General features: G+C 36.4%; 3 protein-coding genes across 5 annotated transcripts; all 3 read right to left on the minus strand.

Moving 5' to 3' along the window:
- Positions 1-7,567: 7,567 nt before the first annotated feature.
- EPRS1 (glutamyl-prolyl-tRNA synthetase 1) lies at positions 7,568-78,133 on the minus strand. Of its 2 annotated transcripts, XM_044002021.1 has the most exons (34): positions 77,915-78,133; positions 71,984-72,068; positions 64,855-64,954; positions 63,611-63,767; positions 61,694-61,833; positions 61,402-61,496; positions 60,234-60,360; positions 58,950-59,142; positions 57,831-58,002; positions 56,105-56,338; positions 54,835-54,919; positions 54,570-54,629; positions 54,258-54,278; positions 50,874-50,984; positions 48,896-49,032; positions 47,864-48,071; positions 46,880-46,992; positions 44,459-44,576; positions 43,619-43,975; positions 39,294-39,530; positions 37,821-38,051; positions 36,767-37,029; positions 34,497-34,548; positions 33,568-33,777; positions 31,867-31,939; positions 29,699-29,778; positions 29,382-29,483; positions 28,246-28,401; positions 26,922-27,119; positions 26,328-26,501; positions 17,834-17,994; positions 16,783-16,861; positions 9,497-9,561; positions 7,568-7,927 (listed from the first exon to the last, which is right to left on the minus strand). In XM_044002021.1, exons 1-34 carry the CDS (start codon positions 77,958-77,960, stop codon positions 7,777-7,779), a joined length of 4,791 nt encoding a protein of 1,596 aa, XP_043857956.1. In that variant the 5' UTR covers positions 77,961-78,133; the 3' UTR covers positions 7,568-7,776. The 2 variants fall into 2 exon arrangements, with proteins under 2 accessions (XP_043857956.1, XP_043857957.1); XM_044002022.1 differs by lacking the exon at positions 54,258-54,278.
- A 3,552-nt stretch (positions 78,134-81,685) lies between these two features.
- On the minus strand, positions 81,686-118,999 carry BPNT1 (3'(2'), 5'-bisphosphate nucleotidase 1). 2 transcript variants are annotated; one of them, XM_044004706.1, is made up of 9 exons: positions 118,870-118,999; positions 111,796-111,920; positions 107,687-107,791; positions 98,267-98,374; positions 94,887-94,935; positions 88,389-88,480; positions 84,962-85,159; positions 84,127-84,232; positions 81,686-81,903 (listed from the first exon to the last, which is right to left on the minus strand). In XM_044004706.1, coding segments are annotated over exons 1-9 (933 nt in total). In that variant the 5' UTR covers positions 118,871-118,999; the 3' UTR covers positions 81,686-81,754. The 2 variants fall into 2 exon arrangements, with proteins under 2 accessions (XP_043860641.1, XP_043860642.1); XM_044004707.1 differs by lacking the exon at positions 118,870-118,999 and adding an exon at positions 117,196-117,326.
- Positions 98,267-106,775, minus strand: COMMD5 (COMM domain containing 5). The gene is made up of 2 exons (XM_044004708.1): positions 105,586-106,775; positions 98,267-98,374 (listed from the first exon to the last, which is right to left on the minus strand). Exon 1 carries the CDS (start codon positions 106,583-106,585, stop codon positions 105,887-105,889), a length of 699 nt encoding a protein of 232 aa, XP_043860643.1. The 5' UTR covers positions 106,586-106,775; the 3' UTR covers positions 98,267-98,374; positions 105,586-105,886.
- Positions 119,000-120,118: the final 1,119 nt, after the last annotated feature.

Consider the following 120,118-nt stretch of genomic DNA (forward strand, 5'->3'; position numbering starts at 1 on the left):
AGACACTTAACACTTACTAGCTGTGTGACCCTGGGCAAGTCACTTAACCCCAATTGCCTCACAAAAAAAAAAAAGAATAAGTGATAGCAACTTTTATAGTTGTTAATACTCTGAATGTTTTTTTCCCTTATATTTTGTATGTTCATTTAAAAAACCCTTTTTCTTAATCATTCTAATACACTACATAGGTGGAGTTTATAACATTTAAAATAATAATTGTGAAATTGATGGCACAATTTGGAAGTTTAGAAATGCCTTTCACATTGAAGAGTCTTCCTCCGCTATTTCAAGTTGAGATGTTTCTTTTAAACCTATTCTGTCTACCCAAAAAGATAGATTTGGAACAAAGCTAAGCTATTTCTCAATCAAATTTACATAACACCTCTCCTTCTAAGCTTTCCTATCACTTAACTTCTTTTTATTATGCTCCTGTGATCTATAGGGGTAGGCATTTATTCTTCCTGATTTGTAGCAATTGCAATTGAACCACCCAGAGATTTGCAAGAGGGCAGGAATTATTTTACTGTTATCTCCCTTGGTCCGCAGTATGCAACATAGTGTAGCACCTTACAACTTTTGCAGTAGGTGCTGAGTAAATATTTGTGGAATGAACAAATCCTTGCTAACATTAATGAGAAAGACAAATGTCAGGCAGGCAGGGAGGGAGAAGTGTGGGGTAGTATGAGGTTAGGAGTCAAAGACCTGCATTCCTAGTCTCAGGTTTGCCATTGACTGTGAGTTTAAGTCATTTTACTGCTCTGGGCCTGTTTTCTCTCTGGTAAAATTAAAAGATTGGATTGGATGATCTCCAGGAATGCTGTCTTAACCTGATGTAACTGACTAGCTGAAGATAGGGATTATCTTTATCTTAACTTCTATGCTCAAAATGCTTCATTTATTTATAACAATTTAATGTCACTTCCTAAAAATGTAAACCATTTGAAGCCGATCTTTAAAAGAACCTGACAGACTAATAATTCTCCCTCCTATAAAAATTAGCTTAACATGATTTCTAATCCTTTATATTTTTAAGAATTTTACTAATAATCTAAAAATTGGACAGTAGCCCTAATAACTTATTTTAGCACAGCATAAATCTTCATTTTACGTTTGATCATTATTCCAAGTTTGACTTAAAACAGGGTGAAGGGAAAAGAATGTCAGCTACAAAGTTATTTTAAGCCAATGGTATGAAGGGAGTTTTCCTTAATATTCAGATTGATGACATCATTTTATCCACATTTTGGTAATGCCTTCTACCAGGCTGTTCTTTGTAATGGGAAACTTCAGTAATAGTGAGCTATCTCCAGGTCAATTTGTAAAAATGCTCAGCCCTATTTTCTCTCCCTGCTTCCCCACTCAGATGATACTGTTTATGATATTCCTTTATCAAATGACTTGGGATCTTAAGCTGAATTGTGATAGGCAGACTCATCTGTAGAGAACAACTCAACCAATAGTCAACATTTTCTTGACATGGTTGAAGTGATGAGTTATAAGGCCAAAGGTGAATTTGGGAATAAGGTGCCACCTGCTCCCTCCTCCAGACAGGAAGCTGCTGGCATCAAACTTTTGGTTCTGGTAACAAATAAAAACGTCAAGGTAGGAACAATATAGTTATATGGCAGAAGAGAAATATTAACAGCCTGGGTCAAAGATAAACAGTGTGATCTCCCTAGACTTTCCACACCCAAAATACCAATCCCCTATTTACCATCTGCTGGCTCTCAATCAGCATGAAGACATCTTTGTGTCTTCTTCCACTAATAGGTCAAATGACAAAATGTAAATTGTCTAGGCTTTAATTTTAAACAATTCTTGTTGCTCGAAGTTAAAAAATGCAATTATTTTTAATCCTCTTAGCTGAACTAAAAGTTGCTTCCCTTTAAATAAAATGTAAAGCAGGAACTGTACTTGTCCTGTATGTTAACTATTCAGAAATGGATCTTGTTTCACACTGACTCTACTAGCACTTTTGAAACTGATATCATACTACTGTGACGTTCAAAATCTAATGTGTGGTCACCTTATTCCTGTCCCAAGTATAGGGAAACTAGCTAGGGTTTACTTATAAATTAGAAGCTTTAGCACCAAGTTTGGCATTAAGCATTTATTAGTGAAAAAGAGAACACCTGGGTCAGAAATCCAAGAAAAAGCCTACCTACCCTAGAGGAGAGATAAGAGTTCAGCCTGGCCTGCTTCTCCGAAGTCCTCTACCATGAGGCTGTTCGAGAGATGAACTGCCAGTCCCAGCTTCCTCTGAGTCCCAAGGAGAGGCGGTCCATACACACTGCTTCAAGCTAATTGGCTAGCATCACCCAAATCCATTTGGTCAGGTCACAGTCTCTGAGAACACACCCTTTTGAGAGTCAGGCATGTGTGGTTTCAATTTGAATTAACTGTAAGTGAATTAACTTTAAGTAAGTTAATCAGCCAAGTCAGTCAGTCTCAGCCAGTCCAATCAATCGAATCAATCTGGGGCCTTTGGGTGTGGGCAAAGCTCCCATGAACCATGAATAGTACTTTTGGGAATAATTGATATGACACAACTTGCAAATAAAACATAATTCCATTTCTTTCAGGAGTTGTTTCCAATTCATACTTTGCCCTGAAAAGTACTACCACTCAACTTTATCACACGACAAATATAATTTACCAAATGAATTTATACTACTAAAGAGTACAACCTCTAGCAAAATTACCCACTACAGAGTACTTTAAATGGTGAATTCACCTTGAGGGAGGTCCTCATGTGCTTTTGGGGAGCAGTAGTTATATATGTCCATTATCTGAAGACTGAAAGTTGCAAGAAGCAGTATTCTTGTAAGACACCGCTGGTGACATATCCTCGCTTATTTGAGAGATTGATAAAACAGAGACAGGGAGTGATAGGCTTGGCTTTTTAATCAAAATTTTGGGAGCTTTGCTCTAATAATACTTTTTTTCCCCTAATAGCATTTTTGTTAACTTACAGACAGATCATCAGCCATTATATAGGTAAGTTGAGAAATTTAAAAGTATTAGGCACCAGGGTCAAATTAAAAATGGTTTACAAAGATGGGTTATCTCTAAAGTTCTCATAAAATTCATGGAAAACTGATTCAATTTACAAAAAATAATTTGATTTGCATATATCTTTGGAAAATATTTTTGGAATGAATCAACTATTGCTTATTGAATTACATAAAAATATTAAGAACATTAAAATTCTCCAATGACCCTGTAATCTCATCAATTTGGATATTCTCTCCAATGGATATTGGATTATTGGTAAATTATAACTGTCATGTGATAAAGTAGAATGGTAGTACTTTTCAGGGCAAAATATGAATTGGAAACAACCCCTGAAAGAACTGGAATTATGTTTTATTTGCAAGTTGTGTCATATCAATTATTCCAAAAAGTACTATTCATGGGAAATATATCAGTTTCAAAAGTGCTAGTGGAGTCAGTGTAAAACAAGATCCATTTCTGAATAGTTAACATACTGAGGTTCAAGTACAGTTCCTGCTTTATATTTTATTTAAATATCCAATTGGATATTCTCACCATTTATCCATGCCTGGATATCCTGTATACTTCATGTTCATGTCCTCTCATAAATTTGCCACAAGGGGTTCATCAAAAAGACCAGAGGATTTCCTTGCTTTTTTACAAATGAGTGAATAGGGGCAGTTAGGTGGCACAGTGGATAAAGCACTTGCCTTGGATTCAGGAAGACCCAAGTTCAAATTCAGCCTCAGACACTTGACAGGTACCAGCTGTGTGACTTTGGGCAAGTCACTTAACCCTTATTGCCCCACAAAAAATTTTTTTAAATGAGTGAATAAATGAAAAAATATTAAACACTATATACCAAATACCTTAGGCTAGCCTGACATTGCTAAAATACTAGTGCATTATTGAATTGTCACTGCCATTCCTTGTACTTGCTATGTGACTAGTCCATCTTCTTTTCCTATCCTACATTTCACTGATAACAAAGGATCATAATACAATCATGTCTAAAGCTGGAAGAGGCCCTTAACAAGGCCTTTAGAGGCCCTCACAGGTTGAATAGTTGAACTGCCTCCTTTGCCTGGGGTCGCACAGCTAGTAAGTGTTAAGTGTCTGAGGCTGGATTTGAACTCAGGTACTCCTGACTCCAGGGCCGGTGCTCTATCCACTGCGCCACCTAGCTGCCCCAAACTGCCTCCTTTTATAGAGGAGGGCACTGAGGTTCAGCAAGGTTAAGTCACCTGTCCAGAGGTAAGATTGGAATCCAAGTTGTCTGACTTTACAGCCAACACTCTTTCCATTGACCACATTGCCTTGCAGCCTATTGTTTACTTCTGCTCTCCTAAATTACTCATTGGTTATATGTTGTACCCTGCTCACACTCACCATAAGCTTCTCCATTGTCCTGTGTGATAATCACTTTTAGTTCTTTTGAGACTGTTAAGTTTCACGTCTTGTAGCTATACAACACTGGTGGAGTATTGGTTTTAAAAATAGGAGCCTTTGTCTTCAAAAGCAGCTTAGGGTTATTAAAAGCTTTGCAATTACCTGAAAGGTAACCAGGCCAATTCTGAACCTGATTTTTTGTCCATTTGTACTACCTGTTCTGGATGTATGTGGTGATTCACAAACACTAAAAGTTGTCCATCCAACTGTATGTTATGATTTTGGCAACACAGAACAAATAATCACAGCAAGCAAAGTAAATTCACACATTTCCATTGGCCAAAAATGTCTCACCCTGCACCTTGAGTCCATTGGTCCTCTGTCAGTAGCATGCTTCATCACTGGTCCTGCTGAGTTGATTAGTCAACTGTACTGAAGTTATATATCATTCATCCATTTTATCTTTCCTAATGCTCTGGGGCTTTTTTCCTTCTCTTTTTAGCAATGAGGTCTGAAATGTCATCACTACCTTTAGGAATTTCTCTTCCCTCAGATTTATTATGAATTGATCCTTAATTGCTTGCAACACAGATCTCCTCTGTGAATCTTTGATCCAATCTAACTGCTTTCCTTGTCTTTATTCTTAAGTGACATTTCTGTCATCCATATAAGCACATCCAGCACTCTGATGTTGAGTCCAATTGTAAAGGTTCAATGGACCTTGCTGTTTAAGTATCATACACGTTTTTGCAGATTCTTTCCATTTTCATGTCATTCTTCTTACATTTTTAACCTTAAAAGTCCTCAGGATGATTTCTTATTAAGTTTTCTTTAAACTGATTTTTATTTTGCATTGATTCTACTTTTGAGGTGATACTGCTCATCATGTTTCTTCATAGGATCTTATAAGTGAGTTTATTTTCTAACCCTGAATTGCCTTTGGGCAGCAACTTTGTGCTGGGCAAATATATCCTGCTTGCTGATAAAGGTGTTTTTGGGCATTTAAAAATCTTATACTTGATTTATGTCAGTTAAATTTCTGTATAAAATAATCAGTGTTGCTATAATTTGATTTCTGCTGTACATTATACATTTTCATTATTGTTTAAACAGTGCAGGATTGAACTGTCTTAATTATAGGCCATTTTTTTCTTCCCATAGGTTTTTTTTTTTCTCTCTGATCTTTGCTCTCAGAAGTCAGAGGTCTGACTATACACAGAAAATTAATTCAGAGATAATTTCCACATCAATAACAAGTTTTTTGCTATATGATCAACTTACTTTCAGGGATATTATTCTATGGTCAGCATCTTGAATGCCTACTGATTCTTAGGTAAAATATTCATGATGTAAAGGCATAAGGATTTTGTAGTCCACAAGGCTTTGCACTCTCCTTGAAATGTAATTCCTACTTCTTGAATCATACTTTCAAATGTTTTTCACAATTCTGATCTATTCTCACTTTTTTATTGCAGTCGTCAAACATCAAAGTGAATGCTGATTCAAATTGGAAGGCCTTCTTGGTATAATTTTTCTACCTTTTCATCCTCTACAACTGATACTGGTGTTTAAGTTGCAATTACTTTTATGATAAGCTTTTTGTAAATACCTTGAGCAATGCAATTATGATAGTCAAATGTCCCATAAAATATTGTTTTCAATGTAGAATAAAATCAATCAGGAACGATTCACTAAGTCCCTATGTGCTACGTACTGTGCTAGGTGTTGGAGATTAAAAAAATAAAACAATTCCTACTCTTAAGAAATTTACATTCTAATCACCAACTCTACCAGCATCTTCCTTTGCCTCTGCAAGGTACATCTGTGGACTATTCTTCTATTAGTTGCCACTTGTTTTATTTCTTGTTTAACCTATCACAAGAATGTCAGGATTACATGATTCAGCTCCATGAGTAATGTCTATTTGTTGGTCTCACATCCAGAGAAACTGAAACAGCCAAGTCAAAGTTGATAGACAATCTAAAAACTAAGTGTCTCAGCACCCTCTGCCTATTTTCTGCCATTGCCACTGCAGAAGCAGAAGGGAGTTGCATAGGACTTTCATGATTTTCTATTTTTCATTGTTTCATGGATTGAAAACATACTTGAAATTCCATAGTCTCCAATGCCTCATTGTAAGTTGGAGGTAGTGCTAGTTATCGAAGGATGTGGGAGTAGATTTTAGGGTCTGGTAGATACTACCATACTGCAAAGGATCTGACTATGTGATGAAGCAGCAGAAAATCTACTTTTTGAAGACCAATCTTGCTATGTATAGAAAGTCTCATAATCAGTAAGCTAGCAACTTCCTAATGATTAGCCCTGGCAACCAATAAAAAGTGTAATGAATACAAATTCTGCATAACAAATCTTCAGTACATTTGTGGTTATTTAGATAAATGCACAAGTACTAAAGATATTGAATCTTCAGAAGATGGCATTTTTAATCCGATGCTTTCAGATGCTAAACGGATGAACATATTCTGCTTACAACATCCTTTATAATTAAAACACAAAAAATCATGCACCCCCTGCCCCTGCAAAAAAAAAAACAAAAACAAAAAACACAAACTTCTCCAGAAATAAACCAGACTATTGTTACAATCTTTTCACATGATTCATCACCTTTCCTGCTTAGCATGAAATTTTATCTATCATTTCCTGGGTTCATTCAGGTTGATTCACATTCATGTCATTCACTTAACTCATTTCTTCTTAAAATGTATGTATGAGATTACTTTAAGGGATTAACCAGGGAAGATGGATGAGAGCAGGAGATATCACTTTTAGTCTGAATGTTGCCATTATTCTTAATTCTTTCTTGGTGACATTTTTAACAATTTCCAAAGGCTTATGAGGATTCGTATTTAGATGGATTCAGTTGAAATACCAAGGTGAGAGTTGGCTGTTGTGGTAGAGAAAGTAGAACTTACCTCATGCTCTGTTTGGAACTAAGACAACAATGCTAACAATTCCAACATGAGATAATGGGAGCAGTAATCTTAGCCCCTATACTGCTATTTCCTGCCTCAAAGCCACCTGTAAGAGTCAAATTTTTGGATGATCCAGAGACTTTTCAAAGACCTATTAAATGTCCACTTAAATATTACTGTGTTTAAATTTCTAATTTCTTCATTAATTTTTTTCATATAACACTCCAGATAAATGCAAATGTGAAGCAATGTATGATCACAATACATATTTATTGTTAGAATCGTTTACAGAAAAGTCTATTACAGTTACTTTAAGAGTATGATGATTTTTCCCCCTTTAACATTGTTATGGCTCGGCTTTTGGAATTTTTATTCAAAAAGTCTCAAAACTAGTTATTTTTGAGATGTCAGTCTTATTTAAAAAAAAAAAGTTTAAGAAGCTCAGCAATAGGCATTTTCCCTAGTAACTGCGACCAAACAAGGTGTAGAACTTGGCAGGTTTTTTGCCACAGATGCACTTGGTTCCAGGCTGCAGCTCACAGAGAGGTTTGAAGGGTATACAAAGGCTTTTTGCTCCCATGGATGGAGCACCAGGTTCAAGATCTTGATCTCTGAAATAACACAAAGAATTTCACTTTTAATTTCTTTATTTTGACAAAGCTATTACTTTGAATAATTAGAGTGCAAAAGTTTTTCACACTGTCAAGTAAGTTCTTTATAGTTAATGCAATATTGATCATATTAGAGCTTAACTTCATTCAAAAAATATTGATCAGGGTGCCTACTATGCAAAATATTGTAAGAAGCTTGAGAGCTGTGAGGCACAGAATGAATAAGACAAAGCCCTTGTCCACAAGAAACTGACAATCTAGTAAGAAAGTTAAGACGAGTTATATATAACTATAATACAAAGTAGGATATGATATGAGAGGCACAAATAAAGTGCCATAGGGATTTGGGGGTCACATTTGCTTAAGAATGTTCAGGGAATACTTCACAGAGGAAGTAGCACTTGAGCTGAACATTAAAAAATAGGCATGATTTCAAAAGATTTTTGTAAATTTGCTATTGAATCTAAAAAACAACAACAACAAAAAATTAAATTAATATTCAGAACATAGAAGGCACTTAAGAAATGCTAGCTGATTGATTTATCGTTTTTTGGACTACTTCAATAGCTTCTAAACTGGTCTCCTTGACTCAAGTTTCTTCTCTTACAAATCCAGAGAGCTAGATGTCAGAGTGGTATTTCTAAAGTGCAGGTCTTGCTCCCAACTGCCTCTAGGATCATATACAAACACTACCATTTACCTCTTTATATAAAGACCCAAATTTAAAACTACCTGGAAGGACCAAGCAAATTTTGTGTCAATTGTTGCACCTTGTCCTCTAGTATTAAAGCTCTTCATAAGTTGGCTCATCTATCTTTCCAGCCATTTTAGTCTAACCCAAACTAGTCTACTTGCCACTCCTCCCACATTATACTCTAACTCCTGTCTCCATACCTTTGTATATGATGGCCTGTAAACCTGGATTGTACTCCCTCTTCATCTTTGCCCCTCTGAACCCCTAGCTTTCTTCAAAGCTCGAGTGCCAACTCCTATAGGAGGCCTTTCCTAATTCCCCCAAGCTACCAGTGCTTCCCAATACTAACTGAAATCACCTGGTATTGACTTTGTCTGTATTTTGCATTTATTTACATTTGTTCATTTTGTTTCCCCAAATAGAAGATAAGCACCTTGTGGGCAGGGATCAATTTATTTTTGTCTTTTCATTCTCTGTGCCTATCTGGAAATAAGTTAAGTGTTTAATAAATTCTCATTGATAGACTACTGTAGTATACATTATGGATTGATTCAAACATTAATTTATAATGCTGATATTTATTTAAACCTCTATTTGAAGGCATAGTCTTACTCATCTGGAGTACTCATGACATATAAATTTCATGAAGGCAAGCTCTGTGTCTGCCTCACAGTCTAATACACAAAGTCAGTGCCTTAAACCTATTTTGTTGAAGTGAATTAATATCATAAGAAAGCTTAAAACCAGATCCCAAACACACAAAAATATCTAATGCCAATAAGTGCTAAATCTGCATAAATTGATGATGAAGGAGAATGAATATTTAAAGTCATTTCTAAATCATTTGCACTTTTAAGTTGTACTTATAAGTTTACCTGGTAGTAGTTTTTTTGATCCAGTCTTCACAGTCAATTTCCCCACAGAAAGGAATCTGAGCAATCTAAAGGGGGAATGGGGGGGGGGTGTATAGTGAAGAAAAAAAAATTATAATTTGCTGTGTTCCATAAAACATTTTATTTATGTTTGGTACTGAATCACATAAAACTTGTAGTATTTTTCAACCTGGTTTCAGTTCTAATGTCATGACACAATCAGGTTCATAACAACTTTATAATAAACCTGCCAGAACATACCAGGAAAGATATGAGGGCAGGGAAAGGTGGGTGGGAGGGGCCATGCCCCTTCTGTTTTTCCCCATGTATATATAAACACGTATATTCACAACCACACATATAGTTGCCATTATCACCTTCTTTATTACAATTATTATGACATGCCATCAGATCAAAACTTGAAAAGGAGAGAAAAGAATCCTAGAACAAAACAACACACTAAAGACTGCAATATTTCAAATATCCCAAAACAATGTTTAGGAAACAGTGATCTAAGAGAAGAACAATGTGGCCCCAAGTAGCCCCAAGCTCTTATCTCAGCTGTACCACAAAGTTGTGACTTTGGACTTCCTGTGCCTTCTTTACTATACCATAAAAATCTGGCTCCATTTACCTAAAAGGCTATAGTGAGAAAATGAAAAAAAAAATGGAAAGCAGTTTTTGTTTTTTTAAAAAGCTAAGATTTGGATTTAGATTTATGGAAATTTATTTTGATTTGGGGACCCTACCTTTAGGCTGAGATTAGAAAGCCTTAGGCCCTCAGGGTCTCTTCCCGCCCCTCTGCTTCAGCTGAGCCATAAAGCCCCCTCGTGGGCTGTACAAGATGCCAGGTCAGACAGCTGGGGAAAAAAAAAGCCCCCAGCTCCCTCTGACCTGAGTGGAGCTATCCAAAGATCCGGCATAGCCTGTGCTGAGGCACGTGAAGCTGGAGCATCCCCCCCAGCATCAGCCGCAGCCCTGGCTAGCAGATTAGCTTGGTGTGTGGGCACAGGAAGCCCTGAGATTTGAGTGGAGAGAAGAAAAGGTATATATAGACATGGGAGTTAGACAGCAAGGGGGCGCTGAGGAGATTAGAGGGGTTCGGTTCAGACAAGGAGACAGGGCTGAGAAGAGGACTGGAGGTGGCTGACGAGATTAGAGAGGTGAGGGAGGACGAGAGAGGCTGAGAAGAGGTTCGGACAAGAAGACGGGGGACAAGACAAACAGTAACGCAGGACTAGGAGCAAGGAGGAAAGTCCAGCAGACAAGATTAGGGGGGCTGACAAGAGGATAGGAGGCCTGCGGACAAGACTCAGGGGCGGACGGATGAGACAAGGCGGAGAAGAGGTCAAGCGCCGGCTGACAAGATTAGAAAGGTTGGAGCAGGGCAGACTAGAGACAGGGCTACAAGGACCCAGGAGAAGACGAGAAGGACTAGGAGCAGAGAAAAGAGAAGCCGAAGGGCAGACTGACGAAGCAGTCAGACAGAAGGTCGGTGAGAGAGAAACAGAGGGGTTCAGCAGTGGCAGTAAGGAGAGGAAAGTTAGAAGCAGGGGGATTTACAAAGTGAAAGGGTACATGCAGACTTAGTGAAAGTAGCTGAGCAAGTGAGGTGAGAGGTGGCTAAGGCCCTTATTGTATTAAAAAAGTTCGAAGGGCAGCAGGTGGGAAAGAGACTCAGTGGAAAGAGACCACAGGAAAGCAGTCAGGTTGTACATTTTATTTCCCTGTATTCTTAATTTTAAATAGTATCTCATAAATAAACTCTGCTTTGATTATTTAGTTAAGAGGCTTCTTAATATTTGGCTTATCAATTTGGGAGTGGAGCAGCCTGGTGGAATTTTATAAACGGCCCATATTAAATTAATAGCAGTCAGATAGCACCGTTAGTCAAAAGTCCCAGATTAGTCCTCCAGTCAGATTAGCCCCCCAAATCAGGCCCAATCATTTAAAAATATTTCTAGATTTGAATGGTGACCATGGCAGGACTTACGGCCCAATTATAATTTTTCTATTTTTCATATACATAATTTTTCATAAATCCAACTATATAATTTTTCCAGGTTAGTTATAGTTATTAATAATTAATTTTTTTACAGATGGGATTTTAGAGATCATGTAGTCCAACTGCCTCATTTTATTAATGAGGAATCTGATGAAGTGATTTGCTAAATGCACAAAGACTAGAGCCTGATTTTAAATCCAGGTCTTTTGGCTTCAAATTAGAGAATATAGGTGTACCTCATCTTGTATAACAGTTCATGAAAACTGCAAATAATGCAAATCATTTCAAATGACCAAAAGGAGGTTGGCATTTAGAAAGATAAGCAGAGGCTACCAAATCAGAGAATGGCTGAATAAACTGGGTTATAGCAACAAAGTAAAATATTTTAACAACACAGAAAAATGATGACTATGAAGAAAATGAGAGAAAAACATGGCAAGAAGCAGAACCAAGGGGATTATACATATTTACTACAATAATGTACAAACACATTAAAATACTGTAGAATTTAGATTCTATAATGGTCAGTCTTGATCCTGGAGGCCTGATAATGAAAATACATCTCCCTCCTCTTAGCAGAGAGATGGGGAACCATAGATAACAGAATGTAGTAAATGTTGTCAGATGCAGCCATTCCAGACTTCCTTTGGAACAACCATTTCTTTTTTTTTTTTTTGTGGGGCAGTGAGGGTTAAGTGACTTGCCCAGGGTCACACAGCTAGTAAGTGTCAAGTGTCTGAGGCCAGACTTGAGCTCAGGTCTCCCTGAATCCAGGGCCGGTCTCTATCCACTGTGCTATCTAGCTACCCCCTGGAACAACCGTTTCTAATTATTTTACCCTGCATTCCATAAATAATGAATTTTTAAAATGTATTTATTACAATTTCAAATTCTACTTAATTTTAATCCCAAACTCTGCCATTCATTAGCTGTGCATCCTTGGTCTTTAAAATGCAGACCTCAATTTTTTCATATGTAAAATTTGCAGGCTGGGCTAGAGGATGATTTAAAAAGTTCTTTCCAGGTTTTGTGGGGGGTTTTTATGGACTTTATATTTCCATAACACTAGGTTTGATTAAAATAAAGCAAACCTATAATCACAAGTGTAATTATTATCATCACTGGAAAGAAACTTGGAGATCATCCACTTCAACTTCTTCATGTGGGGAGGGAGGCATGTATCAATCCCATAACAGACCAGGACAGTGCAACTTTCTAAAGTGTGCCAGCACAAAAGATTTGGTTACATGATTAGGTTTCAAAGGGCTTCCATACTGAAATGCAGAGAAAATATAAATCGGAGATTAATACCTTTTGAACAATAATCATTACAGTAATTCCTACTTATTGTATGTATTCTACTTATTGTATTATTGTATGTATGCTATGTATTCACACATAGCATTTTATGGCCAACCAATGGAGTTGCTCACAAAGACCCTTTGAGAAGTCTTATTAAAATTTTCTCAAAGAAACTGATGCTCTGAGTTGAATGACTTGCCTCAGTGCACATACACAGTAAACAAGTGCAGCAGTCCCCACTGCCATCTTCTAACTCTAAGAACAATATGCTCAGAACTACATAAATTGCTTTTGTGCTGAGATTAAAAAGTAAATTAAGATTACAGATTATCAACAAGGGAAATTAATTAATTAGTAGGAATAGACTCCATATAGGTTCCACATCAGGAAGAATCTCAACAAAACAAATAAATAGCACTCTACTAATCTACAGTTACAGACAAGACAATTTGTCAGGATTTGAAATGGAAATACTCGATCAACTTCTAGCTACATACTATGACCTTATAAAATCTTAGTTGACTATTCATGATAAATGTAATTTAATTATAACAATTTTATTTTGACTCTGGTAAGAACATTTCCCCCCATGAATTTAAAAACAGATTCACATGAAATGATTTTTGCAGTGAAAAATAAAAGCTCAAACAAACTATGGGAGTATTTGGGCTAAGATTAACAGTGAAACTTGCCCCCTTTGTGTTGATATTTGGTAAATCATTAGCACCAACTCAAACAAAAAGGATTAAAAACTCTAACATTTACAAAAAGTATTGTTTACAATGAATTAGAGAAGGGGGAAGATTGGAAGAGAGCCAATCGGTGGAGTGACAGGCAAACTATTCATGGTTTAGTTACAAATAATCTCTTCCTACAGGAAATATATTCCTGTGTTTATTTTATTAAATTTAAACTTATTAAATTATTTATTAAAACTTTAATTCTATAACTATATTAATTTTTTTTAAAAATTGATACTATTTTAACGATACTTTAATAGTTTTACTTCTAATCGGCAGCGACATTGCTTCATTTAAAGGAAAGAATCACTAAGCCCTAACTTGGGTTGATCTTAAAAACAAAGAGCAAAAATTCACCTAATACTTTTTTTGTTTGTTTGGGTTTTTTTATTCTTTTGCAGGGCAATGGGGGTTAAGTGACTTGCCCAGGGTCACACAGCTAGTAAGTGTCAAGTGTCTGAGGCCGAATTTGAACTCAGGTACTCCTGAATCCAGGGCCGGTGCTTTACCACTGCGCCATCTAGCTGCCCCTCACCTAATACTTTTATTGCTAAATTGTTAAAAAATATGTATACTTAATAAATTAAACATGCTATAGTTTTTGAGATGACAAAAATATAAATGTAATACAAAAGAGCTTGTGCAAAATATCATTGTAAAACATAAATTCTATACATTGCCATGAAATAATATGAATTTTTAGGTTAAATTCATTTCCAACATTTTACATGATCAGGGACAAAGAAAACCTGTCTGAACCTCAGTTTCCTTACCTATTAATGGAAACATAATAATGAACACTTTCTACACCTTACAGAGTTGTCCAGAAAGCAGTTTAAAGGTAAAAATTCTATACAAAATTTCATTATTATAATTTTAATTTTAGTTCAGTCATTGAAAGATTTCTGGTTAACACTAAAAGATTAATTTAACATTAAATTAGAAAAACTCTCATGATTAGCAATTGCTAGTTCACTGAAACTATTTTAATGGGAAATATTACAAAGACACCTCAATAAAGAGATATTTAAAATTATATACAAAAACCAAGTATCACTGTAACAAAGGTAAACATGTTTATATATCAAATGTGTACACAGTGAGCAATATTAAACATGATATATATTAATGGTATGCATTTTACCTAAAATTAGAATGTTTACTTAAATGTGCAATGAAATTGGTTTGATGCTTTTAGTGGAAATATGTACACTGACATCGTGTTAAAATGTGTAATAATTCAATTAATTAAAGCATTCTACATCAGAATAACTCCCAAAAGCAAACCAAACATAATATTTTTAAAAATTTGAAAAAAAGAATTTTTAAATTTAAATTTAAATAGTTGGAATAACTAGGTGCCTAACAATTAGCAAATTATGCTTTATCTGTAAAGGTTCTTTTTTCCCCTCATAAAAAAGTATAATAGCTATATTTATACCAGTCTAGAAATTTTTCAGTGGTTACCACCTTTTAAAATACTGTGAAGATGAAGAGGAACTGAGGCCCAAAGAACAGAAAATACAAAATTTTTAGTGCCCCAAACTTGTTCCTTGGACCTGTTATCAACATTCCGTTTCAGTCTAGCTTAAACTAGGAGTTGAAATGCTTATGATGGCTTATCTTCTATTAGTCTTAAAAGACAGTTCAATTATCTCATATGCTATTAATTTCTGTGAAAGCCATGGATGTTATTACCATGACAACCAAAGTTGTTCAACAGGCTAAGTGGTACAATTAACTCATGCAATATTTTAAAAAGATTACTTTTTTTAAAAAAGTAACCCATAGGGGGCAGTTAGGTGGTGCAGTGGATAAAACACTGGCCCTGGATTCAGGAGGACCCGAGTTCAAATCTGGCCTCAGACACTTGACACTTACTAGCTGTGTGACCCTGGGCAAGTCACTTAACCCCCATTGTCCCGCAAAAATAGATAAATAAATAAATAGCCCATAGGTATTATTTCTACAATAAAGGAAGTGAAAATGTCTTAAGAAATAAACTAAACACAAAGAAAACAAATAGGATGCACACTCTTGAAACAAAAAAAGAGAAACCCAAATCTCCCCATGTCAGCTGGGTACTAATTCCTCAACACCCTTCCATTAAAGTAGATTCAATGATCATGTGATATGAAAGAAGTGATGGGGCTGAAATTAGGATAGAACTATCTAAGGAAAACAAACACACACACAGGAAGAATGAGAGATTTTGAAAACTGGGATCAAAGAAACTAAGAATGGAAAAGGACCTTAGTATCTAATTTACAGTTGAGGATACAGGTGCAAATGATCACTGATGTGTAGTCTTACTGATGGAAGGGGACCTTAAGTCATCTTGTCCAATGTCCCAACCCAATGAAGGAATTTCCCTTACATTTTTTTATTACATGGTCTGGTCTCCACTTCATAACGTCCAATTATGAGGAATTCACAATTTTACAAGGCAGTCAATTTAATTTTGGGCTTAACTCAAAACTATACACAATATTAACTTTTTTGTTTTTCTTTTTTTTAATCCCCAGTGCTTAGAATAGTGTCTAGTATACTTTAAATGCTTAAAGGTTTTATCAATCCCGTCTGTGGAAAATTAGATATGACATAGTCAAAAATTCAGCTAATGTTTTATGTGATTTTTGATACAATGACATGGTGTAAGGTACAGTAAATTAGGCATTCTGACACCTGGGTTTAGCTGAAGCAATGCCACTCATAGGCAGTGTGAGTTTGGACAAGTTGTTACCTGACTGAGCCCGAGTTTCTTCACTCATAAAATAACATATTCACATTCACAAAAGGATTCTGTAACTGTCTGTACAGTAGACAATGTGGATTATCAACTCCCTAAATGTGTTAATAAATACATTATTATATCACTTATTCAATACACAGGCATGTATTCTGAGCAACCTCATATAGAAAAACCTTTTCCCATAGCAATCCTCAGGTGAGAACACTGCTGTAACATACACCACCTCATTGAATTATTATTATTATTTTTTTAATTTTTGCAGGGCAATGAGGGTTAAGTGACTTGCCCAGGGTCACACAGCTAATTAAGTATCAAGTGTCTGAGGCTGGATTTGAACTCAGGTACTCCTGAATCCAAGGCCAGTGCTTTATCCACTGCACCACCTAGCTGCCCCCCTCATTGAATTATAAAAAGGCACAATCATCAATATCAATTGAATATTCTCAATTCACCTACATAAAGATTTTAAAACTTTCCAAAAGTCTTTTACCTTGCCAGAATCCAATTCTTTCTGAAATTCTTCCATTGTACTGGCCACAACCATGTGATTTTTGAGATCTTCAGATGCTCTAAAGAAAAAATAACAAAAATTTCTTTATATTCACCAACATTTGTAACCAGTTTGTTATAAATAACAACATTAGGTGGAAACAAATTGGAATATATCAATGGCTTGGAAGCAGGTGACCTCTATTTTTGTTTGGGTTCTGTTACTTAGCTATGTGACCATATACAAGTCACAACATCTCTGAGCTTCAATTTCCTTATCAGAAAAATAAGAACAATACCACCTCGTATGGTTGTTTTAAGAATCAAATGAAGTTTAAAATGCTCTTTGAGCGTATAGTATTCTTACTAACTTGATCTAACATACCAGTCTCTTCTCTAAAGTTTAAAAAAATTAGAAATTTAATAGGTTAAATAGGAAGCCTAAGAATTTCTTATACGCTTATTTTTTCACCTTCACATATCAATTAAAATTATACAGCCCACCCCCTTCCAATCAAATGAATGGCATAGAATGTATAAACCACATCTCACTTCTCAATACATATTCCCTCTTTTGCATTTTGGAGCTTCCTGGAACCATATAAATGCCTTAAAGTGAAAATTTTTGTTTGGCAACTCTACTTTTTACCTATACAAATGAATCGATCTAATGGCTGTGGCAGGTTAAGTGTCTTGATCTCCTAGAGCCAAGCTAAAAGTCCAAATCAGCATCCTGGTCATATTAAATTTGATGATTATAACACAAAATTAGTTTCATCCCATGCTACAAAACATGGATCTCAACATAAACAGGAATATCGTGGTATTTATTTTTTCCTTTGTCTAAGCACCACTGTCCTAATCTGTCTTTTGTCAGTATTTGCTCAAATTCAAACACAGTTTATAAACAGTCACAGAACAAAAGTAAGAAAATAATTTTTTAAAATGTTACTTGGGATGGGGATGAAGGCCTGTAAAATTTCTTCTCTAAAAACCAAGCATCATTTTAAAAGAACTTATCATCATATATCTTTAGTTTCTAAGGATCCAACCTTCTGAAAAGGTTAACATGGATATCCTCCAAGATATCACGAAGCTTCATTTCAGCTTCCTTTTCAGCAATTGTCAGCTTTTCACCAGTGTCTCGTCGGACAGCTACAAACTGACAGTTCTTCATATCCCGTGGCCCCACTTCAAGTCTGATTGGAACTCCCTAGAAAATTTAGAGACAACTGTGACATAAATACACAGACACACACAAACTCCTGTAATTACATGCATGTCAAGAATCGTAAGAAGCACAAGTCTACGTATACATAAACACACACACTTTCTCTAACCTCTGCAGCTAGGTGGCACAGTCAATAGAGTACCAGGTCTTGAGTCAGGAAGACCTGAGTTAACCTGACCTCAGACGCTTATTGGCTGTGTGATCCTGGGCAAGCCCCTTAACTATGTTTGACTCAGTTTCCTCGTCTGTAAAATGAACTGGAGAAGGAAATGGCAAACCATTCCAGTATCTTTGCCAAGAAAACCCCAAATGGGGTCATGAAGAGTCAGACATGACTGAAATGACTGAACAGCAACAAGGCTCCGAAAAATTACAAAAGCATATGGAGGGGGGCGGCTAGGTGGCACAGTGGATAGAGCACCGGCCCTGGAGTCAGGAGTACCTGAGTTCAAATCCGGCCTCAGACACTTAACATTTACTAGCTGTGTGACCCTGGGCAAGTCACTTAACCCCAATTGCCTCACTTAAAAAAAAAAAAAGCATATGGAGGAACTACTGAGTTATTAAAGACGATGTGTGATTATTATTACAAAGATCACTGTATAATGAATTCACATTTTTTAAGTAATTTCTAAGTCTTTAATAAGCTTCTACTCTATGTGGCAATGTAAGAAAACAGAGATCTGGAGGGTTCGACCAACTCTACCAATAGCTGTGATAAAATATTATCAAACTTATCCTAAGCTATGGATCCTTTTAATAAAGAAAAGCATAAGGAAACAAACTACCAATATGCAACAGGCTTATTATGGTTATGGGTAGTTCAAGATGTAGCCAAGTACATAGTGGGCACTTAATCAGTTGTTTATTGGTTATTAACTGGTAGAGGCTATGACTGGTATAATACTTAAGTTCTATGAACTCAAGAGCTTGCATTATCCATGGGCTCCTTGGTAGCTAAGGGGATGAGTGAGCTCCAAAGGATGAAGATTCCCCAACCTGAGAGCTTCTAATTCCACCCTCCAAGTAATATGTGAAATCAGAGCTACACATTAATCAACAGAAACCTCAGTTTCTTTACAAAATTCAGTAAGACAACAACAAACTAATAACTTGTCCATTAAATAAGATTTTAGGATTGTGGACATACAAATAGGGCTTTTTCTTTTCTATTTTCCCTGAAGCTAAACTTTCTTTTATGTGTTGTCTGTCCCAGTTGGAATATGAGTTCTATAAGCACATACTTAACCTTTTCTATTTGTATCACTGAGCATGGTGATTGTTACATAATAAGTAAGCACTTAGGAAAATGCTTTTTCATGCATGTGTTCCCTAATAAAAAGATATGGTTCAGCACCAATGAACGATTAAAAAAAGCAGAACAATTTTTATGATCCAGAACTACTTAATATCTTTTTGACTCCTAATGAGGAAGGAACAACACAATTGATACAAGCTCACTGGAAATATTTCTTCAAATGTGAGGAATATTGAGTGATGCAACAATCTTATACATTGTGGTAAAAATTATTTGTGATAAAGTTATTATTGGTGTTTTAACTGACTCATTTGGGAGGGGCCACACCTGGCCCACCCTGAAGTTACATATGCTACTGAGGTCAGAAGGAGAACTCTCCATAGGCAGTTTTCAAAGGACCTCCCCTTTTGGGGGAGGAAAGATTGAACGTCCCCTGAAGGGAGGAGGAGGGTTCTTCTGGAATGCTAGGCTTCTTCTGGAAGGCAGTCTCTCGTTCTTCTGCCCTTGTGGAACATGTTTGCTCTGTCTCAGGCAGCTGTTCTTTTGGTGGAGCGCAAGCAACTGTAGCTTTAGACTTTCCAGGTGTGGGTGAGTTAATTACAGAAAACCCTAAATTCCTTTGAACTAGCTTAATTGGAAACGGTCTGGGTATTGAATAGGTTAAGTTTAGAGTTAAGAATATTTATCTGTATTTCTATTTTCCTATTTCCTTATCTTTGATTTTTATTAGTTTCACCTTTGTTTTTTTTTTTTAGTGAGGCAATTGGGGTTAAGTGACTTGCCCAGGGTCACACAGCTAGTAAGTGTTAAGTGTCTGAGGCTGGATTTGAACTCAGGTACTCCTGAATCCAGGACCGGTGCTTTATCCACTGCGCCACCTAGCTGCCCCTGTCACCTTTGTTGTTTAATTAATTCCCAAGTAATAAAATCTGATCCTTTTGTGCACTAAAGCTGAGAGACTCCTCTCTTATTGGCCTGGGAGAAATATCTAAAAAGGGCAATTCAGAGGGGAGGGTGAACCTAAAAGGTCCCTCATATTTCTGGGACACCAATATTAAGGCGAGTCACCCAAATAATGCTCCATATATCAAATTTCGGCCCTCACAACATCCAGGCTCAAAGAAAGGAGGGCAACAGAGATAAGGGCAGAGAGGCAGATTACATTCCTGTCCAGGTCACAAAGAAACAATAAGCTGCTCCTTTCATGTGTCACCCTTTACTCGTCTCTAGATGCAAAGTTGTGTTCCATGTCCACAAATAAAACAAATAAATAGAACTACATAAGAGGATTACCCTATGAGTCTCCTGTGTGGCTCTACTTTGTGCTCTAAGAATACAACATTTGGATTATCCACTTAAACCTCCCTAATAAAAGAAATAAGTACAATAAATCAATAGAGATATATTTCAAATATTCAAATAATAAAAAGAGTGCCATAGAAATTGATCTGACTTTGTAAAGGAACATACACCATACAACTGAAATGTTGTGCTACGCTTATATCTACATTACATGAATAATCAAAAAGGCAAATAATTAGAGATAAGTATCACAACTAGATAATTTCAACAAAGCACATGAATGGTACTGCTACACTATATTAAACACAATTGCTTTGTAAGAAAGGAAAAGGGACTCCAGAAAATAACAGGAAAACATATAGGAGGTAAAAAATATTCTAGCTATTTGGCTCAAAATGAAAGGACTGCTATATGGTAAAATAGAAATTCAATGAATAGAAAAAGCAGGGGTCTCAAAAACCAAATCATTTAACCCTGTATCCAATGTTTAACTCCCCTCTAAAAATTCCCAGCAAATAGTCAGTGTTCAAACTCCTCCATAACAGGTAGTCCATTCCTATGTTGAATAGTCCTAGCTATCACGTAGCTTCACATATAAAGAGACAAAATCTGTTTCTCTAATCTGTTTTCACTGAATTCTGTTTCTCAAAATTCCAATAGCTGTCTTTTGGAACCACAAATAATAAACAATCAAATACAAAAGAAATCAAGAATATTATTAGGCAATGCAACACCGAACTATAATCTAAAAATTAAGAGATTTTAAAAGAAATTGACAACTACCTATGAATAACTTTCTGCCACAGGACTCTGACAGTTTATAGAGATTAATCTTAGAGAAAGAAATAAAAAAAGTCTTCAAAGAATACTAACTTCTCACCTCCCAAAAAGGAGAAAAAAAAAGGGGGGGGTACCTCAAGATTAGGGTTAAAATGGTTTCATAGTAAAAAAAAATCTTTTAAATTTACCAATAAAATAATCCCTATGTATATATATTACTCATAAATATAGAAAATGGTAGAACATTACCCCATACCTTTTTTGAGGCAAATCTGGCATTAAACCACTAAAAAAAAGAAAATTATTGACACATTTCCCTAAAGAAAATAGATGCAAAAATACTAAATGTTAGCCAACAGCATATAGCAATTAAAAATTTAAACAATAAGATTATTTATCATGAGCAAACAAGATTTTTACCAGTCATTCAGGTTACATCATGAAATATATATATTTCCTGACATAAATCAACATGATTAAACATATAAACAACAACAAAAGACCCTCAAGATAAGCACATGATTAAAGTCATAAGATAGAGCAAGCCTCTGAAAAAAGTTGTCATATATGAATGTAATGGAATACTATTGTGCTATAAGAAATGATGAGAGGCAGATTTCAGAAAAACCTGGAAAGACATAAGTGGACTGATGCTGAGTGAAGTGAGAAGAACCAGGAGAACATTGTACACAGTAACAGCAATACTGTGTGATGATCAACTGTGATAGACTTAGCTTTTCTCAATAATACAATGATCTAAGACAATTCCAAAGGACTCTTGATGGAAAATGCTCTCCAAATCCAGAATAAAAGAACTGTGGAATCTAAATCAGATTAAAGCATACTGTTTCTACTTTTTTTTTGCTGCTTTTTTTCTTTTTTTGAGATTCTTCTCCTTTGTTCTGATTCTTCTTTCACAACATGACTAATGCAAAAATTTGTTTAATGTGATTGTACATATATAACCTATATCATATTACTTTCTGTCTTGGGGAGGTGGGAGGGAAGGAAAGGAGGGAGAAAAATTTGGAACTCAAAATGTCATATAAAACAAATGTTGGGAGATTGGTACCTCAGAGCCACATGAAGAGAAGTCCAAGGATTTCTTTTGGTTTCCCTTCCCTTCCCCACCCCGCCCTTTCCCTTCCCCCTAAATAAACTACCATCTTATTCTAACAAAAAAACAAATGTTGAAAACTATCTTTACATGTAAACTGGGAAATAACAAAATACTTTTATGATGGGGAAAAAAAAGAAAAAAGTCCAATCAGGGTGAGGAGATACAAGGAGCAATTTTGGCAATGTGAAAATAAGAGCTATCAATAAAAATTTATTTTTAAAAAAATCAACATTCATTCATGATAAAATACTAAAGAAGAAAATCCCACATGGATGTCATGAGATTCCTTTCCTCAACAAGATAAAAAAACTATTTTAAGACAAAAGCCAAAATAACTTGCAATGGAGAATCATTTGAATCACTATCACTAAAAAGTGGTACAAAGTAAGGATGCTACTTTTTACTTCCTATACTAGTGGAACTTCTGGAGACTGCATTTATAAAGAAGAAAGATATGAGAGGGATTAGTACTAGAAACAAAGGGGTCAAAATATCACTACTTGTAGACACAGTAATGTGGTTAGAAAATGCAAGTGTTTTGTTCAGTTGTTTCAGTCATGTCTAACTCTTTGTGACCCCATTTTGGGGTTTTCTTGGCAAAGATACTAGAATGGTTTGCCATTTCCTTTTTCAGCTTATTTTACAGGTGAAGAAACTGACACAAACAGGGTTAAGGGACTTGTCCAGGGTCACACAGCTATTAAATGTCTGAAGCCAGATTTGAACTCAGGAAGATGAGTATTCCTGACTACAAGCCAAATAAACTATCCACTGCACCACCTAGTTTTCAAAAATTCCACTTCCCCCCCAAAAAGTGGAATTTGTAAATTTTAGGATATAAACCTAACCTATACAATCAATCAAAAATAATTTTAAGTGCCTACGATGTAACAGGAATTATGCATTAGAAATATAAAGCAAAAGTCATTAATAGAATACTTTGTTGTTGTTGTTGTTGTTTGTGGGGCAATGAGGGTTAAGTGACTTGCTCAAGATCACACAGCTAGTTAAGTGTCAAGTATCTGAGGCAGGATTTGAACTCAGGTCCTCTGGAATCCATGGAAAGTGCTTTATCCACTGTGCCACCTAGCTGCCCCAAACATAAAGTTCAAAATGTATAGTGGTTGGTGATGCGGGACTAGAGTAAAGACCTAAGAATCATTAGCATACATACAAATGATAATGAAACCCATGGGAACAGATGTGCTCCTTAAGAGAGAAAGAGAAGAAGGCCCAGCATGAAGACTTAGTACACACACAGGTACCTGGGCAAGTCACTTAACCCTCACTGCCCTGCCAAAAAAAAAAAAAAAAAGGTAAATTTTATGTTTCATAGACATCTCAAACTCAATCGATCCAAAACGAACTTTATTATCTTTCCAGTCAAAGCCCACCCAATTTCTGAACTTCTCTTTAGTTAAGAGTACCACAATCCAGGGGCGGCTAGGTGGCGCAGTAGATAAAGCACTGGCCCTGGATTCAGGAGTACCTGAGTTCAAATCTGGCCTCAGACACTTGACACTAGCTGTGTGACCCTGGGCAAGTCACTTAACCCCCATTGCCCCGCCAAAAAAAAAAAAAAGAGAGAGTACCACAATCCTTCTAGTCAAAAAGGTTCATGGCTTCAGTATCTATCTCCATTCCCCATTGTCATTCAGTTTCTACATGAAGGATTTTCTGATCCCCCTTAATTCTAGCTCCTTCCTTCTATTTATTATTTCTAATTTATCATGTACTTATTTTATTTGTACATAGTTGTTTGTGTGTTGTCTTCCCCATTATACTGTTAGCTCCTTGAGCACAAGGACTATCTTCTGTCTTTCTTTGTATGCTTGATGCTTAGCACGGTGCCTGGGACATAGTAGGTACTTAATAAATGCTTAAATCACTCATAAACACCTTTATTCAAGTCAATGTTGACTGACTTCATTCTAAAGCATGTGTCTCATTGTTCCTGTGGTGGTATATCAGTATGCAAGGAAGCACATATTTTCAAACATGACTGACTACTGTGTTTGAATATTCTTATTTGTTACTAGGAAGAATTCTACCGGTAAGTTAGAGGAATTAATGGAAAGTTACAGTGATGTGCAAAGAACAGCAACAAAACATTCTCAAAGAAAAGAACAAACAGGGCAGCTAGTTGGCGTAGTGGATAAAGCATGACCCTGGATTCAGGAGGACCTGAGTTCAAATCTGACCTCAGACACTTGACACTTACTAGCTGTGTGACCCTGGGCAAGTCACTTAACCCTCATTGCTGCCCCTGAATATGCTATTTTTTAAAGGGGGGGGGGCAGCTAGGAGGCACAGTGAATAAAGCACCGGCCCTGGAGTCAGGAGGACCTGAGTTCAAATCTGGCCTCAGACACTTGACACTTACTAGCTGTGTGACCCTGGGCAAGGCACTTAACCCCAATTGCCTCACCAAAAAAAAAAAAAAAAAGAAGGGGAGCTACTATATGCATAAGGATTTCCATAGCAGCAATGTTACTGAAAATACCAGAACAAAACAAAAAAATCAAACTGGAAACAAATTCAGTGTCCAACAAAAGGAGAATGGCTTATTAAACTGTGTTAAATTAATGCAATGGAATACTGCAACACAAATTAGATTGAAAAAATCCAATGTAAACTCTATATAAAAATAATGCAAAGTAAACCAGAAAAATAGAATAAAAGATAGGAGGAAAATTGAATAAGAATGAACAGACAATCCTGAGGATTTAGAGGGAGTAACTGAAAACCTGCCATGATTCTTTATGTGCTGAAATTAATTTATATGTAAATAACCCCTCACTAAACTTAGCTATATTGGTGTTCAATATTAATCAACATGACAGGTCTTTATGTATCTGAAAACAGTTCACATAACTCCAGGTTTTTATAAATAAGAAGTATGATAAAGTTTACAATCTTCCTCACATTTTGAACAGTTTCCTAAGGTCCTATGTTAGTTCTTTTAAAATATGGACCCAGAATCAAACACAAAAGTACCTTAGAGGGGGGGCAGCTAGGTGGCGCAGTGGATAGAGCACGGCCCTGGCCCTGGATTCAGGAGTACCTGGGTTCAAATCCGGCCTCAGACACTTGACACTTACTAGGTGTGTGACCCTGGGCAAGTCACTTAACCCGCATTGCCTGCCCCCCCCCCCCCCCCGCCCAAAAAAAGTACCTTAGAAAAGAGTAAGACTATGATTCTTCCTTGCCTTAAGCACTAAATTCCAAATCATCTTTTCTGTGGGGGGCGTGTGTGTGTGTGTGTGTGTGTGTGTGTGTGTGTGTGTGTGTGTGAGTGTAATGGAACAATATCATGCTGCAAGAAATGATGAATGTGATGAGGACAGAGAAGCAAAAAAAGTTTTACTTGAATTGATACAGAATGAAGTAATTAGTTAAGAAAACAACATTAACGATGATTATAATGTAAACTGAAAGAAGTATACACAATTCGATAAGCAAGAAAATATGGTATATTTTGGAAATAATTCAGTTACTAACACCCTAATTCCTGATGGAACCATATTAAAACATTAATATCCCAACCACATAAGGCTTTAGGATAGCTAATTATCACATTAATTTCAATAAAAACAAGCTAAACAAGCGACCCCTCCATTTAAAATTTCACATGCATACAAACTTTAAATGCATACTATATGCACAGGGGTGTAAGTTTATATGTACATGTATATTGAAGCCCCATCTGGATGTTCAATTCTTACTGACCAAAGAACATTACCATTAAAATTACAGAGAAGTAATAATATAGCTTTTAAGCATTAGAAAAAGCAGCTATGAAGAACAAAATATGAAATAAAACTGGGTAGGGTGAAATACTTTAGAGGAATTTACCTTGAGCTCCCAATGATTGAACTTCCAACCTGGTGAATAATTGTCCCGTAAATCTACCCGGACACGGATGTTAACCATGAGTAGCCGTTTTCGATAATCATTGCATTTCGTAATTAATGCCTCTCTGTCTTCTTCTGAGAGTGCATTTGTAATTCCACAAGGAATAACAACAACCTATAAACCAGTAAAATGTCCCAAACTTAGAAAACAGAAATAAGTTCAACTCAAGTAATTGTGTTATGTAATAATACAATTATAAAAGATTGGAACCAACTATAAAACTTTGCATATATCAGTGTCCATAAACTCTAAATTACAAGAAATTTTATGGAATTATATATCAGACCCCCCCCCCCATAAAAAGTATCTCCTATGAAGTAGAAAGGACTTGGCTTCAAAAATTATTTTAAAGTAAGTATCTGAAGAACTGAAAGTAATTAACTATAGAAGCAAAATTTTAAAAACACAGAATGGTTAAAATGACAGAAGAATTTGTTCAACATTTTACATTATCTTATTTACATTGCATTTTTTTCCAAATTCTACTTTCAAAGTAGAAAGAAAGGTTATATAAAAAGGCAACATCTTCCTTACCTGAACACAGGCTACTCGGGGTGGCAGTACCAAACCCATGTTGTCCCCATGAACCATTGTCATAACACCAATAGTTCTGGTTGTTAGCCCCCAAGAGTTTTGATAAGCAAATTGTTTCTCTCCTGGTGCCTTTGGGTCTTCAAAAGAAATCTCAAACATTTTAGAAAAATTTTGCCCCAGATGATGTGATGTTCCTCCCTAAAATAAAGCCAAACAGTTGCAATCATAAAAATGCACAGCAGCCTATTTAGTAAGGTTAAGATTAAAAAACAACAAAAAACTATGCCTTGACAAGTAAGTGCCAGTGTCAATGGTCTCAAAATTTTCTTCTGTACAAAAAGGTTAACTGTTCTACCTAATTATTTTAGAAATTTTCTTTAAAAAAATTTATGTTCATAAAATAGATATGTTTAAGGGCAAACACGCCCCCAGTTGATTCAAAATATAATTTATTCAAGGATGCAATGAACATGATTTCCTTCCACCACTAAAAATGGAAATGACATCTTTGAAAGTCAAATTAAAACATGACAATAAAATGGAAAAAGTAATTTAATCCAGGAAAGGATTCCAGGGGAAGTATGTTTAATATTGAACTTCTTTAAGTATTATGTCTATTTGACCCAATAATAATTTTGTCCTAAGTGAAGACAAGAGTAGAGAAAGGATTTTAAAATATTTCAGTTCTAAAAATCATCTTCATGGATTTTCTCATCTTCACTTCTTTGGTGATTGTCAACAGGCAATCACAACAGCATGTGACTTATGTGAAAACCAGATTTATTACAAGAGAAATGAACGTGCATGGGAACCCAATGGGTCCCCCAACTGTACAAAAGTTTACAGTTTTATAATAACAGACCAAAAGGAGAAGGGGATACCAGGAAGGGCATGATATTGGAGGGGGGAATGGCACAGCAAAGGTGGGGAAAAAAAGATGAGACTACTCCCCAGAGTGAGGAGCAAGATGATGGCAAAAGTCTCATTCTTTTCCCTTGGGAATTGCTAGACTATGAAGATAGGAGGGTCTGCTTATCTGCAAAGGACCCCAGCTGCACAAGCATGATCCTAGCCTGGAACAGACTAGCTGGTGCCTGTTTTGCCTTCCAGGGACACCCACACAGGGTGGGTCCAGCTTGGGGTGCAACACAAAATATGTCAGCTCAGGGGGAGCTTTGTCCTTGACACATTCAGTGCCTCCTACATGTTCTGAGTCCATTGTTTCTGGAAAATAATGGCAACTCAAAAAGACAAGTCTGGGGGACCCCTTAAAAGGGGTCACACCCAAACATATTAAATAAAAATCTATAACCCAAGTGGATACCTGGATTGCTCTTCCACTGGCAGAAATGAATGCTTCCACTGTAGTAGTATAATCTCCTCCTGCAAACTTCTCCTTCTCAGTTTTTCTTCCCTTTACAACAGGGATTGCCAAGAGTTCTTCATACACTTGAGCATATAAGTCAAGTATCTGCAGGACCTATACATATTACAAACGGAAGTGTTTTCACATGTATAACATTTGTTAATTTCAATTTAGAAAAGTTTAATTTAAAAAATGGACAAATTCCTCCTAAATTATACATTTTTTTTTCTGATAAGGTTTGTAAAAGCGAGCAATTTAAACATATAAAGGAAGACTTCTGAAACTGACGACCAGGAAGAAACTAATCAAAATCAAATTGCTACAACAAAAGCATACCTATTAAAACTTTTATGTTACAAATTTAGGGGATAAAGTAGCCAAAAGAGAATGTAGGTATGTCTGCATGATATTCTATGTGTATCATATATATATATATATATATATATATATATATATAAAATAGCTAAAGGCAATTCAGCATTCAGTTAAAAAATTCTAAAGAAAAATCAAAATAAGTAATTAAATATTAATCAACAATGATTAAAAAAACAATTTGGGTTGTACCACAAATTTTCAATTTCAAATTGAATTTCAATTTCAAATTCAAAATGAATATTCAAAGAATTTTCAACTATGAACAAATAATGAAAAATTCCAAATAAGAAATTACTTAAATTCTAATACATTTGACTTCAAAAGATCTATCATTCCATGAGGGTGAGCACTCCTTCCACTTAAACTGATAACTCCTTAGAATACTCTTCAACAGTTTTTATGGTAAAAAAGTTCCCTGTCCTTCTGGACATGAGCCTCTTCAAACTCAGTAAGTACAGTATAGTATCCACCACTGCCTGCCCTTTGCTGGCTGACAACCCAGTATCACCATCATGCTTCAATGAGGTATCAGAGTCTAGGGGACAGGTAGTATATAAATCAAAGGTCAGACCATTCCATGAAAATCTCTCTTTTGTGCCACTTATAAGTAGGTTACATTTCTACTTCCAAGAATTTACTGAGTGCCCATTACATGGACATCAATGTGTTATGGCACACACACCCACACAACAAATCAATCGATCATAAAAAACCTCTACCTCTTCTGCAGCTTCTTCATATGTAGCAAAAGCACTGTGTCCTTCCTGCCAAAGGAACTCACGGGTACGTAGGAAAGGCTGTGGATGTTTGAACTCCCAACGCTGAAAAAGAAGTTAATGTGTTTACAATTCAGGCACCCAATGAAATTGTTTTAGCTTACAATGACCACTACGTTATTTGGCATTTGTTTTATAACTCTCAAGCTCCAAAATAGTCCCATCTCCAAAAAAATCTACGCAATAGAATAAATAATAACTAGGCATTTTTTATTCCTGTGAAGAATAATACATGAAATCAGTAAGAGATGTGTACTTACCACTATATTGCACCACTGATTAAGTCTGATTGGTAGATCCCTATGTGACTGGACCCATTTTGCATAAGCAGGATACATTACTAGAAAGGGAAAAAAAATAAACCTTAATTACCTAACAATATACTGATCACAAAACAAACACACAAAGTTACTTCCAGGGGATGGGAGGGACTAGATGCTAGGGCTCCTCAGAGGGGGCACTTGAGCTGAGCTCTGAAGAGAGCTAGGGATTTTTAAGAGGTTGAGGAGAGGAGAGAGTTCATTACAAGCATGAAAAGGGCAAGACCACACAAAGGCATGGAGATAGGAGATGGAATGTGGTTTATGGGGAATAAAAAGTAGGCCAGTTAAACTGGATTATAGACAGTATAAATGAAAATAAAGGGTAACAGGGTAAGCTCAGAAGGCTTGAATTCCTGACAAAGGAGTTTGTATTTTATCTTAAAGGCAACAGGGAAACAGTGGAGCTTTCTAGGCAGAAGAGTGATATGGCCAGACTCTGTCCTTTAAGAATATCACTTTGGTAGTTGTATGGAGAATGGATTAAAGAGGGAAGAGAACTTAAGCAGAGAGAATGACTGTTCTAATAGTTCAGGCAAAAGGTTCACTAAAGTAAAGCATCATATTTAGTATTAAAAGGATATGGGGGTGGGGCAGCTAGATGGCACAGTGGATAAAGCACCGGCCCTGGATTTAGGAGGAGCTGAGTTCAAATCTGGCCTCAGACACTAGCTGTGTGACCCTGGCCAAGTCACTTAACCCCAACTGCCTCCTCCTCCCCCCAAAAGGATATGTAAATATACCTAAACATTTTGCTATATATTATATAAATGTTTAGTTATTACTGCCAATAATTAGAAACTTTAATATAAATTGTTATTTTAGGTGCTGTGCTTAATACAGTTGGTACTATTTTCCCATATGTAAAATAACTGACCCATGTGCTGTGAAGATACAAAATACTAAAATGTCCTAAAAGATGAATAAAGTATTAATGGGGTAGAGAAGAGAAAGAATATCAAGTCTGAGTACTTAGGTAAGCTCCAAAAAGAGCTCATGTGAGGTAGAATTGTAGAAAACAAACTGAACAAAAAACTGTTTTATGAAAAATGAATATGAATTAAGGTTAAAATACAAATACTGTTACATAAACTGCATTACAAATGGTAATATTACTACACTACCATTTTGAAAAAGAACATTCCCTTCCATTGGCATGAAACAAATTGGTTGGTTTTTTTTAAATGATAAAGGGGGCAGCTAGGTGGCACAGTGGATAAAGTACCAGTCCTAGATTCAGGAGGACCTGAGTTCAAATCCGGACTCAGACACTTGACACTTACTAGCTGTGTGACCCTGGGCAAGTCACTTAACCCCCATTGCCCTGCCCCCCTCCAAATGGTAAAGTGAGAAGAGAACCATGTTTGTAGTCAGGGGATCTAAGGTGACTCTCCACTTCACTATCTACCAAGTGAACAAATCACAACCTCTCAGAGAGGCTGTTTCCTCATCTGCCAAGTGAAGAGACTGTACTAGATGATGTATAAGGACCCTTGCAGATCTAAAGCATGGAATGATCCTATGATCTATAGATATGAAATCATACATTTCTAAAATTTGTCTGCAGTTACTATACATGATCAAAAAAAGCAGGACTTCCTGAATGTCAGATTATAGTCTATTCTCTCAATTATTCTGACAGAAATTTTATGTTACTTATTGTGTTTTACTCAAAACCCCGTAAGTTTGAAAATAATAGTAGTAACTATTACCTTTTACATTCCTATAAAGCAAACTGATAATCACTTCAGGAGAACTAATGAACTTGCAAACCTGAAATAACCAAGATGACTAATATAAACTGGAAGTGGTACAGAACTCTTAGGCACTCGATACAAAAAAAGGAATTTTTTAAAACCTTCTAAAAATTTATTTAATTTTCCTAACTAGAAAGTTTTATAAACTAGAATTTCTCTCACTGGGGGGTGAGAGAAAAAGATTTTCTAAGGAGTACTGTATTCATGAGAGTATAGTATTAGCTCTTGTTCTATACTGTATAAACTTCCTAAAACTTTAGATTTCTGGTAACTATCACAAATATAATAACTAAGTAAAGAAACTTGGAGCTACTAAGTGGCATTCTCCAGTAACCCAATGCCTTTCCTTACCTGTTTCACTAGTTGGCCGAATAGCTATTGGTTCTGCCAATTCTGTTTTGCCAGACTTTGTAACCCAAGCAACCTAGAAAGACAAAATTTGAACTTGGAAAACTTTGGGCAATTAATTAACATTTATCAAGTGCCCACTATGTTCTAGGCACCAAGTATACAAAGACAAAAGTAAAACAGTCCTACCCTCAAAGAGCTTACATTTGATCATGGTAAAGATATATCAGTAGCACCTATTATGTGCCAGGTACTATGCTAAATTCTAGGAGCTCAGTCTTCAAAATATATAGGTCATTTTTTCAGGAGAGGCAGGGTTGATACACTAACAGTTGGGAGAAAAGGCCTCAACTGATGATGAGCCCAACTAGCCACCTCCTGATGGAAAAGTGATACACAAAAGCCTTTTAGAACACTGTGTATTTGTTTTGGCCAATGCAGGAATTTGTTCTGCTTGACAATGCATACTCATAACAAAGGTTTTGTTCTTCTTTTTCAGTGGAGATGGGGGAAAGAGCAGACTATTTGTTAATTGAAAAAAAAAATTAAATTAAATGTAAAAAGAAACCCCCGGGGCAGCTAGGTAGTGCAGTGGATAGAGCACCAGCCTTGGAGTCAGGAGTACCTGAGTTCAAATCCGGCCTCAGCTGTGTGACCCTGGGCAAGTCGCTTAACCCCAATTGCCTCACTAAAAAAAAAAAAAGAAAGAAAGAAACCAGAGCCTCTAAGGGGCAGAACTGAGCATGGAGTGCGTTTCAATATGGAAGACAGTCAGCACAAAGGCATGATGTGATGACAGGACTATGCCAGCAGGCAAGTGTGGCTTGATCATTAAAGACCTGAAGGGGAATAATGCAGAGTGGCCTACAAAGGTACACTAGGGTTGGACTCTGAAGAGCTCTGAGGTCAAGGAGCAGAACTCACGTTTGTCCCTAGAAGTTACAGGGAATCACTGATCTGAGCTTCTTTTTTTTTTTTTTAAATATGGAATGCTTCACAAATTTGCGTGTCATCCTTGTGCATTCTGAGCTTCTTGAAGACAAGAATGCTGTTTTTCTGTCTTTGTGTCCTCACTCCTTAGTACGGTGCCTGGCACATAGCGAGTGCTTAAGCACTACTTGCTGCTTTTCTGATACAAAGCTAAGAATCATCTAAATAGAGACGACAAGGAAACCCGCTGGAACTGATCAGATGCTCAGTCAGTGAGACAATCTAGAGAGAGAATAGAAAAGGACCCAGGATAAAACCTTAAGGACAAACCTAATTAGGAGGCATGATAAGAATGATGAGACAGCAAAAAAGATTGAGAAGTAGAAGTACATAATTTTATGTCTCCCATTAATAGCCCTTACAATAATAATAGTAAAAATTATGCTCCAATTATAAAGAACTGTCACCATAGTATTAAGTTAGGATAGTTCAACCTAACAACCGAACTATAAAATTATTCTTACCACCTATAAATATTAAGAGTAATTTCCATTACCTACTGTTTTTAAAACTGATAAACCTGACTAAAGAATTGTCATTTATCTAATGAAGACATTAATATAAAATCGTCCATATATAATTTATCAAAAGCACATTTTTTTTGTACTTTCTTACTAAGGGGTTTTTAAGTTAACCTCAGTATCTACAAGTGAAAACAAATCTTATAGTTCTTAGAGTAACAATCATGTAAATAAAACAAATAAGCTAGCTTACCTCAGGGGCAAAGTCAGCAATATGAGTCTTTTCTTTCTCCAAAGCACCTTGAGACACAAATATGGGGAAGTAACAATTTTCCACACCCAGTTTCTTGATCTCAGCATCAAAAAAGTCTTTAATGGCTTCCCAAATGGAAAAGGCCCAGGGTCGGAGGATGTAACAACCACTCACATCATAGTACTCAATCATTTCTGCTTTTGTGATTACCTTTATAAAAATGTAAATTCATTATTACAAAAGAACTTAATGAAGCCAATAACTGAACGATTAATGAAATATAATAAAACAAGTTATAAATGCCTGATCCTCAAACTCCGAATCTCAGATTTTTCTAAATCAAATTCAAATCTTCATCAGTATGAATCATCTTCCACTTAAGCAGATTACAACCCCTTCACCCTACTTTAGTAGATTGTTTTCATTGATAGTTGTGGTAAAAAAAAAAAATGAAGGCAAATTTTCTGGTGACAAGAGTCTCAGAAATAAGCTAAGCTGGTCTTTGGAACACAAATCCACAGCCTATTACTCAAAGCCTTTACAATTTCATGGGATCTGTAATTAGAATTTGCATTTTGCTAGTTTTGCCTTTGATAACCTTGGGTCCCCCCTACACCACTGAATATGAGAACAGGATCTTAATGGAGTGTGAAAAACCACATGAAAAACATTTAAAAACTACTAATAGTGTCTCTCCTGTCCTAAGCATAATCTAAAAGAATAAGAACATACAATTCATTCAAAAGATATGATAAATACACTGAAAAATAAAATCCAGTGTTAGAAGAACTGAGATTAAATTACATATAATAAAAAAAATTACATATGCTCAAGTTTCCTTCTCTATGATTATGTACAGTAGTTAGCATGTAACTAACTATATGTTCAATTCAATGTATAAATACAAAAGTCAAATGGAATATACTCACTTGAGAAAACCAGTCTGCAAGATTTTCTTCTTTTTTTGCTTCTAACCCTAATCTGTAGAAGTTGAAAAACAAAATGAAATACCCCAATAAAATTACTACTGTTGAAATTTAAGGAAATTCGTAAAAATGACTTTAAGCAGAAGGAATCAAGTGATAGCTGGTACAAACGGCAAGTTCAATTCCTCAAGGGAGGAAGTGTACTCTTTCCCTCTAAAAAGTAGTCAGTTCGAAAATCTTCAGTGGACCATTCAGGAAGATTTAAAGTATTTAGAGCCAGCAGCTAGGCAACCTTCTGTTATTTATCTCCCACAGTCAGGCAACCCAAAATGTTTTACCAGATTATATAGCACAAAAGCTCGTACAGATAAATAGCATAGATTCTTCTGGGTAGCCATAATTATTTTGTTTTGGTGGGGCAATGAGGGTTAAGTGACTTGCCCAGGGTCACACAGCTAGTAAATGGCAAGTGTCTGAAGTTAGATTTGAACTCAGGTCCTCCTGAATCCAGGGCTGATGCTTTATCCACTGGGCCACCTAGCTGCCCCTCAGCCATAATTGATTTGTAATAGAACTCAATCCCAACCTTGACTGTGACTCCCTTATCAATCATGGAAACCTATTAGGTTGTCCTGTTGTCACTCAACTAGCAAAGGAAAACCTTAATAAAAGTGTATTGAGTATTTCTTTTGTTGCTCATCTCACTCTATAAATCCAGTTCTATTGTAGGTATATAACCCTTGAAGCAGGTACTGTGACAGAGAAACATAGCAGAACTCTAGAATTAATTATTTAGAATTAACCCTTTTGGAACATCTAATTTCGCAGATTCTTGCACCAGTTGCACATCCCACTGAACACCCCAAATTCATCTAGGAACAAGTACTCTACCTCTTTTAAATTTGTATGAATCTGTGAGTTCTCTTATACTCAGTGGATAATTCTTTCCACTTGGCAACTTTCTATTCAAATGACTAAAATATATCACACAGGATTATTCTTTAACTTATCTCAGCTATTGCTACATTTTTAGTTCTTCCTTAAAGAATATAATAGGGCACCATTATGATAAATTTATCACAAATTCTGGCTAAAAGGGTTGGAACAGTTCACCTGTTACTTAAAAGATACATCCTCTCCGAATAGGAAAACTGAAGCTAAAAATTGCTGTTATAGGAACAGCTAGGTGGCGCAATGGATAAAGCACCGACCCTGGATTCAGGAGGAACTGAGTTCAAATCCAGCCTTAGACACTTGACACTTACTAGCTGTGTGACCCTGGGCAAGTCACTTAATCCTCATTACCCTGCCAAAAAAATAAAAAAATTTAAAATTGCTGTTATTTCAAGAGTTCAGATAAGTTCTTGTCAATAACATAAAAATGATCAAATCAGTTTATCCACATATTATGTCCCTAAATACAAACTATAAAATCCTGCTAATAGCTATATTCCCAACTTTCAAAGCTTCTAATACAGAAACTCTCTTCAAAAAGTACATTCTATGGTGATAGACTTGGCTCTTCTCAGCAGTATAACAATCCAAAACAGTTTCAAAGAACTCATGACAGAAAATGTTCTCAACATCCAGAAAAAAAAGAACTGTGGATTATGAATGTAGATTGAACCATACTGTTTCTACTTTTGGACTGTTTTCCCTTCTTTTTTGAGGTTTTCTCCTTGTGCTCTGATTCTTCTTTCACAAGATGACTAATGTAGAAATATGTTTAATGTGATTGTACATATACAACCTATATCAGACTGCTTTCCATCTTGGGGAGGAGGGAGGGAAGGGAGGGTGGAAGAAAAAAATTTGGAGCTAAAAATCCTGTGAAAACAAATGTTGAAAACTATCCTTATATGTAAGTGGAAAATAATAAATTTTTTTAGAAATATAATATATTTAATATATAATAATAAACAAGGTCTATGTTTATAAATAAAACATATAAGACTCTGAAAAGGTAATGTGGGTCTTCCATAATCTCATCTTTAAACAATCTTAATCAAGTATTTCAAAGTTCTCATAGAAAGAAGTTCCAAATACTTCTACCTTTCCTTATAAAAAACAAAAAGCCAAAACCCGCCAAAACACTTCTTGCTTTTACCAAATCTTAATTACTCATACTATGGCTTTAGCATGCAGATTTTCTTTCTATCTAAGAGCTCACACTGACCAAAAGAAGCTGTATACATTTTAAACTAGCTCAATTCAACCAAAATTTCTTCCTTGGAGTGTGTGGGGAGTAAATTGCCGGGGGTGCGGTAGGTTACCTGGTTTGTTTCTTAGGTCCCTGACCTTCTCCTGCTCCACCTGAAGACATCCCACTACTGTGGTCCTTGGTGGGCTCTTTCTTTTGGCTATCATTTTGTTTCTGTGATTTATTTTGCTTTTCAGACTTATTTTCCTTTTCTTTCTTCTTTTTATCCTTGTCTTCAGTTCCAGTGGCAGAAACTGGTTTGTAATCCACTCCTGTCAGAGACTTGTACTGTGCCTTCAACTGAAGGAGCTCCTGTACAGCTGCATCTACTTTATCCTTCAAGACAACAGAAAAGGAAAATACAAGGCAATAAGAATCACAAATTACTTTCTATACATTGAACAATAATTATTATGACAAATAATGCTAATGCTTAATAGAGTTCTAAACAAAACTAGTCTCAGAAGGAAAAGTATAAACAAAACACTAAATTTTAATGGAATTAAATAAACAAATTATGACTTTGTCTGATGGAACTCTAAAGTAAAAGTTATTAAAACTCCAGTTTAACAAAAAGGATCAGAAATCCTTCCACTGAACACAACACCTACAACAGTAGTCTAAGTTAAATATACATGCTTATACATATGCATGCATGTATACATAGCCACACACAAAACACACATGCACACACATGCACACACATGCACATGTGTTGGATCAGACCTATGATTTCATTGGTCCAGAAGTTCCAGTGACACACTTGCTCTTCAACTTAGAATCTAAGATTGCCTGGGATGGTAGCAGGCGAAAGACTTGTCTAATCCAATATACAGCTGAGGCAGAACATAAAGTCTTGTCTTTCTAATTCCCAATCATTCCCTGCTTTTGCTCTCCACACTGTATGATAGATTTTCTAAATTTTTTTAAAAAACTAAATCCTTTTATAATTCAAAAGACAAACAAAAATACCCTCCACATATTACTCTACTGGTTCTCTCTCGTTTCACTCATATGAATCAGTACAACATACTCTATTACTTCATCAGACATAATAATAAACCACCTTTTCAGAGAGATCTATGACAACATAAGACTGGTTTGTAGGAATGAATATAAACACAGACCTTGGTGACTTTTTCAGCTTTTAGTTTACGAACTTGATCTCCTTGGGCAGTCACTTGGTCAAACAAAGCTTTGGCCTCAGGTGTATCAGGACCACCGATTTCAATGATTTTGGCTGGACTTGAAACCGAACTGTGAAATGGAGGTTGACTCGGCTTGTATTCTTGACCAGTTTTTTCTTTATATTCAGCTTTTAGGGAAAGTAACAGTTTTACAGCTTCATCAACTTTATCCTGGGTTAAAAGAAAAAAATAAAAAATACACACACAAAAAGGAAAACTATGAAGGTAAATAATAGAAGTCACAGAGACTTCAGTCCTTATATAACCAAAATATTCCTGTAAATTGTGTGCTCCCTATTTTTAATAGCTAGATATATTTTAAGGTTTGCAAAGTGCTTTACATAGTATCTCTCTTAACCCTTATTATACCCACTTAATGAATAAGGAAACTGAAGCTGAAAGAGTTTAAAGTAACTTGGGCTGGATCATGTAAGTATCTGAGGCTGGATTCAAACTCAGTTCTTCCTGATTCCAAGTCCAATATGCTAGCCATGGTACCACCTTGCTGTCACAGATAGACTGAAACCAAGGAAGAATTAAACCATTTAGACTAAAAGTATAGGAAAAAAAATCTAAGGCAAAGTTGAGAATAGGATTCATATGTATGATACATATTCAGTTCACAAGAAAAAATTTATTCAAGACATAGATTGAACTTCTATAAATCTAACGTCTAATTTATGTACAATGAAAGCCAAACTGGAGATGTAACACATACAGTACCACAAGTCCAGGGAAAGGGAAAAAGAGGGAAAAAAATTCAGGGTACAGACAAGATCATTATCTATTTTTTAAAAACAAAAAACATCAGTTTTCCCAGGCAGTTGCATTGTTGCTGGAGCAGTTTCAGAAATGTGGGGGCTGAGGGTGGGGGAGTGCGGCGGAGCTATAGCCCAATTACAATTTAAAAAGCAAGAAACTCCACTTTCTAAATTGGAAATGAACTGGATAACCCATCAAGCATTTTTAAAATGCCTATGTCGGGGGGCCACTAGGTGGAACAGTGGATAAAGCACCTGCCCTGGATTCAAGAGGACCCGAGTTCAAATTCTGCCTCTGACACTTGACACTTAACCAGCTGTGTGACCCTGGGCAAGTCACTTAACCCTCATTGCCCTGCCCCCAGGCATTGTGTGGACTGTAAGATGTGATTATTTTGGTGATTTCAACTGCACTCACATACACACACTTGTGTGTACTCAAGCACATGCATATACATGTGTCATATCCTTTAATATTACAACTTTTAATTTAGTTTCATCATTCCTAATGGTAGTAAGGAATAGCAACAATGGTACAAGACAGGAACTTCATTATCTTGCCTGCTGTTTATACAATACATGGTGTCAGTCTAAAGAAATAAACTGCTTCTGAGCAATAAAATTAAAAGGTAGCTTCTGACCACGAACATACCTTTGGAGCTTTTTCAGATTTCAGTCTACGGACCATTTCTCCTTGCTCAGCCACTTTATTATAAAGTGCTTTACTGTCTACTGAACTTGAGCATGTACTTTGGGGTGGAGAGGAGGTAAGAGAAGTGGAAAGAGGAGAAGCCGAAGGAAGACTGCCCGGTTTGTATTCCTGGCCCGTCTTTTGTTTGTATTCTGCCTTTAAAGTTAGAAGAATTTTCACAGCAGAATCTATTTGATCCTGAGAAAGGAAAAAAGAGAAATGTCCATCATATATGTACTTACATTTTAAAAATTAAACATGCACATTTTAAAATCAGCTGAATGAAAATGGAGAAATGTCGAGAAAGATCAAATGATGTTCTTAACCATTTCTGCAGAGAAAGGCGCATTTAAAATAGGTACTGTTTTGTAGTAATAGCAAATACTGAATAGTAAAGAAATACACCAGACATTGTTCAGTCAAACATTCTCTGAGAGATAGGGATGGGGTGAGCTTACAGTAATCTAAATGAACACCGTCTAAGCAGAAAATGAAGACAGATAAATATTCAAGACAAAGTGAAAACTTAGATACCATATTAGTTTATTTCATAATCATTGGGGAACTAAATATTCTGATTAACTGGAATGTGTTCCCTAAACAAATTATCAGTTTTGAAAAAAATGTTGTATAACAAACATTCCATTACAAGACAAAACTACTTTGTATTATCTAATTCTTTACTATTTCAATGATTCTATAATTTTCATCAATCTAGATTGTAAATCCCTCATAAGATGCCACTCCACCTCCAAAAGACAACCCATCCATGCCTGCTCGTCCTGTTATTCAACCATATCACATTCCATATGTATCATTTACTTAATTTTTGGGGGGGGGGGCAATGGGGGTTAAGTGACTTGCCCAGGGTCACACAGCTAGTAAGTGTCAAGTGTCTGAGGCTGGATTTGAACTCAGGTCCTCCTGAATCTAAGGCCGGTGCTTTATCCACTGTGCCACCTAGCTGCCCCCTCACTTTTTTTTTTTTTGATAAAATGATAACTGAACACTACTGCAGCTGAAATAGGAGACTAAGTGAAATCTATACTCACCGATATGCTATTACATACTCACACATTATTTAAAATTCCCTGATTTTTATAAAATACAAATGACTACTAAAAATAAAGTGAAGAAAAGGAAGGGATGTGTAGGGGGCAGGATAGGGGGGAGAAAGAAGATATAACAGGAATGAGGATGGGGGAGTATAATCCTGTTAGTTGCTCTTTCTAGTTATTTGGAATCTGGGTAAACAGGAGTCTACCAGAATACAACAAATATGGATAATAATGAGAACTCCTTTACATGTGGTACCCTTTATATCTTGCAAATCTTTTTTGGACACTATGGGCACAATATACATAAGAGGAAGTATGGTATGTGAATTAGCTCTGGGTTTGAAGCTATGAAACGTGAGATCAAATATTGATTTAGACACTTTAAATGTATGAGCAAGCTGCGATCTTTCAATTCAGTTTCCACATCTGTAAAATGAGGATGATAGTTATACTACCTACTTCAAAATAAGAAATACAATTTGTAAACCTAAAGTTTTAGATGAATAATTTGCCGATTATATACATTTTTAAAGAAGGGACTTTAAGCTTTAAACATTATATAATACACAAAGATGTACATACAAGTTCCCAATAAATGTAATTACATATTAGTATATATGTATGTATATGTATCTATCTATGAACATGTGTAAGTCAGTATATGGTTTTTTTTGGGGGGGGGGGGCACTGAGGGTTAAATGACTTGCTCAGGGTCACACAGCTACTAAGTATCAACAAGTGTCTGAGGCTGGATTTGAACTCAGGCCCTCCCAAATCCAGGGACAGTGCTTTATCCACTGTGCCATCTAAGCTGCCCCCTAAGTCAGTATATGTTAAAGTTTGAGACAGATAAATTAGACCTGGAAGGAACTTCAGAAATTATTCTCAGTAAATTTGGGAATTTAGAGTAAAAAAAAAAAAACTTGCTGCAAATGATACGGAGAGTTTATAGAAAACACTAAGCAGTCCTTGATAAAGAAGGATACAGCCAATGGAAAGATTTCCTCTGGTTTTATACTATAAACATAAAATACATCCAAGCTCATAACAGTTATCACAGCTATATTCCAAACTACCAAGAGAAGGCAGTATTGCATAATAAAAGGTTATCTTTGACAAAAACTACCAGCAATGCAGCCTAATTTCTAAAATTTTATGTTATGGTTTGAAAGGGAAGAGGAAAAAGTAAATTTCACTTTAGACATTTTCACTAGTTTAAAATCTAATTGGGGGGCAGCTAGATGGCGCAAAGCACCGGCCCTGGATTCAGGAGGACCTGAGTTCAAATCCGGCCTCAGACACTTGACACTTACTAGCTGTGTGACCGTGGGCAAGTCACTTAACCCCCATTGCCTTAAAAAAAAAAAAAATCTAATTGGGGGGCAGCTAGGTGGTGCAGTGAATAAAGCACCGGCCCTGGATTCAGGAGGACCTGAGTTCAAATATGACCTCAGACACCTGACACTTACTAGCTGTGTGACTCTGGGCAAGTCACTTAACCCACATTGCCCGACGCCAAAAAAAAAATCTAATTGATGTTATCATTATAAAAAAAAAATAATGGTGCTTAATGTTTAAAGTGAAATTTTTTAAATGGCAGACTTCTATGCAAAGAATTAAGCCCACTGATACTTCAGTAGTAATTTGGAGTCATTGCTTCTGTCCTCAAATTGTATCCTTCACATGAATACTTCTTTCCATTTATTTATTTTTTGTGTGTGTGGCAGTGAGGGTTGTGACTTTCCCAGGGTCACACAGCTAGTAAGTGTCAAGTGTCTAAGGCTAGATTTGAACTCAGGTCCTCCTGAATCCAGGGCTGGTGCTTTATCCACTCAGCCACCTACCTGCCCCCATTGCTCTTTTTAAAATTTATTTTATTTTTTGAATACTTCTTCAGGGTTTTTTTCTGTTTTGTTTTGTTTGGTCTTGTAAAATCAATAATTTTTTGTTTTTTGATTTTGTTTTTATTTTTGCTGGGTAGTGAGGGTTAAGTGACTTACCCAGAGTCACACAGCTAGTTAGTGTCAAGTATCTGAGGTCAGATTTGAACTTGGGTCCTCCTGAATCCAGGGCCAGTGCTTTATCCACTGTGCCACCTAGCTGCCCCCAAAATCAATAATTTTTATTAGTTGTTGTATGAATATCTGACTTTGTTGTAGTTAACTAAATACAATTAATTCAGTTGCTTTGTGTCTAAAGTCCATTTTTTTCTTTATAACTAAAAACAAGCCTTATTCTTTGCATCATTTTGATTCACAGATTTTGTCTTTTATATCTGTTGTCCAGATCCCTCCTCCAAAATTTTATTTGAACAAAACATAAAAATCTGTCCAGCTGACTAATACTATCTTTTTAGAAAACCACAATGTTGGGGTAGCTAGGTGGCGCAGTGGATAGAGCAGCAGCCCTGGAGTCAGAGGACCCGAGTTCAAATCCGGCCTCAGACACCTGACACTTACTAGCTGTGTGACCTTGGGCAAGTCACTTAACCCTCATTACCCAACCTCCCCCCAAAAGAAAAGAAAACCACAATGTTCTAGTTGATTAACATGAATGAAACTTTTTTTAGTGGTTAAAAATGTTTTTGTTACAAAGAAAATTTGGAATGTTCAAATATTGTTAATTTAAACTTTTTAAAAATTTTTCAACCCATCAAACTGCCTCCCTCTTTTTTTTCCAGTTTTAAAAATTAGGCTGCACTGCGGTCAGTTTTTGTCAAAGATAACCTTTTATTATGCAATACTGCCTTCTCTTGGTAGTTTGGAGTATAGCTGTGATAACTGTTATGAGCTTGGATGTATCTTATGTTTATAGGATAAAACGAGAGGAAATCTTTCCATTGGCTGTATCCTTCTTTATCAAGGACTGCTTAGTGTTTTCTATAAATTCTCCGTATTATTTGCATCAATTTTTTTTTTGTACCCCAAATGCCAGAAAATGCTGAACTGATACTGAAGGACCAGGATTCCCAAGAAGTATCATTCCTTGAAATACAGTTCAAGCATTTATGTCTTGGGATCTACTTGCTGTCAGATATGTGGTAATCTGGAGTTCAGGGCCTATGTACTCAAGCCCAAGGCCAAGGAAACTTAAAAAAAAAAAAGTATTTTTATGTTACAAATTATAAGAAACAAAACAGAGGATCTAAAAAAAGACACATATTATATGTAGTGTAAACAGATTTAATTCATGTATTTATAATGTCTTAATTCACCTCATTAAGCTTACCTTTGAGGCCTTTTCAGCTTTGAGCTGACGAACTACTTCTCCTTGTGCTGCAACTTGATCATAAAGAGACTTATTGTCTAGAGTAAAGGAATTCTTTGACATGGGGGAATCCTTTTGTACTTCAGTTGGAGGATTTCCAGGTTTGTATTCCTGGCCGGTTTGCTCTTTATATTCAGCTTTCAAAGCCAAAAGTTGCTTTACAGCGACATCTACATCTTCCTTGGCTGCTTTCTTTGCTTTTAATTCTCGAACAATGTCACCCTGAGCAGACACTCTGTTGTAAAGGGCCAAAGCATTCTCTGGGGTCCCAAGATCCTTATGCACAGGGGGTACAGGCTTTTCTTTCAAAGTAGTTATCTTCAAAGGGAGAAAAGAAAAATTAATAAGGAGTTCATGTGGAATGTAGATAATAACTTTTCTCAAAACACATCCTTAAAACACACAAATGCAACTTTTCTATCCAAAAATGGCTCTAATGGTTTTTCTTTTAATTTTACTAAAACTGAACCACAGCTAATAAAGATCTTTCCCTGTAAAATGGTACTGGAAAAAAACTACTGTAGGAAGAAAATAAATTATCATGATCAATCAATTAAGGAGCATTCATTAATGTGCCAGGCACTGTTTTAGGTGGAGACATAAAGACAAAAGTAAAATGGTCCCTGACTTCAAGGAGCCTGTATACAAGTAACTGGGGCACCACTGGGGTAGAAGAGGGGACAGAGCAGGTGGAGAATCAGGAAAGGCAGTTAAAGCAACAAGACTAGTTGGATAATATGGACATTTAAAGCACTAAATAATTCTAATTTACAAACATATCTATAAAAATAATACTTTTACCTCGCTCTTTGTTGCTTCTGCTCTAGTCTTTTCTTTTGAGCCAGATGTTGGCATTTCCTTTGTATGACCATCAGGGATGTATATCAAAATGCACGGGGCTTCTCTGCAACTATATGGGCTAAAATAAAAATTAGGTGGGAAAACACCATAAAACTGCTTGAATACAAAGTAAATAGAAAAATCTAAATTAAGTGCATAAGATATTTTAAAAGAGAAACAAAGAACAAATCTTTTTTAACTTCAAGCTACAATAGTTCATGACTCCTTAGAGATTTTTAAGTCTTACAAAAAAAGTACCTATACACAGATTATTATTGTACTCATTTTCTTTCTTTTTTTTGTGGGGCAACAGGGGTTAAGTGACTTGCCCAGGGTCACACAGCTAGTAAGTGTCAAGTGTCTACAGTTGGATTTGAACTCAGGTCTTCCTGAATCTGGGGCCGGTGCTTTACCCACTGCGCCACCTAGCTGCCCCTGTACTCATTTTCTAAGAACCTCTTGACTTTAAATGGCCTACAAAAAGTTTCTAAACTGCTTATACCCTTTTGGTCCAGTTATACCAACATTGTGTCTACATCCCCAAAGAAATCAAAGAAAGAGGAAAAGGACCTGTGGACAAAAATATTTATAACAGCTCTTTTTGTACTAATCAAAAACTGTAAACTAAGGATACATCTTCCTACTGGGGAAAGGATAAGCAAATTTTGGTACATAAATGTAAATGAATGTTAAGTGTCCCAAGAAATGCAAAATGGTCAATTTAAAAGGAAACAAGGATGCAGGGTAAAGTAAGCAGAATGAGAATAATTTGTAGAAAAACAACTGTGAAAGACAAAAGAACTGATCAATGCACAATGATAAATTATGAGTCTAAAAGAATGAAGATAAAACATGACACTCCTCTCCCAACACAGATAAACCTTAAAAATCAGCAAAACATCATTTTCAGATAAAGCTTATATGGGAATCTGTTTTGCTAGACAACACTGGTATGTTTTGATATTGTTTGTTTTTGTTATTTGTTTAATGGGAGAGGAAAACAGAAGGCTAGATTAATAAAATGAAATACTTGTTACTTGAAAAAAATTTAAAAGGAGAAAAAAAGGCCAAGTAATAATGACACATCAACTTTTATTTATAGTCAATTTTTCATGGATACTGAAAAAAATTTAAGGGAGAATACTACAAAACTACTAAGATATATATTTAATGTTTGTTATATTAGCAATACTGTGCTATACGCAGGAACAAAATAAAAATGTTTATAGTTAAAATACATTGTACCAGAAATACTAACAATACAAACTTGTGTCCCTCGCCCTGCCACATAATTTTCCTACCACAGATGTGCTGATCCTAAAAGCCTTATGTCTATAGCTACTTTCCCTTAATTTTTTATTGCTCTTAAAGGACTTGTTTCTTCTATTAAACCTTTGCCCTGTGACATCAGTATTGTTTGTTCTATTATGCTTGCTGAGTAGAAATCGGTGACATACGACTATGGCCTAAAATAGCCAAACCTTCTCAATCAAGCACAATGTGCAAAAACAGCAGGTGTGCATGGAGTGGAGGAGTGAAGCAACTGAGTGAGCACTCCATGTAAGAGTTGTGAAAGACAAGGAAAAGGAAGACAGGAAAAAAAATGAATGTAAAAAAAAAAATTTAAGAAACATAGTATTTCCTCAATTCTCTGGGTCATCATCAAATTTAAAATTATTGATGGCTTTATAGCTAATAAAATAAGACCTTAAATAAAGTCAGTACTAAAAGGGCATAAGATGCATGAAAGGAGGAGCTCTATTCCAAATACTGTTATATAAAAACTGATTCCTTTTTTTGCTCAAGGGCAAATTATATCTTAAAAAATGTTTCATCAGCCAATGAAAATGATTAAATGTACTTTAAGAACCAAATTTTGACTTCCTGACAGAGATGGGCTAAGAGGAAAACTACCAAAAATTTGAGAAAAACGCTGCATATTATCAATTCTAATAAAACTCACACAATTTGATGCAATTGCTATTTATCTCTTAAAGTTATTCTAATTGTCCATTTAGCACTAGTCCATAGGTTTTTCTACAAGAAGTTTAACAAAAATTTAAGAAGTGGTATCACAACAGAAGAAAAGTAATTTTCATTCAAAATAAGACATTTAAAAAAATACATTTCACTACATAAAGCCCATTTACAACTTTACAAGATTAAAAATGTGCTTTCCTAAAACACAAAATTTTTGTTACATAAATTAATTCCATTGATAATACTAATTATAGAAATAAAAATGGGACAATTTAGAATTCTGAACAGTTGTTAATTTTTTACTAGATGATTACCTAGCTTGAAAGATATTCAAGACACTACCTTTAGGGAAAAAGATAGAATTTACACTCATCATTCTGATAATCAAGGATATCTGCTTACCTAAAAGGTTCATAGGGTTGATCACAAATAAAAAATCCTCTTCTCTGCAGTTGTATTATATCTCCTTTTTTCAAATCCTTAAGGCAGGGATCCCCTAACATTAGCTCTTCTTGCTAAACATGGTTTAAAAGAAAAAACACATTTTCTCAAAATCTGAGCATGTGAAAGGCTACAATCATATATTTAAATATAATAAATAGCTATAGCATCTATGAAACTTGTGTATCTTTTAAAAATTCCTATGCTCCAGCAAATCCTGAAAAATAATATAAGGCACAGGTTTTCTTAAGAGAATAAAAATGAAATACCTCCTCTAAAAGTGAGTATATAAAACAAAACTTTAAAAACCTTTCAAGTAATTGTATGACCTAATTCTTGTAGCATTTTCAAAAGAACAAAATCAGAGTATTTAATATATTTCTTTTTTTTTAGTGAGGCAATTGGGGTTATGTGGCTTGCCCAGAGTCACACAGCTAGCAAGTGTTAAGTGTCTGACGCCGGATTTGAACTCAGGTACTCCTGACTCCTGGGCCGGTGCTCTATCCACTGCACCACCTAGCTGCCCCCTAATATATTTCTTAATAGGAGGGATCAATATTTCTTCAAGAAATATAAAGCTTCTGCTTCCAAAAAGCTTATTTCATTAAGATGAGAGGCTAGAACAACAATTTCTTCATTGTGATCATTGAAAAGAATTATAAACTAATTTTGATTTTTACACTTTTAACAAATGAAAATTTAATAATGGCCTATAATGAATGGGGGGTGTAGGTGATACAGTCTTTTATGGATTCCTAATCACAGACTGGAATTACTAAAACCACTAGCTAAAAACCATTCAAATATCAATTCTACACTTTAACATGACATTTGTTCTAATGGCTGAGATGCTACAATTGATTGCATTTTTTAAAAAATTAATATTTCCAAAGGAAAGTGTGGGTAGCAGCAGGACCAAATGAAAATTGTTTTACTCTAAATGACCTTGCTATTCTTGTTGATGTACTGTTTGAAATCTTCATCTTTTCCAAGAACTGGCTTAGTAATGAGGTGGTCATAAGTGACACAAACTGCTGGAATAAGAGGAGAATTTGCAGTCTCTGCAAGCCAGGTGATCTTAGTGGTCTTCTTGTAGTCCTTGTTCTCTAAGTTCAACTTCCCATCAAGGGATACAATTTTTCCATTTGAATTCCTAAACATAAGTTGGAAAAAATATTTCAAAGAAAATGAATCAAAACTCCATAACGTTTGTCTTAATCTCAGTGAATTAAAAAGTTCCGGCAATATGGAATTACAAGTTTTAAAATATGAATTATTGATATATTACCCATAAAATACTTCACCATTATCTAGAATTTGCATGTAATTATTTGCACAAACTCAGATTTAAGATTATAAATAAAATAAAACTTCTCCATAAGTACAAGAGAAGAATGGAATCTCAGAAAAGGGAGATCTCTCCGATTTAGTCAAACCCAACAAGCCTGAGTACTCTATACAAATTCTTAACAAGTTCTACATCATGCTAAGCTGCAATCTACCTTTCACCGGTCCTAGCTCTATCCTATGAGAATTCTACCTTATGTTTAATAAATCTAAAAACAAATATATAGGCAGTACTTAATACAGGAAGCAATGTGAACATAAACCATTTTACACCAAGGAAACTAGCACTTAAGATAGAGTATGTTATTTGTGTTCAAAATATTGGCAAGATCCAATTTATAACTGCATTCAAGAATTAGCACTGGGGCATAAAAAAGTGCACTAAATCATTATTACATTTTTATTGACTTTGTTCCATTAGTTATCCCATTTAAAAAACAATTATGATATCTTAGTAGTACAAAACTGGGAATTAAAACAAAGAACAAAGTAACTCCTACATTTAACAATTTACACATCTGGGCAGAAGGTAACAGATAAATTGTACCGGCAAGACATGCAAGAAGTAATTGTTCAGAAATATCTTAAAATAAAAAACATTTCTTAATTAAAAATTTAAAATTTCTTAACTTGTTTATTTTAGTGATGATAATGTTGCCCCAATTTATAAACGTTACAATCTCACCCTCTGATAAGGTCTCTGCATCAGCACCTTCAATGAGCACTTTGGGGCCATACCACACAGGCTTCAGGCCTACATCAACATTCTATATCATGAGAAAAATAAAGTGTCAGAATAACAAATTGTACTGATAAAATTGTGAATCCATGTACCATATACATTATATACAAGTATATCTGTTTACAAAGTGATAGTATGATATAATAGATAAAAGGATGGGACTTAGAGTCAGAAGCCCTAGGTAGTGGACAAGTCACGTCAGTAAAATCAGTAATATATGCACTAAATATGCTTCTTTGTAACACTGTCTTAGTAGATGCTACACTTTTATAAAAGTTATTTATTCCTACTCTCACATACTTTTGAAATCAAACTTGTCCTAGCTTTCAAATAGTTTTAAGTATACATGTTACAAGCAGTCAATTCTCCAAGTCGGTGTTAACGAGGTACTACCTGCATCCACACTAGCTCCCTGTTGCTGTCACAGGAGTGAAAAAACATGAGACTATAAATGTGTGATGGTGGGAGCAATAATGACAGGTAAGGCCACTTTAGTAGGAAAGGGTAGCATGCTTTGCAGCACAATTTTAAGGATACTGGCTGCACAAGGACTTAAGATAATCTGCATTTTCAGCTCAAGGTGCTACATTAGGACATTACAATTTATCTTGGGAATGTGGAGAAAGTCTACCTCAGGCTGCTGCCACCACAACTAAACAAGTATCACCAATAAAATTCACTTTACTTGAAAATTCAAACTAAAAAAAGCAATGACACTATAAATAAAAGGACAAAAACGAGGAAAACCAAATGGAAATTATGTAATTATAATGACCAAGCTTAGCCCCAGAGAAGACACGAGGAAATGTATCTGCCCCCCTTATCTAGAGGGGTTGCTAGGAAATGGTTATGGAAAAATGAAAAGATAGCAAACCCAGGCAATGGATTTTGAGCATCAATTTTACAAACCTACCTTTTCCTTTTTTTTCCTCTTTTTTTCATTGAAAGGGATTTCTGACACTATCTAATACACGTGTTGGCCAAAAGTCTAGAAGGGGGAACATTTCAATATCTACGATTCAAGGTGGATGAGGGTACCACCCAATCAACAAGGTATAGTGGAAAGAGCACCCAGTTTGATAAGGAAGACCTGGGTCTAAATGATTTGCTAGTTCTGCAGCTTTCTACCTGTGTGACCTCTGTGGGCCTCTTTCTTATCTGCAAAATGCAAGAGTTGGATTAAACGACTACTTAAGTCAGTTATAGCTTTAGATTCCATGATCTATCAGAATGACAACAGTCACATTAGATACATAAGGGTGTCACCCTGCTTGCAAATGGGGATGTTTTATATCATGGACTGAACTTGAAGTTGGGTGAAGCCTATAGAGTCTTCTTAGAATGTATTTAAATGTACAAAACAAAATACTTAAGATTCCAAAGAAAACCAATTTTACAGAAATGAAATTATTAAAAAAAGAAGAATCCCTGCTCTGGATGAAAGGCAAAGGTCTTAGGGTCAAAAATTAAGAAATAGAAGGAAGGGGTACCAACTAATATTAGGCCTAAGAATTGAAAATATTTAAAAGTGGGGAAAAAATCTTTAAAGTCATAAAGTTTAGCCTTCAACGCTTGCAGATGAAGAAATAAACTTTTTCTAATGGGTCTAATTTTAGAACGTGGTTGATATCGTTAGTTTATGATCAAGATGTTCAACATTTCCTAAGAAGAACTTGTTCCTCTTATATTACAATCAAGGAAATATATACAAAAATTACTGATTAGTTTATCATCAAACTTTAAGAAATTATGCTGGCCATAAAGCACTTCCCATCATTTCTTACTGGCATGTTAGCACAAGGCCTTCCTTCTAAAATCTAACCATTTTTCTAAGAGAGAAAAACATTAACAAAACCATAGTGTGACCTTTGGGTGTTTAGCCACTTCTTTTATCTCTTCCTGAGCTTCAGGTATGTTCACAGTGATTACTTCCTTCTGCAGTAAAGCAACATATCGAGGAGCCACAGGGTCTATAACCTTCAAAAATTGATAAAAGAGCCATGAATAAATAACTTATATTAAAAACCCTCTAGTCAAAAACAAAATGTTATATAATTGAAAGGCATGACACAAGAATATTAACTGGTTTTCTTTGTTACTGCACTTATATACTGTTGTTTACCAGCCAACTCTCTTCTGACAGGTAAATGCCAAATAAATGAGGAAAATCTAAGCCAAAACCACAAAAAGTATGAATTAACTTTTAAAAGAAACCTTCTTGACAGGCCAAAAAAAAAAAAAAAGACGTGGATAGGATCTGAAACAATACGTTTCAAATATCTAGATATGAGTCTTCCTATTGGGCACCCGAAAACAACTATATATCCTATAGGTAAATATCCTACATTTGCCAGTAGACTTCCTCTGAGGGTGGTGAGGATGGTAGTAGAAGGTGAGTGATATAATAAAGCCCATTTTAAAGAAATATGCATATTTTGTGATTTATTTTCATTTTAAACAAATCATTAGGCAATATATTTAAAAGCAGAATAGCATTAGGTCACTATAATAAGGCAATCTCATAATATAACACTAAAAACCAATAAATTGTAGATTACTTTTGGTAGTCATACTAGCTATGTTCTAAACCTACTCCATCTTTAAAATAGATGATGAATTTTCTATATTTGGGGGGATAGTATTTTTTCTTACTTCACAGTTCAGTTTTAAATTGTCCAAGAAAAACACAACAGTATTTGAGAGATACAAAAACACAGGAGGGAAAACAACTAGAGGATATAAAGATATCCTGCTTAGTGTTAACTGATTCCTCAGAAACACATCAGATGAAACATCACAGGGGTCAGTTAATTCCTTAGAAATAATGTTATATACATGTAATGATATTGAAATAAGCATCATGGTAGGGTATATTTATAACTATTAACACTAATACAATTTTAATTGTATAGAAAGTGTATGTAGATACCCAAAATAGTGGGTAATTTAAAAAATGTAGGGGGCAGCTAGGTGGCGCAGTGGATGAAGCACTGGCCCTGGATTCAGGAGGACCGGAGTTCAAAGCCAGCCTCAGACACTTGACACTTACTAGCTGTGTGACCCTGGGCAAGTCACTTAACCCTCATTGCCCTGCGGAAAAAAAAAATATCCATTTTTTATTTTTGCAGGTACATTTTAATTTCCTTCTGAACACAGGTAGCTCTAGCATTTTAGGAATTTATAAAAAAATAATGAAAGGCATGGTTCAGAAATTAGAAAAGGTCTTTAGCTTTACTCTTGCTCACAACTCCATTCTAGAAATGGATAGCATCACCTCTCTTTACATTTGATGACTTATACCTTCTCTAGGGAAGAAAAAGTACACCCTCACTGTTAAAAAAAAAAAAGGGGGGGGTGCCAAAATAAAAAAGAAAGTTAGTTTCTATTGACTAATTAAATAGTAGGCAATATATCAATAATAATGTAAAAGAAAATAATCTGTCTCTAGGTAAAAAGGTTCACATTATCTTTGTGGGCTAAGAATAAAGGGAAAAACCATTTATTAACCACTTAATATAAGGAGGAAAGCTGCCATTTTTTAATAAAGTTTTTTAAAACTGTATATAGAATTTTAGGAATATATGCTAAACAAAGCTTTGATGGAGTTAATTATATTTCAGAATTATGTCAAATCTGTGACATCTTTGATTGGAAAAAACTCAAAACTCAACACTAAAATTATTTAAAACCTTCTCAGAATAATGAAATAAATAGCAGATCTTTATTTGAAATGTTTTCTCCAATAGTAAGAGCAAGGTATTTTAAATAATTCAAACTACTCTACATGACAAGGAAATAGTATAGCATACCAGTGGAGTACAGGAAATACAGTACTATATCTGGAGTTTACAAATTGTGTGATCATGGGCAAATCACTAAACTTCTATAAAACTCATGATTTTTAGTCTATAAATTTGGAATATTAATACCTGTAGTCTGTAGCTCATAAAGGGGTCAAAGAAGAAAACATGTATAAAATATTTTATAAACTTTAAAGTGACATGTCAGTTAATGTTACTAATTGGTTATTAATATTGTTATACTAGTTCAGTGAGGATGAAATTCAGATTTATGAAACAAAGATATTATTTTCAATTTAGAGTCAATAATATTGCAATCTTTTTTTGGTTACTCTCTGGTTTTAGCTGTCTCTTTCCAAACATGCCTGTATCTTAATGGTTTAGTATTACATGAAGTTGTTAAGGCAGCTGGCAGGTAAACCCCTCTCCTATGGTTAAATTTAGTCTTCTGGTCCCTCATTATGTTTTAGTCTGAGAGGAAGGATGTTTGTTTTGCTCTTTTGTTATAAATTCTAATATGTTCTATGAATACAAAGGCTATGGAAGGAAGCTGCAGTGAGTTTCATCATAAGAAGATGGAGGGAAGGAAGACACCAATGAGGGTAGTATAAAGCTGTTGCCTTGCACACAAGTATGCTCAGAATGATTTGGCTTCACCACCATTCTAACTTGAAATCATGATACAGATTTAAGAATGGTGCTTGTGGATTACTGGGTCCAAATAACTATTAGTTTTTTAATAAAAGCATGGTAACATTAACTTTGTTCTTAAATTTTTATTCTACTATTCATAACTGCAGCAACAGAAAGAACCAATTGATATTTCCTTGATGTGCTCTACTGACCAAATACAAAAGGAAAAAAAAATATAACACATGCGAGACAAGCAACTATTTTTCAAACAGGGCAAGGCATCAGCAAAATCAAGCAGCAATCCAAAGGAAAGAAAAATTCACAGAACACACACACACACACAAACACAGAAACCATAGTTTTAAAGTTGGCATTTTTAAAAGATTTGCCTTATTATAGTGTCCAAGCAATCTGCTGCCAATTAATGAACCACGTCAAGATGCAGTATTCCTTGTTTTACAATCAGTTGAGAAACATCAAAATGAATACAATACAGTAAAGCACAGGAAATAAAATTTAAAAACTATCAAAATCAAGATAATTTAACAAAATGTGCACATTGAAAAATCCTATGTCCTCTCATTATTGAAGGGAAAAGGTTAGTAATTATTAGCTCTTCCCTTTGAAACAAAGAACACAAGAGGACAAAACTTAAAAAAAAAATAGGAATAATGCATTTTCACTGGATATACACAATGCAACTGTTTTCCTTTCTATAAATGTGATTGTGATAAAAAGCAGCATAATGGCACCTCAGATTACATGTTCATGGTGCTGAAAGCTATGTGCTAAGGCAAACAAAAGCATTAAGTAATACCTTCTTACAGATAGCTCGCAGCTTGAAAGCAGAAAAATGAAATGCAGAATGTTCATAAGAATCACAGCAAGAACAATTACCTTTCCACAAAACTCTGTTAAAAACACCTTGCTACTGTTTTTTGGCAAGTTAATATGTTTAGTGCTAGTATGTTAGAAAAGAGAAACATTCCATTTTCCTGAAGGTATGCAAAATGATGCAATCAACTTCTATGATTTCTTCTTTATACAGGCACTCCAGTGAATTTCAGATTTATTACATTATTCAAGAATACAGTACAAAGTAAAGACAAGAACTGAAACTAACACATACCTTTTTGTTAAATGACCAAATTTTATCCCATTCCATGTTAACAACTGACCGTGAAGAGCCCTAGGAAATAAAAATTAGAACATTTTAGCAGCCAAGAAATATTCTTAAATATCAAATTGGAAAAAGAGCTATTAAAACCCTAACCCATTGTTTTTTTTAATCCTGACTTTACATAGGAAAAAGAAAAAATAGAAAAAGTAAATATATATCAGTATTTGCAGGTTAATAGCCCTACTTCAGAGAAAAAGAAACTAATGCAACTCACCTGGGCAGCAATAAACTGTTTGAGTCCCTCAACAGTCATTCCTCTTCTCAGTACACCACGAACTGTGGGAAACCTTGGGTCATCCCTGAAAGATGAGTAAAGCATTAGTGGGTAAGGAATTACTGTTATATGAAAAGTTAGAACATAAACAGGAGCAAAGTAAATCTTTAAATAATATGCATCACATTGCAGGATATTTTGAGTCTGAGCTGGTTACCTTATTAGAGTGGGGTTTGGTACTAAAGAGGCCAAAGTAACAGAATTATGAAATAAGAGTTAAAGAGGACCTCTGAGATTACTTAGTTCAACTCTTTCATTTTAGAGAGGAGGAAACAGTTCCATAATACAATCATTAAGTGGCAGACATGAGATTAGAACCCAGGTCTTCTGACTCCCAATCTAGTACTCCTTCTACTATACTACACTGCTACCCTATGGATTCAATCTCTCAAACCAGCTGCATTGTCATCACTTCTAAATAGCATTGATTGGACAGATTGTAACTTAATATAGAATAATCATCATTACAATGAAAAAACATCAAGACTTGTTCCAGTATAGACCTCAGAATAAGAGATCCTTTTGGATTTCAATAACTAAGGCTTCTTGGATGGAGGATTGGGGAGGTATCTAAGAGGGTTTGTACTTAAATATGTTCCAGAGAATAGTAACAGCAGTTTCATCCATGTTCATGTATATGCACTTCACACAACAAATATTTGAGTACTTAGGACTACCCTACTTAGGATACGCCACCCATATTAACAACACGCCAAGAATGAATCATGATCCTAACATAATATGCATAGCAACCTATTTTTGAACATTTAAAGACAGTCCCATTTTATTATCATCCTTAATAATTGCAGGAGCTTATATTTTCAAAGAAAAAAGTGTCTCCTTCATAACAACTGTACAAAAAAGAATGTAAATATTAGCTCTCATTTTATAGAAAAAAAGTGTGGCTCAGAAAAGTTAAGTGACTTGTCTACACTTTTTTATAATCATTTTCATTTTTATTTGCTTACAAATACCAACCTTTCCCATAAAAAACTTTTTTCCTTTCTTTTTTTTTAACCTTACTTTTTAAAAACAAATTATTTTCTTGGAGGAAGTGGAAATATGTAGTGTAAAAACAAGATGATATATTATTACAAAATATATTTTTAACAATATACAGACTTCTTTGCCATAGAAACCACACATGTATGATTGGAAAACTGTATCCATTCACATGCTTTCTATCAATTTCACATAACATAAAACATACCATCCATCAACTAATCCTTCATTGACAAACCACGTGAGCTTTCTTTTTGACAAAACAGTGTTGTTTAAATTTAGACGACTATATTCCCAAATATATGGTCTTCTTATGCCCAGTGCTTCAATAATCCAATAAAATTGTTCATCTCTGTCATGGTATTCTGTTGTCCTCAAAGCATGTGTAACACCTTCAATGCTATCAACTATGGGGCAGGCAAAATCATATGTAGGATAGATGCTAGGAGAAAAGAAAAAATTTTTTTAAATCAACAACAAAAAAAAATCCTTAATACCTTTATTCTAGATGGAACAATAAAAATATTAATTAAATGGCAGATAAGTGGTGCAGTAGATAAAACGCTGGCCCTGGGTTCAGGAGAACCTCAGTTCAAATCCAACCTCAGACACTTGACACTTACTAGCTGTGTGACCCTGGGAAAGCCACTTAACCCTCATTGCCCCGCAAAAACAAAAAAAAACAAAACAAAAAACACCCCAATTTTTTGATTTCCCAGGAACCCTGGCCAAATCTGCTTAAAATTGATCTGAGAGTAGAAATTCAATATTCTCAATATTCAGTAGTAAAATGAACCATGGGATTACTTCTCACTTATGTTTCACTTAGCAAAGTTTGTAATAATTGGCTAGTACTTTTGTTCCTTGATGTGATATGCAAGATTAAAATAAGCAAACTAGCAGGTGACATGTCATAATCATTTCAGAAAATCGTCACTGATGATCTCTAGTACTGCTATCCTAAGAAATTCATCTTTGTTAGGATTAAAGATCTAAATGATTTCATTAGCTAGGTAGAGAATGTTAAAATGTTTCATTCCAACATATAAAATGGTCAAAAAACAGGACAGATAAAATAATTAAATCCTTTAAAAAACTACTTATTTTGAGAACTTTTATTAAACCAAAAACCTTTCCCAAATGGTTTTAATTTGGACCTATTAAAACTTAAAACACTGTTATTATATTATAGTAACCAACCACAGAATAAGAGATAACATGCAAGAAACATTTTTGAAGTTTAGAACATAATCAAAAAGGGCATGAACATAGTTTTATAAGATTTCCAAAGCAATTCTATAAAACTAAAATTAATAAAGCAAACAACTTTACCCAAAAACCAGTGGCTGTAAATTGGACATTTATTCATCATCCTTCCATAATACAAACTATAATAAAATTGCCTGTTCAAAACACATATTGCTATTTAAAATAGTTCAGGCAAGAGATTATGAAGACCTAAATGAGGATAGAGGTAGACTTGGTAAGACTTAAATGACTGAAAAGAAGAAATGAGGGAAAGGGAAAACTTAAAGTTAACTGCTGTCTGGATTTCTGAAAAATTAAATTCATTTCAGTTTCGATTCAACTTTTTACAATTTCCATAACCAAGGCATCTATAATAAGTATCTTAACAGTTCCCTGCCAGACTTAAACCACTTAGAAAAGAAAATTCACCTGTCTGTATATTATTTATCTTTTAATCTATTATTCCTCAATTTTATTTTTGTAACAAACTAAAAATCAGAAAAAAAACCCCACTAAAGTTTCCTTAATCTTTCTCAGTATTAGGTAGAGACATTTGGATGTGCTTCACTAGGAAATACAAACTAAAGGATACATAAAAATAACTCATCACAGGTATCTGGGTGTACTTGATAGAAAAGGGAAAAAGACACAAGTAAATGCCCCGAGCATGAAAAAGATGAACTTACTTGTATCTGTTTCCAGTTCGTGGGTGTGGTTGTATTTTGCAACGGTAAAGAGTTGGGTCCCTCATGCACCCATTATTACTACTCATGGCAATTTTTGCCCTTAAACAGCAGGTCTGACCAAATGGTGTTCCTTTTTTCATTTCTTCCCACATTTGTAGATTCTTCTCAACAGCTAATAGATAAAGATTTACTACAGTTCAGCCAAAGCATTAGTAATCTGGTTCAAATTTCTTCTTTTTTTTTTAAATAATAAACATTTTTATTTATAGTTTTGAGTTCTAATTTTTATCCCTTGTTCCCTCCCTCCCCTTCCCCTTCCCTGAAGCAGTAAGCAATCAGATATGTTATATATGTACAATTATGTAAAATATTAGCATATTAGTCATTTTGTATAAGAAAACCTGAATAAAAGAAAAAAATGAAAGAAAGTGAAAAACAGCATGCTTCAGTTTGTGTTCCATCAATATCAGTTCTTTCTCTGGAGATGGATAGTATGCTTCATCAATAGTCCTTTGGGATTGTGTTGGATCATTGTATCAAATTTTTCTTCAAATACCACCACAATATCCCACAGTAGAGTTCATGTCCCCCCCTCCCCCTACCAAAAGAGAGTCCATGAACCTTATATATACATCAATATGAAACTAAACTGTTTGGATATCTGGTACTAAGGCAGTTTTTTTTTTCTTTTTAACATCAAAAGGCCATATACACAGAGGCTTCATAAGCCATTTTGGTCCAAAGGAAACTGAGGCTCAAGAAGGTTAAGGGACGTCCTTGGGGTCATGCAGGCAGAAAGCATTTTTAAATTATTCTGGCACAGAGGAAATTAATACATTTTAATAAACTGAATACATTCAAGGTAGCATTACTATTTCTTTCTTCTTTTTTTTTTGGTGAGGCAATTGGGGTTAAGTGACTTGCCCAGGGTCACACAGCTAGTAAGTGTTAAGTGTCTGAGGCTGGATTTGAACTCAGGTACTTTTGACTCCAGGACCGGTGCTCTATCCACTGCGCCACCTAGCTGCCCCTAGCATTACTATTTCTAACAAAAGAGAAAACTGGTACATTTCACTAACATAAAATAAGCTAGATGCATAAAGGACCAAATGCACTTACAATTTTTCCTGTGTTTAGATTCTGTCCTCTGTTCACGTTCCGCTTTCATCTCTTCAGCAGGGGTATCATCTACATATGCCTTTCCTTCATGAATAAGTTTCTCTGCATATTTCATTATTGTTTCAAAGTGATCAGATGTATAAGTAAACTGATCTGGCTTGATATGCAGCATAGCAACATCCTCCAAGATAACCTGAAATATGAAACCCAAACAAATTTCAGTTTTCAGTGCAGTAAACAGACACACATGGGTACTATCTTTTTATACTGAATTTCCCTCGACTAGTCAAGCACTCATACAACTTTTCCACAAATATAAACTATCCAGTAGGAGAACAGAAGTCATAAAGGGTACAATTATTTGGACCCCTGTTACATAGTCTGAATAAATTAGTGGGCAGCTGTATATACTAATATTTCAAAAGATCACTGAGATAGAAGGGTCTACCAAGATGAGATAATTGAGGCTAAGGTCAGATAAATGACTTCCCCTTGGGTCACACAGGTAGATCAAAGGCAAGGTTTGACTCCAGAACCAGAATGATTTGGCAGAAAAATTAAGTTATGAGATAAACTCCATTCTCTAAATCTCTGAGTGAGGAAAAGAAAGAACAAAGACTGCCAGGAAAAAAAAAGAGGGATTTTTCACTGTATTACCCCAGCCATTCTCTCTCTCTCCCCCACCCCTTTTTGTTTGTGGGGCAACGAGGGTCATAGAGCTACTAAGTGTCAAGTGTCTGAGTCCGCATTTGAACTCAGGCTCTCCTGAATCCTGGGCCGGTGCTTTATCCACTGCACCACCAAGCTGCCCCACCCCAGCCATTCTCTTTTGACAAAGACATGACTTCATGATAGAAATTACTAATTACTCTGAATTATTACTGAGTATCAACCTGACAGATGAGTTCACCTTTCTCCTCTGTATCATGATGCTTCTGAATGAAGATGACATAAGAATATTGGGAAACTCATTGTTTCACCTAGTTCTTTAGGGTTTTGTTGTTTCTTTAAGGCAATTTTCTATTGAAGGCAAAAAAGTGTGTATTATGTAGAAAGAAATGTAAATTCTATTTCTTATCATACTTAGCACAAAACATATAAGACTTGAAGAGAAATGGAAAAAATAAGTTATCTGAAGTTCATTATATCTTCAACTGGACTTGAGAAATGTAATGTACAGGAAATAAATAGATAAATGGCTGGGCTTCTCTTAAAAGCCATGTTTGAAGCACTGAGCAATCTCGAATTTTCATTCAATAGGTTATTACTACACTATTAATTTACCTTTTCAAAATCTTCCTTTTCTTTTTCTGGATTTGTGTCATCAAATCTCATGATTAGTTTCCCTTTAAAGTTAACCTGGTAGTGCTGGTTTAGAAGAGCAGCTTTTGCATGTCCAATATGTAAGTAACTAAAATAGAAACATTTCACAAAGAAACGCATTAACATGCTTTTAAAAATTACTTTAAATTAGTAGCCCCCTTTGGAGTAAATGAGAACAAGCTTTAAAAAACTTCCTAAAGGATAATCTATTTATATTGTGATCATTCTAATAAAAGGCAATATATATATACACACACACACATATATATAAAATATGTAAAATACTGGCACTGACAGAATTAAAAGATTACATTAGTAAATTATATACATGCAAGTATTAATTCTACATGTACCATCTTATTAAGAGGTGATGTGTATCTAGACATATATTTAATGTGAATTTTAAAAAAAATTTTCATCAAAGTTGATTGTTTTAAAAGTTGGAGGCACAATGCTAACATATCAACTCTCCTGCTACCTAATATTGCATGTAAATATAACTTGATGATACTAGCATAGGCTGCCCATCTTGCTGCTTGTCCTTCTGTCCTGTTTTGAGAAGCAAAAAGCATTATTTGATCTGTTCTTCACCTCTTCTTGGAAGCTGAGCACAAGGGAATGTGGAAGAAGAACCGTAAATGACAAAAGATTTTTCCTACTAGAAATTTTAGTTATAAATGTACACTACAATCCTAGTCATTATTTCTCTCATTCATCCTGATAATGTGGTTACATCTGAGTGTAGATGAGTATCTCTAACACCATTATCCCATCAATGACATTTTGGTGAGCAGCAAATAGGGAATGAATCACAGAAAAGGGATCAAAGGGACAAAACCTTTATTATAACAGAATTGTCTTGCAATCAAAATTCAAAATGAAGACAGATGCAGTCTTTAATTTCCAGAGTTTTCCAATATATTTTTAAAATCTGCCTTGAATAATCTTTTTTTCTTTAATCGAGTGAAAACGTGTAAATTTTCAAATGAACTCATATCTAATAATGGCTCTAGGATATCTTAATTTAAACAAGTATGTTTTATATACACTAACCTATAATAATTTTTTTTTAAGTTTTACTAAAATTATCTGATCTTAAAAAAGCAAACGATTCTTAAAGACATCTTACCCACTGGCCTCAGGAGGGAATCTGACCACAACCTTGCCCATCTCTGCACCTGGGAGCTCAACAAATTTTCCAATATCCTGTTTCTTTTCTGTTGCCTTAAAATAAATGAACACTTACAGAGTTAGTTGTTTTGCCCATTCAACCAATAAAACCGCAAAAAGTCTGAGAGGTACAAAATTCTCCTGGTAAACGATATATGCAATAAGTAATTTTGTTTAACATCACTTGAATCTTTTTCACAATGTCTTCCCCCTTTCTTTTAGTAGTACCAAATAGCCACAATTCTGCTTACCACTCTGGTTTTTGGTGTAGTAACATTCCATTTGGTACCAACCAACTGAAACTCACGTTGAGCTTCCAGAAAGCCAAACCAGCGCTTTACATGAAGTGGAGCCACATTGTCTTTCAATTGCTCCTGCCATTTATTATTTCCTGTCAACAAGTACAGATTTTAAAGAATTTACTAACATTGCAATTTCAAAAGCTGAGTTCCTAAAATGACTCAATTTAAGGCACTAAATCAATAAAAACAATACTTCCCTAATGGACTGTAAACTGTAGACTATTTAAGAATCTGTGACATTTTTTGCTATCTTTAAAAAACATGGATGACTCAGGAAAGGTATGAGTCCAGCAACATTTATTTAGCCCAACTTCACTTTTTTTCCATCCGATGAGGCCCCAACAATGCCACACCAAACCAGCACTCCAACCAGAATAGTTCTGACAGACTCTTTAGTCTTTGTAAGCAGAGTTTACTTCATTCTTTTTATTTATATCCCTGACGCCTGCCAGAGTAGGCACTTAATTAAAACTTGCTGATCGGCTCAATTGATTATAATTTTTAAGACTATCAAAGTTCATCAGTACTGATATCAAAATTAAATATCAAGAGTATATTAAATATATCTGTTCTTTAATGTCTTTCTAAACAACTTTGTAACAATCTCAAACCATTTTCTCAGATATGAACAACTCTAGTCAGATATTTCTATGTCATGCCCAGAGTCATTCTGGATGTACTCCTAGCCACACTAAGGCACATTTGGTAAAAGTCACAGGCAAATTCATTCTTTAAGACTTTAAGCGTCTGTGATGCTGCCAGGTTGGGTGCTCTCTCAATGCAGATTGTCAACCTTCCAAGCCTTAGGAGACAGTCATCTATGAGTTACTCTGCCTAAAAAATTCATTTGATGAACCCGTTGGTGAGTCTCTCCACTCATTCCTGAGCTTATCCTTGAGCCCATGTTCAAAGGCTTTCCTTCTTGATCGGATGACTTTGTAAGAGTCAGTGTTCCATCAGCATAGTCTAGGTCACCTTCAAGCCCCTTTCCTCATACTTTTCTTTATCTACTGGCTCATTCCCTTCCACCTATGTATTCATTCCACAGTAGATCAAAAGAATCTGGCGATTTCATTGTATAGTCAATAACATGAAAAACTTAAAGACTAGTCTGAATCTGGGACATTGGACTATTAACATTTTGGTATTTACCACTTTGTTTTTCATCTGTTTGTTGATTTGAAAGTGGGGAGTAGAGAGAAATTACTAGGGGCAAGAAAAACAGGGCCAAGAGAGGAAGGAGAGTACCTAGCTAAAGCCAGCTGGAAAAGTGAGGACCACACTGAAGGAACTATCTATATGTAAGAGATACTGACACACACACACAGCCCCCCCGTTTTAAAAACAAGATAAAATAGTAACTTCTTTTTGTCTCCCCCATTAGCCAACTGCAAGCTGATCAGAGTTAAGGCAGTTCTGATTAGAGTGATGTTTTGGTGTGGCATTGTAGGGGCCATGTGTTTGTGTGCACACACACACGTGAAAGCCAGGCATTCCTAAGCTGAAGATTGCATACACTTCCTTAATAATGTAATACTAACTAATAAAATCACTGTAACAATTCAATTTATCAAACAATTTTATTTGATGAAATTATTGCTTGAGATTCATTAAGTAATTAGTCTAGAAAAACTTGTGATGTTAAAGTGGAAATATTTATATGTATCATTGTAGTCATTTCAATCTAGCCTACAAAAACATGATACAGTAGGATTCTTGTCTCAAATATGAAAATTATATATAGACCCAAAATTATCCTACCTTAAATTTCCCTGTAACAATGGAACTAAAAATATGGGAAGAAATTATTAACTAATGACATGTAGTAATTGCAAATTTAAAGTGCTTTTAAAAAGACAGAGATACCTTTTAGTGTGGCCCAAACACACAGGTCTGCTAAGCTCAATGAGTTTCCAACTAAGTATGTTCTCAATGACAGACAGTGATTGAGCTCACTGATTGCTGTTGTAAAGAGTGTATAAGAAGATAATTTTGTAGCACTGAATTCCAACCAATGGTCAATCTGGTGAAAGAGGAAAAAGAAGAGATGAGACAGAATGACATTCCGACACTTAGAATTTGTTTAAATCATCACAAAGAAAGTCTAGCTACCAAAGACAATAGGACAGTCAAGATTTTGTAAGTTGTATGTTCCTTCTCTACGGAAATCACACTAGTGTTGCTTACCAAATATTAGACAATATTACAAGAAGGATCATGGAAAGATCACTAACTCCTCGCTTCCAAATAGCATAAATATCTAAGTTATCACTGCAAAACAGTTCTACTTATACAAATTTAACAGAATCCTTAGTGCAGATATGGAAAATATAAATGACTTTAAAATCATCTGACCTTAAAGTTCACAATGATAAATGTAGAACGCAAAATTGGGGAGAGGAAGGTAGAACTTAGCAGGGAATTCAGAAACAGCAGCATGAATTAGTGACTTTCTGAATACCTATAGTATTCTAAAAAGTATTTTATGCTGAATTTATAACAAAATGCTTTCTTGTGGTATAGAGTATACCCCTTACTTTTAACCTAATTTTCTACTTAGAAATTTTCTAAAGAGCATGTTAAATTGTCAACCAACCATGTTGACGGGGTCTACTACAAATTTGTTATCTAAATTGGATCTTCACTGAAGTAAGACAATTCTTTTATTCCTCCCTGATTCTCTATCCTATTCCCCACAGCTCTTCCAAACTTTCTCTTCTTGACCTCTCTACTACTAAAACAGAATACTGTAGATATTCTCAGACCAGGTCTTTATATTAGGTGTCTGTGCTTCTTTTTCTTTATAGCAAAAGAAGGTTATATCTGTAAGGAAGAGTAGAAAATGACTACAATGCCAAGACAAAAGGCATCAACGAAATTAATATTTTAGAAGACATGGTAGGAAATAATAGGCAAAGTTAACAAGGAAAAATCCAAGTATAAATAGAACAACTTTTTTGGGGATGGGGATCAAGAAAACAGCCACAAATTCAGCATTCTAGGTGTTAATATCCTCACTATAAAAATGCTACATCAAGCAAGGGCAGAAATAATGAAGTCCTCAAATAAGTGAAAATGTAAGATATATCAGAAAAGATTTGATGACTTACTTCAGTGTGCTCCATCAGGTTACAGCCATATAACCCAGCTGAAGTTGCAACTCTGGCCAAGTAGCGAAGTATGGAATTCACATCAGTGAATGCAACATTGCTGGAATACAAGTGGAAAAACAATGCTGTTTTTTGGCTATGGACAACCTGAAGACTTGAATTAGTAGCATTGTTTTCCTCATCCTCTACCTTTCACTCTGCTCTGCATCAATTTAGTTTTGAAACATTCAACTAAATGGGGGGGGGGGGCCGGGGGGAAGGTCTCTGTAATGTGCCCCAGTGGGTCAAACAAAAAATCATGGCTCTAAGGATTTTCGCCATTACCATCTGGGTGACTCCAGGTATATATCCCAAATTTATATAACAATTTCTCCATGTCTATAAATCATGAAAATAAGCCCATGATCTCTGGGAGACTGATTTTTATATAAATATGCACTGAAAAATAAAGATTATGTATATACTGATAATGAGAGGCAGTATGTCACAATGGATAGGGAAACAGCCTCAAAACTAGGGAAACGAGTTCAAGTCTCACCTCTGAGATATACTGGTTGTGGAATGCTGGGCAAATTATTTAACCTCTCAGTGCCCTAGACCAATGGAATCAAACTAAAATAGAAAGAGATCCCTTTAGTTTGCTTAATAACTTAGAAAACCACAAATTAGGATTATTTATGTTGTATTCTATTTTTATTTATTTCATTAAATATTTCCCAATTACTTTTGGGGGGGGGGGGGCAATAAGGGTTAAGTGACTTACCCAGGGCCACACACACAGCTAGTAAGTGTCAAGTGTCTGAGGCCGTATTTGAACTCAGGTCCTCCTGAATCCACACTTCCCCCCACAATTACTTTCTAATCTGGCTCAGCCCCAGTTTGGGTTTGCTAGGTGGTATAGTGGACAAAGCGATGAGACTGGAGTCAGAGGACTCCTCTTCCTGATTTTATATATATTTTTATATATATAGTGTCAAGTATCTGAGGCTGAATTTGAACTGAGGTCCTACTGAATCCAAAGCCAGTGCTTTATTCACTGCGCCACCTAGCTGCCCTCTCTTCCTGATGTTAAATCCCGTCTCAGAACTTACTAGCTGTGTGACCCTGGTCAAGTTACTTAATCCTTTTTGCCTCGGTTTCCTCATCTGTAAAATGAGGTGGAGAAAAAATGGCAAACCACTCCTGTATCTTTGCCAAGAAAATCCCAAAAGGGGTCATATGAAGAGTCAGACTTGACTGAAAAATGACTAAACAACAACAACCACAAGAGTTTAAATTGTGCAGATGGCTTGTAGTGAGTTTGAAAATTCTGCTCTAGTCAACCCTCCAAACTAGTGACTGAAGGGAGGAAAATGCCAACCTAATCATAAGTGTCTGAGAACAGATTTGAAGTCTTCCTGACTCTAGATAAAGCTATCCACCACCCCCTAACTGATCTGAATTGATATGGGCAGTTTTCTTATCCAGAGAATATTAGCAAAATTACAGAAGCAGGGGACAGCTACGTGGCACAGTGGATAAAGCACCAGCCCTGGATTCCAGAGGACCTGAGTTCAAATCTGACCTCAGACACTTGACACTAGCTGTGTGACCCTGGGCAAGTCACTAACCCTCATTGCCCTGCCCAAAAAAAAAAAAGGACAGGAGCAGGTCCCTTTTCTGTTTTGTTTGTTTGTTTGTTTTGAATAAGAGAGACTTACTGTCTTTGGAAAATAAGAGAGATTTACTGTCTTTGGGAATGTCAAGTGAAAAAAGAGAAACTCCCTTAGCCATCTGAGAGGTATATGTCCCGATTTGTTTTTTGTTTTGTTTGGGTTTTTTTTTGCAGGACAATGGGGGTTAAGTTACTGGCCCAGGGTTACACAGCTAGTAAGTGTCAAGTGTCTGAGGCCTGGTTTGAACTCAGATACTCCTGAATCCAGGGCAGTGCTTTAATCCTGCGCCATCTAGCTGCCCCCCTGATTTTTTTTTTAAATGGTAAGAATGAAGAACCTTCAAACTACAGGTCAATACTTTCTGACCAAATTTCAGAGGTTAGCAATCTACTGGGCTATATATAGTTGGCCCCTCACGGCCACAGTTTGTAAATCCCTGTTCTAGAACATGTTATTAAAGGGAAGGTTTGTGAACATGAATAAAGAAAATAGGTTAGGGGCAGGTAGGTGGTGTAGGTGGATAAAGCACCAGCCCTGGATTCAGAAGACCTGAACATGATACATATGAATTTCTGCAAGTCAATGCCAAAGTCTCCATTATAAACACTGTGGACTAGGTGAGAGCTCTGGCCTACAGGATACTAATTATGTAGGATTGGATGTGACTGAAGGACTAGACTCAAAGAATAGTATGATCAAATGGATCACTGTCAACCTGAAGGGAATATATCTCTTGTAGTGTAACAGGGCATTATCTTGGCTGTATTCTGTTCATCTTATGACTTAAGTGAAAACATAAGTCATATGCTTACCAATTTACAGAAAGCACAACACTGTGAGGGACTGCCAATATAACAGGTGCTGTCAATGCTATCAAGGTATGACAATAAAGGAAGTAATTAAGTAGGTCCAGAATAAATTTTATTTTATTTTTTATTTTTTGCAGGGCTATGGGGATTAAGTGACTTGCCCAGGGTCACACAGCTAGTAAGTGTCAAGTGTCTGAGGCCGGATTTGAACTCAGGTACTCCTGAATCCAGGGCCGGTGCTCTATCCACTGCGCCACCTCCAGAATAAATTTTAAGTGGAAACTTGGCATTTTAAAAAGCTTAATAAAAACTCACATTTTTAAAACAGAGACACTAAAGCAAGAATCTACATTAAGCACATATATAATATAAAACAATATAGATATAGATATACAAAATAAATTCAAAGTAAATTTGTGGGGAAAGGTACTGAGGAGGGAGAAATGATCTGGAAAGACTTCATGTTAAAGGTGCTTGAGCTGGGATTCTAGAGTGTACAAGTAAGGAAAGAATACATTTCAATCACAGGGAACAGCGAGTACAAGGGATGGAGACAAGAGACAGAGGATAGTTGCATGGGACAAACAGCAGTAAGATCAATTTGGCTAAACTAAAGAGAATAATAATATATGGGTGAATGGGAATCAAGTTATAAAGACCTTTAATTATAGAACAAAGGAGTTTTAAAAGGAGCCACTGGGCCTGATTGGACGAGTGACATGTTCAAACCTATGCTTTAGGAAAATCACTTTGGCAAATCATCATCCATGACTTTTTTGGCATTTCTGAGGGCTCTGCCCTGGAACCTCCTCTTCTCTCTATACTCTCAGGGATCTCATTAGCTCCTTTGGGCTTAATTATCACTTGATGCATACAGCTCTCAAGTTTATGATTCCAGGTCACATTTTGCTTCTAAGGTTCAGGTCCATATCAACAATTAACTGCCCATTAGAAATCCCCATCTGGATATACTAAAGTCATGTTACACTCAATATGTTTAAAACAGAACTCTGCACTGTTCCCCCAAAATCCTTCTCTCCAGCAAACTTCCTATTTTGGCTGATGGTGCCATCATCCTTTCAATCACTTAGGTTAAACATTCCTGAGTCTTCACTCTTCCTCAATTATCTACACAGTTTCCAATTCTTACCTATCCTGTCCCCTTCCCTCTGTTCATATGGCTACCACCTGAGTTCAGGCCCTCATTACATCTCACCTATACAATTGTAAAAATCTTATGTGTTGGGGGAAGCTAGGTGGTGCAGTGGATAGAGCACCGGCCCTGGATTCAGGAGGACCTGAGTTCAAATCTGGCCTCAGACACTTAACACTTACTAGCTGTGTGACCCTGGGCAAGTCACTTAACCCCAATTGCCTCACAAAAAAAAAATAAATAAAATCTCATGTGTCTTCCTCTCTCCTTTGCAATCCATCCTCCAAGCAGATTCTAAGATCACTGTCTTAATGACTGTGTCACTCACCTGCTCAAAAATCTTCAGTGGCTCCCTTAAGTCTCAAGAACAAACTATAATAGCACCTTAGCTTAACTATTAAAGCCTTACACAACCTGGCTCCTTCCCTTTGACCCATTATTCACATTACTGAAGTGAATCCCATAGATGTTACTGAGAACAAGAAAAGACTCTTATGTATGAAAATAGAAGCATTATTTGGGATTACAAAAAAGTTGGAAACAAAGTATGTGACAACTGGAGAATGGTTGGACAAATTAGGGCATATGCATGGAATAAAATATTACTAGGATTTAATAAGCAAATATGAAGAATTCAGAAAAACCGAAGAAGACTTAAAAAGTGATGTAAAGGGCTGCTAGGTGGCGCAGTGTGGATAAAGCACTGGCCCTGGATTCCGGAGGACCTGAGTTCAAATCCAGCCCCAGACACTTGGCACTTACTAGCTGTGTGACCCTGGGCAAGTCACTTAACCCTCATTGCCCCACCAAAAAAAAAAAAAAAAAGGTGATGCAAAGTGAAGCTCATACGAAAGAATAATAGGTAGACTGCAACAATGTAAATAAAGTCAACATAGAAAAGCAACAAACTCTGGTCAAATACAATAGTTAAACATTAGTATACTACCTAAGTTAAAAGAATACAACCCCCTTTTCCCTATAAATAATATTTTTAGAAATGTCCTTTGTAATGGGGTTTGCTAGGATTTATCTTCTGTGCCAAAAAAAAAAAAATAAAAATTTAAAAACTTCTAACATCTAGGTTAAGTGATTGTTTTTTGAGACTATGGCAAACCAAAAATCCATACATATATCAAATGAACAAGCAAGTCTAAGCAAACATAAATTCCTGTTAGAAGGTTATCATTTATAGCCTGACTTAAGATCCTGAACTCTTAAAATAGCGTGTAAATATACGGTATATGTACTGTGGTTTTCATCAGAATACTCACACTGCAAGATGAAAATATATGTTTACAGTCTCAGAACACTCTGAAAAGGTTTGCCAAACTTTAAAAGCAATTCATACAAGGAACTATCCCAAAGAAAATAGATTCAAAAGCCTACTCTTCGAAGCAAATTTGAGAACTATTTTAACCAATAATCAATAACAGGAGCATCAAATTTGAAATACCCCAAAGGATTTTTCAGCTAGTACTAAATAAATCAGTTTAGCTTTCTGGTGTTATGGAATCTATTAACTCCAAGCTTCCAGTTGTGAAACAAGTTTAGCTGATGTTTCTTAAATTTCATTTCCCATTTTAAAATGCTCTACTGTTACAAGAAATCAATTTTATGCAACCATTAGAAAATGGAATGGTGCTGAATGTTAATGGAATGAGCTCCATTTCCATTATAATACTAAAACTGACTCATTAGCAGCAACAGTCATTCTCATGATGTGATTTAAAACAAAGCTTCTAAAACTGTGGGTCGCAACCCCATATGAGGTCTCATAACTAAATGTGGAGGTCGGGGGAAAAAAGTAAAAGGTTATGTATACCTATTTTATATACCTATATACCTGGGGCTGAGTAAAATTTCTTGGGTGAAAAGGGTCACAAGTGGAAAAAATTTAAGAAGCCCTGGTTTAGAGCAGTTTTCTCACTGAGAAGTTTGCTGAAGGTCAAATAGTTAAATCAAAATATGGTGGAGGGAGTGCTGAGCTTGGAGTCAGGAAGACCTGGATTAAAATTCCCCAAAATAGTCACCGGTTATCTGAGTATGTCACTTGACCTCTTATGGACTCAGTTTCTTCATCTTTATATGGGGAAAAAAATAACTTCAGCAATACTGATCTCACAGGGCTCAAATTAGATAAAATATGCAAGGTTTTGTTTGTTTTGTTTTGTTTGTTTGTCCTTCACTCCTGAAGAGGACCATGACATTGGGGTGATATCATGACTTGCAGTGAATTGGATTTAAGTGAGGGAAGACTATGCAAGCTCACCAATCACACTCTCTCCTCCAGAGCCATCTGGGTCCAGTGACAAATCAGAACAACTGGAGATGGCCCCAGATATTTAAGGCAATTGGGGTTAAGTGGGGTAGAAGTGTCTGAGGTGACATTTGAACTCAGGTTCTCCTAACTCCAGGGCCAATGCTTTATCCACTGCTCTACCTATCTGCCCCATTCAAGGTACACAGAAAATTTTAAAGCAATACAGTATCATTATTATAATAAGAAAAAAATATTTAAATGATAATGTTAAAATTTAAAATCAAATGGTACCGCTATATTTGATAGGAAAAAAAAAAGAAGTTGTAGATTTGAGTTGATGGGATACCAGAGTTTAGGAGATGAGAACCTTTGATTGAATCTTATAAGTGTGGATGAACATGTTTGGCTTTAAGGCAACTAAACCCTAAGCTTTTTAGAAATATAAAAATAGTATAAACATTCTGAGATCATTTAAAGACTTAAGATTATTTTTAAATTTCTGTAACACAACAAAAATCAATAGCTGATTTAAAGAAGTGATCAGTGCAAAAATGTTTTGAAAGATATTCATTAGAGAAACATGCAAACAGGAATACTAACTATGGAGCTCATGAATCACAATTCCCTGAAATTCTGTATTCTGAATCTTTTGAAGAGTCTGTACTACTTAATCATAAGGGTCAAGAAAGTGCATACTGTTGACATATTTGTTTTGTAATTCTCTTTATATCCTCAATCTCTCTATTTGTATGGCTTAGCATAGGTTATTAGCTCTGAGAGGGCAGGAATCAAATCTACTTAATCTGTATATAACAAAGCAATGTATATACATGGATAACTTTTTTTGATGCTCTGATCTCCAAATTAAAGACACTGAATCTTATCTAAAATAATGAATAATAAAATATTTTCATAGGAGAGATGATAAGAAAATACACCTCACTGTATTATGTTGAATACATGAACTTGGGTCACTGTACCATAAACCACAATTAAATGGGACTATGAGGAATGAGTTGCATGATTTTAAAAGAATCTTTAAAAGGGTAAGTCTGGGAATAACATATCAATATATTTCCAATTGTTATTTTAATTGTAATTGTATTCCTTATTAATAATCTCTCTAACAACCACGCAAAAGACATGCAAGCATGCAAAAATAACTAAGTATTTTCAAATCCCACACCCAATTCAACTGTTAACATTTTCAAAATGCTAATGTAAATAAGGCCAGAAATGTAAAATTACTTACTCAGAAACTCGAAGGATGTTCTCTTTCCCTTCATCAACTGAAATTTTGACATTATCTTTAACATGTTCTACTGTCAACAAAGCCCCTAAAATGGAAGAAAATTTAAAATCTTTTCATATTAGATGACATGTATAAGCCTGAATCATCATAACTTTCAAATTGAAAGGTTCTCTAAACAAATATATCCTGCAAACAGGAAATTCTTTAAAAAGAATTTTTACAAAAGTCTTTTGTCTTAAAGAAAAGATCAATATCAGGATACAGCTCTACCTCAGCCAGAACCACTTGCTTCCAGGTAGGCACTTAATATTAAAGTTAACTTTCTTCCTCCAGGAGCTAAGAATGATCCAGAACATTATGAAACACCATGACCTACTCTTATACTCTTAAACTGGATAACATAGTCAACTACTCCTTAGAAAAACAACTTGAGTTCTCATAGACCTAGCTTCCCCTAGAATCAGTAATTTTAGGACTAGAAGACTTGTATATCATCTCAGTAGTATTCAAAATTGTGACAGTATGGAACCACTGGAAAGTACAGAAAATTTTGGTTCAAATATTGGCTTTATCACTTAGTACTTATGTGACTTTGGGCAAGTCATGGGTCTTAATTTCCCCAGATGTTAAATGAGGGGTTATGTCTATGTGACCTTGAAGTTCCTTTCATCTTTAAAGTCTATGACACTAAACACATAAGCAAAACCATTTTAAAACACAGTAGAATTTGCATTGGCTAAACTACACTCATAAAAAGAAAAGACATGATCCAATATGTATTCGAGGACACATAAATCAGTGGACTGCCTTACAGATAGGATTCTGGAAAGATGTATGAGCCTCAATTAGGTAAGTGATCAAAACCAGTTAACAGGTAAGTAATCAAAGGATTTGGTTGTTGTTTTTTCAGACCCATGATTTTAAAGATGTAGAGAGCCTTCCCAGCATGAATGCAGATCTGTAAATGTTCTGCAATTTATAATCTTAGTGAATTTCCTGGGTTACCGAGGGAATGAATGTTCATAACCAGCATGTATCAGAAAAGAAACTTGAACCCAAGTCTTTCTGACTCTGAGGTAGGCCATCTATTGACTATCCAACTCTGACGTCCAAAGGACAACAATTCACAAAAGAACAAATTACCAATAGTCACATGAGATATATTTAAAATTTTTAATAAGAAAAATTATTTAAATGATAATGTTAAATTTTTTAATTAAATGGTACTGCTTTATTTGAGAGAAAAAAAGAAGTTACAGATTTGAAATGCAAAGAAATGCACATTTTAAAAACATTGACACTTAAAATTCAGAAAATTTGAACAATGTTCCTTCCAATTTCAATGTTGTTGTTTGTCCTTTGTTCTCCCAGAGGACCATGGCATCAAGGTGATGTCATGATTTGCAGTGAATTGGATTTAAGTGAGGGAGTGCTGTGCAAGGTCACCAACCTCACTCTTTCCTCCAGAGCCATCTGTGTCCAGTGGCAAGATACATATCAGGATGACTGGAGATAGCCCCAGATGTTTAAGGCAACTGGGGTTAAGTGACTTGCCCAGGGACACAGAGCTAGAAGTGTCTGAGGTGAGATTTGAACTTAGCTTCTCCCAACTTCAGGGCCAGTGCTCTATCTATTGCACCACCTAGCTGGACCCCTCCAATTTTAATGCTGCTGATGATATAATACTGGCTAACATTTCTATAATGCCTACTATGTACCAGGGATTTTAGAAATATTATCTCATTTTATCTTCACAATAACCAAGGGCAATAGGTGTCATCAATATCTACCCCCATTTTTCAGCTGAGGAAACTGAAGCAAACAAAGGTTTAGTGACTTGTCCAGGGTCACCCAGTCAGTTAAGTATCAGAGGGCAGATTTGAACTCAGGTATTCCTAACTCTAGGCCTACTACACTATCCACTGTGCCACCCCTGAAAGATCCATTGGAAAGAAGTTTAAGATGATGACAAAATCCAATGCTAGTTAGATTGTGGAGAAAGGAACATTATATTACCAATAGGACATTTATGAAATCCAATCTTTCTATAAAGCAGTACAGAATTATACAAGAAAAGCTCTTAACTTATTTACTTTGAGCTGGTGATCACATACTAGTACTATACCTTAAGGCTGTTATTGGCAGGCAAAAAAGATGTGGCTATGCAAAGATATCCATAATAGGAAAAATCTCTAGAAATAACGTATCTGTAATATGTCCAACAACTAGAAAATGGTATGTGAATGTGATGAATATTGTACCACAAGAAAATGACATCAAGGAAGAATACAATGGAATATGGTAAGATTTGTATGACAGGGTGCAGCTAGGTGGCACAGTGGATAAAGCACCAGCCTTGGATTTGAGATGACCTGAGTTCATATCCAGCCTCAGACACTTGACACTTACTAGCTGTGTAACCTTGAGCAAGTCACAACCCACATTGCCCTGCAAAAAGAAAAAAGAGAGAAGAAAATCAAGTCAAAAAAAAAAAAGATTTGTATGACAAGATTTAGAGCTGGCAATGACCTAAAAGCTCAATCCTGGGGGCGGCTAGGTGGCGCAGTGGTAAAGCACCGGCCCTGGATTCAGGAGTACCTGAGTTCAAATCCGGCCTCTCAGACACTTGACACTTACTAGCTGTGTGACCCTGGGCAAGTCACTTAACCCCCATTGCGCCGCAAAAAAAAAAAAAAAAAAAAAAAAAAAGCTCAATCCTTCATTTTACAGATAAGGAAACAAGATGATCAGAGTGATGGAATCACTTACACAAAGTCACAAAGCTCAAAAATGGCAGGGCCTGGATTTGGACCTAGGTCTTCTTATGAAAAAATTCAGAACTTCTGTCCAGTGTGATAGAATGGAAAGACTTGAACCTGGGTTCAACTCTGGCCTCTAATCCCTCCTACTTGTGTGACGTTAGACAAGTTCCCTTAGCCTCCCCAGGCCTCAGTTTCCTAACCTGTAAAATGAAGAGGTTGCAAGAGATGGCCTCTTCCAAATCTAGATCTCTGATCCTAGGACCCTTCTGATCAAGTCCCCTTATGGGACAACTATGTATGGAATCGGGGCAGCTAGATGGCGCAGTGGTTAAAAGCACCAGCCCTGGATTCAGGAGTACCTGAGTTCAAATCCGGCCTCAGACACTTGACATGTACTATCTGTGTGACCCTGGGCAAGTCACTTAACCCCCATTGCCTTAAAAAAAAAACAAACAACGTATGGAATCTATCTATTCATGAAACAAACATCTGCTGAGTTCCTATGCACAAGGAACTTATGAGTTACTTCAGAGGGAGGCAAAAGCAATCAATTTGCCTGAGAAAATTAAATGTTGAAAAGTATACCATCATGTTACTTTTAATAGTTTGCACTATTAGTCAGACATTGGAGCTGGAAGAATAATCACTTACTCATTTGAAGAGACTATGTTCAGATGTTTGACTAAATAAAGCTAATTTTTAATGCTGTCCACTGATTGTAGTCTCTAAATACCTAATTTCAGAGGGGATTTGGAACTTTTATTTTTTCCTCAAATTATATCTAAGACATTCCATTCTTAGTTAGGTATTCTCAAATGCTACCCCAGCAATATCTTATGTTAAACTAATTTCCAAGTATTCTGCATAATCAAGCGCAGAGCAAAGTTCCTTGGAAGAGTGTGAAAAAATTCTAAATGATCTACATTTCTACCTTTTAGGAAAATGTACTGACCAATAAATAAAACGAAGGCAAAATTTCCTTGAGTTAAATAACTGTAATGAATTAAAGGGAAAAGGCGAGAAGGTAAATGATAATAAATCAAGAATCCCAAAACTCAGGCAACAAGAATCCTTTGGAATTTCTACCCAAAAAGCACAAAAGGCTAAAAATGGAATCGAGATTTAAGGGCAAGGAACTTAGGTTGTTTACCATTCAACATCCTATTTCTTCAAGAGAACAATTTATTTAAATCAAGTCTGTATTTATTGGTACTATTATTCAAAATATCATTATTATATCTATGAGATTTATTAACAATATCTTGTTCTAAAAGATTTAAAGCCCAATAAAAGTTAACAATGTGAAAATTGAATAATATGTATATCTCATCAGCCTACCAAATCCAAAAGTTAGAAAGGGGGAAAGGGAGCAGGGGTGCCAATGCCGACTCAAAAAAATGACAATCCTGATTTGATACAATTTTTGGAAAAATCATAATTCTTATTCATGTTAATCTCTAAAAGTTCATTATCCATATTTGAAATACAACCCTGAATTTGGTACAAAGTGAAAACAAAGAAGGAAAGTGACAGGTCAGAACCTTAGTATTTTTGCAGGATAAACAGAGAAGCAAAATGCAGCTGCCTGTAATATGCCTTGTGTTCCAGGTACTCATCAGTTGCAATAAAGTTGTCACTGGCCATCTAAAAGGCAATCCCATTTCCCAGGGTCAGTACAGCATAGAGTACAAAATATGAGGAGAAATGTAGGGAAATACAGCATTTGAGGAAGGGAGGGTGGAAATCCCATTCCATCATCTCATTCATTATTTCAATCTCTTCTACTGCTGCTTCCCTATTGCCTACAAACACACCCATGACTCCTCAAAAAACCCTCTCTTGATCAGTCCACCATAACTAGCTATCGTTTTATAACCCAGCTCCCTTTGTGGCTAAACTCCTTGAGAAGACTGTCTGGTTGATGCCTCCACTTCCTTTCCTCTTCTGTTAACTATGAACTTTGGCTTTAGGTCTCATCATTCAAGTGAAACTGCTCTCTCCAAAGTTACCAGTGATCTCTTAATTGCCAAATCTAAAGGCCTTTCCTTGGTCCTCATTCTTTTTGACCTCTCTGAAACCTTTGAGACAATTCATCACCTTCTCCATGATACTCTTTTCTCTGCAGGTTTTCAGGATACTGCTCAGTCCTGGTTCTTCTACCTGTTTGACTACTCCTCAGTCTCATTTACTGGATCTTCATCTACATGTCCCCTAAACCACTGCTCCGGGTCTTCCTAATTCTACTTCACTAGGTGATGTCATGAGTTCCCATAGATTCAACTATCACCTCTCTGCAAAAGAACCTCAGATCTATTTATCCTGCCATAATCTCTTGTTGACCTTCAGTCTCAAATCTTCCAAACATCTATTAGACATCTCAAACTGCATATCCAACAGACATCTTAAGCAGCACATCGTATTCAAAACGAAATTTAATATCTTGCCGGGCCCCCCTTCTTTTTACTAATTTTCCTATTACTATGGAAGGCACCATCATCCTATCAGCTCCGCCATCTGTCTTCCTTAAGATCCCAGCTAAAATCGCACGTTCTATAAGAAGCCTTTCTCTATTTCCCTTAATGCTAGTCCTCCCTCTGTTGATTACCACCAAATTATCTCGTATATAGCTTGGTTGTACTTAGCTAGAAAGTGAGTTCCATGAAAACAGGGACTGATTGTTTTTTTTTTCTTTTTTAATGTTTTTGCCTTTCTTTTTATCCCCAGTGCTTGTAACATAGAAGGCACTTAATATTTGTGACTTGGCTTTAAAGGAGATGCATGAAGTAAAGTATGAGCAATTACTAAACCCCACAACGTGTCATTTCAAAAGCTGAGGCTCCAGTTGCTTCCAACCCTGCAAGGGCCATTTTAAATAGCGTCGCGGAGAGAACCCAGAAAACGGAGGAAAACTACTTCCAATAAAAGGAAGCAGAAAGGGGCCAAACCACGTGTTCCCGGGGTCCTAGGCCTGGGTCAGGGGCCCTCCTCCCCCCGACAACGATAGGAAAATCCAGGAGCCCCGGCCTAGCGTGGGGAGGGGGGCCGGGGCTGGGAAGAAAAATTATCTCGGGGAGGTTTCAGGTTCCCGGGGCGGGGGAACACCCGCCCTCCAAGCCCGGCCCCAGGCTCCCGGCCGATGCCTCCCGGACAAGGCCTGTGGCCACCTTACCAAGGGGAGGGTCTCCAGGGTTCACCGTCAGACTCAGCGCCGCCATCTCCGCCCGTCAGTCCTTCAGTCAGTTAGTCGGTCTGGCCTGGCCTCTACAGATGGACGCGTGGGAGACTGGAGGACGAGACGTGTCCACGCCGCTGCCGCCAACGCTCCTCCTCCCAGTTCAGCCGGACACACCCAGTTTCACCTCCCCACACTCCACCCCCTCTGCGGAACTTCCGGTGCAGCGGTCAAACGGCCTCGGGCAGTTCCGGGACGTTTTGTAGACCGCCTCTGCCGAGCCGCAGGGTCCTTCTCCGAAAGGGGCACCCTGGGCAGCGGGGGACGCGTCTAAGCGTTCCTACCCTGCCCTTGATCTTGTCCGCTCCAGTTTTCTTGAGCATCTCACCTCCACCTTCGCAGTCTTCAGTTTCTCTGTCCCCTTCCCTCCTCATCCTCATTGATTATGAATAATTATAGCTGGCATTTGTACGGCGCTTGAAGAGGTGCACAACGCTTTACAAATAGCTCCTTTCATCCGCGTAAGTGCCCTAATTATAACCATTTTACTGGTGAGAAAACTGGCTGACAGAGCATAAGTGATACTAATAACAGCGAGCATTTTAATAGTTTTAGGGTTTTGTAAAGCAATTTACATATGTTAACTCATTTGATCCTCAGAATAAACCTATCATTATCATGCTCATTTGAAGAAGGGGACGGAAAGGTTCATCTACTTGCCCAGTCATCCAGCTAGTTGACACAACTAGTAATTATGGGAGGCCAAATCTGAAATCAGGTCTCTCTGACTACTAGCCCAGCACTACCTGCCTCTTTTCCTGACCCTTCTATCGGCTCGAGCTGCCAGATGTATCCGTGCTGCCTTTCACAGCCAAACGAGAAGAAAAGCTACTTCCACTGCTTTACAGTCCAATCATGTGTCAACTGCCAGCAATCGGACCCACTACTACACTGAAACCCCACATTCCAAGATTACAAATGACCTTTTAATTGTTAAAAACCAAAGTCTTTCTTCCCTCTTTTAGTGAAGGATATCACCATCTTCCCATCACCCCAGGCTAGGTGTCATCCTCTCCTTATCTTCACCAGCCCTCCCCGTATCTAATCCTGTGGTTTCTACCTTTGTAACAGTTCTCCAAACTCCCCCTTCTCTCCTGATACCACCACCACCCCCATGCCTGTGCAGGTGGATCTCCCTGATTCCACTCTAGCCCATTCTCCAATCAGCGTCAGCTGTTAAACTGATCTTCCTACAATAGTACAATAGTATCCCATTACATTCATATACCACAACTTGTTTAGCCATTCCCCAATTGATGGGCAACCCCTCAATTTCCAATTCCTTGCCACCACAAAAAGAGCAGTTATAAATATTTTTATACATGTGGGCCCTTTTCCCTTTCCCATGATCTCCCTGGGAAAAAGACCTAATAGTGGTATTGCTGGGTCGAAGGGTATGCCCAGCTTTATAGCCCTTTGGGCATAGTTCCAAACTGCTCTCCAGAATGACTGGATCAGTTCACAGCTCCACCAACAATGCATTAGTGTTCCAATTTTTCCACAACTTCTCCAACATTTATTATTTTCCTTTTTTGTCATATTAGCCAATTTGATGTGTCAGGTGGTACCTCAGAGTTGTTTTAATTTGCATTTCTCTAATCAATAGTGATTTAGAGCATTTTTTCATATGGCAATAGCTTTGACTTCTTCATCAGAAAACTGCCTGTTCATATCCTTTGACCATTTCTCAAATGGGGAATGACTTGGATTCTTATAAATTTGATTTAGTTCCTGATATACTTTAAAAATGAGGCCTTTATCAGAAGTACTGGCTATAAAAATTGTTTCCCAGCTTTCTGTCTCCCTTCTAATTTTGGATGCATTGCTTCTGTTTGTGCAAAAACTTTTTAATTTAATGTAGTCAGAATCATCCATTTTGCATTTCATAATATTCTAAACTGATCTTCCTAAACTGTGTGTGATTATGTCATCTATTCCCCCCCCCCCAACCCAATTCAATCAGCTCAAATGGCTCCTTATTGACTCCAGGATCAAATATAGAATCCTGCTTGGCTTACAAAGCCTTCCATAATGAGGTCTTTCCTACCTTTACACTGATCTTATACTCTACACTTCTACTCTGTAATCCCAGTATCAGTTGGCCTTCTACCTGTTCCTCAAACGAGATAACTCAGGACATTTTCACTGGCTGTCCCCAGTGCCTCAACTCTCTCCTTCCTCATCTCTGCCTTTTAACTTCCCAGGCTTCTTTCAAATCTCAGGTAAAGTTCCACCTTCTGTATGAAGCCATTCCTAAACCCCTTTAATGCTAGTGCATGTTAGTTTAATCTGTACGTAGCATGTCCTGTATATATTCGTTTGCATGTTGTCTTCTCCACTAGACTGTAAGCCCCTTGAGGTCAGGGACTGTCTTTTGCCTTTTTTTGTATCTTCAGTGCTTAGCATAGTGCCCAGCCCATGGAAGGTGCTTAATGTTTACTGATAGCACATTGTCTTTGTCTCTAATTTGTCCTGTACATATATTATTCGTTCATGTTGCCTCCTCCATTAGTCTTTTAAGTTCCTTGGAAGCAGAGGTTATACCTTTTTGCATTTCTTTGTATCCCCTGTGCATAGCACAGTGCCCAGAACATCATAGGGAGTTAAAATGCTAATTGACTGACCCATAGAAGTGCCTGCTCCTCTTTCAACCCATTTTCTCATCCCCAAAATGGGATAAATGGATAAAGCACCAGCCCTGGATTCAGGAGTACCTGAGTTCAAATCTGGCCTCAGACACTTACTAGCTGTGACCCTGGGCAAGTCACTTAACCCCCCGCCCCACCCCACCCCCCAAATGCTATGTAAACACTATTATTTTTTATTATTGCTACCCTACCATCTCTCTGAAACAGAATTCTGCCTGGAGTTGGTGGTACTTCTTCACTTTAGCTTCTTAGAATCCTTATCTTCTTTCAAGGCTCAGTTCAGATACCACCTCCCACAAAAAGTCTTTCCATATTTCTCTCCTCCCTTCACTCTTAAGTATTTAGCATTCTTGACCTCCTCAAATTATCTTATATTTACTTAACTGTACAGGAGGGCTGGAACTATTTCATTTTTGTCTTTGTAAACCCAGCACCTATTACAGTATCTTGCACATAGCAGGCACAATGTCTACTGAACTGAAATTACAGGACTTGAAATCCTAGAAAGCTTTACAAAGAAATCAGAAAAAAACCATTTAGTTGGAATACTTAAGGATGAGAAATTCAATACTACAAAAAAGTTAAATAATGTGTCATTTTATTATAGTCTTTCTCATAAAGTTAGTTCACCAACACAGAAGATATCATTTTATAGTAATGGTAAAAATCACAATAATTTAAAGGATAAAGTAATTTAACAGCATAAGATTCATGTAGCATCTAAGCTTTATGCCCTAAATTAAATGAGGAAATGTAACAGGAATGCTGATAGTACATTAGCAGTGCTCAAAACCAAACCTTTCACTTTTATACCATCAAGCAATAGTAGTAAAATGTAGGCCAAAACTCTGACACGAGTCACTAGGTATCAAGTATAATCACTAGAATCCTAATTTGACTGTTTCATGGATCTGGCTTCCCTGCTTAAGAGCTGATGTTCTATATTTCAAAACTGGAATGATAAATTTATCAGAATTCATTGATTATTTATGCTGCTCTTAGTGTATAAACAATATCACTAATCAATAATGATACAACAAAACTAAATCTATTTTCATAATTTAAAAATTTTTATTAACTTGAATATCAAATCTCAATTTTTTTCACTGGTACGCTGATAATATCTCCCTCATGGAACAAGTGCCTTCTTAACAGTCTCTGGAACACGGCTTGCATAATAGTCATGATTCCTCAATGTGGCAAGGACACCAGCAGAATTCATATGCTTTACTTCCTTATGATACTGAAGGGTATTTCCATGAATATCAGTCAACTTGCCTATAAATAAAAACATGAACAGATTATTGATCTTTTTTTTTTCCCCTCAAACAAATGGTTTTCAATTATTTCTACATACAATATAGGAAGGAACATAAAATTAATGGAGCTGCCCAAACTGACAGAAAGGGAAAACGAAAAGAAAAAAATATGATTAGAAGAGTGAGGATTTGATTTTATTTAAGAGCTATGGATCTGTATAACATTAGTTTTTAACTGAATAAAAGATAAGACTCATAGAATTTTAGAGCTGAAATTGACCTTAAAATTCATTTGATCTAATCCTTTAACCCTAATTCTGAGGATTGTTTTGTTCATTTAAGCCTGTGGTTACCAGGTCAATTTAAATATGAATTTAAAAATGCCAGGATAACAAATCCTAAAAAGAATAGAAGTCTTAATCCTAGTAGACAAGATCAGTTGAATATTCAAAAATGGAAATGACATGCATCTTCTTTCCTGTTTCAGAGATGAGGCAGAATACTTATATAATATATATATACTTATATAATGTAATATATTAATGTACTATAATACAATAAACATACTATACCATATCACATACATATATCATATATAAGTGTGGAACACTATGTATAATGTCAGGATTTTTCCATGTACTGATTTGTTTTGTTGAACTATTTACACTCTTTTATGAGGGACAGTTCTATGGGAAGAAGGGTAGGAAATACATTAGGAAATGTAGGTGATGTAAAAACAAAAGATGGCAATTAAAAAAAGAAAATATATAATTTTAATTTAAAAAATGGCATTTCAAATGTTTGCTTACTCATTGCACCCTGGGGCTCTTATTGGGTGTATTTATCTAGTTTATTTTCCTAGCAGTTATTTTAAACCCACAATAAACACTCTTTATTATTCACTTATCAATCATTGTTAAATTATCATTACGAAGAATGTGCTTATCCATATATTTTTTGCTCTCACTTAAAAAAAATCTTCCCAAAGTTAATCCATGTTTGTATCATCAAATTCATCTCTCTACACATAACCCATCTCTGTACACATAACTTTAGCCACCATTGCACTCTGTCAAAAATAAACGTATTGGGTGCAGCTAGGTAGCGCAGTGGATAAAGCACCAGCCCTGGCTGGAGTGAGGACTACCTGAGTTCAAATCTGACCTCAGACACTTAACACTTACTAGCTGTGTGACCCTGGGCAAGTCACTTAACCCCAATTGCCTTACTAAAAAAAAATAAAAATAAAAAAATAAATAAACGTATTAATAATATGTATGCTTTCTCTTCATGTTACTTTTCTTTGCCTTTTTGATTTTATTAATTTGTTTTTTCTTTTTTATCCATTTTTCCCTCCATGTACATTTTATGCCCATTTAGCTGGGGCTATAGTTTTTGTGAAATATATTCACAAAATAAAGTTTTAGTATATTATGTTATTTAGCACTGAATAGCTTGATGAGAAATAGAATACCCCCCAAGAAAATCATTTTGTTCCTACCTTGTGAAGTTAGCTGACCTAAGGGAAGTCTTCAACTCAGGAAGACAAACCCTTTCATAAAAATTTTTAGAGTACATTTAAAGGAAGTGAGTAGTGACTATTGTTTTGGAATATTAATCCCAAACTGTGTTTTAAAATGTTAAAATATTCTGGATTCAAGATTCTTATAAATGTTGGAAAGCATGGGGAAACTATGCTAAATTGTACATCTCTCAAAGGTAGAAATGGCTTGGACATAAAATAATATTAAAATTAAATTATTTTTAGTAGACTTATGCCTAAAACACAGGGTACAATAATTAATATCTTTTTCAATTAGTGTCTAAATAAAATGGATATGCTATATGAAATGGTACTTGTGTCTTGACATTAGTAATGCATCTTATGTAACAAGTGAAACTAAAAAGAAATTATACTTACCAAATTTGGCCCTATGGGAAAAAAATGAAAAGATACTTCTGCTTCTTTAAAATGTGGGAAAGCATGGGTTTGAAATACTGCATAGAAAATCAGACTTTTTTGATACGCTGGTTATTACTTTTACTGAACTTTTTTTCCCCTTTCTCTTTCAAAAGTTACTTATTCAACCAACCCTGTGACAGGATAGGTATCAGGATAAAATGGGAAATGAAGATTATTAATAAAATAAGTTACAAATAAAATGCATGTGATATTATTGATACATCAAAATCTTAAAATACCCCTACCTCACCCAAAAAGTCTCTGAATTTGCTTACTCACCTCCTACAGCATGTAAAATAACTTCTGGAGCACAAGTATCCCACTTCTTACAGCCAGGACTAGCAAATACATAAGCAGATGCCTTGCCTTCAATCAGCTGAATGATCTGTAAGGATTTTTTTTTAAGTTATATGCTCTAGGAATATGGATTTATGTGTCTAAAGCAATAAATACAGCCAGTTCAATTGCATAACTTTCAAATAAGGATAATGCCTTCAGTGGGCTTAGATGTCTTTAGGATCACAATAAAGTCAGAAGGACAGTTTGATTACTACTAAAAAGTAAAATAAGTTTTGTTATATTCAGATAGTCATGTGAAGAAGAGCTATACAGATATGAAAAAACTTTTATTGAGCACCGCAAAATTACTCCTTTCAGGATCATTCATGTTTAAAGATTAATTTTAATTTGAAATTAGGCAACCAGAAAGATTTCCACAGCTACCTTAAAACTTTCTATTTCTTTAACTACAAAGCAGGGGATGCCCAGGCCACTTTAACTTCTTTCTAGCTTAGAAGGGTTATTATAATGTAGGTAAATGATTATCTCAGAAAAACAGTGCTAGAAAAAAAAATTTTAGTAGGTTTAAATTTAGAATTTAAAAACTACATATAGAACTGATTTTATATTTTCTAGATAACTTTACTGGCATCATTCTATTACTTTCATTCTCATCCATATGTGCAATACTAATTTATACCAAATGACAAGTTTGAAAATCATCAAATAACTAATTCTGTGTAACAAGAAACTGAAGGGGGGGGAAATGATAATAAAATCAATATTTTCTAACTTCCTTCAACCTTTTATTTCCAACAAACATCAAATAAATTACCTTATTTCCTGCTCCTCCCACTCTGAGAACATTATCAGGATTCATAGCAGAAATGCAATCGTTTACCAACTTGCTTGAATGAGAACGGGTTGTGGTAATTATATGTTTCCCATCAGGCACTTCATTCAGCTGAAACCCAAAGGCACCTAAACCTAAAATTCCCCAGATTGTCCTCCCCAGCATGGCATCTGCTCCTGCCTAAACAAATCAATGAAAAATTAATAAGTAATACTTCTGTAGCAAAAAGTCAGCTAAAGATGTATTTTTATTTTAGGCATGTTATTAATGTAATTATATATGAAAAGATATAGCATTAACACAGAGCTATTATAGCTCCTAGATAACATGAATTATTCTATTATTTTGAGAAATAAAAAGGTTTGAAATGAACTGATAAGAAAGATATGATTGTTTATACTACCAGAATGACTCAAGATAATATTCAATATCATGGCATTATGCTGCACAACAACTGTGGCAGAATAAGATGTCAACAAAAGGCTGTCAGGAAGAGAGGGCTGAGGTTAAAGTTTTATTTCCTAACTATCTGGGGTAGAAAGATAAAGATAATATAAACACTGGACTTGAATCTTTCTTTCAATATATTGTAAATTGTAAGCTCTGAATTAGATTATGAACTCCCAGAGGAAACAACGATTGTCTTTTGCTTTTTTTTGTATCCCCAGTGTTTAACACATGGTAGGTGCTTAATAAATACTAACAGATTGCTGTAATGATTGATTTCAAAGAGCTTAAAGTATCGGTGTAATTTGATCTCAGTTATTTTGAAATTATTTGTGTAAAGTACAAAATTGGTATTCTTATTTTTTAGGAGAAATTGAGATTAAAAAAAAGGTTAACAGAGCCACATACACAAAGTTATATTCTCTATAGGGCTTTCCTTTCCATAAATGTTTTATTATACATTTCTGCATCTGATACACTTACTCTTTTTTTTAAGCTTAGGATTCACCAACTTCCCCATTCCTGAGTGCCACCATCAAGTAAGAAGCACTTTTAGTTGAGCCTGTGGGGCACTACCTTAGGCCACTGAGGCAGATCTGAAGGTACAAGTAGGAGAAAAATCACAGGATTATAGGTTTTAGAATAGGGAGGGACATTACTGGTCCTTTAGTCATAGCCCTCATTTTGCAAATGAAAAAACTTGAGATCCAGAGAGATTGTGACTTGTCCAAGGTCAAGAAGAAAGAGAGAGAAAAAATTAAATTCTTTTAATAACTGTTACCACCTGGTAGCAACAATGCTAAAAACTTAAGTATAGTACCTGTTCTGTTAGTAAGAGCTAAAATTCTGGATTTATTTTCCATTTTTTCCTCACTATTATATTCCCTTAACTTCTTTTCACTGCTCTGTGGGCAAGGATTAGTTTTTCTAACCTTTTCAAGAGATATGATGAAATGAATGATAACTTTAAATCACTTAGATACTTACAGATAAATGGTCCTATGAGTTTTATTTCTGATTAAAATACCCCTCTTAATTATCAGTACTTATTTTAGATTTTACAATGTGATCAACTGGTACCTAAGTATAACTACAAACAATAGAAGTCATCTTGAATGTATCACAATTTGAATTGGCACTTGCTGTAATAATTGCAAAAAATCATATGCTCTATTGATAAGAAATAAAAATTAACCACAAAAGGCAGTAAGGAACAAACACTCTGCAATTCTGTAAAAAGTGTTAAAATGGGGGGCAGCTAGGTGGCATAGTGAATATAGCACTGGCCCTGGATTAAGGAGGACCTGAGTTCAAATCTGACCTCAGACACTTGACACTTACTAGCTATGTGGCTCTGAGCAAGTCACTTAACCCTCATTGCCCCCACAAAAAAAAAGTGTTAAAATGGCAATGGTAAAATAAAAAGATGTGCTTTTTGAGAGGGGTACATATTTACTCCAATTAAAGCAAATTAAAGATAATACGATTCTGGTTACTTGTTTCCCACTTCAGTCTTATCAGAGTTCTTTTCCCTCAGTTCCTTCATTTAAAAAGTATAGTTTTAGAATATTATACTTCAACTTTGGAATTACTGAATAATAGAAAGCAATACTGGACTTTCTCCTTCCAGCCCTGGTAAAAAAAAAAATCATTATTATTCACATAGCTGACACAGCACTTAAAGTCTTACAAAATGCTTTACGTGCATTATCTCATTTGAACCTCACGATAACTCTATGAGGTGGGTACTATGGGTATCATCACACTTTTACAGATGTAAAAACTGAGGCTAAAGATAAGGCATTTGGCCCTTGATCACACATTGATTAAGTGTTAGAAATGGGATTTGAACCCAGATCTCTCTAAATCCAGCACTCTTTCCACATAGTACCATGCTGTTCTCATCCAAATTGACAGGAATAATACCACAGCAACAGAGCAAATGGCAATCTAACAATGATTATTAAATATTACTCCAAAAAATGACTCATATCATCCCTCCATCCTAATACATTTCCAGCTCTCCTTAAGAACGAAGTGTCCATGGCGCAGTGGATAAAGCACTGGCCCTGAATTCAGGAGTACCTGAGTTCAAATTCTGCCTCAGACACTTTATACTTACTAGCTGTGTGACCCTGGGCAAGTCACTTAACCCCCATTTCCCCACCCAAAAAAAAAAAAAAAAAGGAAAGAAGTGTCCAGATTAAAAAAAAGTTACTTTAGTTTCACTATTACATATACAGATCCCAAGGAGGTCAAAGACAGAAAGGTACCATATATACTAAAACATTTATAGTAGCACTTTTTTTATTGTAATAAAAAATTAGAAACAAAATAGGTAAGAATTGGCTAAGGAATAGCTAAACAAACTGTGTTATTACTATTAGGTAAGAAACCATGAAGATGATAAATACAAAGAAGGATGAAAAGAGCATAAGAATAGATGCAAAGTGAAGTAAGCAAAACCAGGAAAACAATATACAGAATAACTACAATGTAAACGGAAAAACATAACAATAAACACTCTCAACTGAAAAGAATGGACAACAATAATGACTAAGGGAGGGCCCAACTACAAGTTCACTGCAAAGCTGGAGGACTGAGTCTGGAATACCGAATCTCATTACCATTTGTACTATATACTATGTGGCCCTAAAGTCTTAGGACAATTTTAAGCTTTCCCAGCTTTAGGCTTTAATAGCTTGAAACAACACTAGGATTTTAGGCTGCCTCATAACTTCTCTTTGCCAATGTTGCTCCTCAAATTTGGTGCCCAAACTGAAGACAGTATTACAAATGTGTTCTGACTAAGTACACTGAGGTTCTCAAGTTACTTGTTGTGGACCCTATACCTCTACTAAAGCAGCCCAAAGATGGCGTTCACTTTTCCATGCCCAACATAATTGAAATTTACAAAGTAGTTATCAAACAAATGAAATCCTTCTGCATTAATATATTATACCTGATAGTTGTAGTATGGCTGATTAATAACTCCTGCTATTGCTTTTCCTTCATAAGCAATTCCAATAAGGACTGTAACATTGTCCAGGAGACCTGTGTATACATAATAAAGTCATTTATTTATTTTTCCATTAATTTCCTGAATCATTTTATGTGGTCTCCAATTTAGTATGAATTCATTAAAATCTATATGTGCATAATATTTTCTCTAATATATAAAAAGAAATTCTCACAATTTTCCCACTTTCCACAGAGTCCTTCCCCAACATACACTCTACAGAAGTACTATCTTCCTACAAAGGCAATGCTACTGATGGATGCTAGCCAGCAGGGCTACAATTTGTCACTCTGCAGAATCTGAGGTGTTGCCAACAGTTCACATCAAACTTAATTCAAACCATACATTTTATGTGAGGTTCAAAGAGGGTTAGTAATTTGCGTAAGGTGACATGGGTAGTAAGTAGAAGACCCAGAATTCAAACCCAGGGATTCTGACTCCAGTTTCAACTATCTGTTCACTGAACCACATGGAGTATAAACCTGTTCCTGCAATGAGGAGCCCTAGACCCTCCATGGAAGAGGTGACTCCAAGTCATGGCAATGTGGACCAAAGTGGCATCAGGAGAAATGTCATCTAGGAAGAATGAGAGGAATAAGGAGACCTGTATTGGTGATTAGTGTGTAACTCTGCTGGTAGGTACTGAGGCTGCTATTTGTTGATCTGATGTTCACAAGAAAAAGGTCTATTGTCTTCCCAATTCATATATCTAGGGCAGGGCTGAAGGCTCCCAACAATAACTATCAGATTTTATAAGCCATTCCCCAATTGATAAATGGTCAGAGGATATGAAGAGGCAGTTTTCAGATGAAGAAATCAAAGTTGTCTATAGTTATATGGGAAAAGGTTTTAAATCACTATTGATTAGAGAAATGCAAATTAAAACAATTCTGAGGTACCATCTCACACCTATCAGATTGACTAATAAAACAAAAAGGGAAATTATTATAAATGCTTGGAGGGGACGTGGGAAAAGTCAGACACTAATGCACTGTTGATGGAGCTGTAAACTGATCCAACCATTCTGGAGAAAAATTTGAAACTATGCCCTAAGGGCTATCAAATTGTGCATACCCTTTAATCCAGAAATACCACTGGCTAGATCTGTACCCTAAAGAGATTTTTTTTTAAAGGATGGGGGGGAAGGGATTATTTGTACAAAAATGTTTATGGCAGCTCTTTTTGTGGTGGCAAAGAATTGGAAATTGAGGAGATATATGTTGTATATGATTGTAATGGAATACTATTATGCCATAAGAAATGACTATGAGAAAAAAGAAACCGATAAAGGAATCGAGGAATAGAGCATTAAGAGTAACAACCAGATGCAGTGGATGGGAATTAGGCATTAGATTTAGGCTTAATTTAAGGAAAATCTTCCTAGCAATTGATGTTAACCAAAAGTAGAACGGGCTTCCTCAGGAAGTAGTAGGCTCCCTGTCGCTTAAAGGTATCCAAGCAATAATTATAGAATACTTTCGTTAGGACACTCTAGAGGAAATTCAAATACAGAGACCAATTAGATTAAAGGGACTCTGCTTTTCTGTGATTCCTCGAGGGGATTTTATAGGAAATGCCAGTCAGATATGTATAAATCAAAGCAGGTTGGAATCTAGTAGTCACCTGGCAAGACGTGTACGCTTGGCTCTTTATGAGGCTGAGGGTGATCTTATGGACTGGTGTCATTCCTATTCATCAGTGTCTTTCTTAATCTATTCTTGGTAGACCACCTTTCCTTCTAAGGCTCTCCTTGGTCATCAAAGCCATGATTTGTATGGAGATTGGAAGACTGTCCCTATCTGTTTGCGATCATGAAAGTTCTCATGTGTTCCTGTCTAGCACAGTCTTCCCAATATGTGAGATACTTGAGTTATCACCAGTTTAATATTCCTTTACCATGAATTTTTCTTGAGCATCTGCTGGAGGATGGAGCTCTAGACAGTGATGAGAAGGAAGGTGCTAGTGTCCCTATATAGTGTCAATCAGTCAGTCAACAAGCATTTACTTACTAAGCACTTCTTTACTAAGTGCCAAGGACTGAGTTAAATGCTAAAGATATGCCCTGGTCAATCTACATATTACCTCCTTCTGGAATTCTGTGATTAAAATGTCAAATAGCACAAGTGCCAAGGATCAGTCTCTCAAGCACTCTACTGGAAACATCCCCCCAGGGTGACATCTATTAATCACTACTCTTTGATTTTAGTCATTCCAAATCTACCTAACTGTATTAACATACAGTAGATAAATCTACATTTTGCAAAGGGTATTGTAGAAGCCTTTATCAAATGCCTTGCATGCCAAGAGCTGATGCAAAGTGAAATGTACCATGTACAAAGTAACAACAATATTGTAAGATAAGCTCTGATTTAGCTATTCTCAGCAATACATTGATCCAAGAGAACTCTAAAGGGCTTATGATAAAAAAATGCAGTCTATCTCAGAGAAAGAACCGATGGTATCTGAATACAGATTGAAGTATATTTTTTTAACTTTCTCTTTCTTGAGGGTCTTTTTGGTCTGTTTTCTTTCACAACATGACTAATATGGAAATGTTTTGCAAAACTACACATAGGGGCAGCTAGGTGGCGCAGTGGATAGAGCACCGGCCCTGGATTCAGGAGGACCTGAGTTCAAATCTGGCTTCAGACAATTAACACTTACTAGCTGTGTGACCCTGGGCAAGTCACTTGACCCCAACTGCCTCACTAAAAAAAAACAAAAAACTACACATGCACAACCTTTATGGAATTGTTTGCCTTCTCAATGGGGAAGGGAGAGGAAGGGAGAGAATGTCAAACTTAGAGTTTTAAAAAGGAATGTTAAAATCGTTTTTACATGTAATTGGGGAAAAATAAAATACTAAATACATATTTTTAAAAACTCAGAAATCCATGTACACTTGTTGCTTATTGTTCAGTCATTTTGGTTGTGTCTGACTCTGCACAACCCTAACTGGGCTTTTGTTTGTTTGTTTGTTTTTTGGTGAGACAATTGGGGTTAGGTGACTTGCCCAGGGTCACACAGCTAGTATCAAGTGTCTGAGGCCAGATTTGAACTCAGGTCCTCCTGAATCCAGGGCCAGTGTTTTATCCACTGTACCACTTAGCTGCCCCCTGGGCTTTTCTTGGTAAAGACAGCAGAGTGGTTTGCCATTCCTTTCTCCAGCTCATTTACAGATGAGGAACCTGAGGCAAACAAGGTTAAGTGACTTGTCCAGGGTTACCCAGATAGTAAGTGTCTGAGGCCAGATTTGAACTAAGTCTTTCTGACTCCATGCCCAGCATTCTATCCACTGTCCCACCTAGTTGCTCCAATTTATGCTATCCTGTGATATTACTTTGATCTATTAGGCTACTAGTAACAGCATCACTAAATAAATAGACTAGACTAGCATGCCCCATTCCTGCTGAAACCATATTACCTCAAAGTGCCCACTGTCTCCCTTTCTCACAAACAGGACCACTAATGGCAGCTCAGCAATCACATCTGCCAGTATTTTCAGTAGGATAGCAGATAGGTAAACCTTTATGATCTCCTCACTTACTGTGAGGCAACAGCTACTAATTATTTTTGTTCTACCCTTCCTACTAGATCACAAGAGTAGCAGGACTAGATGCAACAGGTGGAAAATAGACAGATTTAGGCTTAATTTAAGGAAAAATTTCCCAATAGTTAATGTGTAAAAGTGGAATCAGCTTCTTCAGGAAGTATTAGATTCTCTGTCACTAGAAGCACCTAAATGAAGATTATATAACCCTTTTCCTTGGTAGAGAAAATAAAATCAAGTGTTTGTTAGCTCTACATTCTATTACCTATTACCAATCATGAAATTCAAAGGACAATGAGTGATGATGATAAAAGAAGGGTGGTGCATTCACACAAGTCATCACCCATACCTGGATCATATTCCCTCTACATCTTTTTACTTGGTGAATTTTTTTCTTCCTTCAAGATCTAGCTAGGTACCAGCTCTTTTAAAAAGCCTTTCTTAATTACTTCTCCAATGAAGCTGATGTCACTGTCCTAAAGTTTCTTATTTCACTTGGTCTGAACCTCTTCTCTAGAATTATCAGTAGCTTTGTAGCATGTTTACTTTTGTACAGACTGTGTATCTCCCACTATATTGCAAGTTTCTCTAAGGGAAAGGACATACTTTTCATTTCTGAATTCCCAGAACCTAGCAGAGTGCCTAGTACAGATTAGGTACTTAGTAAATGCTCCTTTAACTGAATTGAGACACAGCATCCCCAACACCACTGAGATCTGCAAACAGGGAAATTATGAAGAAGGAAGCTGGTGGGTTTCCTCATGTCCAGCTACTTCTTGCCCAAAGTAGACATGTTTCTTGAATAAGCAATGTTAAAAAGATAAGACAGGAAGAGAACTGATAGAATTAACTGGGAAGTTCTAGGACCTTAGAATGGCCTGTGGCCAGCAACTGGTGGTAATATCCTCTCAGAAGAGCTCCTAAACTTAGCCTTGTGCAATAAATCATCATCTTGATATTTCTTTTGCCTGGGAAATGACAGCCACTGGATCTATCACTGGCAGTATCTGAACCAGGTCTTCAAAGGTCTATCTAATCAATGAGACAAACTCCTCCAGCAGGGGGCTGTCTAGAACTGCCACAGATGTGGAGTTAAGTGGCCAGCAATGGAAAAATCCGTCAACGAGGGAAGCACTTGTCCCAACTAGGTGGCAGAATTTGGGGCTCAGTATCCAACAGCCTGTGAGCTAGTCTTAATGAAACACACCAGCCTAAGCCTCTGTTAATCCCTTGCAGCTGTGTAGGCACTGAGGGCAGATAATGTCTTACCAGCTGTAACAGTATTATAGATCAAGCTAAACTATGCTCAATCTTTTTTGGCCAACTGTATGAAATTTCATACAGCTGGCTAAAGAAAACAAACTTCCCTTACTGGTCAACAGGAGAACTAGACTTAGCCTCATTATCACCATACTCTAAATAAATGGTGTCAAACTCAAATAGAAACAAATCATTGTGGGCTGCATATTAAGTTAGAAAACCACAAATTAACATTATCTATGTTGTATTTATATTATATTGTATTTACATTTATTTTGTTAAACATTTCCCAATTACATTTCAGGCTGTTGGTACAGCACTCATTTTATGGGCTGTCCCCAGTTTGACATCTCTCCTCTAAATAACTGAACAAGTCTTAAATCATCTTTATGCTTTGTATTGTACTCTATCTTGAGCACATCCTGGTCCTACATTCTGAAAGTTTACACCTATCCTTCCATAAATTACCTTTTTCCCATTGCATTACGGAACATACTTTGGTATAGAAATAATGACAAATAACCGATCCCTTTCACTAATATAGAGAAATTCTCCATATTTGATGGCTATTCCAAGTACATTTAATGTTCCCATTAAGTTCAGATATAACGGTAGTAACAATAATGACTCACATTTATATAATATAATATCTCATATAGAAAAGAATTGTTCTAAGAGGTTTTATTTTGGGGGGGCGAGGCAATTGGGGTTAAGTGACTTGCCCAGGGTCACACAGCTAGTAAGTGTCACATGTCTGAGGTTGGATTTGAACTCAGGTCCTCCTGAATCCAAGGCCAGTGCTCTATCCACTGCGCCACCTAGCTGCTCCTATAAGAGGTTTTTTAAGACTCCTGAAAAAAATTTTCTGCTTTAGCCATGAAACATGTAAATGATTCAAAAAAATGTGTGCCCTTTCCTTCAAACATGGGAATGCAGGAAACATACGAATACTATGCAGGTCAAATTTCTGGTTTTTCATCTCTTTCCATAAGTAAGATGTCAGTTTTAGCTTAATTTGTTGGTTAATTCTTCTGATTCTCAAACACTAAGGAGGACTTCAGAAAGGAAAGAAATGCTGACTATTTAACTAAAGCTCATCTCTATAGGGTAGGGAATGATGTGAGAAACAGCTAGTATTTATAGAGTGCTTTAAGGTTTGCAAAGCACTTTACAATTATCTCATTTTATCTTCACAACAACCCTGGAAAGTAGGTGTTATTATTACCCCCATTTTATAGATGTTGGAAACTGAGGCAGACAAAGGTTAAATGACTTGCCCAGGGTTACAAAGCTAGTGTCTGATGTTGGATTTTAATTCAGGTCTTCCTTTCTCCATGTCCAGCACTCTATCTATTTTGTCACCTAGCTGCCTCAGAATGTGGAATGTAAGATGCAGGATAGGGGTATAATATGGAAGGGAGTAACAAGGTGTAATATACAGTGTTGAGGGTGGCTGGGGAGTCCAGGAAAGGTTGGTCAGTTGAGGAAAGCATGGATGCAGTGTCTGTCTTAGGAAAGGTATATGAACTATGACACTTGCCTTTTATATGAATGACCTGGAAATAGGCTGTTATTTGTAATTAAGTGATAAAATTACTTTTGCCATCTAGAACTACAAATAAGAGGCTAACCTTCAGTGTATTCCTTGGTGCCATCCAGAGGATCAACCCATACAACAAGCTGAAAAACAGCAAGGAAAAGATTCAATTACAGAAAATAAAATCACAAGTATAAATCTAACTACATTAAATTACATAACTTCTTTTCCTTTTCATTAAAATTAGGCTATACTTTTTCTTATATGATAGTAAAAATGCTAATTAAGGGCACTTACCTGTTTCACTAGGCCTCACTGTCACTGGGAAGATATATTGTAGATATATTGATATGTTGTAGAATCCTTAAAAGTAATTCTGAATGAACAAAGCTTTACTATAATTCTACAACATCCTCAAAGCACCCCAAACAGTGTCATATATGAAATAGGCTCTAAAAGGCATTAAGGCAGGAAGATGAGGATAGAAAAAGTTTTATAGTTGAGGCATAAATCTGAGTTTCAACCTAACAACATACCAAATTCAAGAGTACAAACCATGACTATAAAACAATGAATCTGTCTTTTTAAAAAAAGTCTGACCTATTTTATAGCCAAATAAATACGATCTTTCAAAATAGTCACCATTTGATACTATACTTATTTCAATAATCATCACTAAAAACATTTGTTTTGAAATTGAAATGAAAAGACTTTTAGAAATTACCCTAAGTTAGCTTATAAACCATACAAGAAAATCAATTTCATTATTTTATATTTCAACCCTAACTTTAAACCAAAAATCTTCCACTAGTTTGATAATTCAACTTATTTAGTAGACTTGGTTCCAAATAACTTACGAATATTTGAAAAAATGTTTCCTCCTTTAAAATGCCAACATTTCTCCCTACTCAGAAGAATATACCAGATCTGAGAGGCAATTTCAAAATAGAAACTCTAAAAATATTTCAAGCAATGACAGCCTCATTATACATGACAGACCAAGATAAATACTTTAATTAGGACATTTAAGTGGATGGACAAGTTCTGGTGTGTTTCTTTTTTAAAAATCAGGTTTTTTTCCATATACTAACTATATATGTATCTATTTTGGTCCTGACCCGTGATTTCATCAGTGTGGGGAATTCCTAGAATAAAAACTTTCTCCAGAGTCAGTTAGCAATCTATCTGCAACTTTAGTCTTCAAGCGTTTGCAGGAACACAAAAAGGTTGTAATTAGTCCATAACATAGTGTAACGATTGGAATGACGCCACCTGCTGGAGACTTACTGTAGGAAAGGCTCCACCATGAGAAGGCCTCTGAGGGCAAGGCCACAAGGCTTTTCTTTGGTGTCAGGAAGTGATGTTTGCTTGTGGGAGGAAGAGGGGGGAGGCGGATGCTCTGGCTCACTCTTTTCGCCAGGAATTTGTGGAGAACGGAGCAGGAGAACTGTAGCTCCCCGAGAGATATTTGAATCTAGGCCTTTCTCTTTCTCTTCAAATTCTTACTCTCCTTAATAAATGCTTAAAAGTCTAACTCTTGCTAAAGCTTATAATTTATTGGCTACCACTCATTAGATATTTTAGACAGGGGCAGCTAGGTGGTGCAGTGGATAGAGCACCGGCACTGGAGTCAGGAGTACCTGAGTTCAAATCCGGCCTCAGACACTTAACACTTACTAGCTGTGTGACCCTGGGCAAGTCACTTAACCCCAATTGCCTCACTTAAAAAAAAAAAAAAGATATTTTAGACAGACTAGCTAGAATTTTAGCCCCATACAATAGTAAGTATGTATTAGATGCAAGACTTGAAGTGAGATCCTATCTTTTTAGCCTCCTTGTATATTACTCCTCTGTGCTTTGCTCCCAACTCTTCAAAACTCTGTAATCTGTCAAACTGGCCTTTTCTCTATTTCTCACACATGCCACTCATATATCCAATCTTCATGTTGTTGTACTGTATATGTCACATGTCTTATGCACTGCCTTAATACTCTCATCTCACAGACTCCCTCTTTTCCTTTAAGATGAACTACCTTGGTAGTTCAGCTACTTTGTCTAAATTTATATTTTATCACTTTTTATCCATGGCATCTACATTTATATGTACTTATTGTCTCCTCCATTGTAATATAAGCTTGATCAGAGTAGAGACTTTCTTTGTACTCATATACCCAGCACCCAGAGTAGTTCCTTATAATCCATAATAGGCACTTGGTAAATGCTTTTTGATTTATTTACTGATTTCCTGACTATAAGTTAATATCTATCTACTTTATTATGCAGCCACTCCAAATCTTTTATATACAACAGAAAAAATGAATGGCTCATAAAATTAGCAATAAATCAGACTCACTGTTTTTTCCCAAAGTTTAAAAATTCAATTGTGGACATTGAAAACTGGAAATTATTACCAGTAGTGATAGAAGTAGAAAGATTTCTTTTAAAAGGATATATTTTAATCTGAGGCCAGGGCTTATGCCATATTTACCACTGTATATTCAACAACAAAGGTTTCTAAGTCAGAGCCCTTTGTGACTCACAAATTCCCCAATGTGGCCAGATTGCAATGCAAACGGACTAAATGCAATTGGGAAATATTTAATAAAATAAATAAAAATTCAATAAAACACAAATAATGTTAATTTGTGGTTTTCTAAGTCAATATGTGGCCAGGCGGGATCCATTTTTATTTGAGTCTGATATTACTGACCTAAACTACCTTAGTAGTTAAGTACTGAATATGTATTTAACAAATGAATAAATGGATTTAATTGGAAAAAAGAAAGAAGTGCAGTGTTTATCCATGGTCATAGGTTTAACATAAGCAAATGCACAAATGCATCAGAATAGCTTTTAATTTCTCCCAAGAGGATGTGAGAAGGCATTCTCCTTCATTCCTCTTTGGACAATGTTAGTTAAAATTGTTTTGGTGATCCTAATTCTCTGAATGAAGAAATGGCTTCGTGGCAACTTCAGAAGGATCAAAAACAAGTAATAGCACTTTATCTAACAAGCAAAAATACTCCTGGTTCGAGGACTGGATATGTTGTTATTTGTAGAGAGGAGCATATAAGTATTCAGGAAAAGCCAAATTAACATCCTGCCTCTGACATAAGCTGGCTATGTGATCATGAACTAGTCACATCAACTCTTACTGCCAAACAACTATCTGAGACAAGTTATGCGTCTACAAAGACCCAAAGAATTCCCCCAACAATGAAGTTCCAAGCCCCAACTAAGAAAGGAAAATAACTCTGCTCTCTCCCCCAACACTTTCTCAGCTCTTAAGGAATTTAATTTTCATGGCTGTCATCTTTCACAAATATTGAATAAACAATTTTTAAAAATAGCACCACACATACAAAGATGGCTGGCTATATATTATCAAAACCTACAATGTTGCCTTATTTTAATGTCTTTCTTAGAAGGCAAATTATGGTCTAAAATTGAGTTAATCACAAATATTAATCTTACATCTTCTTCTTTGATAGCACTGTATTGTGTGGGACAGGGTTTCTTCAGAATTTCCTCAAACTGACCATCTTCAATCAGTTCTTGGTCTACTTCTTCAACAGGCAGATCCTAAGTCAAAAGAAAGAACATTGAAAGAAAATGTCACTATACAGAAACTGTACTATGAATCAACAGTACTGGGAATACAGTTTCATAGGTTTCAATAGTTCTACTCAGTCTACCACCTGGGGCATGAGTTACTCCAAAAAGACCCCAAACAATTCTGGCATTATAACAAATGAGGAACATCTGGTTCATTATCACAGTTTAAAATGTGCCAATTTTATTCTTTCAAATAGAGGAAGGCAGGAAAGAAAGAAGGGAGAGAGGGAGGGAGGAAGGAAACAAGCAATGATTAAGTGCCTACTATATACCAGTCACTGTGCTAGTGTAGTGGGACTAGAGATTCCAAGAAACCCAAAGGCCTTACCTAACCCCTAAGGAATCCTCAAACTTTACACACTAAAACCAAAGATTCCAGAAATGAAAAACAATCCTGTTTCCCACCTCAGGAATGTGATGTTGCCAGGACACATAGACCAGGGGTCCTGCAGAACTGGGAACATTTAGAGACAGTTCTATCTATGATGTAAGCATCGATAAGCATAACAATCAAGGAAACTGAGGTAGACAAGGTTAAGTGACTCGCCCAGGGTCACATAGCTAGTGTCTGAGGCCATATTTGAACTCAGGTCTTTCTGACTCCAAGCTCAGTGGTCTATCTAGTAAGTCAACCAGCTATCTCCAGTTGTTTAAGTAAAACCTTTAGAAAAAGAAATTTAGGGCACCTAGGTGGCGCAGTGGATAGAGCACCGGCCCTGGATTCAGGAGGACCTGAGTTCAAATCTGGCCTCAGATACTTAACACTTACTAGCTGTGTGACCCTGGGCAAGTCACTTAACCCCAATTGCCTCACTAAAAAAAAAAAAAAAAAGATGTAGTGTTCCCAAAGCCAATATAAATAAATCTATTAATAGATATTCTATCCTTTCTACTGTCCAATCCAATCCAACAAATATTAAATAGCCACTACATGAAAAGCACTTGGTACTAGCATTACACAAAAAGTAAAATAGTTCCTGCTCTTTGGAAGCTTACATTCTATTGGAAAGATATGACATAATACATAGGGCTGCTAGGTGGCACCATAGTGCACAGAGGCCTGGTATCAGGAAGACTCATATTCATGAGTTCAAATCTGGATGGGCAAGTCATTTAACTCTATTTACCTCAGTTTCCCTCATCTGTAAAATGATCTAAAGAAGGAAACGGCAAGCCACTCCAGTATCTTTCAAGAAAACCTCAAATGGGGACTGTTGCATACCCTTTGACCCAGTAATACCACAACTAGGTCTGTATCCCAAAGAGATCACACAAAAGAGAAAAGGACCCACATATACAAAAAATATTTATAACAACTCTCTTTGTGGTAGCAAAGAATTGAAAATCAAGGGAATGCCTATCAATTGGGGAATGGCTGAACAAGTCATGGTATATGAATATCATGGAATACTATTGCGCTATAAGAAATGATGAGCAGGCAGATTTCAGAAAACCCTGGGAAGACTTAAGTGGACTGATGCTGAGTGAAGTGAGTAGAACTAGGAGAACATTGTACAGTAACAGCAACATTGTATGATGATCAGCTGTGATAGAGACTTGGCTCTTCTTAGCAGTGCAATGATCCAAGACAATTCCAAAGGACTCATGATGGAAAATGCTCTCCACATCCAGAAAAAATAACTATGGATTCTGAATGCAGATTGAACCATACTGTTTCTACTTTTTTAAAAGTTTTTCCCTTTTGTTCTGATTCTTCTTTCACAATATGATTAATATGGAAATATGTTTAATGTCATTGTGTGTATATATGTATGTGTGTGTGTATATATATATATATATATCAGATTGCTTTCTGTCTTGGGGGGAGAGGGAAGGAAAGGAAAAAAATTTGGAACTAAAAATCTTATAAAAAACACATGTTGGAGGCAGAAAGCTGGGAAACAATTTTTGAGGCCAGTGCTTCTGATAAAGGCCTCATCTCTAAAATATATAGGGAATTAAATCAAATTTATAAGAATCCAAGTCATTCCCCAATTGAGAAATGGTCAAAGGATATGAACAGGCAGTTTTCTGATGAAGAAACCAAAGCTATCTATTCCCATATGAAAAAATGCTCTAAATCTCTAATGATTAGAGAGATGCAAATTAAAACAACTCTGAGGTACCACCTGACACCTATCAGATTGGCTAAAATGACAAAAAAGGAAGATAATAAATGTTGGAGAGGCTGTGGGAAAATTGGAACACTAATGCATTGTTGGTGGAGCTGTGAGCTGATCCAACCATTCTGGAGAGCAATTTGGAATTATGCCCAAAGGGCGATAAAGCTGTGCATACCCTTTGACCCAGCAATCCCACTTTTAGGTCTTTTGCCCAAAGAAATCATGGAAAGGGGAAAGGGACCCAAATGTACAAAAATATTTATAGCTGCTCTTCATGTGGTAGCAAGGAATTGGAAGTTGAGGGGGTGCCCATCAATTGGGGAATGGCTGGACAAGTTGTGGTATATGAATACAATGGAATACTATTGTGCTGTAAGAAATGATGGGCAGGAAGAGTTCAGAGAAACCTGGAGGGTCTTACGTGAGCTGATGATGAGTGAGATGAGCAGAACCAGAAGAACATTGTACACAGTATCATCAACATTGAGTGTTGACCTACTGTGACGGACTATATTCTTCTCACCAATGCAATGGTACAGAAGAGTTCCAGGGAACTCATGATAGAAGAGGATCTCCAAATCCAAGAAAAAAAAAGAAAGAAAGAACTGTGGAGTATAGATGCTGATTGAACCATATTATTTCTTTTGTTTTGGGTGCTGTTGGGTTTTTTTTCTATTTTGAGGTTTTGCATCACTGCTCTGATTCTTTCTCTTGTAACAGGATTAATGCAGAAATAGGATTAATATTATTATGTGTATATATATCTATATGTATATGTATAGAGATATATAGATATAACCTATATCAGATTACCTGCTGTCTAGGGGAGGAGGGAGGGAGAAAAATCTGAAATTGTAAAGCATGTATAAACAAAAGTTGAGAACTATCTTTACATGTAACGGAAAAAATAAAATACCTCATACATTAAAAAAAAACCACATGTTGAAAACTATCTTTACATGTAACTGGAAAATAATAAAATACTTTTATAATTAAAAAAAATTAAGTGGTTTTTGGAAACTGGTTGTTCAAGGTCAAGGACCAAAAGTAATTCTTTTTCTATGTGATGGAACAAAATGTTAGCCCTGAACTGTGTGACTGTTTTATTATATTACAACATGTTCCTGTTCAAAAACCCCATGTTACTTCAATATGTGTGGAGGGATGTTTGAGGACATAAGGGACTCTGGCAGTTTGGACATTTCTTCCTGAATAATATGGCTTGAATTTAAGTCAAATTAATGAACATTATTTCTGAAAAGCTTGTGCCTATAACAGAGACTACTGTATTTTTTTTTCTTTGACAACATGCTTCCCTTTTTCTCTCGCTCCCTATTTTCTCGGGAAACCCTAAGAAAGACCTAAAAGTAAATTTTTAGAGGAATAGCAATGGTAGGAGGTTATTATCGAATCAAGGAATATTAGAATGCAATTTCTTTCAGAGGCAGGTACCTCTATCTCTGAACCCTGTGTAAGACCCATGTAGCAGAGTAAAAGACAGGGAGTAGTATAGATCTCCAATCCTTGTGGCCTCAGCCAAGGGATACTCCTATTATAGCTTTTAAGTAAATGTAGTACTTCATAATGCCACACTTTCCCTATAAGTTAGAAGCAGATATGGTTAGTATAAAGAGTTCTAGATTTGAAACCAAAGGGCCTGAGTTCAAGTCCCATTTCTTGCTACTTACTACCTCTATGACCTTAGATAAGTCACTAAATGTCTCTGAATCTTAGTTTCCTCCTGTGTAAAATAAGGAGGTTGGACTGAGGTTACTTTTGTTCTAAATACATGATACTTTGATATACTATGCCCAAGTATAAAGTTTTTCAAACTGTAGGTACACCCTGCTTTGGTAAAGCAAGATCTGGGTGTGGGGGTGAAACACTGGCCAAAATTATTTTTTTTAAATAATGACCATGCAAGTAATCCGCTTTTAAAAATTGAAAAAGTTCACATCAAAGAAAAGAATGCTATAGAAAAAATTCTCCAATTGCAATGAATGAAATGTAGCAATTATTTAATATACCATGCACAAAGTCAAATTTCAGTTGGTATTGAAGATTGACCTCAATAAAAAGTCACAATCACAGGCTGCTAGTGGTATTTGAATACCTGTTTAAATTTGAAACTAAACCATCTTTTGTGCAAGTTAAAAGCACTCTCTTATCTATTATTATTATTATCATTTTTTTAGTGAGGCAATTGGGGTTAAGTGACTTGCCCAGGGTCACACAGCTAGTAAATGTTAAGTGTCTGAGGCTGGATTTGAACTCAGGTACTCCTGACTCCAGGGCCAGTGCTCTATCCACTGCACCACCTAGCTGCCCCTCATATCTATTATTTTTAAGATCATTTTAACTATGATACAAGTTGGTTTCCAAATAATTCTGCAACTAAAAAACTTAAAAAACTTTTATAGTTGGTTTGAAATTGGCAACAAATTTAATTCTTACTTTTTTTGATGTCTCTAATTTTTGTACAAATAAAACTATCCCCTCAGGATGGAAAACAAATGTCTTAAAGCAAAAATCCATAAAAATAGCAGAAATTCGAATAAAGACAATGAAGATAGCTTAAGTAACTTTAAATTAAGTAAAGAAATGAAGGGGTAAAAAGCAAAAAGTCCAAATCCAAAATATGAGATTCCCTGTATTTTTCATAAAGATTTACAATAATTTGATGAATAGGCTGCTTGGTTTGCATGATTAATACTGTAGCTTCAAATAATATGAAACTCATTTAAAGTAGTTTGAAAGTATAGATATGCCATATTTTGGCAAGACAATAAAATTTTTCCAGAGAAAATAATATTCCTGGTAAGGAAAAATATTTCAAAAGCCAATGGCTATGACAACAAAAGAAATGCTTACACTGTACGTCAACACTAAAGAAATTTGCTAAATGTCAAAAAACTCTTTAAATAGAAGAAATCTGGTATCACTTGATGCTATTGATATGAATGAAATTGAAAAATTATGTACAAAACAAATCTGACTTCATTTGCTGCCCCTTTATACCTGGAACATACTCTTAAAAGTTCTATGTGCACAAAATCCCTTCCTTCAAGATGCAACACCTACTACATGCCAGCCAATGTTATTACGTGTTTTGCAAATATTTCATTTGAGATTCAGAATTCTGTGAAATAGATGTTATTATTATCCCCATTTTACAAATGAGGAAACTGAGGCATATATGTAATTTGCCCTTGGGCATGCAGTTAAAGACAGAATTTGAACTCAGGTCTTCCTGATTATATGCCATGGGAACTATTGAGCCACCTACAGATGCCCTTCCAGATTCTCACAAATCCTTCAATCCCAAACTACTTTATATGTAAGTACTTGGTTTCTTTATGTTTATTATATGTTTACTTGCATAAGTACTTGTCTCCCCATTAGAAAATTAAACTTCAATGTCTTCAAAAGACATTGTTTCACATTTTGATCACTGACTGATCACACATGACAGTAGGAAGAACTTTCTCATGTCTAAACACTTCGATAATACAGCTGAGAAACTAAAATCTTTGAATTTTCTATTTCAAGTGGATGAAACAAGAAGCATAATTAAGGATGCTGATTTGATTATTTGTGCTTAATATATTGGTAAAACCAATGCTAGGAAAAATTTGTTATTCTTCAAACCCATTGATAAAAATGCTACATAAAGAAACATTTTCCAACTGATGGTTTTGTTGCTTTTTTAACAAAAAATATAGTGTGGGATAATGTATTGTACTCTATGCCAATAGAACTCTATCGATGTCTGGATATAAGAATGGTCATATGTATATACATCTAAAGCAAAAAGGATCTTTAGAGGTTATCTAATCCAACCTTCCTGCCAAGTATTAGATGGGGCAAGAATCTAATTAATATAGTGTATCCTATCATTGCAAATTATGGGCTCCTCCCATTGTACTGGCCTAAAATTAGAAGTTAAAGATTTTGTCCTCATGCAGTCAGAACTAAATGCATGTTTCATAATCACTTGTATTGAGAAATATGAGGGTATAACTCACTTTTCAAGTTACATGAGGTATTTTACAAAATAATGAGAAAATTTAGGGGTAAAGAATAAGGTTTTTATATGGTAGTGGTTCCCAGTGGGGAGTCCACTTGGTTAAAACTATTTTCAAAGTAATACTAAGACATTTTTACATATTAAAACACTCCTCACTTTTCCAACTACACATCTGTGCAAAGGCAGTTCTTCATATATTTCCAACTAAAACAACCTCTCAATAGATTGAATGCAGAAGCAGATGAGACTCCAGTTGCATTAAACCAGACATTACAGAGATTTGCAAAAATATGTAAAACAATAGCACTGCACTTAATTTTTTGGTTTTAGAAAATTATTTTTTTATGAAAATGTTGTGTTAACATGTAATGATTTTGTTAAACGAAATATCTTAAAATTTTATGTTTTAATTTCTAACACCATAAATATCAATAGATATAGTCCGTTTAACAAAAGCTCTATGGGAGTATTCAATGATTTTTTTTAAGATTGTAAAGGAGTCCTGGGACCAAAAAAGTTCAAGTACCTCCACTCTTATAGTACTGTGAAACAAACTGGCTTTGTCATGACAAAATACTTTTAAGGTTGTTGGAGCTTAAAAAAAAAAAAACACATGTAAATTTTTTTGGGTGGAGGGGTATTAATAAAGATGAAGCAAATACATCTTTTAAAAACTTTTTCTCCTGAAGCTTCTGTATTTGGTGGAATGCTTTAAAAAACTTAGATACCTAAATAAATCAATGCAAGGTCCTCAAGTTATTAAATACACTGATCATCAAGAAAGAGATGATGTCCCCGCTCTTTCGAAAAATTAGAACTAGAAATTTACAAAATATTTTGATGTTTCCCAATTTTAAAAATAACTGCTCTGAAAATGAACCAGAAATAGACATGCCTATTAATCACTTAGTCTACAAAAACAATTATTTTACAAGTATGTACATATTTCTAAATATGACTAGATAAGGAACCCATTTACAAAGGACAAATGTGATACATTGGCTCCATCTGAATAAGAGCTGACACACCTGCCTTGTGATGGCTTTTTTCGAAAGTCTTCAATGTTTATTGGTTATTTTAAAGTGTATCCTTAGGAATCACACAAAACTGATTTCAAACATAAACGGTCATCTTCATAAGCATTTTTGGGAGAAAAACACCCTAATTTAAGCTTGTTTTTTCTTAACCAGTATTTTAATTGAAAAATATTTACAGGACAGTAAGAAACGGTACAACGTTGAGAGACATTATGTTTCATGATTCTGGGTTCGGTCATTAAGAGGAGGCTTGTTGGGGGTCTTCGGCGCTGAATGCACGGGCAGGCGGGCGTTAGTCCTGGATTTTAAGGACGCATCTCTTTTCGAGGTCATTCATTTCTTTCAGGATCAAGGCAACGTTGTACCTTAGTTCTTGAAACTTGGCCACGGGCACCTCAAACCGATGGGCCCTCCCATCCGAGAGCTTCAGCTGCATCAGGATGGACGGCTGCAGGGAGCGGGCCAGCGAGCTGGTGGAGATGGCCACGTCCACCCTCCACCTGAAGTCCTCCACCGAGGGCAGCCGGGCGCCCTGCGCCCGGGCCAGGACGTCCAGGTCGGGACGCCGGCTGCCAAAAACCACGGTGGCAAAATCCGCTACAAACTCGTCGGGCACCTGCAGCTGCTGGAGGTCTTCTCGGAACGTGTCGGGCTTGAGGGCGGACGCCGGCAGCCGCAGGGCCTCCCGGAGCAGTGCGTACATGCCCGCGACCAAGACGCCGAGCTGCGCCTCCGACAGCGGCGACGAGTCCACGATCCGCCGCGTGGCCCCCCGGCAGTCCTCGCCCCGCAGGGCGTTCACCACCACCTTGAGCAGCTGCCGGAACAGGTCCTTGTCCAGGTCCCGCAACTGCCGGGCCATGGCCTCCACCGCGGCCGGCGGCCGGGGGCCCAGGAAGCTCCCCCGGCTGCCGTGCCCGTCCCCGGCCGGGGGCAGGTAGGGAGCGGCGGGTTTCAGGCCGCGGCCCGCAGCCGCCCCTGCCGCTGACATGACTGGCACCGCCCTAGCCGCCTGCGGTGAAAGGAACCCAGCGCTCAAGCCCCGGAGGCGGTGGACCCCAAGGGAGGGGAGGGGCCGGCGCGTGTAGCATCCGGTAGCCCCGGATGCAGCTCTCCCGAAGAAGTGGGGAGGGGAGCAGCTGCACCTAAAGGAAGAAGGGACTGCAGCCCCCTCGCGGGCGGAGGCTAGAGTGCACGCAAGTCCCGGATGGAGCTAGCCGTCAATCACGTGTCCTTCTCTGCGTGGCTGAGCTGCCCTGCCCCCAACCTCCAAGATAAAGCATTAAAACTCCTAAAATCTAGTTTGGGCTCTAGGCAAAGAGCTCTGTGCTTTATCATACAAAATACCCGTTTTACTGACGTTAGTGAGGTCTTATCTTTGTAAAACTGGGGCTGATTTATTTTTGAAAAATAAGAAGTCAACATTTTACAATACTGTGTACCATGTACTTACATAAGGACACAGTTACGATAATATGTACCATGTACTGTGCTTTACAGTCATTATCTCAGTTGATCAATCCGGGGAGGTTAATGCACTATTATTATTCCCATGTTACAGATGAAGAAGCTGAGGTAAACGGAGGCTAAGTGACTTGCTCAGGATCACACTGTTAGTCAATCAAGTATCAGGCTGCACTTGAGTTCAGGTCTTCCAGACTCCTGGCACATATGGCTCCCCCTCCAATAAATAACAATATCAATGGGCAATATTTTGAGAAATTGCACCGTAAAACAAGTCCACCCATCACAAGAATATTATTTTGATGGTTATTAATATAATAATTTTAGATGACAAGTAAAATACTCATGTATATTATTAGGTTTCAAGATTTGCACATTGCTATAAAATTGTAATATATTCTTAATTTTATTTGAATAAAATATGATAAAGGTAATACATTGATTATTTAATGAAAATGGTTTTGTTTTGTAAGAAAGGCAGGCATTTGCTATATACAGTTTGGATATTATTGCCTTAAAACAATGTGTATCCAAGGCACCTACTTATTAAAGTAAATGTTCAAATGACAGTAATAACTGTTTAATATCAACAAAGAGAAGGCAAATTTTGTCACCAGAAAACTTTTACCTCTTCTCCAATTATTGTTAGTTTGGGGAATTTCCGTGCCAGTGAAGAACATATACTCATTTGCACCAATCGATCAGCTTTGGTTTGTAGATCTACTGAGGATGTCTACAACATAGAATGAAAATTATTGTGAAAAAATTATCTCTGTTGTGAGCAGTCTTAAGTCTATGTCCTAAGTGGTGTATACTGTTTCTACCTTTGAAACAGCCCTACAAATCCAGTAATTTCTCTCCACTTGGACCATAGTAGGGTTCAAAGCATCTTAGGAGTTCAGAGGAACTAATCATCATCTATCCCCAATGCAGAAATCCCTTCTACATATATTCCTGACAGTCAACCAATGTTGGCTTGAACTTTCTAGTGACAGGAAACTTACTATCTACAGGAAAGCCTATTCTCCTCTCCTGTGCCCCACCCCCCCTTCAGCCTTCTTTTGTGTAACTGACTTCACCCATTAGATACCAAACTTCTTGAGGGCAGGAATTATTTTTCTTATCTGTATGCCCAGCTTGCAAAGGATAGGAACAAGGTATAAAGGATCAGGCAGTAGAGGAGAGGAAGTAGTATATGATCTACAAGTTCAGAATCACTAGGATGTGGAGGGTATGACCAGGTGGGCATTTATTAATTATTAAGTAAAAATTGTTGAGAGATTTTTCAGAGTCAATAGTATTATGACCTAAGGGTGGAGTCCTTTTAGAACCTTGGGCAGTTTATGTTGAGGGTGCAAAAACTTTGATCTGAAGTAGGTGATGCCTTCCTTCCCTTTCCTCCTGAATACTCTCACTTCTCTAAGTTTTCATGACACTGCCATCTACTGGTTCGCTTCATATCTGCTTGACCACTCTTTCCATTCTCCTTTGGGGGGTCTTCACTCTCTAACAGTGGGTATACCCCCCACCCCGGGCTCTATCCTGAAACTTCCTATAATTTTCCATTATACTTTTCACACTCATCTCACATATCCAATCATTCTGTTGTCAAATCTTGTTTTACCTTAACATTATCGCTCACACATTCTCCTTTCTCTCTAGTAACACAGCTACTGCCCTTGTATAGGCTTCATAGCCTCATGCCCAGACTCCTGTAACAGACTACTAACTGGTCTCCCTGACTCAGGTTTCTCTCCATGTTTATCTACTCCCCATTTACCTGTCAAAGTGAGTTTTTTTAAGTGCAGGTCTCACCATGTCATTCCCCTAGTCAATAAGCCCTAGTGCTTCCTCATTACCTCCTGGATCAAACAGAAATTCCTCTATTTGAATTTAAAGCCTTTCTTGACCTGGCCCCTTCCAACCTTACCATTCCTCTAACCCTTTCTTCCCCTATGCACTCTACAATCCAACAACGTATATTTCCTCCCACAGATGATACATTTCCCAACTGTCTTTTCACTGGACACAATGACTGGAATGCTTTATCTTCTCACCTCTGACTCCTAGGCTCCCTAGCTTCCTTCAAGACTCAGCTTATATCCTACAAATTCTATCTTATACAAGATTCTCTCTTGGACAACCCCTCCCCTGACTCCTCTTATCTCTGAGATTTCCTTCCATTTATAATCCATTCTCATTCTCTCTTGTCCTGTAAACACATGTAATATATAATGGAGGAACATGAAAATGTGGATATTGAAATACATATGTATTTCATATGCATACATAGTTATTTGTATGTTATCTCCCTCCCTAGCATATAAGCTTCTTGAGATCAGGGACAGTGTTTTTGCCTTTCTTTCTATGCCCTGCACTTAGTACAGTGCCTACCTAGTAAATAACAAGTAATTCATAAATATTTGTTACCTAATTGCCTTCTCCAATAGATTCTAAATCACCTTCTGCACATTGTGTTATACCTAGAATATACTTCAAATGGTTCTGTTTCTTGTCCTTCTATTTTGTTCTCTTTTTTCCTTACCTCTCTTCTCCTCTTCTCTTCTATTTGTGTTACATTTTCTTATTCACCAGCCTCTGGACAATGGTATAGATTGCCCCCCTTTGTGTGTAATATTTTATTTTTTGCATCCTTCTTAGAGTATTTCTTCTTTCCTCTCTAATAACTTTGACCACAAAAGGTTGCTTCTCAAGTCCTTTGTTTTTTTTTTTCTCTTCTAGCAAGGAAACCACCTTGCTTTTGCAGCATAGTAAATTAATCGGTGACTACTTTAAGCAGGAAGACACATTTACTACAAAGTACATACTCTTTAAATCACTCTAATAAAAGCCTTCAGTGTCCAAACTGTCAAAAGTATCATGTTTAATAACATTTCTTGATTATCTTCTCTTATAAATTGCCATTGGAAATTCTAGTCCCATTCCATTTGGCTTGTTTTTTTTTTTTTGGTGAGGCAATCGGGGTTAAGTGACTTGCCCAGGGTCACACAGCTAGTAAGTGTTAAGTGTCTGAGGCCGAATTTGAACTCAGGTCCTCCTGAATCCAGGGCCGGTGCTCTATCTACTGCACCACCTAGCTGCCCTGTCCCATTCAATTTAAGCCTTATTTTCATGCATTTATTTTTGTTGTTGTTGTTTTGTTTTTTGTTTTTTTCATTTTTTATTGTTTTTATTGTTTTAGGGTTTTTTTGCAGGGCAATGAGGGTTAAGTGACTTGCCCAGGGTCACACAGCTAGTAAGTGTCAAGTGTCTGAAGCTGGTTTTGAACTCAGGTCCTCCTGAATCCAGGGCCAGTGCTTTATCCACTGTGCCACCTAGCTGCCCCATTTTCATGCATTTTTAATAGTCTGGCTTCCTATTTTTAATTTTAAAAGTAGATGATGTTAATGTTTTGCCTTTTTAACTTCAATTTGCTTTTCAAAACATATCACAGGTATTTGTATATTTTTGTTGTTGTTTCTGCATTGCCCTAAGTTGATACTTTTCCCTTTGAGTCAGTGAACCTTTTTAGAAATAAGTTACTCTTTAAAATATCACCTAATTGAACTGAGTTACTTTGGTCCAACCTTCGAACAGAGGAGTGGTTTGGCTGTTAGTAGAATCTCTAAGTATGAATTTATATATTTGTTGTCTCTCTTTCAAATCAGTAAAAATGTTAATGATTAAGCTATATTCCATAATTTGCTTATACAAACAAAGGCATGATACAGTACTCAACAAAGTATATTGTAATTTAAGAAAAGGCTGTATTTATTAGAGTCATGGCAATGCTTTAGTGGTGTCTTACTCTATTGGTCAGTAAGTCAACTAGCATTAATTAAGTACTTACTGTATGCCAGGCACTGTGCCAAGTTGGAGATACAAATAAAAGCCAAAAACCCCAGTTTCTATACATATGTACTTAGTGGTATGATATTAAGACCAAATATAGATGAAGGAAACACAAGAATATCTAAAAAGCTGAAGTACATATTTGATGATAACTCTTAACTGCTACTATAATTGTTGCCTCAATATTATGTGGGAACTATGCATTACACCGTATCATCAAGGGGCTGTGAGGACCAATGAAACTTGAATGGTTCAAAGATTAACAAGTACTTGGTAACTGTGACATGTTATTAAATTTTCACAATTACCGGAGGTTATATGAGAAATAAAAATACATTCGCATAAACTGGGGTTTGAAACATCAAAATATACAAGGGCTAGTGAATAATCAAAAGGGTAAATGGTCTTAGAATCACGGAATCATGTTTCTAAAGTTGTAATGGACCTCACCGGCCAACTAGTCCAGCCTCCTTATTTTATAAGTGAGGAAACTGAGACCCAAGAATGTTAAGTGTCCAAGACTGAAAAAGTAGTGTCAGAAACAGGGTTTGGACAAAGGCACAGTAATCTTCTGAATCCTATTCACAACTAAAACTTAAGCAAGCCTCACATAAAGCTTAAGACTTCCAACTGTTCCTTCTGTTAAGGTCAAATGAGAGAATATATGTAAAGTGCTTTGGCAACACAGCACTCTACAAATGTTAGCTACTATTCAGGCCTCATATTCATATTCATATTCACATATATATACATATATATATGGCACAAAGCTCTTATACCTTCCTAATGAAAAAAATTTTTGACCACTAGATTTTCAGAATTGATTATTTAGCTGGACCTAAGTGAACGTAAAATTAAAATGAAATGAAGTGTGACTTTTGGTACCTTCTCCACGATTCCAAGATCACCTCCAGCCATCACACTTCTGACTATTGTTCCTGCTTTCTGAGCAACAGAATATGCTGAAGCAACCAAACGAATCAAGACAGTTGGACTAGCCATGATTAACACTGAAAAGAAGTCAAGAGAAGTCCTCTGTTAATATACACAGAAAGTATAAACTACCAATTTCATTTGTTATATTTGCATAAAGGCATTGAGTTGAATTAAATATATATAGTATAGGGGCAGCTAGATGGCGCAGTGGATAGAGCACTGGCCTTGGAGTCAGGAGTACCTGAGTTCAAATCCGGCCTCAGACACTTAACACTTACTAGCTGTGTGACCCTGGGCAAGTCACTTAACCCCAATTGCCTCACTAAAAAAAAAATATATATATATATATATATATATATATATATATATATAGTATAAATTCTGCCAGAAACCTGCTATCCCCAGTATTTTACAACAAAGATTATCTACTAGCACATCTATAACTTTAGTAGTCCCCAAATGAATGGAATCCATTGGTTTTAATTCAACTCACTTGTACATTTTCTTCATGATTTCAGTGTGATTTCATGTACAGATGATAATCTTTTGTTGTTGTGTTTTTTGTTTTTTTTGCAGGGCAATGAGGGTTAAATGACTTGCCCGGGGTCACACAGCTAGTAAGTGTCAAGTGTCTGAGGCCCAATTTGAACTCAGGTACTCCTGAATCCAGGGCCGGTGCTTTACCACTGCGCCATCTAGCTGCCCCTGATGATAATCTTTTAATGCCTCATTAGTGCAATGTCCTCCTGAGTTGCTAGTCAAGTCTACAAGCATTTATTAAGTACCTACTATATGCCAGGTACTATGCTAACAGATGGGGATTCAAGGGAAGGCAAACCACGATTCCTGCTCTCAAGGAGCTCAGAGACTACAATGAAATATAGATAGGAGAAATTGGAGGCAACTTCAGAAGGAAGGCACTAGCATTAAGGGGCACTTGGAAAGGCTTCCTGTAGAAATCAAAACCTTAACTGAGCCTGGGAGGAAGCCAGGGCCAAAGAAAGTTTATTACTTCGTTTTCAACCTTCTGGCAATTATAGGATTATCAGCTTGTACAGGTAGGAGGGATATTAGAGATCATCTATCCAATTCTGTCTTTTTAAAGATGAGGAAGCTTATATTAAATGAAATTAAGTTATGGGAGTACATACCCAAGGTTCTTCTCATATTGATAGACCTTAATGAACTTCTTTTTTTTTTTTTGCTGCGGGGCAATGAGGGTTAAGTGACTGGCCCAGGGTCACACAGCTAGTAAGTGTCAAGTGTCTGAGGCCGGATTTGAACTCAGGTCCTCCTGAATCCAGGGCCGGTGCTTTATCTACTGTGCCACCTAGCTGCCCCCTTGATGAACTTCTAATTTAGGTAGGTTGGTTTTTATTTTATTTTTTTTTAATTTTCATTTATTTATTTATAGTTTGGGGTTCTAATTTTTATCCCTCCTTCCCTCACTCCCCTCTTCCCTCCCTGAGGTAGCAAACAATCAGATGTACATGTATGATTATTTAAAACATTACCATATTTGTCATTTTGTACAATAAAACTTGGTTAAAAGAAAAAAAATGAAAGAGTGAAAAACAGCATGCTTTAGTCTGTTCCATCAATATCAGTTCTTTCTTTGGAGGTGGATAGTATGTTTCACCAATAGTCCTTTGGGATTGTCTTGGATTATTGTATTGTTGAGAATAGTTAAGTCATTCACAGCTCTTCATCAAACAATATTGCTCTCTCTGTGCACAATGTGCTCTTTGTTCTGCTCACTTCACTATATATAATTTCATACATGTCTTTCCAGGTCTTTCTGAAGTCATCCTGCCTGTCATTTCTTATAACACAATAATATTCCATCACCATCATATACCACAGTTTGTTTAGCCATTCCCCAGTTGAGGGACATTCCTTTGATTTCCAATTCTTAGCCACCACAAAAAGAGCTGCTATAAATATTTTTGTACAAATAGGTATTTTTCTCTTTTGGGGGATGTCTTTGGGATATAAGCCTAGCAATGAGTGGTATTGCTGGATCAAAGGGTAAACACAGTTCTATAGTCCTTTGGACATAGTTCCAAATTTCTCTCCAGAATGATTGGATCTTTTTACAACTCCACCAACAGTGGGTTAGTGTCCCAGCTTTCCCATATCCACTCCAATATCCAGTATTTTCTGTTTTTGTTATATTTGACACTCTGATAGGTGTGAGGTGATAGGTAGGTTGTTGGTTTTTTGGGGTTTTTTGGGTGGGGCAATGAGGGTTAAGTGACTTGCCCAGGGTCACACAGCTAGTTAAGTGTCAAATGTCTGAGGCTGGATTTGAACTCAGGTCCTCCTGAATCCAGAGCCTGTGCTCTATCCACTGTGCCACCTAGCTGCCCCGGGGTAGGTTGGCTTTTAAATAATAAGACACTTAATCCATTTCAGGGCCTGAAATTGAAGCATTCTCCACTTAGGAGATATGCCAGAGTTTGTGCTTTATGTTGGTTTAGATTCTAAATTCAGATCCACTTCCATGCCAGGATGAGATACCTGAGTGGGACTTTGATGGAGGCTGACTAACAAAACTTTTCTTAATCTCAAAGTCCAATGCTTTGGAATCTTTCAAAGTTCATTTAACTTGCTCTTTGTATTTTTTTTAAATCTTGATTTTATAAGAAAATGTATTTCAATACGAATTTTATGCTGAGATAATACCTATAATAGATATAAATGACCTGTAATTTCTTAAGCACAGTAAAACTAGGAGACTATAACTTCTACCAAAAAAGACCTCCTTAAGTGATTTAATAGAAAAGTTCTAGGGAAGGGATTTGTCTGACATAGATGAGGTCTAGTGAGTTACCAAAGATCCAAAGAATTTAAGTGACCTGTCTGGGGTCACACAGCTAATAAGCATGTTAGAGGGACTGGAACCAATCTTCCTGATGCTGAACTCAGCAGTATATTCTTTTTTTGGGGGGTGGGGCAGGGCAATGAGGGGTAAGTGACTTGCCCAAGGTCACACAGCTAGTGTCAAGTATCTGAGATCATATTTGGATTCAGGTCCTCCTGAATCCAGGGCCAGTGCTTTATCCACTGGGCCACCTAGCTGCCCCTACTCAACAGTATATAAACAACTAATCCATTTTGTCTCTAGGTTTTTGTTCAGTCGTAATAGACTCTTTTGTCACCCTTTTGGGGTTTTCTTGGCAGAGATAATGTAGTGCTTTGCCGTTCCTTTCTCCAGCTCATTTTACAGATGAAGAACTAAGGCAAACAAGGTTAAATGAATTGCCCATTGTTACATAGGTAGTAAGTGTCTAGGGCCAGATTTGAACTCAGGAAGATGTCTTCTTGGCTCTAGCCCCCACTCTGTGCTCTACTCCATCCACTGTCCTACTTTGCCTTTACCATACAATAGATACTGGGAATCTATGGTTAAGGTACAAAATTTAACAGCTCTTTTTAAGGGGATACACAGATCATGGATAGGAATAGAGCTCTAAAACTAAGAGCCTACTTAAAGGTCATACAAGCTCAGCCTACTTATTTTGGATGAGGAAGATGAAATCCAGAAAAATTAATTTGTCTAAGACCACACAGCTAGAAAGTGCACAAACACAGCATTCCAGACTAGGTCTTTTGACTCCAAAGCCAGGGCTCCTTCCATAGCACCGAGATGGTTTCGCCGCCCTTATATATAGCCAGGTAAAGGAAAATAAACAATATGAAAACTAAAGAGAAACCAAAGTCTTTAGGGAAATTAGATGGTATTTTCCATTAGGGAGTCAGGGGCCGGACAATTACGTGGTGGCCCAGAAGAAAAAAATAAACAGCTTCCAGGTGCAAATATGTATCTTTTTTTTTTTTTGGTATGTCTTTCAAAAAGAAATTTGATTAGATCTAAGGCAGGGACAAGCCCAAGGACACAGACACAGCCACAAACATACAGACACACACACACACACGCAGACACCTTAATAATATTTACTGAATTGAACTCATTAATTCTAGTCTCATTATTCTCTCTTCATTTCTCTTGACACTAACATGATTCCATTGGAGCAGGCACAGAACAGAATTGAGAATGAAGAATCGAGTTCTTGATCTTCCACAAGGAGGGAAATATTGGACAAAAGAATTCTCCAACAATAAAATAAGGAGGGTCAACAATAAAGCTCTTGATAGTTCATGAAGACACAAGATCATAAAACTTAGAGCTAGAAGGCACTTTCAAAGTCAGGTTTAGACCCTTCACCCTTCATTCTCTAGAGGAGAAGAATAGGGCTCAGAGTGTTATGACCCACATGTAGGAAATATTCCTTATTCCAAATCACATTCTCCTACCACTCCACCTAACTGTATTCTCAAAGCATTTTCTGCATTCTCTACAGAATTGTGAAAATGATAAAAAAAAACAAACAAACCCACAAACAATCCCCAAATCAAACAACATGAAGTGCTTGAAAGCCCTCTTAAGGACAAAAAAAGATAGAAACGATGTACAGCTATGTTTGCCGTCTTTTTATTTCAATTTCAAATACAATAAACAGCCTCTCCTTTCTCTTTTACCGACAGTGTACACATAAGGCTTAATGCTTAGAACAGATGTTATAACTGTTACTACTTATTTAGAAACCATTTAAAAAATGAAAACAGGAGAAATAATATGAAAGTGACTTGCCTTCACATTTCTGTTCACACAAACCTAAGAGTCTAATTTATAACACATGCAACACTCCGAAATTTTAAATATGCTGCATTTTTGTCCTCATCTTAACATTCTTATTTGTTAAAAGCAGACCAGTTTCATTTACTGTATTGTTAAGTTTAACAGGTCTCCATTACCTTTGAACTAGTTAATCATTTAAGCCTCACCCACCAGACCTCACCTAAGATTTAGCTTATCTTTTTACAGGTTTGTAAAACTGACTGTATTTCTCCCAAAGAAGATATTCTAATGATTTTCCCTTCCTTTCCCACCACCATACAGTTGAGCAATCGGTCGAAATAAAATCAACTTACACAATTAGAAGAAAAAAGGATAAAGGAAAATGCTTCTTGTCATGAATACATTCCTTAAAGCATTCATTGTTAGGCTGCAAATAATTAACAATCTATATTCTGGTTTTTATGGACTCTTTAGTCCTAAATGAAATAAGTAACTTAGTCATTATCTTGAAGAATTTGACCCTCTTTTCCCCACCTTTTCCCCGAACAAACAAATCTTAGCTTATTTGTTGAGTGGAAATGGGGTTGATCTGGGTAACAAAACATAGTCTGTAAAGGAGAGCTCCTTGTTCGATCCTAATTCTTCCCATAATGCTGTCATTTGGAAAAGATTCTCGATAAATTATTAAAATTCCCAATAAGAAATACCTCTTTTTGTAGCAGACGCAGGTGAAGCATAAAACCAGGTACCCGAGAAACAGGCAACTTCCTTATGTACAGCCCAAATTACAATTCAATCAGTTTCCTCCTCTCCTTCTCTACAAAACCTTCTGGGTCCTAGAACCCTACATTTGTTAACGCGTTCTTGCCTGACACTCAGAACTCAGGACAGAATCAAAAATACACCCAAGTTAGAAAATGAATATCCTGACTCCTAAATAGCGGTCACTGTAACTACTTGCTACTGTGTGTGGCTATTACTGATGTGATGTTAACATGATACTGAAAAAAAGCTGAGTTATGTCCCATTTGCAAGGCACCTTTTAAATAGTACATAGGATTAGTTGACAAGGTAGAGAAGGAATTTAAATCACGGTGCCTTTCCTCTCTTTTAGGTTCAGAGGAAGCAACAGAAAATCAGGGTGCACTTTGGCTTTGTATATTGGAATGCTAGAGATGACACCAAGTCAGCATCGAAGAATGTATTACAATCCAGTCTTGGGCTATAGGGACAGATCAATAATTGTCATACCAGATATTGCTCTTTTATTGCACAATAGGTGAGATACTAAGGAACCATGACAAGTACATTTAACAGAATCATAGCTTCAAAGTGTATGAAAATGGCAAAGTATTATACAATTGAAATTTTAGCTATAGTACTGTGACTGTCAAATCATGGTTCATGGAATCCCAAGGTTTTCCTTAAAAGCATAGAGACCCTGAACATGTTGCATTTGCTAGATCACCTCTGGCCCCAATAGTAATATTTATATAGTGTTTTAAAGTTTGCAAAGCACTTTACTTATATCATTCCATTTGTGCCTCACCACAATTAAATATTATCATCATCAATTTACAGATGAGAAAACCAAAGCACAAAGAGATTGTGACTTCCTTAGGGTAACAGTTAGTAATTGGGGGTGGGGGGCTTTTTAAACAATCAAGACTCAAAGTTAGAAAGTGTTACACATTCAAAATGTCTGGAAATTCTTGCTTCAGATTACTTTCCATTGTGTCTGTTTACTAAGGAAAAATTAACCATGTCCCCTACATGCCTAATATTTTGTGATTTTTTTTCATTCTTTTGACTCAATGCATGAATTAAACCTTGAAATTTGTTAATTTTCTTTCCATTACTGCTAGAACAGCAATTGCTTTTTGATCCAATAATAGAAAAATGAAAGCCTGTCAAGTCACCAACATCCAATACAAGACCAGTTTGTTGGGTTTATAATATTAATAAACGCCTTCGGGAAGTACTGTGGAAAACGATTTACTATTTTAGTTTCCTTTTTTATCCTTTTATGTATATGAGAAGCAACTGAGATTTTATCTTAGCAACCAGACTAAGGCCTAGCACTCAGGTCTGCCTTGGTTCCTTGTTACACCAGCTATAAAAACGTTCTAGGACATACCAGCAAAATCACAAGAAAATAACTAAGTGAAGTGCTAACACTTTTTTTAATTCCCAGGACGGGTACTGGAAAGCCTTGGTAGTGGGAGGTGGTGGGGGATAATCCAAGCCATGCCAAGTTTTTTAAATGATTTCATTAACACCAGTAGCTAAACGAGGTGATGAAACTAGTCGAACTTGCTCTAGTTCTCTGCCTAATATATGGGAACTTGTTTGGCCGGAGGGGAAGGAGGTAAGGAACTTACTTGTGATAAACCAGGAAATATTCCTATATGATGAAAGATATTTAAAAAAAAAAAAGCAAATGCGTTTTTATGGGGCAGGTAGGTCCCTCGTTGCTTCCCGTAGGACGTTACGGTACAACTCACTCTAGCCAATGACGATAAGGTAGGGGGTGCCCTGTGTGTCAGCCGGGCGCATGCCCAAAGCGTCCACGCTTGTTCAGCTTCCCTTAACGCCTTTAAGAAAAGAAATGCACCTCTACTCGTTTTCAAGTGACCTAAGACGTTTGATTTCCTCACTGCGTTTGCGTGAGGCGGGATGCTACTCCCATGAGCCTCCGGAGTTACTCCCCCCCCCCCCCCCGTCCTCTTTGATGGTCCGTGATTTCGGCTTAAAGTCACACGAACCCTTTCGGTTTTATTGGAAGACCAGAAATGAGCCTTACTCGCTGTGGTGCTAAGAGTCACTCAGATGCCCGTCGTGTAGAGGCTGAACTGCCTTCTGCGAGGATGCTTCCCTGAAAGTACCGGTTTCCTTTTCCAGCCCTTCAAGGGTCACTGACCTTCTTTCCCAGCCTGGGCGAGTCACTTAACCCCGTTTGCCTCAGTTTTCTCATCTGTAAAATAAGCTGGAGAAGGAAACGACAAACCACTCCAGTATCTTTGCCAAGATAACCCAAATGGGGCAACAAAAAGTCGGAGAACACGACTGAAAAAAAATTGAACAAAAAAATACAAACCCCAGTGAGGATTTTTATATTTTAACCCGGAGGTGATAGGGAGATGACGGTGTTTATTGAATGAGGGTGGGGGTGAAGAGGTGAAATTGAGAGACCAAGCTTTAGTATGGACTGGAATGGGGAGAGACTAGGCTGGGAGAAACTATGCGAGTTCTTTGAGAGAATGAACTGGTTTTGGTTTTTCATCTTTCTGTGTAGTCTCATCAATTATCACAATGCCCGGCACATAAGAGGTGCTTAATAAATGCTTATTGACTTGATAGCTGGTATTTACATAGCACTTTCGTGTTTTTCATACATATATAGGAGCCTCTCGACAATAGGAACTAACATTTCTTTATAAAGCACTTGTCAAGCACTGTGCTAAGCGCATATCAGATATCTCATTTGATCCTTACAACAGTCCTGGGAGGTAAGTGCTCTCATTATCTCCATTTTACGAGGATGAAGGTTCAGTAATTTGCCCAGGGTCCCACAGCTAGTCAGTGTGAGTCTGGCATTGAACTCAGGTTTCCCTAACTCCAGGCTCTTTA

The sequence above is a fragment of the Dromiciops gliroides genome, chromosome 4 (assembly GCF_019393635.1).
Source record: "Dromiciops gliroides isolate mDroGli1 chromosome 4, mDroGli1.pri, whole genome shotgun sequence".
NCBI lineage: Eukaryota > Metazoa > Chordata > Mammalia > Microbiotheria > Microbiotheriidae > Dromiciops > Dromiciops gliroides.

Bases quoted from the DNA above. Each gene is read 5' to 3' on its own strand.
- EPRS1 (XM_044002021.1), bottom strand. From the start codon at position 77,960: ATGGCGGCGCTGAGTCTGACGGTGAACCCTGGAGACCCTCCCCTTG. The intron at 58,003-58,949 runs GTAAGTGCATTT...TTTATCTATTAG, and splicing joins ATCTAAACACAGGAAAAATT to CTGTTGAGAAGAATCTACAA. The intron at 16,862-17,833 runs GTTGGATCCTTA...TTTTTTCTTTAG, and splicing joins CATGTTAACCTTTTCAGAAG to AGCATCTGAAGATCTCAAAA.
- COMMD5 (XM_044004708.1), bottom strand. From the start codon at position 106,585: ATGTCAGCGGCAGGGGCGGCTGCGGGCCGCGGCCTGAAACCCGCCGCT.
- BPNT1 (XM_044004706.1), bottom strand. The intron at 94,936-98,266 runs GTAAGATTAATA...GCTGTTTTTCAG, and splicing joins GTGCTATCAAAGAAGAAGAT to CTTGTTGTATGGGTTGATCC. The intron at 84,233-84,961 runs GTAATTTATTTG...AAATCCTTACAG, and splicing joins TGGGAGGAGCAGGAAATAAG to ATCATTCAGCTGATTGAAGG.